This window comes from Pseudopodoces humilis, chromosome 2, assembly GCF_049639895.1.
Source record: "Pseudopodoces humilis isolate 2021_Gansu_Grassland_sample_001 chromosome 2, ASM4963989v1, whole genome shotgun sequence".
Taxonomy (NCBI): domain Eukaryota; kingdom Metazoa; phylum Chordata; class Aves; order Passeriformes; family Paridae; genus Pseudopodoces; species Pseudopodoces humilis.
The window spans coordinates 48,982,443-49,126,621 of record NC_142201.1 but is presented as its reverse complement, the minus strand read 5'-3'; the positions used below and the strand labels follow the sequence as shown (position 1 = coordinate 49,126,621).

Genomic DNA, 144,179 nt, shown 5'->3' with positions numbered 1-144,179 from the left:
ACTTCTATTAATTCTCTTTATGCAGGCATATTAGGTTATCTTTTTAGCTCACACACAAATAGGTTGATAAAGTTTTAAGTATGGTATATAAGATAACAGAAAGCCTAATATTGGAAACACTGTAGGAATAGGGAAGGAAAAGACAGCCATATTTCAAAAGGCCTTTGAATATTATTTGTGTAATAGATGTTCAGTTGAAGTAAACTAATCCTTAGTATCACCATTATTTTGTATGACTGTATTTTCCTAAGGCTTTGTTACCTAGAGCCTGAAAACAAAAGACTACACTCTCATTTTCCTCTGTTTGCCATGAATAATGTTAAAGCTGCAAACAATTCATCACAGGATCTTACAGAGCAAAATGGTTGTGGCGAATGTGCCTAACCTAGAATATGTCTCCATGAAATATATAGCAGAGGGATAGCCCTCCTATTCTAAGCTTGAATTTATATGAAGGCAGAAAATCAACTTTTTTATTCATCAAATTCTTTCTAGTAGGTTATGACTTTTGATAGACCTATATCATCTCCTTTTACACTACAAATGATCTACACTACATTAGGAGATACCCAATGTTTATTATGTTATAGGCTGCACTCTTTAGCACAACTTTCTAGTAACCATTTTTGACAATTTTCCTCCAGGGCAATTAGGTTTAGGTCACAGTGACTGACTTTTATTTTGTCTCAGTAACTACATCTGCAGTGCATTTAAATCAGAGGTCCAAGGTCAGTTTAGATTTTCCTGTAATAATATCCTGTGCTTACAGGAAAACGAAGAATCAGGATTTACCTTTGCATCGGCTTCAACAGGACCAACAGGACCTGCTGAGAGGCAAAGTGAGACAGGGAACAAAAAAGGGAAAAAAACCAAACAAACCAGGCCTTAGCCCTCTGCAAGGCCCTGGCCTTTAGGAAGCAGCATAGGTGCAGCCAGTCTCAGTATCTCCTTTTCCTCAGTGTATTAATTAATTGAACTGTACATCAGCACTGTTGCAATGCAGCATGGACACTCAGGAAGCCCTGGCTGGGATCCCAAAGCACTGCAGGTGGCTGGGAGCATTCAGCAGGGAGCTTTGCAGCAGGGCACTCACAGCTCCTGGGCTGGAGCTGGGGCTCTACTCAAGTCTGGGCACAACAAGCCCATTCCTGTCTGCTCTGACACAGACAGAGCCCAGGAGTGGCAGCTGCTTTGACTCCTTTCTCAGTCACTGACTGGGAGGCGGAGAAGCCTTTGAAATTATAAGTTAATGCCAGAACTGCTAGGAACAGCTTTTAAAATTCTTGCCAAATATGCCTTTTATGTGCTTCTGGATATACCAGATTTACCAGAAGGAAGGGGAACCAAGAGGACATGAAAAAATGAAAGAAGATGGGTCATTTTTTTTCCCTTCATGAAACAGAGAAAGTGATTATTCTCAGGTTGTTCAGCAGTTCAATAAAACTGTTTCAAAATAAATGTAAACTGTGGAAAACTCTTATATGAACACTGTTAGATTTCTTCTTTTATTAGATGAAACAAGGCAAACAGATACCAATGAGAACATGAAGAGAGCAAGAACTACTAAATGAATCTTCTAGTGTTTTATTTTTTATTTTATTTTTGCTCTGATGAAGCTGGGCTCCATTTTGAAATGGTGTTATCATAAATAAAGTGTTGTTAGTAAACCTGATGGCTCTGTAGTAACAGCTTTTTACTTCTGGTGAAAACTGTTTGGTTTTTGGGTTTTTTTTTCCCTTTTCTATAGAATTTATCAGAAGAAGAGAGATATAAATCTGCATTCTGTTTGTTATCAAAAAAAAATAATACCTTTTTCTCAAAAAAAAATAAAAATAATATTGTCTAGTTGAGACAGAGACAAGTTAAGACACAAGTTAGGACTTCTTCTGCTTGTCTCCTGTGTTCCTGTGAAACAAGATGTACCATTTCTTCATTCCTTAGTTTCCTCTGTAGCCTAATTTACAAAGTCTTTGGAAAGGTATTGATGTAATACCTGCATTTTGTCTTTACCTAAGAGAATCAGGTTGGACAAATGTCACTGGTGTAAAAATTAGTCTGTCATACATTTGAAGGAAAAAGATCAGTGCTGATATGCAAATAAGTACAGTTATCTTTTGAATCTCAGCTGAGATCCTGACAGCTGTGAAAACCAAGCAAACATTTGTTTTGAAATGAAACTTGAAAACTAATGAGAAAAAATCCTGGAACACTGCAGTGCTGTTTATACCATTGCTTCTCACAGTAAAAGCATATTTTGGGCCATAGGACATGGTGAAGTATACCTACTTCAGGTTATAATAGGCAGGGAACCCCCAAATATTACATGAATGTGCAGAGCAGCACAATATGCTCTTACACATCTTAGTTCAGGAAGCTAAAAATGTAGTGTTATTCTCCACCTTGTCCTTTATTTTGCCTATATTTAGCATCAGCTCTAATCTCTCACCTCTGCAAAGGTGAGTAAAAACACATTTCTAGTTGGACCTTAGACCTCCGAGACTTTATAAAAAGCTTCTGCACCTTGATCCAGACTAAATTCACAGTGTGATTCTGGGCTACAACAGAGCTAGCCCAAGGGGCTGCTGCACAGCCAGTTCTGACTCTCCCCATCCAAGGCACACAGTCCACCCTGCTTCCCTGGGCTGGCACATCTCTGGGCAAATGGACCTAAACCAGCAGGAAAATATTCCTCTTGTTATTTTAGTAGTTAGTCTGCTGCCAGATGAACTCCCTGAACTGTCGTGACACAAAGATCAGTTTTCTGTGCTGGTCCAAGGGCACAGTGGAATGGAAAGGTGGGGGAAAATAAGCTCTCTTCCCATGGCAGCAGCTGCCAGGGCAGCTGATCAGCACACCAGTAACTGCACCCTGTGTCCAGCCACCAGACGTGCTCCTTAACCCTGCTCTGGGGCAGCCCCCTCCTCATCTACACCTCACAGCCCCAGAGGGAAGGACGTGAGCAGCCCAGAGGGGAGCAGGTGGGGATGGGAGAAAGGGAGAAAGGGAGGCAGAGGGGAACTTCATCTCCCAGCAGCTCTCTTCATTGCACCAGCAGATGTGGCTTTGAAGTGACGGGGTCAGAAATCTTTGTGCAGCACTGCTGAGTATTTGTAATTGAGGATTTTTCTCGGATTTTCTTCTTTTTTTTCCTGGAAAGAGTTGTATTGCTGAGTACTTGATAGTCCTCTATGATTTCACATTATTAGCATGTGCAGGTTTTTAAGGTATATAGCTATTTTTTTTCTGTGAAAAAAACCTGTTAATTTATACTCACAAAGCCTAAATATCTGGAACAAAAATTTCCAAATTGTCCAACCCATTTTTTAATTATTTCTTTCTTTCAAGTTGTTCCCCCATCCCCACAAATTTTCACCTGTTCATCCTGATTAAGGCTCAGAAAAGCCTCACAAATTCTCTTTCAGACATGCTTCCTGTACATCTCTGGCTTTGAAGCAACATTAGCTGTAGGTAGAGATTCCTTGTTTTGCTACCCCTTGAGCCAGTTACTGGAAACACCCACCCGTGAAGGGACCAGAAGGAGCATGAGCTCAAGGCATGTAAAAGGCATTATTTGGATGGACAGCAGGGCTGTCTTCAACCTTCACCACATCTCAGAGAATACAAGGTCTCTGGGACCTGAATCCCCAGAAAAATTTTTAGCAGGAGCCATTCCCCACTGGGAGAAATCTGAAAAGAAAAATCCAGGAGCGAAGACTTAAAGAAATGCACTTACCCCTTGTTTAAAAAAGATTAAGTGCTGCAGGGAATCATTGGTCTCTAGTGGGCACTTCCAAGCTGTGGCAAGTTTTCTTTTTACTTAGGTAGTTGGCAATAGATCATCTACTGCTGTAATAATGTGATTCTGAAGTATGAGCCCTGATGCTGGCTTGGAGTTCATGGAAGAAAATCCTTGCTTAGTTATTATTAACACTCTCTATATGTCTTAGAGACAGATGAGAACTACCTTTACAGGTACGGGTCTCCTGACAAGACAGTGATACTTGCTATTTGTTGTGCTGCTGCTGCTGAGACTGTTTATATTAAAGCTGGTCACCATAAAATTTGGGTAATTATTTTCATATAGTTGGGGCTAGTTGTTCCAAAATCAGAGGAAGTTTGAAGTCCCTACTGCTTATGATTGGACTGGAAATTCATTGAGAAAATACTTAGCTAGCATGACAGACCAGATTGGGTAAAAGACATTATTTTATCTCTGATGTGAATTGTTTTACATTCCTTACATGGGTGCCATTCTCAAGTTGATGGAGTGAAGGAGAATGGTCCTCTTTGTAACAGCTGAAGGATGGGAAGTTGGGACAAAGAGAAGTTTTGCCCAAGTGCCTGTTAGGGGCACAGATACACGCAATGGAGAGAAGCTTAACACACCATTATATAAAGGAGTGAAAGGCTATAAACACAAGGTAATCAGGTTTTCATTTTTATGGCTCTACGCATCTATCTATTCCTTGGACACAGGACTTCAATATTTAAAGAAAAATGCTGGACAAAATCATAAAGCTCCAAGTGCTTTTCAGTTGCCTCAAAATTCCCTGACTGATATTAAAACCAAAATGATAGAAAAAAAAAAGAAAAAAAACCCCACACACATAAATAAGACTCATAAAAAAATGTTGCTAGAAATAAGTGTAGCCTTAGACCATCAAGTGCTGAATTATGATGTTTGATAGGCTAGACCTGTGTTAGAGAGTGCTAATAAATGCAAATAGTCTAAGTCACAAAAACATGTGGATGGGCATCTCTCCTGATCAGCCTCAGAATTGCTTTAACATAGTGTTGAGAAGGAAATTGTGGAAAGGGAGGCACACCTGGCTGAAACACTTCAGGCCAGCTTTCAGGGCTCATCCTCTGAATATCAGCATTGATACAGCTCACTCTCAGTACTTGGTGTGTTGCATTGGCAGGCAAAGAGCAGGGAATCAGGAGTCCAGCAATATCTTGATCCAGAAGAAAGTTAATGCTAATCCATGAGAAATGAATTTTCAGACTCAGAAGGATGAATGCTGTTTGTTAACATTCTTCTTGGAAACTAAAGCACACCTTTGCCTACCTCTTGACACAAGTTTCTGAGCAAGTAAAAATTAGGATTCATGTGGATAAAAGTTACTCATGACATCATTTTTTCTCCTGAGCACTGCTAGTCAGTTCAAACTGCACCATCCGTGTCTGTACATACGCAAGACATTTCCAGACAAATTTCCCTCAGCCTTTCATCTTTCAGATTTTCTGAGATTATAGTGTGGCCTGAGCAGAGGGGAGGCAGGGGGTGTGGTGTACCACCAGAGAGATGCCTTGGCTCAGTCTACTGGCATGTATTTCTCTTATTCTCCATCTCTTCTGTCACTTCTGTGACACAAGGAATGCACACCTCTCTACCATCCATGCAGTTAAGTATCATTCTCCACCAGTTTAAAGCCTACCATGGGCCATTCCTACCATGGGTCAGATATTTAACAGTGCTCAGTAGTGACGGTAAGTGCTGAACAGCTACCCCATAACAAATTGCAAGTTTGACTTGGCAAGTAGTTACTGCTTATGATAAAGCTTGTCCTAAAGCTGGACAAGGAATGATTTTTGTTTTGGTGTATTTCAATGGAGAATGTTTAAGAGTACTGAGTGGCTTTTGAAAACATACTGCCATGGCAAGACCCTTGGACGTATGGAATTTTTTTAGGTTCATTCCCCTCACATCCACTTTCTCATTGTTTGTAATTTCTCTGGCAGATGAACTGAAAATCAAAATTTTACTGCTGGAGAGAATATGCTGTACATCTGTTTCCAAGTTCAGAAATTATTAAGATTTTATTGTTTGTGGATCTCTAAAGACATTCCCTTGTTCTAATAACGAGTAATGTCAGTTCTGTCCCGTTCCTGCTGTACATAGTTTTATTATTGCTGTTTATATTTCCCTTATTACTTTTGAAAATCATTGCACTTCATCTTGATCATCAAATTGGTGTGACACACAACACCATGTAGCTGCTAAATTATGCATTTGAGTGTTCATTTTATCAAAACTACAGCTTTCATGAGCAATTCTCTAATAAGGAAATGACTCCTGTGTAGTTTTTTGTGAGACACATCGCTGCATGGCTTTGCAGACAGACACACCACAGTGTTACAGCATTTACATCATAGCATGCTGCAGTCTGCCATGACATGCAGTGAGAAAATAGAAAAATACTGCTATTATGTCATGCTGACATTGTCTACTGTAAAATTTGTAACAGCCATGTTTTCTTAACAAAGCACAAGACCTAACTTCTCAAAACCAGGCTCATCATGAAGAGCAGAACAGAAGAAAACCTTTGGGGGAACTTCCAACCATTTCAAACCTACTGTTGCTTGTCTGCAGCTTTGTTGCCTTCAGTGTCACACCTATGCAATGGCACTGGGGTAGAGGGAGGAAAGAGCTTCCTCTTTATCAAGGTCAAGAGGAATTCTCCAGTGCAATGACCCAGTACTCTGAGTCCATACTGAAGCTAACTGACCTTCATACCAAAAACCACCCCAGATGACACTCCTGGTGGTTTCAGCATGCAACTAATGATTGAGTACTCCCTTTACTCCAGAAGTTGGTTCTATGGATATGGCAGGACACTGCACTTCCAGAGTCTGTACTCTAGGCACTGTGAGGACAGAGTGAGTCATTCTGTAAAATTGCTCTCCATAGCTTTCAATGTCCAACATCAAAATATAAAGAAAAACCTATGTGATTGTCCTATACCTTTTGTAGACTGAAGGATTACTTGTCAGCTACATTTGTCTCCTTTGATTTCTGTACTAGATAAGTCTATTCTCTTGGACAAGGAATGTTATGCTTCTTAAACTATGCTTCTGCAAAGAAGACTTAAATGATTTACTTCTTTGGCTCATTAGCTTGTCCTTGCACTTGAGAAAGGACAGCTCTGCTTATGAGTTGAATGCTCACTTTGGCTATGAAGAGTGGCAAAGAGATTAACATGGCTTTATCTCCAATCTGTCCACACTTCATATTAAATTTCCTTGCAGATTAAGAATTATGTAAAATGCTTAAATCACTGCAGAACATTCTTTTGTGTGCTGTCCTGTGTGTAGTAAGAAATAATACTACAAAAGGCAGATGGACAGAGCAAAGAGCTAGAATACGGCAAAGAGAGGCAGGAAAATGACACAGTGATGAGCGAAGCAGCAGGACAAGAGCCTGTAGATCATTTTGGGAAGAAAGTTACAGGGTCATGATGAATATGTCATTTTCCTACTGACAAGTGTCTGAGAACCAGATTAAGGACATTTTCCAAAACAATGATGAGCTTATTTTAGTAAATTATGACATAAATCAGTTTTCCCATATCTTTTATCTGCTTTTCCATGCACAATGACAGATAGCACATGAAAGAAATTCCTCATATGAGGTGACTCCAAATGTTCAGCAAGTCCTAGCTCTGGACCTCCATTTCTTCTGAAAGCCAGGCCCCCTCCCATGCTGACTAGATGTATTTGGACTCTGCCTGTGAAGGACTCACATTTTACCTTGAAATCCCTGTAATTTTATGTGTTACCCCAAATGTCTTATTTTTAATAGCTGATTATTTTTTTTAGACTAGCTGTGCAGTCATTTCCATTTGGATAGAATTCAATTACCTAAATTTTGTATATGAATATATATGTCACTCTCAAAAAATGCAGCTTCCCCCTCTTAACATTCAGTTAAATTTGGCTTTAGTTACTTCTGAGTTTAAATTTTTGATAGCTTTGGTGTCCATAGTTTTGGGAAATTAATATATCAGATGGATTATCTCCCTTTTTCTTGGCCTTAGTGTAGAATCCTTTCCTACTAAATACAGAAAATCAGGATTCAGTACTATCCTTATAACTTAGACTATGACAGCTGATTAGAAACATGATTCCTGTCTCCATTTATTCCTCTAAACAAGAAAATCTGCCCAGTTGCCAGAATGGATTTATAGTGATTCATAATGGACTAATCCTTCACACAACCCTACCAATTAACAATATTACACCAGGGATTAATTTGTTTTATGACATTTAGGGCACATGTTGCACTTACCAAGGGTGCATGCAGGTACACATTAACTCCATAATCATTCTTTTATTAGCTCGAAGTCTTTCTCAAAGTGAAAATCCACCAGTACCCATAATCACCTGTGTAGAAAGCCATCATAAAAAATATTCTCTGGGAAGTTGCTGCCTTCAGTATTTTACATAATAGCTGCCCTGGTATTTTATATCATAAAATGTCCTTAGCCATAAAATATTGCCATTTTCAAATACTTCCGTGCGTCAAATCAGAATGTGTGGAGTGTTTCTACAAGACTGCACCCTTAAAGCTTTGATCCTGCAAATGCTTGACTTTGATGACACTTGAATGTGGCTATTACTCATGTTTCTAAGGCTGAGCATATTCATGTCCACCAGATCACTCCTTAGCTCCTGAGCATCTTGAATCAGGAACATTGCCTATAGACAAGGATACCCCTAGGAATAAATTTTCATTGATGTGCTTCCATGCACAGTGTATAAAGAACCAATGATGTATGTATTTCTTTTCATTTAATGAAAATAAATTCACCCTGTGTCCTCAGTGAGACTAGTTAATCACCAGTACATCATAGCTACATGACTCACAAGTCAGCTAAGGCCAGAACTGCCTCCTCAGGCCTCACTTGTGTGTCCCACAGGAAGCACAGCCTTTAACAGCACCTCATGAGGGCCGACTTAGAGGAGGACGATTACAAGTTCAGATCTAAGGGTTTCATATATTTCAGGCAAACTCTGTCCTATTTTTATAGTTTCATGCTGGGGTGGAGCTCAAACAGGGAGGTTTGAATTAAGCTACTGTGGCAGCAGCCAACCCAATGAGTACTTGAAATGAGGGCTTGAAAGGACCAGGGCTGTAAAAAAGTATTAGTCACATATCATTATTAAATAATGTTTCAGAAGAGCATACCTTGAGTTCATTCTTGCTAATTCAGCAAAACAGAAGAATAACTGCAGTTTGTTATTCTTCACATGGGCATTTACCATTTCTGAGCAACAGTAAAACAGGAGAGGATTGGGACTGCAGCATGTGAGCAGCAGAGCGAGAAATATACGGGTTCAGACAATCACAGCATTTTCATTCACACAAGAAATATTTCTGTCTACCCAAAACCACCATTGAAATCAGCAGCCAGGGTCACAAAAATAAAGTTGTGCAACTGTGTTCTTTGTTTAAGAGAGAAGAAGCCACGAACCATAACCTCCGGTATGGCACTGCACATGCACAGGCAGACACAGTCCTGCAATGCCTATTTTTTGGACAATGCCAGCTCTGCACCTGCCTTGCAGCTAGAAAGCAGAACCAGGGGTTTCAAAGACAAATTTTGCATGCACTCGCACACACACACAGAAATATCAGAGGTGTGGCTCAGAAATAATCCTCTGAGCTCATGGGGCACAGCTAATTCATCCCAAGACTCAGTAGCCTGAGAGTCACCCCATCAGCGCTGCCGTGGGGTGGGGGGATGCTGCACTCTTGGGAAGGCCTCATCCCATTCCAAAATCGCTTTCAGCTTCCCTGCGGCTGGAGGCATCCCTGCTGCTGCCCTCCACGCCCATGAGCATCCCCCAGTTCATCCTTCACCCCAGACAGTTCCCCCAGCGCTGCTGGCGCCCTCCAATCAGCAGATATCCATGGCAACAGCTCTCCGGCACCAGGAGGAGACAGCTGAGTTGGATTGGAAATCTCCCTTTTGCTCCTGCCTCCATCACGTGCCACGAATGGGCAGGCGAGCGATTTCCCTGCTCGCCGAGATGGGGAAATGCATTCCTGCCTCCCTTTGTTCCCTTCTCTCCGGCCGGCTGCACGGCGCTCACCGCGGTACCTCGCCTCGCTGCCGATGCTCACTTAAGGAATATGCTGTCGGCTGGCACTTCTCTCACACCTCCCAAAATTAGCGCTCAGCGGGCGAGCCTCGCAAATTGCTGACAAATACAGAGCCTCTGGCCATGCCAAGGCTTTTGTTGCTCTGCCCTCGGAAACCGGGCAGCCGCCGCGTAATAAATACATTCTTGTAACACAAGTAAATTGGGGGAATCAAATAACTGCTATCATTATAAAGGGTTTGTTGAAGCCACAGGCATTCAGGCAAGACAACAGACTGCACATCACTTTGCCTCTCCTTGCCAGTGGATCCCAGGAGCAGATTTGAGCGCCATGGCCCCATGGCTGGGCAGCTGAGCCTTAGGAGGATTTACAGCAAACCTGCGGGCTGCTCAGCAAGCACATGCAGACACAACCCTTCCCACTGACTTCTGTTGATTCGAGGTATCGACAGCCCTGGGCCAAGCCAGGCTGCCAAAAATTTTGGACTCTGTTTGGGGAGTGTTTCCATTCTCATTTGCAGGCTAATATTTTTGGATATCCTGCTAAATCTACCTTGCAGTTTGGCTTTGTGATCCTTGAAGGAAACATTTATTTTTCACTCTGTTACACTTCTTGCCAGATCCTTGGAAAGAAGAGACAAAGGAGTGTGCTGAGGCACAACAACAGCACAATCCTGTCCCACCTCTGCTGCAGCAGAGGCTTATGCTAAATCTCTGTGCTGAGTCCAGGTTATCTCTGAGTCTTGTATTATCCCAAAAGGAGGCTGAGAGACAGGCATCTTACCTTATTTTTATCATGGAGAGACCAGTGCCAAATGTCTCTGGATCTACGTTCACAAGAATCTGCCTTTCCTTTGGCTGATTCTGACTAACCCCTGTACAGCTCTGCAGTCTTACAAAGGTCTTTCAGGATTAGTCACTGAATACAGAGTCTGTTAAAATGCGTTAGAATATAACTGTGAAAAATCTGTGATAAATTTAAGAAAAAAGCTGCAATTCATGACTATTTTAAATATTAAAAATTTGGGTTTTCCCCCAAACCCACAGAAAATTAAGAGAACCTGCAACATGAAGAATCTCTTTATATCCTCTTCTTAAAATCCAAATTCTAATGATAGTAGAGGGTGTGTTAGCTGGTGTGCCTGAATGGTTTGGGGGACAGACATGTTTCAGGTGACTGATTGACCTAACTGGCTAAGATGGCATCAACACGTTCTTCAGCTGCACTGTGAAAACAGCAGCCTACAGCAACATCAGAAACCTGTGTTCTCCCTAGACAGATGCAGTGGATAGGCCACATATGTAGCATATTAATACATAGAGATTATATATACAGGCTCTTTGTCTCATCCTTCTAAAAAGGTTATTAACTGTCTTTCTTACATCTAAGGGGAGAGATTGGCCAGAGCTGTCATATGTTCCTGTCAGATTTTTCATACCAGCACTGCAAATTAGGGCTTTGGGGAGCTAGGAAAAAATAAAGATAGGTGGTACAGAGCCAGGTGGAGAGAAATGTTGAGCGTTGTATTTGCATAGGGTTTAATACAAACGGGATCAGAGTGAATTCATTCCTGTTGCAGAGGGCTGTCTTGAGACCCATGAAATACCCCATTAACCCCTGATGGCCCCACAGCTAAGGTGGAGAAAGATCCTTTGTACAGACAAAATACCCCCATTAAAGAATAGCAGTCCGGCTTGGATGTCCACAGTGTTTCCAACTGACTCCAGAAAGATGCAGTGCAGTGTCAGAAAATACCACCCCACAAAAACCATAAGACACAGCTATCACTAGAACCTGGAAGGGGAGATAAATATATCATAGCAATTTTCTCCAAGGCAGGAACAGCTATTATTGGCCAGGAATACAAGGGCTGTAGAAGTGATGAATTTCTGCAGAAGTCCAGTTACAAGAATCCTCTGCTTTGGTGTGATTGTTCCCTGCATGTGTTTACAAAAACAATACTGTCAGGTCTTATCCTTGCCTGTTGGTTATTTATTTATGATATTATACATGCCATATGTTGTCATAACCCTGGGTATCTCAGAGGCCACCCCAATGTAAAATGCCTTCATGAAAGAGAGGGGCAGAAGGACCACACCTGTTCCAGCCTGTTCCCACACTAGAGTGGGGCATGCAGCGCTGTGGTCAAAAGAAGGAGAAACTGACTGAAAACCTGAGCAAATAGTAAATATCATTAACTGCCTGAGTTTGAAGTTGAAAGCACAGAACTACCATAGGAGAGTTTATTTCCAGCCTCACCCAAGCTTTACTTTCTTTGTTTAAATGATTCAAGGCAGCTGGAGGCAAAACCTCATTATTTCATTACTCCAAAAAGTCCCATGAACACCTCTTGCCCCATACATACACTAGAACACTAATAATAGCACAAATGGAAGGCTCATGCAAAAGACTTCAAGACCCACCCCTTCCCAGTTTAAAAAAAAAAAAAAATCCAAATACATCAGTGCAAACTACAAGTAAGCACTATGAGATTTTTCAGGATTTGAATATTTCTCAAAAATCTACTGTGCCTCAGTGGAAGGCTTTGCTCACTAGGAGAGAGATAACAAGATTTGTTCATGCATCTAGCAAGTTGACTTTAACTGCTTTATTCACATTGTTTTGAAGATATTCAAGTTTTCTTAAAAAAAAACAACTTTCTCTACCCAGAACTAGGCTACTTCTGTTTGATTATTCAGCAAAGTCACCATAATTCTTCTTTATGATGCCAGTCTTTCACCATCTAAATAATTGACATGTCACAAATTCAACATCATAACTTTACAGTGAGATGAATCAAGAGGAAACAGTCAGTGGGGTTAAAAATACTTGGTGAAGCAAGCCTTTGAAAGCAGCTCCTAAATGCCTTTGAAAGTAGCCACAGAGGCTTGACAGAAAAAGGTAAAACCACCTGAAAGGTAAGCAGATGTAGGCAATGACACAAGTCAAAGTGGCCCCCAGTGTGAAAACTCTCCTACACAAGACAAATGAGAGCATTTGGGTCACAGAACAGTCACGTCTGTGTGAAGGGTGGAACATATGGAAATTTTTGCTGTTAATTAGGGTGTGCCTATGGCAAGGCAACTGCAGTTGGACTTGCTTCAATTCAGAAATGTTCAGCTCAGCATAATGGTCTGGTTGGAATTCAGAAAAGAAAACCAAAGGTTTTGGTTTTGGGGTTTTTTTTTTGTGGGTTTTGTTTTGTTTTGGTTTTTTGTTGTGTTTTTTTTGTTGGTGGTGGTTTTATTTGTGGTTTTTTTGTTTTGTATTTTTTTTTTTTTTTAACAAATGCCAGAACAGACTATGTAGAAATCAGGAGGAATAACAGTACAAGGAATGGAAGACTGCCCAGAGTCTGAGCCCGGAAGGTGAGGTCCCAGGTGAGACATCCTGTTTTGGGATGCCAGCTAGGACAGAGGTCCCATACCTTTCCATTCTGCTTAGGGTCAGTTTCTGCCCTTCACAAAGTGAGGATAGTGATGTTTAATGGCCTCTGTAAAGTTCACTGATTTGGGATGAAGGGGATCTGGACTTTGTTCTTGTCACTTCCATCACTGGTTGAGTGATGCTGGACCAGCTTCCTTGCTCTGCCCCGGGTTCCTCAGCTTAATCAGGGCTAACAATACCAACCTCCTCTATAAAGAGCTTTCCAGTCCACAAAAATCTGGATGTTATTATGATGATTGGCAATCACATCATGGGAGTGGGATTAATTTTTTCAAATTCAGATGTTTAAAATATTTTAACTCCTTCCTAACACCCCCAAGATAATTCTACAGTCACTTTAGAAATTAACATTCTTTTTGGTGTTTGTACACAATATTTATGAGACTTGATCCAATCACCAAACATAAATGCAGTCCAGAATATGGGCTACATTTAGACTCACCTTTTGAAGGAGCTGTTGAATACCCAGGAATTGAAATCTTAATCAGTGAAGAGAAATACAAAGAAATGTATCAAATATCCAGTTTTCCAGGCTTATTTTCATTACCAATTACTTAGTAATAAAGAGAAGTCTTACTTGTGGGTCCTAAATAAATCAATGCCATCCATATAACTGTTAAGGTGATGGTTGTTTCTCCAGTGAAATGGGATTTTTTTGTCACTCTTCTCTTCTTTGAGCTGAACTTCAACAAAAATTCAAATTCAGGACTAATGGTGACGTAGAGTTCTTTGGATATCCAAAGACATGGACTCTGGATAAGGTCTGGTGTGAACTACAGCATTGTGTCCTCACTGGGGCTCATATAAGTATGAGCTAGTGTTTCAGATGACCATCCTTGTCACAGCACCCATGATGTGTCTTATGGGCCTGACACAGCGTGACATGCTGATGCTTGGGAGAAAACCTTGAGTTTATTTAATGTAGTCCCTCAATGCTAATAAAGAACTTAGGAACTGATACAGGATTTTAAATAAGCCTTTAAAATGATACTCTCTCACCCGGGCATGAATAGGTCTAAATTAGCATTTTGAATGAGATAAATTGCTGTAGGTCCAAGCAGGTAATCAATCACACTTTATCTAGGCCTTTCCAGGGGTAGGGAGGGTGAATGAAACTGCAGTAATGAAAAGAAGAAAGACACAATACACCAGCCATGCTCCATGCCCGTTCCAGAATAAAGACAAGGAGATTTTAGAGAGTCTCTGCTACAGGCAGCTGTCCCTTTTTGTGAGTAAGCTTTATGGAAAAAGAAAAGCCCATGCATTTCATTTCTTTTGCACAGTCTGAGAAATGGAGCAAGCAAGACCAGCCAGTTGTGTTCCAGACACTATTCTTATGGTCCGTTTCCCCTCAACATTTTCTGCTACCCATTTTCGGTTTCAACAGCACGCACTCACTACTTCATTAGTCAGCCTCTGCTGCCCTATACATAGACCTGCTGATTACATCAGCTTCACTGAGGTTCAAGAGCAACTCAAATGTGAAAGAGAGCCCTCATTTAGTTCAACAGTAATCTTGTAAATGCTGCACAAAGGTACCTCCAATTTCCCGAAGGACACATTGACCCACAGACACTGGGGAACACCATGATTTTCCATCATTGCTTCAGGGGTTGAGAACTTGTAAAGGGTTCTTTTGGTTGTTTTTATTGTGTTGGTTTGTTGGGCTTTTTTTCTTTAAAGACTAAACTATGGAAATCTACATCACATGAGATGTTCCAAATATAGCCCGTACTGATGAGAAGAGATATATTTATCTCCCTTTGTACTTTTCTGAGACCACCACAGATACAAAGAGTAGAGGTTATTAAGTCTGATGTCCCATCTGTATTAGCCTTTCAATACTGCAACTGAATACAGAGAGTTGAATTTATTGACCAGGCTTACATCACTGAACACAGGTATCCAGAAAAAGATACCTTCAGTGAAGAGACAGGTTTGAGTAAAAACATATTTTGATTTTTCTTCAATTAAGAACTTAAAAAAAAAAAAAAAAACTGAAAATATACAGCAGCAACGAGATGTTTTCCACAGTGTATATATTTGCAGTCCAGTGTGTCAGAAAGTTGTGAAATTATTCATGGGCTTTTTCTCTGAGATAAGTCAGCAGAGAAAGATAATATCTCCTCTTAGCTACTTTCTTCTAGGCTTGAGATAGCCTCTGATGATGACTGGCTTACTCATATGGCTAGAAAGATCAAAAGTTGGATGTTTTATTCAGATAACCATCCGGTTTTTTTGGCTTATTTGAAATACACAGATAATAGCTGAAAATGTCCCAAAATATACACAAAATGCCTCAATAATTTCAAGAGTCATTCTTGTCATATGTGGGATGACTGTCTACAGTGAGATAACATTATTCCTTATTTATGTTCATTGCTACCCTTAGAGAGGACTCACTTTATTTATTTATTTGTTTCCACAGAAATTTGATGATGGTCATTCACTCTTGACTGTTTTCACCTCTGTTTTTCCACACAGTACATGAAGGACAGCAGTCTTTCCAGAGCTGCTTCTGTTGCAATCACAGTTGTTATGCTGCAAGTAAAAAAATTTCATATTTTTTGCTACTGTTCCCTTCAGGGTAGGTCATGTTTGAAGCAGTAGTTAGGATTCTATTTCACTGACAGCCATGTACAAGAAGAATATAGTTTATTAGGAAACACTACGTTTAGTTGTTCAGTCAAGGAGTACAAAACTCTGCACCTAAGCCATGTGCAGCTCTGCTGAATCTGAAAATGCAAACTCTTTACCTTCTAGTATGGCTAATAACAGAATTTGTCTTTCCTTGGCCAAATTCTGGAGGGATTTCTTTAAAAACCTAGACATGACCACTTAATTGACTTAAGCCAGAGGGAAAATTACTTATTAAATAAAATGGATTTTGATTTAATCATGTTTCAGAACTGACTTTGATGGTCTGGAAAATCCAGGAGGCAGTGTAAACACCTGCATCCTGAGGCCAGTGAGAGCAGTAGCTATACCACCCCTTAAACTGTTCTCCTTGAACAGTTTTGCAGCTAGAGTAAAACAAGGTAGCATTTATAAAACTTCAGCTGGTCTTCTACTTTGAGGCTTAAAGACAATTCTTGGCTCTTCTGTGGCAAGAATCCCTAACCCAAGTTAATTCAGAGGATGGATGAAGAAATACAGATGAGTTGTCTGAAAATGCAGTTCAGTATCTATTGTTGTCACTATCTGCATGTAGTATACGTGTGGCAGACACTACAAGAGGTTCCAACATATTATTCAAACAGCCCCCATATTTCCTACTGAGAAACAGGCAGCTGTGGTAAAGGGATGCTTGGACAAGCACGCTATACTGGACAGAATTCGAGGCTAAAGGACCTCCCCCAGTCACACAGGAATCACCCTACAGAAGCTTTGTTTTTAAGTGAGATACACCACAGCTGTAAACAGAGGGCCTGGATAGTAGGTGTGATCCACAAATGACAGCTCTGACCATCTCTTTTCCTTTCCCACACCAGACCAAACAACATTTGAAGGCAGCCTTGCAGTAACTCATGGCAGACTTCACCTCACTCTGCCATTTGGAGCTTGTTGCCATTCTACCTCCACAGGCTGCCCACATGTCTGGTCTCTCTCCCAGGCTCACAGATATTTATCTCTGGGCTATAAAAGCAGCTGCAAATTGCTTGGATATGCAGTGCAGGTGGCAAATCCTTGATCCATGCCAGGGCTGAAGGGCTTCTGTTGTGAAGATGTTTTAGACCTTACCTAGATTCATAGACACAGAAACGGTTCTACAGCTTGCAGGATATAATCAAACCTGCTGCCTGCAAAATGCAAACTTTGGAACCATGGCAGAGATCTCAACAGAGTGATCAGAATAGGAAAATGTGAAAGTGTATGTATGATGGAGGATGAAAATGGCTGCAGGCAGCTGCCCATCACATACCACAGGAGTACACAGTGTGCTGGGCAATGGGGACAGAGGCACAGGGGGTTATTCTGCTCTCACCTTGTCTTCTAGACAATCCCTCTTAGATGGTTACATCCCAGTTCCTGGGTTTCCCCAAAACAACTGGAAAAACCAAGGATCACGACTTAGCATATAAAGTAAAATGTACTACTTTTCTGAGAAGAAAAACATCTCATCAGAGACACCTTTCCCCATATAAAAGAACTGCCACATCAGAAGTGCCATACATCTACCCAATTGAAAGGCAAGACTGAGAAGCCCTGCCAGGTTCCCTTGCCTAAGGAAGAAAAAGTCTCCTCTGCCCCAAAACAGGGGCCAGTGCTGATAATCTCTAACTAATAGGTCAGAACAGAAAGACATGCTTGCACACTGGTTGTTTTACCAGAATAATTTATCTTGCTCAGCTAATTCCTGAGCAATAGCAACAATATTCACTGCTTACTGAGAGACTAAGTCTGTCAAGGCAGTAATTTCGCCCATGAAATATGTAAGCAGTTGCAGGAGCAGAGATGGGAATAGTTGTTTTTTACATATCAGAAATATTTTTGCTTTGCTATAGTGACAAAACTTCAAAGCAGAGTTAAAATGTCAGGTGTGACTCAGTTTACACATCCATATGTGTCAAAGGTCCACTACAGTACCTGTTTGAAATGAGCTGCCTCCTGCCCCAAAGGACTGTGTTCCCTGTGCCAGAGGATGGAGTCAGTACCACAGTCACCTTATTTCCCCCTCTTTCACTTTTATCAGCTCATAAATTCTAAACACACGAGAACACATTGTCTTCTTAGAAGGCTTCAAAAACAAGGGGGAAAGATGTGTTTTCCCAGGGCTAGGTGGCTCAAAGGATTATACAGCTATAAAGATCTACTCACAAGGGGATTCATATGGGAAGGCACATAGGATATGATGGTGGGAATAAAAAAAATCAAGGCAGCTCACAAGACTAAGAAAAAAGAAAGAAAACATTCAAAAATGTAAAAATCCCCTAACCTGGTGCATTTCAGGATCCTTACTAGTAACTGCTGAAGCTGTGAGAAGACAAAGATTATTGAGCTGAAATATTGGTAGTAGTTCTTTCACAACGGAATGAAAGGTCACAATGACGTCTTCTCTCCAAGATGTAGTTTCCTAATTTTCTCCCCAGTACCAGGAATGAATTCACTGAGAAAGCTGTGCCCTTGTGGAAGGCATAAAATCTTCTGCTTAATATTTACATCTTTACTGAGTGGTAATATGGAAAACAGTTCAGGGAGTGTAGAAGCAGGCAGCTTGGGGAATACTCCGGCTTGGTCTGAGGCTCTGCAGAGGCAGACAGCCATCTACTGCCAACAAATGAAATAGAAAGCAACCCCACAGAGAGCTGCATTTACAGAAAACCCTGCCTCACAGGAAACAGCTTTGCTTGGCACATCAGGCTATCTGTGCTAGCCAGCATCAGGACAAACCTGTCTCAGGAAATGTAATATTTTCTTCTCCCTCTGACATGTTCATGCTGCATCTAGGGGAAAAATATCAGGAGCAGATGATGGAATGGAAGCCTTTGTTGTACAGATATGCTGCAGGTTTTTGGATTCCATTTGTGGAAAATCCCTTCTCCCCCTCTCTCCACCCACCTCAACATGCACAGTCAGATTCACAATGAATCCTCACAGACTGAAGCGCTCTGAGCTCTGACAAGGGAGGGCAGTGAGTGGAGGCCAGCAGTGCAAATTGGAGCGCTGGGAGCACACCGCAGGTAGCTGAGTATCAGATTATTCAGGCACCACAGACTACAGCTTCCACCTGGAAGGCAGAGAAACAAAAGCCTCCCTTTGTGTCCCAGGGTTTTGCAGGAATTAAACACAGCTCCTCTTTGTGGTAGACCCAGACTCTCACAAGGAACAGGGAACAGCCAGTAAGCTCCCAGGCTGTCCTCAGGGAATGGACTATTTTGAGCCTGCTTGCAAACATCTCCCTGCGTATGTGCAGTATTTTCACGGAAGAATAATTTAATCTTCATTGCCATCATTAATTTTTGACAGAGAGCACCATATGACATCCTGTTTACAGCCCACTAAATCTCCATTATGAAGCCATGCTTACAGAAAGAAGAACAATCTGAAGAGCGGTGTTAACTTTTATGATTATATTCCAGTCCTGAAATACAGAAACATGACTGAAGTTACACACACACACAGACAAAAAAGAAAAAAAAAAAAAAAGAAAAAAGAAAAATAATTAAAAAATTGATTTTGTTACGTTATTGTCAGGATCCAGAGGAAAAGCTTCTTGTTTAAATAGCCTGTACTAATACAACAGATACCTTTAAAAAGACCTGCATAACATACTGGCATCATCCTTATGCAATATTTACTCTGCTGTTTCCAGCTGTGTTGAACAGCACAGATAAATTCTGCTATTCAGAGAAATTCTATGACAGCAGCAGAGATTTAACCCTGGTGAGCAGGATTTTGTTAATACTTCTTGTACTTACATCCTTTTATTTTGAAATCTAAGAGTTTTGGTGAGAACTGCCCTCCCATTTTCCCTGGGGAAACCACTCAGAACTAAAACCACCATCAGCAAGGAAAACTGAGGAGAGCCAAGAGCTCCAGAAAGCTTCTGACACAGAGGCATCACAACCACCAAGGTTCTGAGAGGGTTTGTAAAACCAGGAGCAGTTCAGCAGCTACAACACAGCATGGCACAATTGCACCAGTTCAACAACAGGGAAATCCCATAGTTTAGGCCTCGATTTACCCAACTAAGTTAGGCACACACAATTAATTTAACACTTCTTCAAAAATCAGTGAAACAAGAGAGGTCCCTCCAGGGAGTAACTCTAGTCGTAGACTAAACTACTTGAAAGATAGGATAAAGCCAGGATTATCCACTGGAGTTCTCCCAATCTTCCCCTCCTGCAGTGAGTGCATAGAAATACTCAAATAAGTGCCTAAAGAGTGTAGGGTAAATGTGGACAATAACTGTCCTCTAACCCACTTCCTCTGAGATGAGACTTTCTCTTTGCAGCAGTTTGAAGGACATCCAAGACACAGCCAAGATTTCTAGTCCTACCTAACTACTTCAGGTGAGACTATTCTCTTTCACTATCTACTTTAATAAGTATATATTCTATTAAGTACTTTATGAAGCATTTAAATATATATTTAATAAAGTACTTGCATTTCAATCCTGCTCCTAGCAGCAATCATTCTTCACATACACCCAGCCTCCTTTAGATTTAAGAAAGTTGAGTCATGGCTTAATACTCCAAAATGATTCCCATTAACATTAGCTCCCAGTCATCAGTTTCTAGGGAAAACCTCAGTAGCAGTATTGAAGTGCCAGCTCATAACTATGCAGGACAAACCCTGGGTTGTGTGGGTAGCTCCAGTCAGTGGGAGTCCCTGGGAAGAATTTTTCTGGAAAACAAGGTGATAAAAATTAGACACTGCAGCCAACAGCCCTGTGGTTAATTCAATCTTCATAGATTAACCAAAATTTTCTCTAAAATTTTATTATTGTGTGTATTGTACAAATTTACACAAAGCCTGGGTTTTGGATTCATTAGTCTTTGCAGTCTTCAGAAACCTAGAAGCAAGTACATGTAACTCTCTTTGTTAGAGGAATGCATAAAATTCTGAGGATTTTTTGTTTGTTTGTTTTTGTTTTATTTTTTTATTTATTTTTTTTTAGCATTATTTTTCTATTTGGGGATAGAAACAAAATTAACAACTGTTTTGACTGTTTCCTATCAAGTTCTCTCACAGTCAAGGGTTTTACAAAAAGAGCAGGAGAAGTTTTTATCACCATGATCAAGTACTCCATTAGTGCCAGACTACTGACGGCTACCAGATATGACCATACTTTTTTTTTTTTTTTTTCCCCCCTCTATTTATTTATTTTTATTAGTAGTACAGCCTGTTGAACTCCACACTCCAGTGAGGGCACTGCACAGCCTTCATCTGGGAAACACTGATGTCCTGTTTGACACCTCTTCCACAGCCCACATGTGTGCTCCCTCAATTCTGGTTTTTGCCTCCCCCATCCATTTTCTTAAAGAAATGTTGTTTTCCTCTCTCAAAGCTTAATGTTCCCAGCTGCCTCCTGACTATTTCCCATATTGGTGATAAGTGCCCTTCCCAAGACTTCTCCCTAAGCCCTCAGTACCTACGCTCCTTTTCCCTAGTGCCACATTCCTGCTTCACAGCCTAATCTCAGCCATCATCAAAAGGCTGCAAAGAGCTGATGAAAGAGCAGAGGAAAGTTGAGGAGTGTTCCTCAACCTCTGAAGAGCCCACTTTGCTGCCCACACTCCTCTGTGGAGCTCTCTCTGCTGCTCCACCACCATCCACACCCATCCCTTCACTTCAGGTTTCAGGGCTGCAGCACAAGAAGAATGGGCTAGGAGGCAGACAGGGAGGGCATATCGACATGGTCTTGTTTTCTCTGAAGTTTGCATCACATCTCAATTGTCTGGGTCCTCTCTGTTTCAGCCTGATGCCCTTTTCCTCTATCCCTCCCTGCCACAGCCATGGAGAACCTTTCCCTCTGTGAGCTACCTGGCTTCCCTCTGTCTTTCCCTCTAGCATGCAGAGCACAGGGAAAATAAAACTTTTAGTGCAGGCTGTGGTCAGGACACAATTGAGTGAAACAGTTACTTTTACTGACATTTCTTTATTCCCACGGCTATTAGGGGAAAAATTGAATAAGGGGATAGGATTGGTGATCACATCAGCTCTGTACTGTGGTTAAAGGGCTGCGAACCCTGCTGAGAAACTGGTGATCTTCTTTTTCTTCCCATCTATATCTAATGCATGTATATCTAATTGCTCTGACATTTACCTAGGGAAGATCACATGTAGGATTTGGAAGAGAGAATAGGTTTCAATGAATGTAACAATCAGATTATGTAAATGAGAAGAGTGCTTAAATAGTTAGGTAGTAGACTTTGCAGAAAGCTCAGCATCCCAAACCTTTTCAAGCTCAGTTAATCCTACATAGTATAATGGCCATGACTCTGTGTGGCTTTTCATGTGAAGGCAAAGGAAGTAATAAAAGCTTCTGTAAAAGGATGCTACTGTCAGTACACAGGTTTTATTTTCCCTGCAAAATCAAAGAAATATGCTACACATCCTTGATTCCTCTGTAATGAAATTATATTTATCATTTATGTGCACAGACTAATGTATATTCTGACATTAAAGAAAAAATAACAGTTCAACAATCAGACCATAAAGGTGCTGTTACATTTGGAGGGTTATAAAAAAGCTAATGCCAAGGAGTTTGTGTGCTCTGACTGCCTGACTTTTGGATTGCCTGGAATTTGGATTTTTCTGAAAACAAGAGTTCCTCTTCACCTGCAGGTCAGAGGCCAAGCCAAAGAGATGCAGGGATTTTGTGCACTGGATCTTTGTTCAAAAGCTCACCTCTTCCTTTTCATGACTTCAGAAGTTTTAAGCGAACTTCCCAAACTTGCTCTTTGAGAAGAGGAAAACATTTTACCCACTTCAGCGTTAAAGTGACCTTGTATTTGTGGCAAAACTTAATGTGTGACTTGTTTCCTGTAGGAAAAGAAACCCTGTTTGTGAGGAGTGGTGATTGCAGGTGCCATCAGTATGCTTTAGAGCTAGAAAGGATTTTGTTGGTAGGTGCTTTCTCCTCCCTACATTGTTACTGGGAAAGAGCAGTAAACATTGTACTTTGAAATGTTTACAGCTTGGAGAGGGTTGCTGGCAGAGCTCTCTAGAGATATCCCAACCTGATTTGTGACTCCAGACCTTATGGGGACAGGCACCTCAAGCAGGCAAAGAAAAGTGGCGTGTGTTTCTCCTCACCTGCCTAATGCAATCCCAGCCCTCTCCTGCAGTTTATGTTCCCTCCTTCTCTTCTGTTTCTCCTTTTCCTTCCCTGCCTCTGGGCCATTACACTTTTAGTTGTGTTTGCTGCTGTGCACACACTACGGATGGTGATAGAACACATATTTATAACGGATATATAGAACCAGGCCTTAAACTCCAGCATGCTCTATCTACTTGAGGCAGCAGCAGGAGCAAATCCTTCTCCTTCACCTTTCCCTGCAGCCCCAGGCAGCAGCAAATCCTCCTTCACCTTTCACTCCAGCTCCAGGCAAAGTTTTATTGCTATTCATTTTCCTATTGCACACAGGATGGACTACAGTTTATTTCTGTGTTCAGAGGTTTACACTGAGACTCTCTTCTGACTCAGACTCCCCTGAGATGAGGGGAAAGAAAAGGAAGAAAATAAAAATAATAATAAACCCCCCTGAAACTACTAGCTTGGATGACACTGCAGTTGAAGAACAGCAGTTTTGGCATGTGTGGAGAGACACTGACAGCATCACACTTCCCTCTTCTCCTTTTCCTGCCCTCCCCATCACGGTGACTAGAGATCCCAGGTTCGGAATCTGGGAGCAAGAATGGGCTGGAGAGTCCTATCAGGATGGAAGCTCACACGGGGGAGGGAGCACTTTCAAAGGAGCAGAGGATCTGCTGCAGCCTAGATAGCCTGAGGGTTCATGTTTTGTTTAACAGCATGTTCATTATAATCTCCCTCAAAGCATGCCATAAATGGGGGATGGGAGGGGGGGAGGGTCGGTAATTGAGATCCTTTGAGGGTTCAGTCCTGCTCATTATTTGAATCTTTTAAGTATAAGAATAAACAAAGAGTCGGTGGAAGCTGTCATTGTGATGTTTCCACTGCTGGAACTTTTTCCAAGATGCATTTTTGACCAGAAATCATGCTTCTTGTTTCCTAAACAATTGTGCTAACCATTAGGCTATTATGTAGAGGGTGTGAAAAGAGGTGCTGCACCTATACTTTTCTTGCTGGTATTTGCAGTGGATGGGAGAGAAGGAAGGAGTAAATATTTTAGGATTCATCATAGCCAGAATAAGATGGACATCAAAATTAGATTGAAAAGATTTACTCTTTGGAGGTGTCTCTACAAAATCAGTGTTGACCCAAAAAGCTTGATGAAGGTTAAATCAAATCATCCCACCTCTACAGGCACTTACAATACAGTTGTACATCTGCCTAAAATGATCATAATTGCCCTGGGCTGATGCTGCTCTTCATATCTCTTTGATTTAATGGTAAATTTTTGGGACAGTGCACATCTTTTGCCATCTTACAAGATTTATGTTGTAGCATCTCTCTAGGCTATTGTATATCACAAATAAATATAGTTTCCTAAATGAAGGGTCCTTCTCCTAGCAGCTTTGCACCATTTGAGTGCTTTGGCTCTCTAAGATGCTATGATAATTTCAGGTGGTGCTAGGAAAAATATATACTTTTTGTGAGGGGTAAGTAAAACAAATGTCAAGAAGCCAGAATTCCTCAAAAACTGAGACAGTATCATGAGCTTGGTATAAATAAGCTGCTATAAAAGGAGAAGTGTTTGTCACATCTACTTTATGATTTCCTACCTTAATTTCATTTCTTTCTGCCCTCCCACACACAACCACTTTACACATCTCCAGCCCCCTCAGCTGAAGTTTCCTCCAGGGCTGTTTAACTGCATCAGGCCATCTTCCACTGAGAGACAGTTAAAAATATAAATAAATAAATTAATACTTTTTAAAAAAATAATAAAAAATTCCCAATACCTTCATGTACTAGGGGTGTTACCAAGATCCAAATATTGGATCTTTTAATGACTAGACAGCTGTGGCCAGAAACATCCTCTGGCATCGCTTGTGCACAATTTCTGCAGCAGCATGCCAACTAACCCCAAGGAACAGCCAGACAAGGCTCTCTACCTTTTCACAAAAGATGGAAAGCAGTGTTACTGTCCATTGAGCTGATGGAAATAATTTTTTTAGGAAAACACAAGAGCTTAGATGTTATGTTTCTCCAGCAGGCTGAGGTTGGTGAAAAGGTCACCCACAATCCAAGGAAATGCTCAGAAGCGTCACCCTTTGTGAAGAATGCAAACAGGACTACAGTGGCTACACATGTGGGGGCCAGCTGGCCAAAAAGGAAAAAAGATCCTGTCCTCCTGCCAAGGATATAAAGTACTAAAAGCAGTTATGCCACTGTGAGCAGTTTAGTGGCTTGTCATTCCTCATTTCCCTTCCCATTTAGAGTAGGAAGGACATAGGTTTTATTTTGTCTAGGGCAAAACATGATAAAATTATGTTCTTCCAGAAGAATTGCTACTTTTCCTCCTTCCACAACAGGAAATACCAAAAGTCAGTGCAAAAATACCCATTTCAACCTATCAAAGCCCACTGAAATTTTCAGGATCACTGCAACAGAAGAGAACACAAAGGTCACAAATTTTGGTCAGGATAACGGCTTGACAATGCATTCAGCCTCAATAGCTGTGACTGCTCAGCAGGCAAAGGGCTGCAGGGAGTCGCTGCTCCTAGAACAGTGTAACCCCATCCCTGCTACCAGGACCCCAGGCTATGCAATATGGAGGCATATTGGTCATTGAATTTTTAAGATACTCTCTCCCTCTCCAAAGGCTTAAGTACTGCTGAAGTTAACGTTGTTCCTAATTATATCTTAAATTAAAATGTGACATCAAAAAATTACTCTATAGATTCTCCCTCATCTATATTTACCCAGGCATAATAGCAGCTGCCTACACGATTTTTGTCTTGCTAATGCACAGCAATAATCATAGAACCACCCACAGCCCATCTATTTTGGTAGAGTGCAGAAATAGACATTAAACCTATAAATGTCAGAACATGCCTTCGTTTCAGATGTTAGTATTATTTAAATTAGCACTTGAATGATGTTTCCACAACGTGATAGCTTTTCAAATGATGGTATATTGCACATGAAGTGTACTGGCCCTGCTTTAAGCACCTTCAGCCCATTAGGCCCATCTATAATTTGGTGCTTTTAGAAAAGCAAACACATTGTAGAAGAGCCGTGGTCTTTTTTGCTTATGCTCAGAGGTGCCCAGGGAATTGCTGATGCCATAATTACCTGAGTATGGTTTGAACATGGGGCTCTGGTCGGGAGGTAAACATGACTTGTGCTGTCCAGATGCATTTGGTACCAGCTGTGTCTGGGTGGTTGGAACATCACATTATCTGAATATGTCCTCACATTTCAGAGCGAGCACAGTGCTCACCATGAAAGTAATGCCTTTGGAGGGAAAATGCGTTAACTGGAAAATGGAAGCAGCAAATCACGTTTTCTCTGTTGGTCTACGGAAATTAGGGGCAAATCCTCCACCTTCCTTTTGACCACTAAAAACCAGTAAGATTAATTAAAAGACAACCAGGGATAAGAACAGATTATTCGAGATTTAGTGGACATGAGGAAGCTTATTGCAAGGAAGCCTTGCTTTAAAGACAAAAACAGAGTAAGTATGAAATCAGATGGCAGCTGGACAAGATCAACTTGATGCTGCTTTCAAGAAACACAAATTCTGCTCAAACAGAACAGTGCAAAAGGAGACACCTGGGATCAGATTGCTGGGAACAATATATGCCTGTTTTAGGGTGAAGTGCTTCCATAATTGTCTTACACAAGAGCAAAGATGAAACACTATCAGACATCCATTTCTGAGAAGGTCCTGTATGTCATTTAGTAAGTCCTCTCATTATAATAAAGTCTTTGACCACAAACATCGCATCTTATTACAAACAGCGTGCAAATAGAGCATCATGCTTCATCAGGCTTCATGCAGACAGGAGACAATGTTGATACTCCTCTCTAAAGTAAGAGCCACAGCAACCACCAAACCACCACACACACGAGCTGCTTGTACAAAACCAACAGTGACACCTCGTGGGCAATACTCAAGCACAAATCTAATAGCTACGATTTCTTCCGGAACATCAACTTTAGGAGATTGAGCATTGAAAGGAAAATGAAGGCATATGCTCTTTCACAGCACTGGGAAAAAAATAAAAAATAAAAAAAGAATCCCCCTTTACTGAGTGCTGCAGAGGACAATGCAGACAGCCCAGCAGCTCCACACAGAACTAGTCTTGTATCTTGCAGGAGCAGGAGCAGTGCCAATGGAGTCCCGACTGGCACTGGGGACCTGCCCACAGCAGCGGTTTGCATTAGAATTAGCTGTGCACTCCAAAGGACATCTCCTCATCCCTGCTTTCTCTGGTTTGGTTTGCATTCTGGTGCTGTCCCAGCACATCACACTAAAGTGGAAGACAACATTTGGGAGCACAAACTGCATGGGACAAAAGGGCTCGCAGTGCACAGGCCGGGCTTGGCGCACCTGCAGCAAGGAGCCGACCACGCAGCACTGAGGTGATGGCCACCCTGCCCAGAGCCTCCCACTGATGGGCTCTGGGTGTCCAGCAAGCCAGGCTCTGCATGGTGTAACTGTGGCTGCTTCTGGGCTCCAGCTAGCCTGGATCTGCACCTCACGTTGTCCCCCAGGGTAGCTCCAGTCCCCATGTCTGCTGCTGGTATCAAACTAGGAGGAGCTGTGGGCTTCCTCAAGGGTACAGGGACATCTGGATTGACTACAGAGCTGGGCAATCACCAACAGTGTGAAATTTAATAAGAGCAACTGCTGTATTCTCTACCTAGGATGGGGCAATTCTGGTCATATGTACAAACTGAGGGATGAGGGGCTGCAGAGAAGTCCAGCAGAAAGTGATCTAGGGGTTTGAGTTGATGGCAAGTTAAAGCTGAGCCAGCAGCAGCCATGACAGCAAAAGGACCAACCACGCTCTGGCATGCATCAGGCGCAGAATACTTTTCCCCATATTAAGTTCCAGCAAGAAATGATGTATGGCACTTGTGTCATCCCTCAGCACAAGCTCTCATTAAAAATAAAACCTATGTAATAAAACCTTCTTACTTTCCTTTATCAGAGTGAGAACTTGAGTAAGCAGCAATTTGAGCACAGAAACAGTCTGGAAAAGCTCCAGGAGAAGTTTTCTTAATGGTAAGACTACAAACAACAATTCCCAAATCTCTCGTTAAAAGTGGCTGCTGAGCAAGAGTTCTCAAGAGAGCAGTTGAGGACTGGAAGACTTTAACTTTTCAACTCAAAGGAAACGATAACAGAACATTTTGGTAAAAGAGCACTGCCAGCTCCTTCCTCTGGCCCACAGTTAAAGTCAACATTAAAGTAAAACCAAACAGAACAAGTGCCAATCTGTCCAGATTCTACTGCACTGCAAGCCAGTCAGCACAGAACCCATCAGCTGCTCAAGGCACACAGTAATCTCTGCTTCACTGCCCAGCTTTTTACTGTCACTGCAGTGTTCAACACACTTTCAGAGTGAGCTAACATGTTAAACTTTAGGCATATAAACTCTCTCTTGCCCATGGGAGCAAGGATATAGCTAAAGACTGGATACATCTTTTTTGAAAAGAGCCTTAAATTTTGTTTTTTCTAGTCACTAAAAAGACTGAGGAAGGAAAAGCCAATGTTAAATGCATTCAAGAGCTAATGCTGACAATAAAAGATGAAGCACAGAAATACAGAGTCAGTTACAATTCTTCTGAAAGATGGTGCAGCCTGGCATAAATCTTGACATGTTACAGCCTGCACATGCCTGTCAACACCCATCTGTGACTACAAAGACTGACTGGATAATCGCTATTAACACTGCCTGAGGTTATTCACCTCAGCACAGAAAAGGCTATTCACACTAATACCTATGTGGTTTCAGGTTTAGATTAAATGTCCAGATGCAGACCCTCTGGATCACAGTAGTAATATCAAATTCTTGGATAAACTGTTGAAGTTCTTTTGTATGCTACAAATTGTTCATCTTTCTTGTAGTGATACTGAGCAAAGAAGTGTTGTGTTGAAGAGGGCACAATCAAACCACTTAAGATTAACTAGATTTGTGATTTCAAATAAGGCTGACTTTCTGTCAAATCTAATGTTTTTATTAGACAAAAGTGAAAAAATGCAACTTTCAGGCACCTTAAATAAACATTCCTCTTTTACAGAGAAAAATACTCTACTTTGTAGAGAAAAAACCCCAACAAACAACTTTCTAGCGAGGTTTTTCATCCATAAAAGAAGCAAACACCAGAGTCTCCTACATTAGCCCTTCTAATCAGACTGACTTATTTCAGCTCTATTCTTGCCAAGCAGTACTCTTCACTTACCAGCCGAGTAAGAGGGACAGCTAGGACATATGTCTTCCCAGACTTTGAAAAAAGCCCTCTACCAGCAGAAAGCAGTCTAAGTCACCTGTTTCTGAAAACAGCAGATACTTTATACTTTTGCCTCAAGAGTTAGTTCTCTGGAAGTTGAGAGCAAAAGCTGAGAGCTCTGCTGTGCTTAGCTCAGAGAGAACAATAGCTTTGTTCTGAAAACCTTTTTTTCCCATCAGAAAAACGAGATAGAAAAGCAATTTTTCTTATCCCAGGAAATGCCCCTTCTCCCAAGCAATTATCCTTGCAGCTCTGCCTCTGGCCCACTGCACCTTAAGACCTCCCTCCTCACTGCAGCACAAGTGCAGCTGCACAGAACAACTGTAAAGCTGTCTATACATTACAGGTGGACACAAACACACATGCAGTTCAGTCTTCTAGATAATCTTGCTAGTTATTCACCTGAAGATGGTCTGGAGGATACCTGCTTGAGTGCAGACTTCAAGCTGCACAGCCTAGGGACACCCAGTTATGAGGCACTCTTGGATTCAGCATACAAACATTCTCAGAAGTCTCCTGATGCCATGAGGCACTTACCCCACTGTGGTTTTACTTCTGTAGTTTATTCCCATGCATTGTTGCACTCTCCTCCCCCTTCAAAGAGAGATACACAAAGTTCATCAAATTACTATTCTCAACATGCATACATACTAACTGAACTGCTACAGAACAAAAATACCTTTAAAAAATATCCTTTTCAGTTAACAACAATGTAAGATTATTCTCCCTGAGAAGAATATCTATCCTTGTACTGTGTCTTTTTACAAATCCTGCAGGTTTTCTTCCCCACAACTAGAAACTAAAGCCAGATCCTTTTCATATTTCATGTGAACAGTACTACGGAAAATGAGATTGGTACTTGAAGTGTAGAAAAATGAAACTAGCCAGAGGCTATGGGAAATGCAGCAAAGACATTTATTGGAATTTCTCCAGGCAATACATGAAAAAATTTTGAAGTGAAACCGAGGATAAAGCCGATTCAGTGCATCTTTAAAAAAAAAAGATGTATCTGAATAATCTTGGTTCTTTGTAATAGAGGCTGCTGCAGTTCCTGGGATTGGTTTTTTATGTACACATCAGCTAAAACTCTGAACAAAACTGCAAAGAACTGCTTTTTCACTTGGCATTTCCCCATCTAGTACAATACAACATTCTTGAAATATCTAGACAGATTCCACATAACTTTATACACAGTGTTAAGACCTTTCATCCCAAAGGTAAAAAGAGAGGCTGTTAAGTAAATCAGTATCTTTAATCAAATAAAACATCACGGAAGTAAAAAAACAACAACAAAAACCCAGGAGAGCCAAACCCCTGAGCTCCACAGCAGGGTGCAGCAAATAAGCGTTGTTGTTCCTCACTTTTATGGTAACATAAAGCATAATATTTAGAAAGCAGTGCTATTCAGTCCTTGCTTTCTAAATTGGACAATCTTATGCGAAAAGACACTGCTGTATTTGGCACTTTGCTTAATTGGTTTTCTTACTAAAAAGGATAAGTGTTTCCTGAAATACAGTATAAATGGAAAGAGATAACATGAGCCACTGTGACACGCAATTAAGGGTTCAGACATGCACTCCAAAATACTCATCTATTACACATTTGTCTAAGCCTTCTTAAAAATTCCACTCAAAAACACTTTCAAATCTATATGCAACTTTTTATACCTCTATAAACATAATTTATCCCTTGAAATGATCAGAGTTTATCCCACCTTCTGTCCAGAACACACAAATTCATGACTTCTTGTTTTAAAAATAAGAGATACCACGAAGCAGTATTAAAACAGGAATAGCCTGGAAAGTGTTATTAAAACTGTGCCTGTGCTTCAAGATCCCCTTTGAAATGTATAGCCACTGTATATGTGAAAACTGAAAGGTACATAGTGTCTGAGACTTGCTTGGTCCTCTCTTGTGCACTCACACTTAACTTCCTGCAACCTACCTCAATTTTCTTCTCAAACCAAATTTAAAACAGCTTTCTGCATCCCATTACAATTAGACAAGGCTTCTTGCAGCATTTCTTTGGTTAAATGAGAACCCCTGACACACCTAACTCTTATAACAGGCAAGTCTCCAGTGGAAAATTAACATCAGGTTAAATCCCATCCCACTGTTGCGCTTCCTTCCTCTTCTCATCACCATCAACCCCAGGACAGGTGGAAGCAAAGAGGCCAGGAAGGAAGTGGCAGTCACTGCTAACTCCTGCTTTGTGAGTGCGTGCAGACACCTATTCCTCAGGTCTGCGTTATGGAGGCTGAGCTATGATGCGATGCTTTTTTGTTTCCAATTCCAACATGCATGTGGAATTACACTGCTGACTGGTACAGCCCAGGCAGAGGATGGCACTACAGCTCTTTCTGTGCAAACCATGTCATGACACTTTTTCTGCTTATTGGTCTGTGCTCATACAGTCAGTAGAATTAAAAGAGAGGCACGCATGAGTTCACTCAGATTTTCCACAGAAGATGTGAAACATGCTGCTCTTTGGAGGGAAAATTACATTCTCCTTTTTTTTTCTTCAAGTATTATTCAACATATTCAATATACATATATATATAAAGACACACTATCCTCATTTCACTACAAGACAAGCACATCCAGAGTGAATTTGCAGATCGCCATTATCTTTGCCTACTCCAATTTCTCCTTTCCTTTAGGTCAACTCTAAATATACATCTACTCATCATAATTACATGTGAGAATCCTTTATTTCCCCCTTGTGATTTATTTACATAATCATAAAAAAATTAATAGCCTGAATTTGCATACTGACACTTGAAGGCTCATCTGTAGCTATGAGTGTCCCAGCACTATTTTTGGGTAATACCATTGCCTATTGCTAAGTAGCTATGGAAAGCAGCATACTCATTTTTTCATTCCCTTTTTTGTTTTTGAAGAAATGCTGCCTAGAAAACCCTGGTTTATGGCTTACTCCATATTTTATTATTTGGGTTGTAGTTTACTTCCTTCAGGAGCAGTTCACAGTCAGACAACACTTCTGCTGGCAAATACTTCACTATCTGCTCAAGAGTCTTTTGATACGTTATCTTCTCCTGTTCCAGGGACTGAATTACAGCCTTCATTTTGTTCTCTCGTGTCAAAACAGTCTCCAGGCTGGCTTCCAGACTCTGAATTTTAGCATGAGCAACCTGTAAACAATAACATTATAATAAATTGGTATTGTATCTGTTAAGGAAAGAATTACATAGCTACTTCTAAAAGACATCTGTGAAGGAAGACAATAAAAGGAATGCATACTGTGTATCATACACAAAATCTCCTCATAGTGACCAGAATTTCTCCAAGCTTCACAGAAGGGAGGAGACACACAAGTTGCAGCAAGCAAGGGACAGCTGAGACTAACAAGGAACTGGAGCCAGAGGGAGAAAAAGGAAACCAGCAGCTGGAGTAGCACTGGAAGACATGACCTGTCTGACAGTGATGGAACAAGGGGAACCCTCTGTGATAAAGTTAGAAGGATGGAGAGGTTGGAGGGAAAGAGAACTTCAACATTAAGTCTAGAAACAGACTGTGTTCCCTATTCTCAGTTAAAAACCTACAGCTTCCTCTAACTAGTAAAAGAAACCCTGGACCACAGCACAGCAGTTCCCTCTGTGGGAACTGGAAGAATTTTGACTGTTCTAGGGAAGGGTACAAGCAGAGGAATGAAGAAGTTATGCAAACAAAAAGATGACGAGGTTAAGCACTAAGAAAGATGCATTATTGTAAGGCACTCTGAAAGAACAGAAAAGAGTCTTTCAAATCAGACACTCAATTATTCTATGCCTTTGGTGCATTCTCAGAACAGAGGTAAAGGCCACAGCTGCAGTAAATAAATACAGAGAAATAAAAAAAAAAAAATAATAATAGTAAAAAGTTCAAGTGATTCCTATTTTCAGTATCAAAAGAACACAGCAGCTTTAGCCCATAAATACAAAAATAATGAGGACTTTATCTTTCCTTTTTTCTTTCCATTTTCACATTCCAGAAGCCAAGAATGCTTTCTGAGCTCTTTGCAATGCTTGTTCAAATTAACAAATATAGCAAGAAATATCCTGGTGATGAAAAAAACAAGAACTTATCTTTCAAGAAAATGCCAGAAATACAACATATTGCAACTGAAACAAGTCTTGGCCAAGCTATGAGACAAAGGGTAAATAGTGAAGGAGGAAGAGCTTTTTTAAAGCACAGTTTCACCAGGCAAAGTCTAGTGGGCTTCCAGATGTAATCAGGTCTGCTAGGAGAGACCACCTTCCACAGGTAGGACTATGAGTCTCAGCAGAAGGAAACAAAACACTGCCTTACAAAGGCCTGGGCAAAACAAGTCTGCTGCACACTATGGATTATTTCTTAAAACTTTCCAAAAGGGAAGCAGAGAGATGAAGGGACAGACAACTCACTTTTCAGTAAGATAAACAAATTTTGCCAACTGATTTTATGGCAGATAAGGGTAGAGAGATTTTGGGAAAAAAGGAATCTAAATCAAGAAGGAAAAGTCCAAAGAATGACAAAGGAGCTAGAAGTATGCCCAGCAGAAGTGAATCACTGTAATTAAGAGAACTGCTCAGCTGCACAAGGTCTTGCAGTAAGACTTCTCACATACTCTTAATACTTTTTCCTCTATTGGCTGAATCGTAAAAATTACTTAGACATGAGTTTGTAGCCCAAGTTGTTTACCTGTAGCTTCTCCAATAAATCCATGTTTTGCCTTTTCAGATGATTGTTTGCCCTCTCCATCTTCTCCAGAGGTTCACCTTCATCACAGGGACTCACATTTTCCTGTAGTTCATCCTGAAGAACGTGGTACTCTACTTCATAGGCATGGAGCTGTTTTGAAATATCCATTTCAAACACCTGCCATGAGAGAAAAGACCATTTTTAACTACAATAGGGAGGATTTATTCCACGTGAAAATTTTGACTAAGAGTCAACTCTTCTTGATTAATGCTTTTACTGTTCCCTTCGAAAAAGTATTTTAAGGGGATGTCTACAGCAAGAGCATTATAACAGAGCTGTAGCCATAATAAATCATAGACTTCAGAATAAATTTGATCATGCCTTTCAGAATTACCAAATACTATTGCTTGCTACGAGCTGTATCAGCAGAAAAGTCTTATTCAATACAAGAATTTTTAATATGATGAAGTTTTTTTGACTCTTGCTCAGGAATATTAAGAAGTTCAACACAAAATTTTTAAATCTTTAAATTCATCAGATCTCTTCCTTCAAAACTGGGTCCATCCATTGACTCCAAGAGCTCATTTATAGACTTCTGTAAAAACATTCTTCATGGCTACAGTTTCTATGTGCTCTATCCCTGCATGACGACACACTACTTTCTTATTGGCACACTTTTTAGGGACAAAGCATTGTGAAGACTACAGAACTGAGCCTCTAACAGTGATGGGACATACGACCTTTATCTGTTTACACACCTAGTCACAGCCTCACAGCTTCAGAAAATTACCAAAGATTTTAGATTAGGATTGGAAGGATGTCTACAGTGACATCAATTTTCTGTTCCTTATCCTAGAGATCACAAACATTCCACCGACACAAGACACACACAGATTCCCTGAAAAATCAAGTTCTGTATTACTTTCACTGTCCTATTCTATTCAAATGAGATAAAACTTTAAATTATGTAGTGTTCAAGCTGGGTAAGTACCATTTTCCTCTACAAAGCTACCTGATCAATCACCTCTGCATTGCAGATCTGGAAAATATCTATATTTTTCTTTCATTACCCATTGTAAGAGGATGGGCCTGGGAACTACAAGACCGAGACAGCCAAACAACTTCCCCTGCAGCCAGGCTAGGTAGCAGCACCAGGATACAGGCATTCTACACATGAATGCAGATCTGGAAAGCTGCTCAGCATGAGACCACACCACAGGCCAGCAGAGCTGAACTGAGCTGACCTGCATGTAACCACATTCAGCTCTGCAGGCAACATAACCCGTTCTTTGCTCTATAAGACCTGGCTTTGCACAAAGCCATTTCTACCCTGTGCCCATGCAGAGCACAAAACCAATTTAATGTCTAAGAGTATCAAAAGTGTTAAACTACCATCTCTATCATTCCCAGAATCAATGAGTTGTGAAAGACACAAAAGTGCCTGACACAGGTTCAGCATGGCAATGACAGTCAATGAAATGAGGAAATGAAGATTTACATTGTCTAAAACTGAATTCTTATCTAACAGCACCTGGAAGAGTCAAACCTTAACAAGCCACAGCAATACACAATTGTTTACTCCACTCCTGCACATGGACATGGTTTTCTAGAGCTCCTCTGTTATCTCTGAACTACCACCTGAAGGAAGGGGAGAGCTGCTGGCAGTTTCACAACCAACGTGCTAGACTGAGGCTCATTCTCAATTTGCAACTTCAATGCAGAGGAAGTTAAGTTAGAGATATGATGATTCCAGCCACTGACAATATGTATTTCTGACATATCTTCTTCTGAGAAGACTTTTGCATATAGTGTAGGCATATTCTTTTAAAGTAAACTAAATGGGGGGGGAAAAAGCAAAGAGAAAAACATCCTTACCTGAGTAATAATTTTTTCCATTTGAGGTTTAGTCATATCTGGAATAGTGGTTTTAAGAAAATCAACGATGTTCTCAAAGCTCTCACATCCCATTATAGATGTCTCTTGACTGCTAAGAAGGCTCAGTGCTACTTTAAATATGACTTCTGTTCCTTGAAGGAAAATAATGTCTAAAAAAGAAAATAATTAAAGTATCTTGAAAATGGGAGCTAGAGTCATTGGATTAATACATATATTTAATGGGATATTCTTTGTAATCAATCACAGTGCAGATGTATTCAGTTCAGAAGTGAAATCTGTCTTATTTCAACATGAGGATAAAGCATGAATTTTCTTTCATCTTACAGACGAGCGAGAGCATTAAAGAAAATACTGCATGCTTATTATGTCTGTAGCAGTTATCTGCAATAAGCATTTCATCGCTGTCTGCCAGAGACTGTTAACCAACTGCTAACTGGTTCTAAATGCTCCTGTGACTGAAAACCAGTTGGGGAGCAGATCACAACACAACTGTTTTCTACAGTCAGAAGCTAGTCCTTAAAAAAAAAAAAAAAAGTCACATAGATTCCATAACCCATTATATTATTTTCAAAATTCATAGCAGTGATCTTACTGGCAATAATCTAAGCCCCAAACCCTTACTTTGAGGTATAATTACATGGATAAGAGAGGAAAGTCTGGGATCTGCAGGTCAGTAGACACAGACTGTACAGAAATGGGAATCTTGAGGACAGTAAATAAAAATTCTGCCTCAGAATCAGTAGTGGACTTGAAGTTTCTGAGATGAAGGCAGCACACAGGCATTTCAAATAAACCTGCTGAGCTGTCAGCTCTGTCATAGGGTGTTTGCGACTACACAACTGAAGAAATTTAATTCCTGATCCTGATACTCAAGAGGTCATCCCTGGCCTTATCTAGTATCACACAGCAGCACAAGGACACTGATGAGACAGCCATCTCCCTCAAATGCAAGTCCTGAAATTCTCCTTTCTCAACTCTATGATGGACATTCTTACAGCATAAATATATAATTTATGAAGGGTAGACAATAGCCATTTGTTCTTGGCATATGACAATGTCCCGTAAGACACTGAAAATTCAGGAATTCAAAGCATTAAGAAATAAAACAAGACAGTAACTTTTCAGTTTTAAAATGGGAACCGGCCTTGCTCAGCTTATTTACAGAGAAATGAACACCAAACCTCCTTCCCATCTTCCCCATCTGCAAAAATTCATTTAGGAAAGAAAAAAAAAAACAAACAAAAAAGAAACACAAAATGCTTGAGTGTCCCAGAATTCAGAAATCCCACTGGGAAACAGATATTCACATGACTGGTACACCACTGAGAAAGAGATACACCAATCATTTGTTCACACAGACAGCAGCCAAAAATATTTGCTGTAAGTGGAAAAACCCTCTGCAACTGAGAAAACACTGGGTAAAAAAAAATATATATATATAAAAAAAATTAAAACCTTAAAATCAAACCCAGCCAACAAAAACCTCTTACCACCAAGCCAACACACCACACAAATTGAGAACCTAATACACTCCAGTATTATAACATAAGACAAAATCAGGTTGAATTTCTTAAGAAAAGACAAAATGGAAAGTGCCATATGAAAACAGAACCACCAAAGGAAAAACAATATCTGATATATGAGAAAGTACCTTACACATGCATTTAGATTTTTGGTGCATATACAAGTACGGTGAGTTTTGCATTAATAAATAAATTTAAATTTTAAAAAAAAGGTGCGTTACTAGAGATTTTACTAAGCTGGTAGTTCTTATGGATAAAAAAAATAACCCAAAAATAATTACCTGACATCCTGATACTGTAAACACTACCAGGCATAACCAATATTTAGGCTTCCCTACTAGATGTTAACAGAAAAGGAGTTTTTGAAGGAAAAAAAACATATAAATTAAATCAGTCATATTAAGACTTGGAAATTGTTTAATATATACATTAATACCTAAGCCAGCCTTTAAGTTCAAATTTGCTTGAATTTTTTTAGAAAGCACTTTAGAATCAGAATTCAGAAATGCATTTTCTTTTTTCAGTTTGAAAGTTCAACAGGACAAACTTTTCTATTGATATAAACTGAATACATTTGCGTAAAATATATTTGCAACAATAAACTTTCTGCTGTTTACACTTCAGAAGTCTCTAAGGTAGTAAGAGAAGATAAAATAATTTGCTCAAGTCTGATGTTCTGATGTTTCAAGAAATACCTTTTGGATTTTCCTCTTAAGAAAGAGCTGACATCCCACCATAAACCGTGTTGCTACTGGCCACCCACAACAGACACCCCAAAGGTCCCCAGCATGTAGAAAACTACTCCTGGAGTGTTCCAAAACACAATGGGTATTGTTCTGTTTATTATTTCAATAGAATAAACTTTCTTACCAAACACTCTGGCTACAAATCCTAATGAAAACTGAGATGCAAACAATGTAAGGAACCACGGTGCAGCATAAAGACTGGGACTGATTTCATTCTCTTCGAGATGATTATACAGGTCTCTGTGATAATCATGTAGAAGCCTTGAGAGCTGATACATCTGAATCTACAGTGCATGAGGGAATTGGGGGGGTGGGGGAGAAAGTAAAGAAAGAAAAGTTCAGCTTTACTCAGTTTTCCAAATCATTCATATTTCATTCAAGGGAAATTAACTGCAGTACAGACGGCACAGTAAAATGAAGCTTAATTGCCTCCTGGGGCCTCAAGTGGTATCTACTCACATATAAACAACCTGCCACTAATGAATTAAAACCAACAGGGCAGTCAATAACAATGAACAGTTTGAACCTGATTACTAACGAAGTATCATTTCAGATTCACAGGCTTAAAGTAAGAAGGGGAATATATTGCTCCAACTTTGTCAGCATACCAGCACTTTCAGTCTTGCAGCAATGAGAGTAGTTGTACCTCTTCCAAGATGTCAAAACTCTCCATGAGTTATTTGTGACTAAATTTACACATTTCGGCTTTCATTCTTTGAATTTTGGCCTCATTTTTGCTGCATTTAAAACTCCAGTGCTACAGTCATCACTTCAGACAGTTTGTGTACCCACAGAATACATTTTACACAGAGGTGTACCACATACGTATTTCCCAGCACATCTCCCAATGGTCCTGTGGAATTTAAGATACTGATGCAAAAAAGTGTTGCTGTACAGCCTATAAAAGGTTGCAAGGGAAAATGGTTAAAAGGTGCTATTCATAGCTAAAAATATCACTCTGCAGTAAATTATTTCCTTGTGATGCTTCTCTCAGAAAGCAGAAGATGAGAAGCAGATTTATATTGATTAGTTGTCAGGTCCAATTTTACTGTCAACAGTGCCTTATGCTTAAGGTGAATCTGTTCCTCAATAACAAAATGGCTCTTTAGATCCAGCTATTTTCCTACTTCTAGAATCCATGCTTGTTCCCTACCAAAAGTTGAGTGCACTTGACGCTACCTGTGATCACACTGTGCACAAGCAGAGGGATCACTTTCATTCAGGCAAATTAGCTAAATTTGTGCATGCATTTGAGCTCTTGCTTTAACTGTGTAAGATACCAATTAAGCCCAGTTTGAACAGTGTCAATACAAAACACACCTGTGAAGGCAGAATTGCATCACAGAGCAGTAAACCAATTGGGATAGCTCATTATGAACTAAGGATCTAGATTATTACTTTTTCCAGACAACAACTAAAAAATCTAAGTCAAATAAGTTTTCATTATCTTGAAGAATCATCCAATATTTTTCTTCTATGCCACTGAAGCCAATTCTGCCTATAAGCTTCCTTGTGTTTCACTACTGTAAATGCAAAAGAATTTGCAGTACTCTACTCCTATTAGAAAACAACCCAAATATAGTAAAATCCTCTAAGTCTTCTTGCTTAGTTTGTCGTGAGCAGACAAAAGTTTACTTTAACAGAAGAACAGCCTAGAAGCAAACTGTGGGAAAATATAGGTCATTTAATTGAAAAGGCAAACAGTAATACAAGTGGTAAATTTTCTCAAATTTAAAAGTCTTCTTACTAAGAGGTTCTGACAATGAAAGAGGCACACTCATTTGAACTAAAATGTCAAATCTTGGACATGTGAATGCTCTCAAGTCATCAGATGCTGGAAGTCTATAACTGCAGTATTACACACGCACACTGTTAGAGAGCATCTACTACGGGGAAAAAAAAAACCCACAAACACGCATTTATTACACTTTTACCCTGAGTGGTTTAAAACATATTTATGGGGGGAAATGGAACAGGAGGAGGTAAAACAATGCTTTTTATGGCTGTTCACTCAATTCATCAACAACAAACTCGTTATAGCATCCAGTCCTCTATCGTTTTTAGAATAAGCACATACAGTTTCTTTAACTATAATCTATCTCACCACTCAGGACATTTGCCAAATAAGCACTTAAAGTGACTGGTCATGAACAGTGGGCTGAAACTCTCCCTTTAGTTTTACTCAATTGTAAGTGTTTATTATGTAGGGAGCATGGGGGAAAGAAAAGGAGACTTTTGTATCTGCTGCTTTATTTGCTCTTCCTCCACTGTGGATTATAACAGCTTTAACTCATCAATAGTATATTCCTTTATAATACAAAGGGTTTATAGCATATTATAATTATTCAATTCAGTGGATAGTTGCATGTCAAGGTGAAAGATTTCTCAAACTTTGAACCCTGAAATTTATACAAATCTGAAAACTTTTCTATCTCCCTCCAAAACAGTCTTGAGTATCTATAGATAGCTGTTAAATAATATTGCAGAGCATGCATCATTGCATAAGATAATTAAATGATTAAAAATTAATCTATTTTCTCTCTCTGTTGAGGGTGATGGAGTAGAAGACAATGAGAGAAGATGAGTCAAGGCAGAGCTGCCCCAAGTACAAATGCCTGCAGAATACATTGACTGGCCACTGTGTGTCACTATTGACTTGGCCTTACAAGAGAGAACTCTACATCCAAGCGCTCATGGACTGAAGAAAAACAAAATCTAATTTATTTTTAAACTCCATCCATACATGACAAAGCATATCAGTGTTTTTCTGGCATAAGGAAGAGAGATCAGTGAGGAAGAGAAAAAGAAGGACAAAATAGCAGAAAGCAGAATTTCTGAAGAGATGACAGGGCTGTGTGACAAGAAAACTTTACAAGTTTTAAACTTCTCTGTTTGTAAATTGAGAGGCAGAGAGGAGATTGACAGTAAAATACACATATATCTCAAACCCTCCAAAACAGTGTAAGAAGCGTCATAAGGCCCTGGAGAACTTAAACAACCCCTAAGAGATCAAAAATTATTTAAAACTCTGGTTTGCTTCAGAAGGACTGACTTACCTGTAGCGACATCATGTCAGGCCTGTACTGTTTACGGAAGCCAAGGTCATACATGAGGAATTTCAGCATTTCAAAGGCCTGTTCTTCACTCATATGTAGAAGCAGCACTCCAGCTACAAAACTTATACCTTGACAATAACCCACTTCTTTGTCCAGCAAAGAGTACGCTTTCAAAAGATTAAATAGTGATAGCTGTCCTGCTCCCAGGTGTGTGGAAAAGTAAGGATGTGTAGGGAATGTCCGTCCTGATGTAAAAAGAGAAGAGTTGTTGATATTCAATTCTTCTGAAGAAAAACCCCAATCCATCTGACAAACAGCATTTCTACTCCCTCAGGCCATTTCTCTTTGCTTTCAGATGCAGTTTACCTTTAATCAGATCAATCTGTATGTTACCACTGATTTTGGACTGTACCTTTTGAACTCATTTAATATTCTCGTCTGCACAGAACCTGCAGATGCAACTGCCTGACTTCTCTTTTCAAAAAGATGCAGAAGGGCATAAATATGAATGGCATAGTCTAGGAAATCATTTTCTTACAGGACTCTAAGTGGCATACACAGAATGTATCCTGATGACATAGAAAATGGAGCTCATAGAGCAGCATCTATCTTCAGCAACAGCTTCTATTATGACTGGTGTGCTTTTCACTCAAGGACCCACAAAACCAGCCAGAAAGAACAGACTTACCTAGATCTACGAGGATGGCGTGCTGCTGAGCAGTCAGCTGTTTCAGAAGTTCTTTGTAAGAGATGTCAGGAGGCTGCTGCCTGTTTGGCAGCCTGTGCCTGACCCGGTGTTGCACAGCCAGAAACTGCCAAATTTCTCCCCGACGACTTTTTGGTACACCTGCAGGTCAGTCAAAACACAAGAGCCCTAAGCAGGGGGATACTTTCAGTGCTACAACAAAATAATTTGCTTTGTCATAACTTTGGCTGAACCACTCTGGAGGATCCCTTACAAAGTGAACTCCATTCTGCAGTGCATTCACTCAGTAGCCATGGCTCAGTCCCATAAACTAAATGTGAACTACAAACTTAAGGGCAATTACACTGAGCAGTACCCTGGGCAGCTGAGGTTCAGATATCCCTTGCTTTGCCACTTCTGAGCTGTCAGTTTCCAGCAGGAAAAGAAACACAACTACTCTCAGAATTTAGAACGACCTGGTTAGAAAAGCTGAACTAAATTCACAAGTGCAAAAAACAGGCAAGTCCAGCTCCTCTTTCCCTTTGCAAAGGGCTGCTGATGTCAGTCCATAGATGTGGAGAGCTACATCCCCCTTCAATATCTGACTCTGTAAAACCAACCTTTGAAAGTCAAAATGTCAACTCTGCTAATACCTTCTAGGTAAATAATTATTAAACAAGAAGATAAGTTAAAAAACCATATCCTTGTTCCCAACTCTGAACTGCAATCCAACAGCAGAAGACAGGGTATCAGGGTAAATAATTTGTTGGCAGACTTCTGCAGGTCACTAACAGGAGCTGCTTTATAGCTACGACTATTTTCTTTGGTAGCAATTTAAACTTCCCTTCTGTACCACAGCCAGATTACACTGAATTATTTTTCAGCATCTGTAACACAGACATAAGATTCTATGGACAAAGGCAGAGCAGTGCAATCAGGCCCACTGCATATCCTCTTGGCCTATGGCTAGTCCACATGAATATCTACTTCAAGACAAAATCCCCAGGCTTTCACTCCAGGAAATGAAATACAAAGTGACTGTATTCCAGACTCTCCAAAACTTGGCTCTGATTCCTCTAGGTTTTGGGCAGAGTCCACAATAGACATAATGGTCCTGCCTTCTCAGTAAGCAAGTAAAATCAGAACACCTGAAACTCAGATTGGTTCCACAGATCAGAAACCAAAATGTCACAATGTTGGCTGCAGATGCTCCAAATTCAATCTTGAATGTAATGATACATGGAAACAAGATGTTACTTTCAGGAGTGTACATGTTTCTGCATTGCTGACATTGAGAGCTGCAGACACAGCAGAACCTATTTCCTGTTCTGCAGGAGAAGGCAGCACCTTTGTGAAAAGAAGGCAATTTTTTGCTACTGGAAAAAGTGTATTGCTGATTTCTGTTGGTATCAGAAGGGAATAAAAAATATGATTTTGACACTTCAGAGCTGAAAGCCCTCCTACATAAATACCTTCTTTTAAAGTGGAATGAATATCTTCCATGTCACATCGGATTTTGGCTCTGCAGTTTAGTAACTTCTTATCCCAAATATTTATGGCATCTTTCTGACATGTGCCAACTTCATCATAGTCCAGTTTTACTTTTCTTGATTGGAGCTCATCTCTGCTTGCTAGAACACAGAATAAAAAGGAAGAGCACATGGAAAACCAGAATATTACAAGATAACAACTAATACACAAACCCCATTGAGGTTAGATACATCTATCCAATAATCTGACTGGGGATAAATACATCTAGAATTCATTAGTTTATAGCTTAGATAGGGCCAGTTATCATAAGATGCTGCATATAACAATTTAACTTCTCTTACTAAGTCATGAATATTTGCAATTCATTAAGCATATAAAAATATTTTTTAAAGCTTGGGGCAAAAAAAAAAAAAACCACTCAACAAAACCTCACAGCACCTGCTCTGCAGAAACACCTTTGATCATTTTATTCTTGTTTATATTAAACATTACAATTGTTTGAGTATGGAAAGTCCCAAATATATGAATGTTTATACTAGAGATTTAGGCAAGCAAGCTAGGCAAGTCTTCTGAAGTCAGTCACACTGGTTCCAGTTCTTACATGTCTCTTAGGAGAGTGAGAAGAGCTCTGGGCACTGCTAACTGGCATCATCAGGCTGACTAGTGCAAACAGAACCAACCAGCATGAACCATATCTAGAAAGATACATTCTTGCTGAAGCACAAAACTCTTGCTGTTATAAATTTAAAAGCTTTGCTGCATACAACCTGGTACAAAGTATTTATTACACAACTTCTGAAATAAAGCTACATTGTCACCCTGGCATTTCATGGAGAAGCAGCTTTCATTTCCTTTACTAAGAAATTAACCCTGGGTATTATATTATTCATGATTCACATGCAGAAAAAACACTCCACTTCTTCTAACTACTGGTACAAAAAAACTGAAACCAAATGAATGTGGCATAATTTAGAAAGATATATTTAACTGTCATTGGATCGAACTGTACATTTCACAAAATCACCTCTGAGCTACAATTGAGTTTATCACAAATTTGCCTTGATCTGTACACACTATTTCTTGCAGAAGCCCCTTTCTCTTACAAATGTATCCCCTTTCCCACCATCACCTCTAGGTGAAAGCAAACTCTCGCTCACATTTTTATACATCCTGCAAAACGAGACCATCTGTTCCTTTGCCTACTCGTCTCACTTCAGATAGAGTCAATATTGGATCAATCCACAGGATCATTGCCTATCCCACTTCAAAAATGACAAATTATTTCCAAAAGCTCAGTGTTACACCTCTGAGATCTCACCCATTCAAGACTACAGGGGCCCCTGCAGAAGCAGGTATTATGCAAGGTGCTGTGCATTGCCATAAAAATGGGAGTGTGATCCTACCACAGGAATTTGCAGTTCAGATGGGGCAATTTTAAATACTACCCTACTGCTGTATGATTTCACCCAAGAATTCTCACTCTTGTAAGCAGCATGCAACAGCATGCAAGACATCAGTAACATATTTCAGTGTGACAACAAACCCCCACATTAACTGTGCAGCTAACCCCAGTGAAATCCAGCAAGTTTGCCTGTTGATCATACAGGCCCTACCTACTATCCCATCCTTAGGGTTGTTTTTAGCCATCCTTGTTAACATTTTTCCTAATCATTGTTAAGTGGCCTGCTACTTCTTGCAGCTCTTATATTTCTAGGTCACCTACTGGTGACCTCCTAGAAGGAGCTTCTAGCTTCTCAGAGCACAGAAAGAAAAAGAAAGCAAGTTTGCGCAATTGACAGAACTTACCTTCTGTAAAATAAAGAACTAATAGCATTCAAGTCTCCTCGACAGCAAAAGGAATAGGAAAAGATGTTCTATTAATACTTTGTACATTAAAGTCAACAAGTGGTTAACAGAAATCCACTAGAAACAGTTTCACAGCAATTCCAGCCTTAAACTAGTCTAATATATATATACAGCTAATAAACTCACAACTAGGAACCTGGCTTCAAGTAAAGAAATTTCTGCATTTCTGTTACTACATTTCCCTTTTCTGAGATGTACATTTAATTGTAGGCTAGGATGCAAAGAACCACCCAAACCTACACTTGTTTGGAATGTATCAGCTCTGCACATATCCTGTCCATAAAATGGCCCATGTTATAACAGCCCACAGGAAGGAAACCTAGAGATAGGAGTTAGAACAGTTTACTTTTCACCCTGCAAAAATAAGATGATGAATTCTAGCTAGCAAGAGCACCAGTTTCACCAGGGGTACTCATGAGCCTGAATACAAGAATGGAGACATGCTCCTCAGAGCACAAGCCAAGAACGTGGGCTGGCAATTGTGTGCCAGTTTGGCATCTCCACTGCCAACACTCCTGCTTTCACCACAAATGATCAGGTAGGAAGAACTTGATTTCTACATATCTGTTACAGAATGGAAGCAACTTGTAACTGAGTCTTAAGCAAGTGGATTGATTTAACAGTTTTCAGTACTCTCAGCCACACAGGGTAGGTATAGCAAAGAGTTTATCCCTCTGCAGCTTGAAGTATCAGAGGGAATAGCATGAAATTAGTCATGACAGATGTCCAGCATCTTAACCCCACAAAAATAGACTATTTGCTAAAATGAAATAAAATAAAATCTTTATGAAATAAAGATTTTAGCTGAAGTTCTCTCTAGAAGTTCCCTATGAATCCAGGAGTTTCCACAGAGCTGTGTGTCAACAGGGAGACAAACTGTAGAGAGAAACAGTGCCAAGAAATACACTATGTGTATAGGAAATACATTCAAGGGCATATGCTTGCAGGGACATGGAAAGACTTCTGTCCTGATGTTTTCCTTTCCTCTCCCTGCCTTCCCAGTAAGCTAGCTTAAAGAAGGAAAAAGAGTTAACTGACCTTAACAAGACCATTGTATTTGAAACAGTATGGTAGCATGAAGAATCAGACTACCATATAGGTTATACAGCATGGAGAGAAGATGAAGGCAGCAATTGCAGAGAGGACACTTGGAATTTTCAACTTGCACCAAAAGCTTGTTAGTCTCTTATACTGAAGAACATCTACATGCTAGGACAGACATTGCATCCTATCTTTTATTTGTGTGAGTCCTGACCAGTCTTAATAAAATATCCTAGCCAGAAGCTCAGGCAGTTGACAATCAGAATGGTCAATTTTAGATCCCTCACCTACAGCACTCAATTTTCAGTGTACAGTGCTCATGTTCCAAAAAACAGAACTTTCTGACATACCTCAAGAGCCAGTTGCTCAAAAATCATATTTGGATTCAAGCATTAATAAATTACCACTGTGATGTGGTTAATGAAGAACAAAAAGCCTGAAGAGAAAGGCCATGAGCTGCAAAGGACTGAAACGAGATAGAAAGGGTAAGGTTTACCATACCTAAAAGTTCACACAGCACCTGTTCTCCCACTCCACTTCACATTAGAACTCCTACACTCAGACAGATACAACACAGACTGTAGCATCCTTTGTCTAACATGCACTCAAAAAGGAAAATTTATCACTTTCTTCTGTCACTAAGATAACTCATTTAAAGTCAGGTAGACAGAGGATCTGGTAGACTGTGAGACAGGACTAGGAAAACACAGTTTTTTTTCTGGTACTGTTAACTAAAAAGTTACAGAACCACATCTCTGTTTGAGATGTCCAACACCAGAACAATTTTTATCTTCAGGCAGCAGAATCTGCAATAGTTTTTAGGGGTATTTTCTAAATAGCTAACCTTCCAGCTTCTGGTTTTCTTTTTCCATTCGAAGTAACAGAATTTGTTGATGGATGGCTTTTCTCCACAGACTTTGTAGCTCTTCTGAGTTTTTCCTCTCTCCAGTTTTATCTGGACCATCCTCATTTTGCAATACTAGAACAAGAGGGTCCTCCTCCAGGGGTGGAGCAAGAGGGGATAAGGGTAACAATTCACTTCCATCATGACCATCTGCAAAGAATCAGAAAGCTATTACAGGAATCTCAGATTGACATATGAAAATCTATGCCATAGCAGAACAAAAATAGCTGTCTTTCACATTCAGCAGCAATTTGCTGATTCCAAAGACAGAGAAAATGCAGTGCAACAGTAGAGAATTGTTTTTTAGAAAGTGTTTTGTTTACATTAATAAAGTTATATTTAAATTAAGTAGACCTAGATAAAGGGTCACCCAGTATCTCAAACCTTTCCCCTGCCAGCTCTTTCCACAGTTACCACAAGACATTTATCCATAAAGGCTCCTTTACAGCTGAGCTTGTTTACTGCTATGATTTACCACAGGTTCTACATTAAAGCTACTTTTTCCATCTGCTAACCTGCACTACAGAGAGTGCTATTGCATTTTGTAGTCAGTAAATACAGATTTTGTAATTTGCCTATGGTTTTGAATTCTGCCAAACAGGACTTTATAAATAGCATGATTTCAGCTATTTCAGAGGTTTCTACCTTAAACAGCTTAAAGCTGTAAGAATTATTAACACACTTGTCAGGTGCTATGTGCACTACAAGGATAAGATATAAAATGTACCATTTTCTGCAAACACTCCTATCATGTACACAGGTCAGGTAAAAATTTCTTAACTGTTAAAAAGCATATCTTTGTCAGCAGGAGACCTGTCATAATTTCCTTGCTACATCAGCTATGGCAGATTGCAATCCATTTGATTTTGATGCCAAAATCCTCTCTTCAAAGCAACAAAAACCTAAATAGTTTGAAGTCTTATGAGCACAACTGATCTCTGGCAAGGTTCTAGCATGAATATTGTACCACATTGACTCCCTTCTCCCTTTCATATTATCACACGTTGCAGTTCACTACAGCATTAAGTAACAACTGCTTGTTTATTTTCTTTAAAAGCACACACAGACCTGGATGCTGCATCTTGGAAGGAGATTTATTCATAGGTGAAGCTACCTGCAGGAATATTCTCCGCCGCCAGGAGATGCGGCGAGGTGTGAGCGTGGCCCCCGCAGCATTTAGAGACTCACTGCTGCAGAAGGTTGATGTTCTTTTCTTTCCCTCCCCATCACTGAAGGAAAGAAAAAGCAGATGGGGGTATTTAAAGTCAGTATTTCTTGTAGGGGAAAAAAAACCACCTTTATTAACCCTGTCTAATGTATAACCAAACCTGCAGGAGCATTTGTGGGGAAGCTTATGAAGGCAAAGCGTGCTGTGTGTGAGCTCCACCTTGAATACTGAAGTGCCCAATTGTTTTCATGTAGCAGTGCTGTGAAGTTTGCACTCTATACCACCAGGAAGCATTCATAGCATTCATACAGGGCTCAGCTGTAAGCTCAGAATAAAAGCTTAACTTTTTGAGAAGCTAAGAGAGAAACACAGTAATACTTAGCCTCTAACTTTGACAGCAAAGGGTTTTGTTTTGCCATACGTCAGTCTTCTGGGAGCAACCTGATTTAACACCCCTAAAAGCAGAGATGGTGCTCCAGTGGAGCACAACACTCCATTTAATGCCATTTTAAATGTAATGCTGAGCTCACAAGTGAATATTTCATTGGAGACAATGTTCTGCCTTCTCATGTAGTCTCCTTCCTAAGCCTCAAGAAGTGGATACTTCACTTGGATAAATGGGAACACATTTCCTCATGTTTCATCAGCTGTAGGAACAGAGACCCTGCAAACGAGGGCAGATCTCCCCAGCTGCCATGTAGACATATAATTACACATTAATTTTAATAGTATCTTATGCTGCTGGAAGAAACAAGGAGAGGATACAGGAAAGCTTTACTGGGAGGATACACCAAGTATACCTTTCTACTGACTAGTGCCAGAGGAAAAGACATTTAGCTTTCATAGGTACTTGATCCACTTTCAGAAATATTTCAGAATTTTGCATTTGTGGCAGTAAATTAGGTGCACAGATATTCTATAGCAATGGGCACATTGATTATCTCCCACAAATCCTTCCATATAACGTCAAGACCACAAGGCACAATTATAAGCCTTTAAGAATAGAGCATCAAACTGGGGAGCTGTTTCCGCAGCTTTACCTTCATCACAGGGAAAACTGCTATATCAAAACAGTAGCTACACTTAAACATTCATCCTGTAACAAATTTCCATGCCATAGTGCAAGGATCCTAAAAAGTTAGATGAAAGGAAAGCCCAGCATGCTCACTCTGTTTTTAGTGGGAAGGCAGTTGCAGGTTATTGCAGTTTGCCAGCTGCAGTCCATCCCCCCACATCTGGCTTGTACAGGAGGACTATCTGCAAGGGAGGACTATGAAGTTTCAGCTACACCAATCTACCAACTACACTATCTAAATCAGCACTTCATAATTAAAACTCTGTGCTGAATGAATGTGCCGAATTCACCAAGCAAGGACTGGCCTTTTTGTTGCTATGCTAATGATCTACAACAGCTCCCTGATATTTGTAAGCCTGAGTGACCAACTGGACTCACTATCATACCAAGGTATCAGACCCTCCCTCTGTACCCTGGCAGAGTAATAACCATGACTTCAAATTCACCTACCCAGCACAAGGCACCCACCTCTGCTGTCCTCTAAGAGCAGCACTACCTGCGAGGAGCCCTGAATGATACATAGCTTGAATTGTCCTCCACTCCTGATTTAGCTTCCATAGTGCCAATCACACTATTGGTAGGTGGTCTCAGCAGATCCCCAAGCTGCATTAAGCTAAACAGCAACTGTGACAATCTTCTTTGTCTAACTCTGTGTCTTTGATGACAGGTAACTACTGATCGTGGTAGCCGAACACTAATTCTGAACCTAAAAGTGCTGTTTTTCAAAGGTATTTCAGTCCAACAGCTCTTGGAAATGGGATACTGAGTTTGAAGATATATAACTCTAACTTACATTTCTATGAATAACTGTAACAGAACTATTTCTTACTATTTCAAGTCTTACATATCATCACATGTTAGAACACAAGAACTGAGTCATTCCAGGGCTTACTAAACAGACACTAACAAAGGAATGAAAAGTTCTTTTCTACTGCTATGTACAAAAATCTATGTTCAGCTACTGTGCCTCTAGACAGTCCTAGGAATAGGGTGCAATTTACAGCAGCAAAACTCACAGAAAAGTCAGAATAAGAAGGTAGCTGGTTTTGGGTATGAAACTAACCTGTTTACACCATTTGAGTCACAGGGTTTACATTGGGATGAACTAATCACATACGCTACCTCATGAAGTGTGCAAATCAAGTTCTGAAGACCTGTATTTCTATTGTTAAATCCTCCCTTTACAAAAGTGCAGTGTCATTTCAAGTAAATAATGTTAATCACCTTCTCTTTCAAAGAGCTGTCCAGTAAGTGATTAGAGAAAAACTCTTGCAAGGCTCAGGAACACACCTCACTATATTAACCCATGAAAACACCAAGATTTAGGGAAGGGAGAGTAGAAATTGAGCAAAGAGAGTTTCCTCATTTCAAGACAGACAAGTCCTAACTTAGTATCAGATCTAAAGGTGTGAAACAACACCCTACAGAGCAAAAGCAGGAAGAAATCAGAGTAAAATGGTAGTGTCTCCTACCCTAACAAAAAGAATCAGGAGGTTAGTGCAAAAAACAGCTTCTCTAAAAAGGGTAGGGGTAAAGAAAAATAATTAGCTATCAGCTCCCACGAAATCAAGAGGTTTATTGTGGGTGGGGTGACTAAGCCAAAGCATCTCCAAAACAAGAAAAACAACTTCTTAAACAGAGTTCAGTCATTGCTACTGAAAAACAGCAGAGTTTTCACTACCACCTAAGCAGATACCTTAGGTGGACATCTTCCCATGTACATGGGAAACATGCTGCAAAGTCACCTAGTGGAAGAATCACTAGAAGAAGATAACACTTTGTATTTAAGACATGTGCATCACAACTCAGTTTGGAGAATAATGGTTCTCTGTAGGGATACTTACTTACCCTACGCTTCTGACCCAATACAGAAACTAAATCACATTTATCAGCTTGTACACAATAAAAAATGAACAGCTGTAATTCAATATAATGCCTCAAAAATTTCAGTCTCTACTTTCACCCTTAAGCTTTTCCAAGCAATAACCCAAGTACTCAGGAATACAGAATACTAATCATGCGAAGTTTTATCTCAGGTAACTGCAACTCAGTTTCACCCATTAACTATTCCATCAGATAATGCATAGCATGAAGATGAGACAGCTACCTCAGGGGAAGAAAATAAAAAGGAAAGAAAGAAGAAAACACAAAAAATTGGTCAGATTACAAATATGCTTATTTCTTGGTTTTAATTATCTAAATCTCTTCCCAGAACTGTTCTTTAAAATGCTCAAGAAGACTGGTATTTAAAAAATCACACCACTACCCCATTTCTTGTGAACTCTTTACATAATACTTACCTGAATTATTTTGCACTTGAGTCCATGAAAGCCACATGACTTGTGAATAAATACTGTTGTTGCTCATGCCAAGACTTGTATTTTTCCCCATTCCGCTTTCATTTCAATTTCTCTTCTTGATTGCTCTAAGTAGCAATTGAATCAGTGCAACCTACTTAGCAATTTGGAGGCTGAGACGGTACAAAACCCCCGAAATCAAGTATAGAATTCAACTTCCCAGCACTTAAGCTGGCAGAAACTTATACGTAAGACTAATACATGAAACATTCCTCCCATCTGGGAAGAAGAAAAACCAGTTTCTATCAGTTTACACCTCTCTGTTGGTTCTCACTTCTGTCATATAATTTTGTTCTGAATAATTACTTTCTGCTATTTTGCTTAAAAAATATTCTCAAGTATATTACTTCCTTCATGAGATACGAAGCTGTTTTAAAAAAAGGAATCTGTTCAAATTCAGCTTAAATTATCCTTGCACAGCAACACAATGAACAGAGAAATTGTGGCTAGTCAAACCTACACTGAAGGTTGTTGCATTTTTTAACGTGCTGTTTCTGTGTTTATATTTAAAAGCCTTGTTTACCTTCATGTTGACCAGACATTTTTTTAATCCTTATCTGCAATTCTGTTCAATGCTGCACAACATGCTTGTCAAAAGTCAAGCTTATGTGGAGACCATTTCCTAGGCTTCTCTCCAGAGAAATGTATTGACAATGCCATAAAAACATTCTGAAGGCAGCTATAAATACTATGTTGATGCCAAAATTTACTATACCATCCATTCCTTAAACAAAGGAACTATATGGGGAGCTGTAACTAAATGATCTTTATGGTCCCTTCCAACACAAACCAATGAAACAATCATTCTGTGATTCAATAAAAAATTCTATAAAACAACTGAAAACAAACAAACAAAAAGCAACCACAAAAACCCAACAAAAAATCCCATGCCATTCTATAATATTCTCTCTGTATAAGCCCATCTGACTGCTACAATTCAAAAATCCTTCTAAAATTAATTCCAACTGAAAAACTGGCTCTGCTCTTACACAATGAAATTTGCCACAACACCAAGAAAAGGTGCCTGCTGCATTTGTAATCTCAAAGCTCTATAATAAAGAAGTGAGACTCTACAGAATTTTTCTCCAGTGCAATAGGAATTCCACACTTCACGAATGCACAGTAACCAGGTTTATCCTGGAAAATGCACTGAAGTTTTAATCAGGGTTCCTAGCAGTCAGTTTATAGTCTGCAGATAGAAAAGCACTGACGCACTGTGCTCAATTCCAACCTATCATACACTAAAAACACATGAGAACGCTAAGAACACCTCACACTGAGCCTATGGGGAGGAAAAGTGGTCCTCTCCGAGAAAAAGAACCAAAGGGAAAAAAAACCAAAAGCAACAAACCAAAGAAGAAACCCACAAGAAAAATGCACTAAATATTAGAACTTCTCTCATTTGTAAACCTGATGGCATAACATACACTTGCAAGTTTTGGCCACTGTCAGTTGGATAATATATTTCATTCTCCATTAGCCAGTTGAAGTAATGGTTACCTTAGTGACCCTTATCACATCAGCATTATTCACTCAGCACTTCATTCTGGCTGTATCTGTTGTATTCCCTTCACAAACCCAGCTAGATGCTAACAGTGCACTCTTGCTATTGCAATTTCCTCACCATAACAGTTTCAGGCCCAGTAGCTCCCAGCAAGACCTATAGCTAACAAGATCCCATTTTCACAAGAGTCTCCACACAAATTAAAGATCAAATTATATCAGAATTGTATATACTGTAAATCCTAAGTAGAAACATGGTGGTCTTCTGCGAACTACTCCTTGAAGATCTCCCCACCACAAGAGTTCAAAACTCCACTATAATGAAGCACAGTACCTTGATCTGCCTGCATAACCAATTCCAAAAATGGTATCTCTGAAATTTCAGTTTGTAATTATCTGGCATTAAAATGCAGTTTTCATACAATATTCAATCCTTCATTCCCCAAACCCAGAAATCTGGGTTTAATGGTGTCCACAGCCTGTACAAATTGAGCTGGGCATTGGTTCAACCCTGCTATCTAAAGGGAACACTGAAGAAACAAAGCTGGACTGGAACCCAAACTAGAGGTAGTCTGTAAGAGATAGGTTTGGGGTATTTTTTGCCACTTTTCATACCTTTGCTTCTTCCCAAATCCTCTTCAACTGGAAGTTATTTCTTAATTCTCTCTAAACATCTCATAGTTAGTATCACACAGTTAACTTGGTGTTTCCCCTTCCTCATGCACAGGCATCCCACATTAGTACTGTACATTCTTCACATTGCTCTTTTCTTATTTTCACATGCCAGTGATCATGGCAACACATGCTCGTTTGCATTCAGCAGAGAAAGCATTAAATTGGCATAACACTCCTAAAATCCACTGCATTTCTGTGACAAACCAATGCACCAGATTTGCAACACTGCAACAGAAATAGGTGACAGCTACTTGATGTCAGCATAGAAGCCTCTAGTTTTAACAGGCTTTTTATGCAAAAGCCTGTTTTCCCATTTGCATCACAGAAGTCTGTTAGAAATGCAGGAGCACAAGGCAGAGTGGGAGATGCCATGTGCTGCATTCCACTGGGAATCCTGCTGTTAAGCTAGTGGCACTAGAGAACTAGGCAGGAGACAATGCTCTCACCTCTTGGAGAGGTCACTTTCTGAGTGCTGGAGCAACCTTCCTGAGCCCTGGTAAAAAGTTTTCAGGAAAGAAGGGGCAGAGAGAGAGGAGGGGAGACCAGGTGACGCAGATTCACTCTCACTGAGAGCGCGCCGAACCCCGACCACAGGACTGTGCAGGCAACAAGAGAACACAGCAGATGGGTCAGCAGGGATTGGGACAGAACAACAAAACCACCAGATTAGAGACACTGGCCAAATAACTCATCTTGGCTTACGTTAACTTTGTTTCCCAGAAGATAAAATGTACCACGTGCACTCCTGGGCAGCTTCCCTGGGGACATTGATTTTTCTGTTACAGCTGATTTCTACTGAAAAACTTTTCAATGACATTGCAGAACAGGGAGACCACCTTATTTCTTTAGCTTTATTTATTCCCAAAGCAAATTCAAAAAAAGTAATCTCTTAAACATTCAGAAAATACCCTTAGATACTTTCTTCCAATAATATGAACCACACTGTTTCTTCCCCTTCAATATTTTTTTGCTTTTGTAAACAACACATTAGGAAGTAGAGATTATTTAAATGCAGCCTTTCTGAATAAATTTTTGTGAAGTAATTAAATTAAGATAGGTAGTCCTACTTCACAGTTAAACATTACTTAGTAAAAATGACAAATTGGAGGGGACATAAAAATTAATTCAGTTTCTTTTGCTTAACATTTATGACTAATCCTCAAAAGGAAAGAATGAAAAATCCCAGCCTACAACCACGCTGCTACAAACTGTTTTGACTAAAAATCTGCTGATGCCACTTAATCAGCAACTTCTTACAAGTTATTACAAAGTAATGCAGTCAGCAAGTCCTTCACTTTGAACTGTCAGGGTTTCCTGTTTGCATACAACACGGTCAGTGGGAAAAAAGTTTACCTCACTAAAAAACATATTATTTATCTCTCTAGAAACACAATGTAACAAAGGCTGGTTTCTTACCCTTCACTCTTTTCCATTCTCTTAAAAGAGAATAAAATTTTTTGCCCTTCTCTACTAGCTGGTGCAGCATTCACACTGATATTTTAATGCAGACATCAAACAGGTGACAAATTACTATTTAAAGCTATTTTTAGAAAAAGCCCACAAAAAGTAGAATTATAACCAAGCACTGAAACAGACAATAGGTTGGAGAATGCAATCCTCCTACAGAAAACAATACAGCTCATCTGGACCTGAGTAAAGGGTTTGGAGTTTGTATAGTCACTTACTCCAGGTAGCCAGTATAGAGAAAAAAAAGAAGGCACAACCAAAGAAACCCACAATGAACTGTGGGGACCTCTTCTGCTGAGTGAAGGAACTCCTGAAGGAACAGTGCTCCATATGTTAATAGCTGGAGAGTCTCCAAAAAGGAAGCAGAAAGAAGTTATAGAGGGAAGCTACAGAGGGAAGCTCTGGAGAAAGGCAAATAGGGAAATCACATGCCTCAGAGTTCAGTGGATGTGTTTAATCCTTATGTCCTTTGCAAGACTCCCCACCAGTTTTAATTCTGGACATACTCTCTGTGAGATTTGACTCAGCTACAGACACTTGAAGCTGTTAGTGCCTTTTTCATCCTGGCATGAAAGTTTCAGGCTGCCATCTCTGCCACTTAAAGCACCGAGGGCCTCTTTTCCAAAGGGTCTGACTAACAAGACTGCCAAAAAGGCTCAGCTTAGGGGTGACAAATAAATAAATAAATAAATAAACAGATTGGTACTGGCATCTGGCTGAATCATCAATTTGATGGATTGATGCCTCCCCTGAACCACAAATTCAGGGACTACTGAGTCACCACAAAATACTAAAGTACCCAGAGGCAGAGAAGACAGGCTGAAAACAAATAAATAAAGGAACAAACCAACCCCAGAGAAGTGCAGAAACCAACCTGAACTAAGCTCCTTACGTACTGTGTCAGAAGCAGGGCTGTGGCAGCCTCCACCAGGAGGGAGGCAGGTGAGGCTGGAGCACCGGGATGGCAGGGGACCGCGGGCGGTGGCATGCCCCGACTCACCTTGCCGTCTCCACGCAGTTCTGCCGCAGCAGCGGGGACCGGGCGCTCTGGGAGCGCCCGTTCTGGAAGGTGATCCTCCGTCTGGCACTGGAGGGCGGGTGGCTGAAGGTGTGTGCGCGCCTCCTGAACTGAGGGGAGTCCGAGCCTTCCTCGGGAAACGTCTGCCAGGCCGAGGACACGGGGGACGCTGGAGGAGTAGCTGGCGGGGAATCGCCCGGAGAAGTGTCCTGAAAGGAAGTGCTGGCGGAGTAAGGCCTGAGGCTCTGTGCCCTACGAGAGCTCTCACTTAACCCACGGGCAGCCAGCACCGGGGCACCAAAGCCTCTCCCCCTTCTGGGTCATGGCCTATTGTATGCTAATTATCACCCAAACCAGACATCCTTTGATAGTTCACTCCAAACCAGAAGCGTCCTTCTTCCAAAAAGGGAAAGCGGAGGGAGGAATAAAACTGTATACGCAACACAAACAACATTAATTACTCCAGGCATCCTCTCGCAGGGATTGGCATTCCAGCTACCAGAATTCTGTCTCTTTCAGGAAAACACAGGAATGGAAAAGACTAGGGAAACTGCGTTTAGCTAGTTTCCTCGACATATCGCGAGCATACTTCCTGTACCGTCACAGCGACATCCTGGAAGAGAGACTGCTATTACACAGCCCGTTTATGAGTAACTGTAGCAGGAAAACCCTAACAGAATCTTCGCCTCCTGGGAAAACCAGTAACCAACCCTCATGTGAGGTAAAACTTTAAAAACAGGAAATAAAAAGAAAGTGAACAGAGTTCTGCCCTTTTGCTACCATACAGCATGCCCAACAGCTGGGCTTAGGTCAAAAATTCTTACTTCCCTAAAGCAACTATTACTTACAGAAAGGATTCTTCACCTTCAGAGAACTTCCTTTTGTTGAGGCATGACCTTACTTAATTACTTCTGTGAAATAAGGCACAAGCCAGAAATTCTTTGCTTTTTGTAAAAGCGAGGGAAGTGTAGGAGAAAACGACTGGCAATCAGATTAAAGCTGAAGCTTCAAGTCAACATAAATCCCAGCTTTCTTACACCCTCTGCCTCCCAGTGGAAACATCTTTGAGTTTTGTAAGTTGATGTGCTTTGTTCTACTTCCTCCAAATTAAAGCAGAGAGTGCCGTTTTTGCGCTCCATTGACAGCTGTGTATGCAAACACCAGTTTAAGCTAAGCTCCTTACGTACTCTGTCAGAAGCCAGGCTGCTGCAGCGCTCAAAGCTGTCCACACTTCCCAGGCGGCCTCGCATTCTGTTGGCTCCCTGCGAGAAAAACGGCAAGAAATTTAATCTGGTCTTTTTTCCTCTTTTTCTGAAGGTTAGGCAAAGATGGCAACACGCGCGCAGGTGAACACAGGCATGTGATATGTCTGACATAAGACTGCAGATCATGGCTCAAGCACTGGACTTTACAAAAAGTGACCTCTTTAGCTGGCCAAACTGCATCTTCTCCCACATTGCTCCCAGAAGTTTTAAACCCGCAGCTCTATTGTTTGAGGCAAGCAAGTATCTCCTGACTCTTCTGAGGCAACGTAGCCAAGTCAGCCTAAACAAGTTGAAAAAACTCCAGACTTCAGTACTGTGCATGTGCTGCTCCTGATGGATGCATATAACACACTTCAGTCCCATGAGATAAGAGTTTATCAGTATCTAAACATTTCAGACAAATTACATCCACCTGGGCAAAAGGAGTCAAAGCACCAAAACTGGGGAGAAATGCTCTCTTGGCAGCAAATGCAGCCAAATAGCACCAAACAAGACAAGACTTTTCATTTATGATGCAGATAAACCTGATGCTAGTAATTTATGCTAAAGGATCTTTGCTGAATTTGTAACAGTCCTTTAGTTTCACAGGAAAAGGCAATAGATCCACAACACTTTTGACTACCTTTCACACCTAATGTTAACTCCCTGGTGATGTTTGCTGTCGGACACTTCTGACTGCTGAAGCAAGTTGCTTTCAGTACTTTATCAGGACAAAAATAGCCTAGGTTTTAGGAAAATTATAGATAGAGCTCCTCTTGGTATGCTTGCAACTCCAGGGGAAGTTTTGTCAACATCATCAGAATTTATTTAGCCTACTTTTTCCTGGTAAGAATTATTTTCAAGACTTAGAGTGCCCTTTAAGTGTATTATCCCACTTAAGCGCATTACCAATAAATACTCTGCCTGGAGCATCTCTTCACTGAATCTCCCAAAAAACCAAGAGCAAAGTTTAAGTTGGAAGTTTCTCACTACCTTTGAAAATGCATACTTTTGGCACTGTAAGAAGGACTTTTTGGTTAAGAAAGAACCACAACAGAAGAGGTTAGTGCAGCATGGATTGGATGAAATCCGTTCAAGAGGTCAAAGAAAGGTTATATTTATTTCTCTGAGGTACCTCATTAGGAAGCCTGTTTTTGGTTCAAACCTCATAAAAATAAGATCAGTCCAGCAAAACAAACAAGTGAAGAACTGACATTCCTCTGGGACTGTGTGAAGCCAGGTCACAGAAACCAACATGTTTCCTAAGGCAAGTAGTGAATGGTTTAAAATGCTACTTGGTGCTATTTACCTAGCTAAGAAACCATCCACTTGAAGTGCTCTTAGATGTTGGTTCTTTCTTTCTAACTTTCCTAAGATTGAGGCTAAGACTCCCTCCAACTTATACTGGCTTCTAACTTTTATTTTAAAACTTTCTACAAAAAAGATATCTATAAAAAACTATCTATAAAAAGATGCTGAATGCCACTTTTAAAAAACAAAAGAAAACTAATTTAAGCTCTTTCTTGGTCTCTCTTACTAAGTGTACTTTTAAATAAAGATGGCAACTTATGAGTAATTATCTCTATTGCAATACCATCTGCACCTGGCAGAGGGGAAAACCCACCATACCAATAGGTATTTAGTGGTTAAGTACCTTTAAGAATTGACCATGATCTGTTAGGCTTGTAGTAGTAGTCTGATGAAGAGCAAGAACTACGGAAAAAGTCATTGTGCATCACATGTATGCACAGCACGCCTTCACAGAGACACTGGTATGTACCTGCTTTTAAACAGATAATTAGTGGTTGAGCTGCACTCAGCAGTAATTTTTCTTGGTCTTGCATTGAGCAACCTTTAGGTGGATCTGCAAGGATGAACCCCTATGCGTATCATGACTCACTGCAACATGCTGCTGCTCCTGATCTCTTGTACTGTCAGGGTAAAGATGAGACGACCTTTCTCACAATCGCAAACCCGCTTCACAAACAGCGAACTTGAAATAGCCTGATTCAGACTCAGGTGCCTCCTTCTCTTGAACTCATCATGGGCTGTGGTAGAGCCTTATATTATATATAATATGCAGAATGTCTCAGTGGCCCTGGTGAGAAGAAACATACTATACCAAAAAAACCCTAATATCTATTTATAAGAAATTTCCCTTCAGAGATTTTTCAACTTAAGCAGTGTATTTCATCCAAATGACTTCTCCATGACATGACTGGAGTGCCCACATGGCTGTAAAAGCTTTACTTCAGTGATGACTTCTTTCACAGCAACCGCAGGGCCAGTGACCCACCACTAGAGCTAGATCACTTGCCAGTCATATGTCCCTTAGATGTTGAAAAGAAACCAGACACATCAAAGGCACAACTGTACCTATCACCATTTGATGATATTCCAAACACTGAAATTACCCAGATCTTCTCACTGCCATCACTCTTTAGCTCTCTTTTTCATACTGTCACCCCCTCTTTCTCTCTCTCCACATTCAGACCAAGTCCCTAGTTTGTAAAATCTGCTACACAAGAGAGGTCAAATTTGACCAGGAGAGTTTAATACTAGTTCCAATGCTAGATCAAATTGACACATACCTGTAAGTTCTAAGGATTCTCTCTGGCTAGGAGTATTTTGTTTGCTTTATAGGGAACATCCAGGGCATCCTACATTTGTAGGTTACTTTATGACATGATCATGTAAGCTGCAGGACAAGTGCAACTTAGTGCATTTGAAGTTACTAGCAAAAGGAACATTAATTAATGTCACTGGTCCAAATTATCCCGTACTCAGCTCATCACATTTTCTCTGTAATGACACACTGGATCCCAGGCACACAGCCTTCTTCAGATATTTCTCTATATGCCTCTTCTCTGACTCACCATTCTGACTTTTTTACTGAAAGACTACATAATGTAAGAGAGTTTCAGTGATCATTCTCAATTTCATATCATATCTGGCTAGGAACATTAAAATGAAGATCAACTCACTTTTTAAAACTATTGCTTTTTTTTCCCCTGCAAAAGGAACTCTGTTACTAGTTTCTAAAGATTCTTAGAGCCTAATATGAGCAATTGCAGCTATGAGCTGGAAGGTATTACTTCTCAGAATAGAGAGATTTCCCATATATGCTGGCACATTTATTCACACTTTGCAAAACCAATAACATGTCTCCTTATGATCATGCAACCATCCTGATTGAATTTTATTCTGAAGCAACGCATCCAACTAGCTCATACTCATCCAGCTAGCTCACTTGCCACCTAAATGTTCATTATTCAGAAATTTGTCTTTTTTCCCCTCAATACGTGTGGCCTTGCAGGAAACTTTCTCGTACAGTTAAGTCACAATCAACCCAGCTGTAACTCTCAGATTTCACAACAGAGATATTGCTTCATTAAGCATTTATCAGACTGAGGACAAAAAAAAGGAAAAAAACTGATAGGTCTTTACTGTCAAGGATATCTGGGACAGCTGATGAAAATGAGTTGTTAAACTTACCCTTGAGAAAATATTTTCCAGAGAGCTAGTCAAGGATTTCTTCGCCTTGTTTTTCAGAATGTCAAGTTTAAACCGGCCACCACTGGTGGTGCCTTCTGGAATCGCACTGTTAGAAATGACCTGTTGAAATGAGCAAGGACATTATTCAGCTTTGGCAATTCTTTTTTTAATTGTGAAGACTATTTCCAAAGACTAGAGCTGACCAGGTTACATAACAAAATACCCTTGGCCTTATTAAAAAATATACCACAAACACCCTACCCTCCTTCCAAAAAAAAACCCCAAACAAAAACAGAAACAGTCTCACAAACAAACCCACAGTTAAAGGCACATTCCATCCCAAAGACTGTATTGTAAAATATGCCAATTTAACAATAGTGTTGCCCACTTCCTTTGCAAGATAAGTTCATAGTTTAAACTAAAACCAATGCCTTCTTCATTCCTATTCTTCCTAGGTATTATTGCTTGGGCGTGGAGATCAAAGGGGAAAGAAAGAGTTATCCTCACACTATAAGGAAATACAGACATAAAATTAATTGGTTGTCTTTCTTCCTGTCGTGTCCCCTCAACTTATAAAACCCAGGCAAGCTGCTCCTGTACAGTGCTTTCTTAATTATATTACCCAACTTCAGGTACTCCTAAAGAAATCTAGCAGTGGTCCTACAAGAAATTCAAACAGCATTTTAATAGGCTGGGAAGGGGGAGAGGAATCATACAAAACAAAGCTTTACCGATGGTGCTTCACCAATGTGGATGTGCGTTTTCTGCTTAGTCTCGCAGAGCTGACGGAGGTGTAAGATCACAAGTTCATTTTCTTCCTGGTCATTGTCAGGCTTCATTTTCTGTCAGTAACAGCAAAGAAAGCAGTTTGTCTTCAAGTCATGATTTGCTTATTTTTTCCTTCCTACATAGGTGTTCCTTGAAATTAATATACTGATATACCAAACGCCAGAATGCACTATTATTATGTCAAATTGCAATTCTGTCTGTCTGCCTTCACACTCCTGAGCAAGATAGAATAAAAACTGAAAAATGTTGCAGGCTGTAGAGAAAAGAGAGCCTTACACCCATATGTTTTGTTTTCTATGGTTGTCTGTTACTCTACAGCCTTCTAAGTGGCATAAGGAAACCAAGCCACCCTACTCTTCAGGAATCCAGAGAGAAGCACAGCTTTTGGAAGCCTAAATCATACTTCATCCACTGGAGTACATTGGCTTACACAAGAATATTGTGCCAAAACCCTTCCATGTGTATCACACTTGAGGTTAAGTTGGAGCATGTTATTTCAGTATGATTTTTGGTGGAAAAATTGTAAACTGTAGATCAACTATGCAACAAATGAAACAAATCAAAAGCAAAAATATCTAGTCCATTTTATCAGGGTCTTTTTCAAATTAGGAAGAACAGCTTCTAAGGTATTACCTGAACACGTTCAAAAATATCTGCCTGCTCATTGTCAGTTAGCGATGACAGATGTCTCTGAATTACAAGTTTGGCTCTTGGAGGATAGAGTCCTAGGAAAAGAATGGACCATTAAAGATTCTCAAATGATCTCTCAAAACACTTTTGGGCAAAATGACAGTAGAAGATATAAACCTGCATTTGAGTTTATACAAGTTAAATGTATGACAGTTGTATATCCAATGTACACATGATACAAAATAATTGAGGTTTTGCTAAAACCTTTCTTTAGCAGTAAAATTATAACCAGCAGCAGCTAAGGGGCTGGCTCCTGTGTAAAAGGTTGTGCTCCCTACCCCACCAATGGCTTCTGCTCTAATGCCAAGAGATCACTGACAGCTGGAAGCCTGCCAACTCTGTGGGAGAGGAGGAGGAACAGAACAGATGGGGTTATAATGAGAGATAATCAATACATAGGATACTTGGAAGTTTTCAGATGCTTTTAACTGAAAAATTTAGATGCCTTTGTTCCCAGGGAAAGGACACGGTAGAGGTCATTTAGAGAACTGAAAACACTTTTAAGAGCAAGAACAGCATAAAAACTGTAGGAATAAATGAAAGAATTTCTGAAAATGTGAGTGAAAACAAACCCCCTGAACTAGATGAAGATTTTTTTCTTTCTAAGGTAGGTATCATTCATAGAAAATTGCCATCAGAACAAATATTTTTTTTTTCAAAATCATGCAGCTTTAGGTTTGATTTTGCTAAACTTCTAGATTCAAAGCAGATGGATTAAAAAAAAGGGACTACAAAATAAGTTTTTCAGTCACTAAGTAGAAAGTTTATGAACCTATTACTGCAGTACTCTAGTTGTTGCCCCAAGAGAGATCTGATTTTGATACTGGGTACTTTTCAAGTTATTTACACTGCCTTATACAGCAGCCTCTATCATTTATAATTTACAGAAAACTCTCCCAGCTTAGCTTTGCCACTTTGAATACCTGCTGTTAAACCCAGAAACTATAAGTCACAGCCTAGCAAAATTTCACCTCATTAAGATTTTACACTTGGCTTTTCATCCACCAGAGGGAAGCAAGTGGCAACAGTGACTTTCAATGAATGGGAGAACCGTAAATATCGAGCACCACCACAACCACACCAGAAAATACAAGACTATTTGCTTTTTGTAACATACTTGCTTTGGTTTTTTTTGCACACAATACCTTGCAAGGACACATAGCAGAGTGACTACAAAAACAGGGTCCCAATTTTTTTTTTTTTTTAAATTCTATCTTGTAAGACTTTTTGCATGTGTTCTGCAAACTTCACTTCCAGAGATACTACAAAACTTTGTTTATTTATATCTGAAGCCAGGTAGTTGCTTTAATTTTCTTTACTGGATATTAATCTCCTAACTTAATAATTTATTTTCCCATAATATAACTAGATTTTGAAGTGTGTGAAGGGATAAACACAAAGGAAAAAATAATCCCACACAGGAAAGAAGGAACACACAGGAAAGAAAGATCCTTTTTGATCACGATTGTCTTTTTATGAGTCATTTTGAAAGCATGCAACTTGAGGGAAAAAAAAACAAAAACAAATGGAAGGTCAACTGGTGGGTTTTGCTGCTCTGCTTAAGAAAGTTATGATGATGCAGGAGTGTGTATTTATAACAGAAGCTACACTGTATTCTGTTGCAGTATCATTACTGCTAACATGCCACCTAAATACAGAGAATGCAAAGTGACAGTAAGAATTGCATACTGGGATACTTTTCCCTCTGCTCTTACACTGCCTAAGTTATTCCTCTAGAAAAATCAGCAAACCACAATTAGAAGATAAACTCAGCTGTTACCTTCAATTCTTTCACAAAGTTTGTGCAACGAATGCATAGGGCAGGCCTCACACAGTTTAATCTGTGTCTTGGCATTTTGCAGGGCTGCAGCAGTGCTGAAGGCTTGCTTCATGGTCAGCATTACCTCATCAACCTATATGGGAAGGAGGGAAAAGAGTATATAAAAAAAATACAAGCCATATATACAAAAATTAGATTTATAAATCACATCTCAGACAGGTGTTTTACAATTAAAAAAAAAGACAAAACCATACAAATCCATTTGTTGCTGTCTAAAGAGATCAAAGTTGAATTCACAGCTTTCTGCCTTTTCTGTAGATGATCACCATCTTTAGGTTCTGCCAGACAGTGTAATTTTGATGTCTAACTGCAGCTACTCAAGCTTACTGGGAAAGCACCCACTATTTTAAGAAGCTGTAAGTGAGAATTTTTGGCTTGAATATACGCTGGCTAAATAAAAAGCATTAATTTCTTTAGCTTCAAGTCTCTCCTGTAAACTGCACATGTTCCCTCTTAACCTGTCCCCCCAGCACTAAACCATTTTAGCACCAACCCCCACAGACCCATCCCTGCTGCCAGACAGGTGCTTCCCACAGCAGTTCACTTTTCTCCTGGACACCAGACTGCCAGCCAGCTTCCTTACAATCACTACATATCCTTAAATACTGCTGGCCTGCCCTGCAGTCAGCCCTATCTTTCCTCTGCTGCTGCCACAAACACAGCAGTGCTGTGTTCCCACACACCAGCACTAGAAAAGCTCAGCTTGTATCTAAGAAAGGTTGAGTTCACAGCATTTCTCCACAATCCTTCAAATATGCTCCCAGACCTGCATGCAAAGCACCTGGAGCTCCCCTCTCTGTATTTCAGGGGAATACAATGCTTATTAAAAGCTGTTTGCTCAGTCTCAGCATCAGCAAGGAAAGAGGGAGACAGCAGCTTGAAAAAAATTTAGGAATGAAATCAGTGTTCTTCTTCAGAATCAGGTCCTCATTCTGCTTGTTACTTTGTTTCTTAAGCAGAAAGAAGAAAGCTAAAATATTTGAGACCACATCATGCAGTTTAACATTAAAAACATATAGACTTCTTTGAGGGTCTGTTACCTGGGGGGAAAAAGAAAGTAGAAAAGGAACCTGAAAGTAGAAATTTAAACTAGTTTGTGTCCCAGTAAATCTAGGTTTGTTTTGTTTTCTTTAAACCTCACAGTTTTAAGCATTACCAGTAATTTCTGGGTACTTTCTCTTTATAGCAATAAAGCAGAACATTGAACAGTGACTGTTCATCTTGCAACATGGACTGGTAAGATTTTTAAGTTGGCTACAATCCCTCTCCAATGCAAGATCCTCAGAACAGTGCTAAGTGTACGGATTATGACTTCCATAAATGATAAGAACTATAGCACAAACTGTAACTAGGCTTAGAGTAAATACACATGAGCCTCCCAACACAGCCTGCCTGGCAGTGGAGAATCCAGAAAGCTCTGCCCTGCCACAGTCAAACAGCCACCAGGATCTGAGTGACTGCATCTGCAAGTAGCTCAGGAGCGTTTGTTTCATATTGCACTGTGGGCATACCCACACATATCAGTACTAGAATAAGCAAAGAGGTTCATAAAAACATGGGGGTTTTAGACATCACTGAAGCCTCTGAATTATGCATGGTCAAATTTATCAATAGGTCAGATGTAACATTTTCTGTTAGTACAAAGATAAGGTTGATTTCATGGCAAGCTCCTGCCTGTTCTGACAAAAATGCAACCTCAGCTGCCATTGTACATCTAGAGCTGTTAGCTGTTTGAAGTTTTATTGATGTAAAACTATTCACTTTCAAGCTAGTCAATGGATTAATAAATTACATTTTCAGCTAGCTAGAAAAGCGATTTTTAAATTAATCTGAGAATGAGTTAGAAACTGTTACCAGCATCATCAGAAACAAACACGTTTCAGACCAGGAAACAACTTCTTTTAAAGTGTCACAGTTTTAAAATAAAAATGGAGTAGTCAAAATTATTTCCTGTATTCAGCTCACACTATTAAGCTACCTGTTATCAGTAAAATCAGTGACATCTGGAACTTTAGTTAATTGATACATACTTTATACACTGTCCAATATACTTTTTTATAGTTATATTCATTCACGAATACTATGGTTTTCTTCTTCTGTGATCAGATGCTGGTATTTTCTTCTCCCGAGAAACAAAACAGACTACAAGGAAAAAGCTAAAGCCAGATGTAGGCTTAAGACACGTGCAGGATCAGTCAGGAGTTTAAACCTTACCCTGAAGGGTATGTTTGGGTTTTATCATCAGCTTTGTTACTGATTCAATACATGTCTTTACATGTTTGATGGGGAACCAAGTCTCTCAACAGTTAGAATTGGAAATTCTAGAATTAGAAAAGTTACAATCAAATGTTGAGCCCAAATATGTTCACAGTCCATGTGCACGAACACACCCATCTGGAATCATCTATTTGTAACTGATATATGCACCAGCAGAGTGGCAGGATGTGGCTGTGTATGAGCAGAATGGGCACATTTCCTACTGCAAATTTGCATATGCACAGCTGATGTCTTGCACCTGAGCAGATGCGACCACTGAGGCCCAGCTGACACAGCAGAGTAACAGAGACACCTGTTGTTCAGGAAATGCCTTGGAAATGCTCTGATTAAATGGTTAGGATCATTAATAAATACTCACCAGAGACTCACTTGCGCACTGGAACACATAGCAAACATACTGGCTTAACCCAGGTTCCACAGATTCCCGGCAAATAAAACCAAAGTGATCAACATGTTTTATACCCTAAAAGAGTTTAAAAACAGCATTAGTGGACTATTTTATAAAGATTTCGTTTTGAAATATTTGAATAACTATAAATGCATACCCCAATGATCCAATGATCTATTTGATAAGCAGTACAATTATTTTTTTAATTGCTTTTTGGATCTAAGTTATATCAAGATCTTTATACAATCAAAACCAAAGTTATGCAGCAATAAATCTGGACCAGAATTTATTCCATTAGCAACACTGGATTTTCAGGGAAGCAAACTAAAGACTGCTGGCCTGTATTTGGAATTGCCTCCAAAGTGAAAATTTGATGTTATAAGCTTATGCTAAAACACAGGATTGGACAAGTATTAGGTTAGCAGCAGACCCTTGCTTTCCTGTAATACATGTTAGGACTATACAGAAAAAAAAAAAAAAATAGAAAAAAAAATAAAAGAGGGAATGAGTGGCAACATACAGAATTCCAACTAAATTCTGAAATAAATTCTTTGAGGCTGAGTTATATACCAGAAGTTTCAAGAGTTACTACACATTACTACTGACACTTCTTTTTTCAAGGTCTTAGTATAACAGCTTGACAGGGAACGCTGTGTTGCTAAAAACGGCACTGAGAAGATCAAAGACAGCTGCTTCCTAAGAAGCACTATATTCCCAGTCTCAGTTCATGGAACATGACTCACTATTGTTAAAGCTTTTGCCAATGTTTTTATCATCTGAGTATGGTAATTGTAGATTTTCTCCAAATGAAAGCCTAATCCCCCAAGTTCAAATACAACAAAAATCAGAACACGGCTGCTTGGATCCATCTCCAAAGAAAACACCTATATCATAAAAGAGAGGAGGAGGCAAAGCAACTTGCCTGTCACTACAGAAAACACTCTAGACAAAATTGGAAATGCAGTACGTGACAGACTGAACATATTGTCACTACACACTGTTGTTTTTAAAAACAAAATTCTGAAACTCCTATTTGTGCCACTTAAAACTTGAGAGGTACAGAGGGTTGCTGAGATGACACAAATGGCATTAGTTGAATGCCATTCTACTAATCTTCATTTAATTTTCTCATGACACATGAAGTCTTCAAAAGCATAAAATTAAAAAGGTCAGACATATACACATGTTGATCTACAGAACAGTGAAGTGTTGAACTCTGTTTTGCAAGAAAACATATTTATTAAAGGTGGTTTGGTGAGATGCCAGTTCCCTCCTTACTGACAAGTGCCTGAACAAGTCTGCTGCTGTCTTGATTTCTCAGTCTCCACAGGAGAACATTTGAGGGGGGAGACAGATGTGACACTTGCCCTACTGAAGCACAAATAGGACGGTCTGTTCCTAAATCAACAGTACTTCCTTCACGTTTCTTTAAGATGGTGGCTTTAAGGGGTCATGACAAAAGAGCCAAGTTTTTTGTTGTTCTGGGTTCCCTCAAGGGGAAGGCTGCAAGAAAACTGAACAAGAAAACTTCTACAGCTATTTGATATCTGAATTTAGACTGCACACACAGAGGTTTATCATCAATTATGTCTGCTGCTTGACAATTGTAAGGAGTGTGGATAATTACTTGAATGTAGCAGCTCAACCATGCTTAAGCTGTAGGATAAAAAATACCTTTATTCGACCAGACTAAGAGAATCCAGAATGCAAACTGGCAATAACATCTCCTTTTCATTGTTTGTAAAGCTTGGAAGAACAAATATTCCTAAGCCACAGTCCCACGATACATCATAAATCACTGCCCTATAAATCTGTAACAGCTAGCCCTGGGGCTAGCACCATGTAGAAGTACTGATGAGGTTTATGCAACAAATTCTTAGTCTTGAACAAATTAATATTTTATTTCTATTGAACACAGAACCTCCTTGACTTCTTTAAAGTAACTGTTTCACATTAAAAAAAAGCCAACAAAACCAAACAAAAAAACCAAACCGAACTCCCAAAGTATTGTGACTGATCTTTGAGTTACTCAAGAATGCAAAATAACAGAAGCTTTGCTCCAAATGAAAGTGAAGAGATGGAGTGAAAAACACCTCCAAAGCCCAGCACACAGAATTACCTGACACTATTTACTCTACAGTTATTTTCCTAAAGGAAAGCTGGGCCTTGAAGGTTTTCCATGATCTTATTGGTCACCATACTTTAAAGCCAGCAGAAAAATGGTTGTCCCAGCTTAGGACTGTTTTGTTTGACTATTATAAGTATGTATAAGTATATATATATATATATATATATATATATATATATATATATATATATATATATAATGTTAGTACAAGTATGTACTTAAGAGCCCAGTACCTACAGCCAAAATGTTACTTCAGTACACCCAAAAAGCAGAAGACCCAAGCCTCTGCAAATTCTGCTTTCCACACCTCTGCTTGAAGGACCATTTTGATATTTATTATAAAGCTATTAGAACTATGTTTGATTATAGGTCCTATTCTGTATTTGCATTAGCTTTTTTCCTCAACCAAAAGTAATACAAATTGTAGTTAAAATGTAGAGTCAATTTAGGACCTGGACCTTTAGCTGGTAGCTCAAGACTCCACTTGAGTTACAAGTATTTCCTAATTCTTAATTTGTATAAGCACTGGTAGCCCAGCCATGCACGAGCAGACTCGTTATTAGCATTAAAATGAATGCACTTGGGGGTGAAATACAGATTTAGAGATTGCCAAAAGTGTACTTTAAACTAGAATAATCATGTTTAAGGAATCCTGAAGTGATGATGTAGCATGGCAAATGAAAAGAGATGATAAAGTAAGACCTCAAACCAAAAAATATCTGTACTAACTAGTGCTGAACAAGAGCAAGATTGAAAGGTGAACATTTAGCCCTGATATTTAACTTCACAATAAATAATTATTCATTACTGAACAAAGCTAGGTATACCTATTCCCATATTCTCCAGAAAAAATGATGCAGGTGAACTGCTGTTTTTCTGAAGGGTTGATTCAAAGCTGTCTTTTCATTCCAAAGGCTTTCAGTAACTGCTCAGAAACAGTACATTCAGAGCATCCTAAATGGAGATTAAACTGCTTCCAAAAACATATCAAATACTCTCCCAAAGCAGAACATTTTATATTTTGTTTGCTGACGAGTCATTGAAGTTGCTGCTATTACACAGCTTAGACTGGCTATTTCACACTCATATTTTCTGGACTTTTCTGGAAAAATAAATCTACATTTCTTTTTTATTCCTGTCTATAGACCAGCAAGGCAACACAGCTGAAGAACAAATAAAATCTTTTCCTCTTGATGATCTATATATTGCTTATTACTAATGCTTACCTGAGAACATGAGGAGATATCTTTAAAATTCTTTTCAAACACAACGGATTTGGTATCTGGACTGATGAGGTTAACTTCAAACCTTCCAACCTAAGGAGGAGAAAAATAAATCTAATTTATGACTGTCTTAGCGGCATAGCATTTACAGCAACAAAAATGTCAGAATCTCACCCTTTCTTGTTCACATAGAGTACCTTTTGGCACAACAGCTTACTCAGCAGGAACCAGGGTGCCAGGGTGCTGTAATTCTGCCTATGTTGAGTAAGAATATTTCAGCAAGAACAATACGCTCAGTTGAATAACGAAAATGACTTGGAAAAAACACAGCTTTTCTTCCCCTCCCCCACCTTTATTCTTCAAGTTATTTTAGTCCAAAGATCACATGTTTGACAGACAATACCAAAACCTTTAGGAAACAATGTGGCTAAATTAAAAGCTGGAAAAAAAAAAAAAAAAAAAAAAGGGAGGAATTCTTGGTTTTTAAATTATACCATAGATTAGCTGAGAAACTAAGATGATACTTTTTGGTTTGCACTAATTCCAAATGAGAAAGAGTAGGTTCTGCAGCAAACTGCCTTTCAGCTTTCCCAAACTGCTTCTCAAGTCCATGGAATTTATTCTATAGATCTCAGAGATTTTTTTCAACTAAATCCTTTTCAATACTAGTGATAAGCTGTGGCTTTCTGAAGGGGAATGCGTTCTCACTTCAGCTGTCACTTCCTCAAGAGAATAAAAAACAAGCATGTTCCTTAAAACAAATGGAAGGACAAAATCCAGGCATTTAGCCCACTGTTATTTTAAGGTCCAAAGATTTTTTGGGTCACCTCCTTTATGTGTCCTTCTGTTTTTTCAAACCAAGTTCCAAAGATGTGAAATGCACTTCAGGCAAGAGAAGAAATAACCATTGTAGTCTGAAGGAAGAAGCCCTTCAGTGCAGAGATGTTTGAATACTCATCTGGTAAAGAGAAGACATTAATACTAATTATCAAAAAGAGGCTGGCTTCAAACACAAGGCTGTGGAAGTCCTATGTGAATTTTTTTTCTTTTTAAATGCACAAAAGAAGGGGTTTTGTTTGCATGGTAGTCTTCATTGATTCTCTTTTTTTAAAGAATATTCATGTTTTTCAGCTAAATATCACCAGCACAGACAATCCAGAACTGCATATGATTGTTTCACTAAAAACTGTGCTCCTTTAAGTGATTACTCCATAAATAACTACTTATTTTAAAACTTGCCTGAGCTAATTAGTGAGGTGAAAGTTCAGCTACTTCCAACCATTTATGAACAGATACAAAAATATTTACAACAAATTATGAAGCCATACTGGATCCATATTACCTATCTTGCAAAACTTATCTCAAACTGCACAGGGGAAGAAGATAGATACAGCACAAAACCAACAGGAAATTGCTTGTCCTAGAACACACCTGGAACAACATTGTCCTGTTCTTCTCAGAATCAGAGGGCTGAACGTGACTGGGTGCACTTGCGTGTCTTCTGCGGGACTGTATCTTCAGGTTTGTGTCATGAACCCTTCGCTGCATCACTGCGGTGACACTGCTGCACCGGGAGCGAAACTCCTGCTGCTCATCAAAGCCAGAGTCTTCTAAAATCCTCTCTGGAAAGAAGCCACGAGTGCTGGCCAGGTTGGTCAAGTTGGTCTGACTGCCAATTGTAAACATTGCAGCATGCCCTGAAGTGCTGTTTGGGCTGTCCAGCTCCTCAAACGGGCTGTCCAGAGGAGAAGCTGGCACATTTTCTTCACACAGGGGCAAGTCCAAACTCGACTCATTATTTCGCTGCTCGTTTAACAGTTTCAGGCGCTGGCGCTCATGAAGGCTGAATTTCTCTATGCAGTCGTCAATTAGTGTGGAGGGAGCTTTCTTGTGAGCCACTGTCACCTTTCCACAGTACAAGACCTCAAATTTTTGAGAGTCGTAGAAGGCATCTTCACTATCCTTACTTGGTTTGGCATCTTCTTTCAGTGCTGCTTTAGAGACTTGTCTTATGCTGCTGATGACATCAGGAACCTAAGGGGATAGTGTGAAAGGCCTTTTTAGTAACCACAAATGAGACAGCAGAGACAGAGATGCATCAAGCATTTGTTAAGGTAAGTATTTACACAAGCTGTTTCTCCAACACAGTGCCACAAGCTTCTTGGCAAAGAAGACCAGTGAAGTCTAAATTCTGTACAGACAATTTATGCAGTGGAAGCAGAGCAAATAATTTGTAATTTTTTTCCTGGAACGTCTTCCAGTACATAAGGTTTTAAATTACCAGAAGGTCGATTGGCAAATGTTCACATCCTCTTTTTTTGTGTTTTTAATGAGACTACTTTCTCTTTTCCATTGTCATCTGCCCACATTGGCATGTTTTACTGCTGTATTCTGTAAAGGACCAACAGTGTCCCTTTGTTTTTATTTTGCAGAGACACTTATTCTGTTCTTAAGGCTGTTTCAGGAACAGTTTTGTGGAAGAGTCCAGCAATCTCCATCAGTTTCAACTGACGGTTTTGAAACAGAGCTATCAAGAATACAGACATTTTACTGAAGTACCATGTACAACTGCATTAGGTCTCACTTATTATCAACTATAAAAACCTTGCCCCATCCATCCTATGACACAGTTCACCTTAAGGTGAACACTTCCCTGCTGCCTCAGTCATTGTGCACTTAAGCAGCACACACAAATCTCTTTTCTCCTCTGCACAGAACCCTACTGTACCCTGCAGGGCCAAACTGCACATCTCCAGGAGAAACTCACAATTTCAGCCCCATATCACACAGTCTTTCAAAGACACCTGGTTCTTCCTCCATTTTATCCCAATCACCCTGGGAGGAGTCCGCTTTCAGTACCAACTTAATTAATATGTGCGCTTGTTCTCCATTTTGGCTTCACAAAAGAAAACAAGGACTTATTCAGCTCTACTAACTGCAGATCAGAGTGGTAAATAGTTGCTCTTTTGACAGTACCTACTCTTCTGAACCATACCTCTTTCCCACATGTTCCATTTTCTCTAGTATAATGTATATGGCATGAACATGGGAAGTATAATGAATGCATTGGGGAAGTTACTAGTGGCAATGAGATAAAGAGAGAATGTCAATCCAATGTTTTTCACAAGAAAAATCAGTTCTCAACATTCAACTAATCCAATATAACCAATCAACAGCTTTTGTACTCTATACAGCTTCCCACTATAATATTTGATATTTTTCAAAGAATTTTTCTATTCAAAGAGAGTAACTTTAAAGTCACACCTTACTAAATAATCCATGATCCCTACAGTATCTCTTTCTTTCAGTCACATGATACCAGCTGAAGCTTGCTACTGAGGCAGCAATCTCACATACCAACACTTTTGCAAGTCACAGTGGAAAATTACCTCATCTTAATCCCCATCTCCCATTACACACTCCTCATCCCTTGGGCATTCAACTCAAATCTGCTTCCAGTTCATTTATTGCAAAATGAAGTTCAATTACCCTAAGGTCTGCTGACCGTTTGGCTTCTATCCCTTTAGATATCATCTCAGTTTTCAGTGAGGCTAAAAGCTAAGTCTAGATCTGACACAGATACAAGAGTGTAACTATTCTTCCCTCATTCTCACTACTGGGCTGCTTTATCATCACCCAAGGTGCACTTCCTCCCAGCCACAGAAGTTCAGCTGGACATGCACAATTCTCACTTTGCACTTGCCTGCTTGTATGCCAAGACGCAGCATTATTTCCACTGATTGGTCTCTTATTCTCTCTATAGCCTGTGCTTAAAGAAGTTCTAGAGTTCACATTCCTTAATTCTCTATTTTAACAGAATTCATAAACTAGCTAAAACTAGGGAAATTGAACTAAAATTTCCCTTTTTAGAATCCAGAAGCTGTTACACGGCAATTCACATATATTTCTATTCAAAGTACAGTGACAAATTACAGTTCTATTCAAAATGCACACACTTTACACACAATCAACTAGAGCAACCACTGTCAGCTGTTTAATCAACAATTTAAATTTTTTTAGAAGTGTACCATCACTTCCACTCAAATAACTCGGTCTTGCTTCCTGCTTATCACCTCTAAGACAAAAAAACTGGATATCCCTAAGTCTTTATAAAAATACTCAATAGCTTCCTAACACATCCTTCCCCCCTCTCTCCCCCACCAGTCCAAATATGCTGGGGATAAGACACTACCAATTCTACCCCAACATCCATTCCCTCTTCTGTCAGAGATCTCCCTCAGAAATGCAGTTTTAAGTAATTGCAATTCTACTTAGGAAAACCCACCACCCTAAGTATCCTGCTGTTTATCACTTTTATTTCCATCTCTTCCAGATTGTGTATGCTATTCAGACACTAGTATTTCAGTCACAATTATTATTTCAGTATCTCTGCTCCTCAAAAGCTTTTGCAATACATAAATTGCTATAGTGTTTTCACTTATTCATAGAGGGATGCTAGAATTAGAGCAGGGAGTTCAGCTCATATGGCCCAAACAATCCTTATTTCCTGCTTTGTTTAGGTAAACTTTTTTACAGGCTATGTAAAAACATATATACAGGCTATCCATTTTTTATCCATTTTTTTGGATGCTCCTTCATCAGCATTCAGTTTTTTCCTCTTTTCAATCTATAGACAAAACTAAAGTAAAATATCAAAGTGAACATTTTGAGACCTGTTTAATCTCTGTAGTTATGAATACTTTTCTTATATACAGATGTAGAGGAAAACAATGTAATGCAAAACAGGGATGTCACAACTGATAACTAATATCTGTCAGACAGCCCAGAACCAGTTCCAGCTTCAAGTATAACATTCAAGACAGATACTAACATTTCCAGGCTATTAGTTGTGCACATGAATTTTACTGGTCTCTAGTTACAGGAGTAACTGTGTGCTGCTGCTGATGTACTCAATGACTGACAGTGTGCCAGCCAGCGCTGTTAGACCTGACCCTCTTCACTCCCACAGTGACACCTTCTTATCAAGAGCCAAGAGCTACTTCTGAGAGGTACCTGATCAGAGTACAGTATTTTCATGTAAAGATTTGACTTTGAGCAAAACCCTAAGTGGGATCAAATGGAGTCTAAACAAGAGTTTGCATCTGTGTTTTCCTGAAATTCAAGATGCACGAAAAGTTACATAATGATCAGGCAATATGGCTTTTTACACATTTCTTTGACATATATCACTGGGTTTTGACATTTTGTTCCTCCGTGTATCAAGAAACCTCAGTCATAAAAGTTTCACCATCAAAGTTGTGTAACTTTTTTGGATTTGGATATTAGCTTATTATCTCCTAATGTCAAAATTGCAGGGCAAAGTTAGACAAGATAATAAGCAGAACAGAGCTTTTAAAATACTGAATTACCTGGATGAAAATTCTTAACAACTTTTAGAAATCAGTTTAGGAATATTAACAGTCAAAACTTACTAATGTGTTTTCAAGTTTCAGTATTTCCCAGCAAAAGTCTCATTAAATTAAGCAGCCAGAGAGGAGAAATGGGATTCTTACTCCTGAAACCCACAGGGCCACTGACAGAAATTTATTTTATTTTTTTTTCTTGTCAAGCCTTGAAGACAGTTACATCAAGAAAGACTGGATTAGACAGGGCTACTCAGTGCATTCTCAGGGTGAGAGGGGCACACTTCCAGCCCAAACAAACCCTGTGGACAATTCAAGAAGACTTAAGTCTTCCAGACTTTGCCTCTCCCAAATTCCATGGTCTATCATCTTTTTCCAAATATTGTTGGACAGAGAAGGAAATGACCATGTTCCAAAGGGAGTCACACACAGGGCTTCTCAGTCCAGAAAGGCAGAAGCTGATGGTGCAGTGCTGGAACAGCAGCTCTCAAATGCAGAAACATAATGTAGGGCATTATTACAGGCTTTATTCATGAAGTTTCCCTGAGTAGCAGCAGACTACTTCATGAATCAGAACAAGGAAATTACCCTCCCACCCCAATACACTTACTCAAATATGCTGGAACAGCACACAAAGCTTTCTCTAATGCAGCACTGACCTCATGCTTAAACAGTGACAGGCACACTGAACCTTCTCAGGTATTAATAAACAAATTAATAAATTAATAAACCAAACAAAATGGATCTAAGACCTAAGGTGAGCTTTCTTCCCCTCCAGGATGTCAAGAGCATCCACACCTATCAGGAAAAAAACAGCAGCATGTGTACTTTAAGTCCCTTGAAACAGTGCCCATAGTAACTCCTTGATCTCTGAACAGAGCCAAAAGAGCTGAAAAGCAGAGATCCTTCCTCAGGGCCTGTTCCAAACAACACCCCCAGATGTAAGAGGCCGACAAGACAAGGATGGACAGTGGGTACCATAAGTACAAAACTAAACCTGTGATACTAGTTTGGCTTTTCAGTGTGAACAACACTTCAAAACTTGGTTGACAGAAAATAAACCAAAAAACAAACCCCAATACCAAAACCAACCAAACAAGACCACAGTAATTACTGAGCAGTGCTTTCAATTGCAATCCAAACTTAGAACTTGAATGATATGGATATTGCAAAGAAGAACAAAATTCACTGGCTGGATTCCATTATTTCCACAGATGAACAGAATTTCTCTGTGCAGAGAATCTGCAGCTTTTCCTAATTTGTGTCTAGCTTCCACATGGAAAACTTCAGTCTGGAATTTATTAACAAAGCAAAGCCCCTCCTCGTACCATAAGGCTTATAAACAAATGTGACTGTGAAATACTAATCTAACAAACAGGCCTAACGAATGTGGCTACTTAATGACAGCATTTCTAGCAAGGCAATTATTTTCAAAACAAGGAAAAAGCTCAACCCCTCTCACTCCATCACCACGCAAAGTGCGGCAGCAGATCCCTTCCGCCGTACAAAGAGACAGGAGATGAATGAACTTCCCACACACATGACAGGAGCAGTCAGTACCTTCGGGTGTGAGATCCAGCTCAGAAACAGAGGCATGTCCAAGCAGAACTGTCACCAAACCTTGGTGTCATGAACATCAGCACTCAGATTCCTGGGATAAGTGAGTGCAGAAAGGATTCCCCTCTCACAAAGGGCTGGCAGTGCTGTCACGGCATTTCCTCAGGCTCGTTTTGCGATATCTCAGCAGAGCCAGAGGTCCGTGCAGCAGCCGTTATTCTTCAAAAGTCAAGTATTTCCTGACTTGGGGCTGGAAGCATCCGCACTGCCTCGGATTTGAATAACGCGTCCCGCTCATGATCTAGCTACGTACACTTAAAAGCAAACAAAAGAGAAACGGGATACTGTTCAGAAATCCACACCCTGAGCTCTGCCAATTGCTGGGAGTTCAACATCTATCAAAAGAAAGCAACACGATGTGAGAAAAAACTAGGAGCAATTGGAATGACTCTCCTTTTAATTAGTGTTAACTTGCATATCCACAAGATAGGAGAACCCAGCCACAGCAGTGAAACTGAACAGAGACAAAATAAGCTGCATATCGTATCCTGCTATGTACCAGGCATTTGATAAGGAGGCAAAGTTCTTATCTTAAAAAAAACCACAACCAAATGCCAGCCAAAGTGCAGATATCCGTAAATATTCTCAACTAGAAAGAAGGGTGGGAGAGGGAAAAAACTGTTTTCCTTTAACTGCTATAAATTTTTTTACTGCCATACAGTTAGTCCAACACTGATCATTCAGACCTGTTGTACTTCTGGAACTGCTGCATTCTACTGCTTTCCACTCCGGTGACAGTGTTCCACTTAACAGTTTTCACCATTAAAAATTCATCCTTCCGATAAAGAGATAAAAGAACAGCTCTGTGTGATTCAACTTATGCAGTCACACAAGCAATTTGCTGACTTTGTTTAGGCTAGAGGTATTTAGAAACCAGAACAGAAGAATCTCTCCATCAGCTGACTTACTGCTGAAGGAATACTATCTTCTTTTCTACAGAAATAAGGAGGATTTGCAGATTTCACAAAGAGAAAGGAGTAACAGCCAAATTACTAAGCATTTCTATAACCCATCTGCACTTACTGTACAGTCTAAAAATAACAGTTTAGAAAACTCCAAGTCAGGTTCTCAGCAGGCAGTAATAAGCATCTGCCATCAGCTCCAATTCATTCTGCTGCATGTGTGGGCCAACACAACACAATCCCAGTAGCAGAAAGCTGGAACACAGGGGTTGGCAAAGAAAGTTTCAGTGAAAGCAGTTTTTGGAGCTTCAAGCTAACTGCCATCCCTGATAGCTCGTGCTTTCACATTTCTTCTCCAGAGGCTCATAGATTTTGCCAAAGCTTAAAGCATCAGAAAACACATTAAAGGATTGCAAAAAATAAAGTTTTGCTTTCAGGAGACAGTCTTCCTCCTATTTGCCTGGCCTATATTTTTCCCAGATGACTGGTCAAGACCCAGCTAGGTTTGCTTCTAAAGAACTGCTAGAGAGCAGTGCATGTATTTTACTGACATTCAGCCTCATGTCACATACTGGGGAGATCACATACTCCTGCCAAAGGCAAAGGTGAAATCAACTACTACACCACCCTAAAGAGAGATCTTTTTTAGGTAGGTAGGCTAAAAGAAAATAAAATTCAGCTTTCAAAATAATTCTTATCCAAGACCAACCCAGGAATTATTACTTACACTGTTGAGCTTTGATACAGCCAACAAGAAGAAAAAAGTACCAGGGTAGCACAGCACACATTTAGCAAACCACCACATAATTTGCAGCTGGAAACTTGTGGATCACCTAACTAACACATTCTGTGTGCTGCACACACACACATGAGATGCTTCTATGCCAAATAGCCAAATTTAAGTAAGCTTTATAAAAGGTGGATCAAGTTACTTAACAGGGAAGAATGTCTCAGAGTAACAAGACGTTTTAGAAGCCTGAGTAGCCAATAGGTACCTTTCTCTATACTTCTGTGCAAGCACCCTGCAGAGGTGCATCAAAGAACATCAGTGATGGTAGTGACAGCACAAGAGGGGCAGTGCTTAAGCAAGGAAGGTTCTTCCACTCAGTACTTTGCCCCTATGTTTAGGTTTAGGCCAGTCAGGCTTGATGCTTTTCCACCTTTCAGATGCAGCTCACATTCACTCAGCTTGAGTACTCTGCAATACAGAGGTCTCATGATAATCCTTATGCTCTTGAATATGCAGATTAGTAAAACAATTAATCTACCAGTTTTATACATTGAGCAAGTTTGTTTCCAAGTTTAGGACACAGATCCCAGTGAAAGAAAAGTACAGCTTGCTTGGAACAGCAGTTCTTAAACTTCTTTAACTCAAGTTCTTACAAACTACAAAAGCACAAATTCAGATATTAGCTAGGATTTTTCTCCTGAAAACTGTGTTTTAGCTTAACTTGGTAGTTCTAGCAAGAGGTTCATTAAAGATGTTGTTTTTAAAACTCCATCATGTTTAACACATACCCTATTTTTAAAAGGGCTTGCCTGAGAAGATAAGGCTGTCACGTGGGCAATCCCAAACAATTAATGCATTCTCTGCATACATTTCCTTTTGGGGGGGTGAAGGGGAAAGTTGGAGAGCTCATTGAAGTATTTTGCCCATTTATGGTCACTATCTCCTTCTCCAATAGAGATCAAAAGATCATGAACTTAATTTCAGCAGATTTAAAGTGGCAATACTGAGATAAATGCTCTATACACCATGTTTAAGAAGGTGGCAATGTTTCAATTCTGTAGTTTCAGATAGAAGTTCTCAAGATTTTAAATTTAAAATATTAACTAACATGTTGATTCACTATGAAATGAACACATTTTGGTCTGTTTTTCCCTAGTCAAGAGATCAAGATTTCAGGACTCCTTCACAGCAGATGATGAAGACTCCTAAAGTGAGTATCATCTCAGATTTGGTTAAAACCTACCACGATACCCATGGATGACAACACTTTTATAACATAACCACACTCTTCTGCTATCACTGAAGAAGAAGATGGTAGGTGGTTTAATTCAGTGCTGACTCTGGAAGATGGGAAAAGTTAGATTCTATTCAGTCTAGCAGACATGGGTATACTTAGTTCAAAAAAGTCAGGCACTGCAATAACTTCTACCTCCCTTAATGAGGCTAGAAATTCCTCAATGACTTGAAACCAAGGAGTTAGTTCTTTTCCTATTTGATGTTTTCCCACAAACTCTCAACTGCAGTGGGAGGTTTCAGACTACAAATTTTCATTTAAAAAGGCTCTGCTTACAGAAAGGTGGACACCAAAAGCAATGTCAAGCAGCAGATGATACTGTGGCAGAGACAAAAATCATTACTACTTTTTGGGTTCAAGGCTCCTTTTGTCACAAGAACATTCACTAAAAAACTGTGTAGTAGTATTTCAATAGCTTTACCACACCTTCCAAGTTATGTCCAACAGTTTTCTAGTACTTTGGAAGTACACACCTGCACATGTCCCAGCTTGTCTGCTAATCTCACAGTTCACAAGAGGAAATGCATTGTCTTGTGACAGCATCAAATGCCTGAGCAACCAGTACTGCAATTAACTCTTCCCAGATAACAACCAGCAAAGAACCCAAGCATAAACACAGTAAGGAAGGATTTCAAGGCCATACTCATCCACATGCTGAATTACTGACTGCTTTGAAATGAGGTGCTGGGAACTTCCACCTAACCAGACTTCCTTCAGCACTGAAGTCTTAAACCACCACTTTGCCTAGGAGTCAGGGGAATAATGAATACTGCACCTGAGGGCAAAGTTAGCACAGCACAAAACACTAAATATTGATCTCCCTGGGAGTCACATTAGTCTAATCTTGTCAATCACTAACTGTTTAAAATACTAAGATTTCATCAGCTGGTTATGGTAGCTGTAAAGAGAATTAAATCATTAGACAGTTACAGCGTTCAAATGTAAATCCATACAGACAGAGTTGGATGGGCAAGTATTTCAAATTTAATAGCTGAAAGTAATTAAATGCATGTTATGTTTTGACATAGAGAAATTCTAAAAGAGTTGCAGATTTACTGTTTCTACTACTAATAATAAAACAAACAAAAAACCAAACCAAAACAAAAACACAAGACATAGGGGCAACAGAGAAGAAAATACTTTCCCGGAAAGCTTTGATATAAAGGAGTCAATAAGGTAAACAGACAGTAAGGACCTTTCAGAGAAACAGCTTTATAAGGCAAGACTCTTGCACCAATACATGAAGAGTAAGCCAAGGGTGTGATAGAGACCATGACACCATTTACATATATTTCCAAAAAGTCTGTGAGAGCACTTTGTTTTGGTTATGGATATGGGTTCTACAAAAATGAAGGGGAAAGGGGAGAATAGAGGCACTTAATCACTGTTCAAATACGAAAGCACAACAAGTATATAGTGTCAAGATATGTGGGAAGGAGTTGTTTCTGAGCTCGTCAGAGAGGTCCTACTCATTTATTTTAGGCAACGTTTTCATATACATCAGGTAAAGTAACTTTTGCACTGCTTCACTAATTTTTACTGGTAGATGCTACTTATTTCAGTAGTCCTAAACTTCATTTTCTGAATTTATTGTGCCTGGTACATGGTAGGTATTTCAGCACCCCACTGCCTGACAGCATAAACAGTACGATTTTTAGAACTGGCTTGACACCACATAGGTAGGAAGAACAGCTAGGCTGCATTAAGTAACTGCAGCTAACCTTTTGGTAACAATATTCACAGGAAGAGTAGCATTGGCTTTATGAAGTCCTAGCAACACAGTGACAAGTTAACCCAGAATTTCTGGAATTTCAGTTCATTATTAATGCAGAGTAAAGCCCACACTGCTTCACCTTCCCTAGCAGCATCTTCATTTTGGTAGTTCTACTGGGTTGGCATGACAGGGTTCTGGTAGCAAAGGGGACTGCAGAGGTGACTTCTATGAGAAGCTCCTAGAGTTTCCCCAGTGTCCAACAAAGTCAGTGCCAGCCAGCTCCAGGACAAACCCACCACCCACCACAGTGGTGATGGTGGTAGCCCCTCCAGGATATTTCATTTGAGAAGAGGAAAAAACCTGTGCAATGGCAACTAGGACAGAAAAATGAGAACACATGAGGGGAACAGTCCTGCAGACACCAAGGTCAGTGAAGACAAGAGGAGAAGGTGCTCCTGGTGCTGCAGCTGAGATTCCCCTGCAGCCTGTGGTGCAGATCACTGTGAGGCAGCAGTGCCTCTAGAGGCCATGGAGATCCATTCTGGAGCAGAGATCCACCTGCTGCCCTTGGAGGATGCTGCACTGGAGCAGTGGAAGATCAAAGGAAACTGTGACTCCACGGGAAGCCGGTGCTGGAGCAGGCTCCTGGCAGGGACCTGGACCCATAGAGAGAGGAGCCAACAGTGGAGACAGCTTGCTGGCAGGACTCCAGCAGGAGACCCATGCTAGAACAGCCTGTTCCTGAAGGACTACACCCTGTGGGAGGGGCCCACGCTGGAGCAGTCTGTTCCTGAAGAACTGCACCCGTGGGAAAGACCCAGATTGGAGAACTTGGTGGAGAGCCATCTCCTGTGGGAGGGACCCCACACTGGAGCAGAAGAGTGTGAGGAGTCCTGCTCCTGAGGAGGAAGAAGTGGCAGAGACAATGCATGATGAATCCCCATTCCCTGTCCCCCCTGAGCTGCTGAGGGAGAAGGTGGTAGAGAAAATTAGGAATAAAGTTAAATTCAAGAAGAAGGGAAGGGTGGTGGGAAGGTGTTTTCAAGATTTGGTTTTCTTTCGCATTACCCTACTCTGATTAGATTGGTAATAAATTAAACTCAAGCTAAGTCTGAATAAAGTACGTTCCCTCCTTGTAATGGAGAAGGGCAGCATAGTCCTAATATCTAGGGCTTGGTAAAAGTATACTCAGATGTAACATGGCAAATCCCATCATGTGGCTCCTGTCTGGCCTGGAAATAGAAACTCTTATTTCTGGTCTGATGAGTGAGGGATGAGAGAGGAAGAGAGATTTTTGTCACGGACACAGCAGTGTTCTCATGACATTTAAATAAGTTATTTGAAAGGATAATATAAATCCCATTCATTTCAGCTTACTACAGGAGTTTCTTTATAATTTCACCTAAGGTATTACTTGTCATGCTCAGCTGCCATCAAAGCAAGATGTTAATTTTCAAATAATTTAAAGTTTCAGAAATAAGTATGTGCTACGTTCTCTTACAGAAGTCAGCAGTCTTCTCTGGACTGAGGAAATGAAAACTGAGTTTACCCACAACTTTGTCCTTCTACAGCTTATTTTTTACTTTCAATAGCTCAGATTATAAAAGATTTCTCTCTGCAACTGGAAGTCAATTTGCTGATGAGAGTTAGCAGTGAACACACAAACTATTAAGAGAAATCAGAAAAAAGGTCCCCTATGCAGTAAACTTCATTCCTTCTGCTCATCAACTCTCTCTCCCCTGGGGGAGCTTACTTGATCTGGGAATTATCTATGTTAGGAATCTATTCTTGGTCATGTCTGAATGTCCTGTTCTCACTGAAATCAAGGCTGAAACTTGTTTTGCAAAGCCAGCAAAGAAACGTTGTATCATAAAAGTTAAGCATATTTCTTAACTACCTCTTCTGTGATTCTCAGCACCCAAATGTAGAAGACAAAATATGTCTTTCTCTGGTGGGATTTGCAAATATGCCTTCCAGTTTCACCTGTGACACCCACAAGGGCTTCCAAAACAATTCTATACATTTCTGTATGGTAGATACTGGTAAACTTCAAGGAGAAACAACAAAAATCTCAATTTCAAGGGTAATCTCAAATGTGATAGAAATATACAAGACTAGTTAGATTTAGTTATGCTCTAGGGAATTAATAAACCATCTGGCATAGTTGCAAGTGCTCTAGTTTCTGTTTGTTCAAGAGCTCTCAGGGAGCTGAGGCCAGCATAGGACACAAACTGGATAATTTCTGTGGTTTTGCTCTTGTAAAAACGTAACAACTTGCACAAATTAGGTAACTTCAAAACAGAGCTATGTTTTGTTACAATGAAGCATATTTAACAGATTCATACCTCATCAAGAGAATTTTATCAGAACCTATAAGGGTTCAGAAATTAATATGGATTTCAGCTAGAAGTAAAACCTGAAAAATACATAATCCATTTGAGAAGCCACCATGGAATTTGTAGACCAAGATGTAGTTCAAAGGGATTTACACAAACAGAAATAAAATGGAATATATTAACATCTCCATTGCTATTTTTTCATAAATAAAAGTCAAGTCCACCAGCATATAAAATTTTTTATTTGGGTTTTGTTTATTTTTTGAAGTGGGGAAGACCTTTATGAGAGGGTTATGAACCAGTGGAGAAAACAATGACAAAATCATAAATGAAAGTAATAGGAAAAATGTAAGAACAGGCATGTTTGCTCCCAAATCCACTACTGGGTATGTACACAGTTTCAAAGTTCCAATTGAGATCAGCTTTCTGCAGCATTACAACCTGCTCAGCTGAAGTTGCTCCCTGTGTGCTCAAAGCTACATCCCATAAAGAGATTTTAACATCCAATTTTCCCTTATGGGATCACTGGGAATAACTACCTCAGACTTGGATGTCCAATTTAATATCACACTAAAAGTACAGCACCTCCTCTACCCAAGCAGAGGAGGTATGGAAGGAGGCATTTTATGCCATTTATGCTTAGCAATATCCTTGTTTGATCTGTTGGACTCCTTCAAAGATGCATCACATATAAACACCAGTCTTGGAACGAAACAATTTGGAATTGCTACCAGCACGTAACACTTAAAAAACTGTGTTATCTTCAGTTAGTAGCAGATTTATTTAGACCAATTTATTTAGATGATGCCAGCTCTGAGGCTGACCATAGCAGACAGAGGTTCTAGGAGAACACAAAGTAGAGTCACTGCAAGGAATTTGTAAGCCCCAATAGCATATGGTAAAAAACAGCTACTGAACAGCAAATTTAAAACTTGTGCCCTCTTGTCATATTAAAAACACAAGAGGAAAGCAATCCATGAAATAAGAGCTCATCAAAGGAAAAGGAAGGGAAAGAAAAAAAAAAAAAAAAGACTGCTACACACAAACTCAGTTAACTACAGGGACACAGAGCAAAGCCTGTTACAAGTTACTAGATTGACAGGTCTGAAATTTTTATGTACAACCTAGGATTAACAGTCTTTTGAGTTAAAAAAATAAAACTATCAGAAGCATCACAAGTTGTCACTTCTGGAAATCAGTCACTGGTTTAAGCGGATAAATTGGTGAGTAGGAGGATGATTTTGAGGCAGCACTTCAAAGAAGAGGATTGGTAACAACAGATGCATGTCATGTAGTAACATCCTGGTACTATACCACGTTCCTAAGTGGCATGAAGGTGAAATACAGAGTTTAAGACAGCAAGAGTTTCTTTCCAAAGCCAAAAAAAAAGGAGTATCAAAACTACAGTGTACAGCCTAAATGTTGGGTTTTTTTAACCTATAATTATATGCAGCATAATTGGAAAGCCTCAAATTTACAAGAACTACCCAAGCAGTTGCAAGATGACAGAAGAAACTCCTGCTGGAAGAAGAAACCCCCCACTCCCCAACTGGTCCTTAGAAGGGTTTGTAAGTGCAGCTGGCAAAGATTCACCTCAGAGCTGAGCTGTTGAAGAGGTTTCCTGCTACCACCTCCCCAGTATTCTCTCAAGGTATCACACCAAAACTGTGGTAAACCTGGCAGTATTAGGTTAATAGTTGGGCTTAACGTATCTTACAGGCATTTTCCTACTTTAACAAATCTATGATTTATTCTGGTACCTGCATAGAAACTGAACTGCAGACATCATTGTATTTCTATTAAGCTTGGTTGGATGCTCACACCCACAGAAAGTAAGAGTGCACTTTCAAACAGTCATTTACAAAAAACATCCCATTTCACCACCCCAGCTTTACTTCAGCACTTCCACAGCCTTTATGAGCAGACTTCCCTTGAAGACAAAGAACAGAGGCTGCAACTCTACCCAGCAGTTTATACTGCTCATAAACTGACTAAACCGAAGCTTCAGAGCTTTTAAGTTCCCAGACAATTAAAAAAGATTTAACAGACTGAGTAGGGGAGGGGGAGCTGCTTTTTACAACACAAGAAGTCACTTCATCACATTAAGAACAAAGCTACATTTATATAATTTCACTGCTTATCTGAACACCACCCTGCACTACCTAACAAAACACACACTGCACGTCCTGATAAAACACCCTGTGCTGAGGTAGCTGTACCTACCAGGATATGAACATGTGTCCTGAGCCCTATTACAAGCAGCATGGGAACAGATGATTTCAGGCTTTATGTACTCAGCTTGGATTTAATCAGCAGCTGCACAGTGAAGCCCCTGCACACCTGCAAGCCTGAAAGAACACTGGCTGTCATTGCTTTATTTTTATTCTAACTTGAGACCTTGTCATCTTAAGCTTTACCTTCTATCATCATCAGCCACATTAGGCTGAGAGTCTTAGCCAAGAGCTTTCCATTTAGACAGTCAGAAAACGTACTGCAAGACATTTTTTTTCCTTTCAATGAGGTCCTGAGGTCATCAAGGAAGGGGCCAAGCAACACCCATATCCAAAGGTGAAGTAAATTAACCTTGCAATGATGCACAGACTGCTTGGCTCTTGGAACAGAAGCATGGCCAAGAGGCTGCAATGTTCACCTTCATATTGTTTTGCCATATTCTTAGGCTCTGTGAGGACCCTCTGCAAGTGCTTTTAATTTTAAAAGCAGAAGCTACTAAATTATTCTTTTACTTTGGAGGGAAAAAAAGAAGAAAGTAATTTGTTTACTACAGTATTCATTGTATTTACAAATGCAATTTCATTTCTTTAGTAGATCTCTCAAGTTTACCACTAAAAAGGATAATGTTACAATATTTCATTTTCTACAGTATAACTGCTTGGAGAGAAAAAAATAACTTGCTTTTCTAAGACACTCAAGAATTAGATGAAAAATTGAGAGCCCTGGCAGTAAATTCTCCTCTCCACCAGCCCTGTTTCTCCATTATTGTAAAAGTGCAGGCTTTAATCTCTTTTCTTCCACAGCCATGCCTAGAAGAGTCCAGATAGACTGATCAACCATTTCTAGTCAGCAGGGCTCTGTGAAAGGACAGGTCTTCCTCTCAAACCAACCTGCAAGATCAGTTTTAAATGCCTATAAAGGTTCAAGGTATGAGGTATGTGGTAAATTTTCTACTGAAGTAGTTGCAAAGGCTATGCAGTAGAAAAAGAAAAAAAAAAAAAAAGAAAATTTTTGTATGAAAATTAGTATCACTTTTGTAAAAGCTTTTTCTGTGTCAGAATGTTTAAACAAGAGCAGCTTATCTACAAAAAAAAAAAAAAAAGGAAGAGTTTTTATTATATCTTGTAGCCAATAATAACTAAAATTTGCATAGGGAGGAGGAGGGGAGAGTCTCTCTTTCCAAAACTCGAACCATATAATGTAGTCCATCTTTCCCATGAAGAAGATAACAGCAGACAAAGCTTTCCCTCCATGTCACCTGTGTCATTTGTACATCCAATAGTGAGGCTTCCCAAAGCAGCCAGCAAACAACACAACAGCTCACACAAGGTGAGCCAGCAGCGTCCACTTAGCACCTCTGTTAAGTGTTTCTGAAGTCACCCCTGCTAGCATCACTTTTCTACACATGCAAGGAATCTGATGGAAGACTGGAAGATGCCAGCCCCTCAAATTTCAGCAACAGGAAACAGCCACCATCAAATTATTTATTTTTTTTTTTTAATACAGCACTGAGTCTTTATGCACAATCAAAAACACAGCAACAATGCAAGCTGAAGGTGAACTTGGACAGGTAAGATGATAAGATGATAAGATATACAGGTACTTTACAGTGAATTCTGACTGGAAACACTTCCCTGCACTGCCCAGCACTATCACAAATTTGGTGATAACTGCATTAAAAAAATAAAAAGCTCAGATTTTCTGAAGTCATACTCAATTTATATCCAAGTTTATTTTTAGGCATCAAGCTCTATTTTTTTTCATACTTCAAAAAATGAGATTTCAGATACTTCATTCCTAGTAAAACTGATTTACATTACATGACATAGCACATAAGTAGCATGAAGAGTATAATCTGATTTGTGGTGGCTCATGAATGACAGACAGGACATTAATACATGCTACTTAAAACTTCATCTCTTAGGGATGGAAGTTATTTGCCTATGGTTCTTCAGTCCAACTCAGTAGGGCTGGGAAGAAATTCAGCTGAAATTCTCAAAAACTTGCTTTCAGGATTCAGAAACTGGGCAATGTGGTAGGCTGCATCTGCATATCTTAAATTTTGCTGAAAAGATAGCCGGTTTAACCATTCCTACAACTAAACAAGTGCTTGTAACAACAACCAGGACTAGAGAGATTTATTTTTTCATAAACCCTTTGGTTTATATTAAATTTCAGCACAGGAAGCAGGGCTGATTTCTGCTTATTTCACAGAATGAAACTATCAAAATAAAGGTACAGTGTAACAGACCATAAAAATGTGCTTTTTCATTCCTGTTTTACATGAAACTAATTTTTGGAAACAGGACTCAGACTGGAATTCCCCATTGCCTGTCTTAATTATGCTCTTAGAAGAGCCTAGTCTATCACAGAGGTAAGTATAGTCATTTTCTGGGGACAGCCATGGATCTAAGAATGCTGCTGGCAGTTGTATTTCAGCACCAACATCATGAGGCTTGGCAGGATAATGCTGAGGAATTGTATCCTCAAGCACAGACAGAGCAAACACATATTTAATGGCTTTTTTCTGCTGCACCCAATGTGCAGCACTTTAACTTCATTCCTTGCTTCAGATATTTGAACCTATTAGGGAAGAGCAGAGTTTCCCAGTACCCAGACAGCAAAAGGAAAGAGTGTTTGGAATGAAACACCAACTATTTAGAAAATGTGAGTGAAAGACCTTACTGGGATCTCCACAGCTAACCTGGAGGTGCCCAGTCTGCCCTAGTAAGGGATCACCATGTGCTATGTGCTAGCAGGCTTCTCACAATGAAAGAGTTGCACGTCCAGCTATCAGACTGGAAGAAATAATCCCAGGTCCCTTGTGAAACATCAAGGACTATCTACAGGAACCTTGTACACCTCCTTTCCTGGCTAAAAAAAAGGCTTCTGAAATTACATCATCAGCTCCTTCTTGTCTTCTCCATTCTTGCAAGCACCTAAGGCTCATGTCTTCCACCGAGTTTGACTGCTGTGTCTACCTTTAGAGTAACCTTTGCTGGGGAAGGCCAAGTGGGCTGCAGAGAAGAGAAAGTGACCAAGTGGCAGTGGAAAGCACAGACCACACAAAGCAGAGCTGACAAGCTTGTACTGAGCACATCTGTTCTGCTGGGCTGGCCAAAGCACACACAGTGTGTGCACAGTAAACATCAGCTAGAGCTGGCACAGCACACAGTTTCTTGCCCAGCAACTACCCGAGGACAGAGAATTAGCTGGAAAAAAAGACTGTGTAAAACAAAGAGCTTCATAAACTGATTTGTATTAAAGGAATTCTCATTGTGCATTTTATTTGTGTGTTTTTACATTCCCTCTTACTTCTGGCTCCACCTCACTGGACAATTTCACGGTCATTTTCCAGGAAATGCTGAAGGCCTAGCTGAATCTTCTGAGGTATCTAGCATATTATAATACATCTTTCTTATCTCTTTTAAACAGAAGGAAATGGATCAAAACAAGAAAGTCTGTAAGTCATGGAGTGGCAGGAGTGTTTGTTCTGTGTCAATCTGGATTTTTCCGATCTGTGAATGAGAAGCTGTATTATAGTTTTACATGAACACTAGCACAGTGTTATTTCAGGCATGGTGAAGATCACAAACTGAATCCCTCCTTCCTACTCCCTCTTAGCCATACACACATTGCAGCATTTCATCAGTTACAGTCACAGCTCTCTAGAGCATTAAGCTAAATATTGCACATTAAGACTACGTTATTCATTATCTCCAATGCTACACCAATTTTGTGTGTTTAAGCTCAACCTATTTACATTTTGTAACATGTCAATGAACACCACCCACTATTTAAGAACACTGAAAACATTGAACAACATTTCCCTAGCTTAGACACTACCTCTGAAGCCAAACTGCTGACTTAACAGCTGAATTTTATAAGAGCATCAAGATGAAGCTGTATCCCCAGCAGGACAGCAGAGAGCCTAACACACATCCAATCAGCTTGTACAGGGCATATCCAGAGCTTCTAGATGTTAAGACTTAAGGTTTTCCAAATTCATAAGAGCTATCCCCTCGCCTCCTTCCATAAAGTATTTTTCAAGGGCATTATACTACCAGGCTGGAATATCTGTTATGTGCTTTCAAGGACTGAAATGATTAAGTGTTTGAACTCAAGGAGTGTTATACAACCTTCATGCACAGAAACAAATCTTCAGCCTTGGAAGAGACAGCAAGGATTCTGCCATCCTGTAAGATAATGCCACAGCTACCTAAGCTACAATCAAATTCAATAGTAAAAAAATTACTAAAATCAGATTTTTTGCATACTTGTTTTTAACAGAAAAATGAACTCTCAACAGCACATAAAATAATAGTGTAGAAGTACTGTGTTTGATTAGTCAGGAATCTTCAAATCCTAGGTAGCTATGTAATATTTAACTATTTAGTCTGAGACTTATGCTGATTGTGTTTTCTAAACTGAGCTAAAGCAATTCATGCATACAGTATTTCTGTTACTGTCAATCAAAACACAACTTTCTCATGCTTTAGGCAAAACTAGATTAATAATTTAGTGGGTAGTTAATAAAAGATGGAAAGGAGTTTTACTACTCCATATGAATGAGGTACAATAGCTATCTATGGGAATGTAAACCTGTAGCTGAATCCCATCCTGCCCTGTCTCACCCCCAAACAGCTTTCAGTTTTCCCCCCTGAAATGAGTTGGACTGAAGAATCTGAATTCTCACAGCAGAAACAAAGTTAGACAGCAGAGTGCCCTGCATCTGGCTGATGTCTGGTCAGGCAGCCCAGACTCCACAGACTGAATTTGCCAGACCACCACCAACTATAATGTGCCAGGAGTAGGTGCCTAAGAAAACACTCAAAAGCATGGAATTAGCAACAGAGTGAGAATCCACTTACAAGCAGCTCTGGTTGTTATCATCCCTTCATATACAAACCCCAAGGTTTTAAGGTCTAAGCATCCCAAACTGGCAAGAGTTACTTCTAAAGACAAATAAAGACAGCCTCCCACTTTCCAGCTGTCCTGGTTCCACTCAGGAAAGGGTTATGTTTCGCAGTAGCTGGGAGGGGCCATGGCCAGCACACAGAGGTTACTCTATATCACCTTGTGCCATTGCTGGGGCAAGGTGAAGAGAGTCTCCTCCAGGGAGAAGGAGTTCTATCTGCTTGAGAAAACATGGTAGACAGAGCCATACACTATTATCTATTACTGGATGGGGTTTTTTCCTATATGCATTGTTTCTTCTACCCTCTGTCATTAGTAAAGTTGCTGTTCTGGTTTGTTTTCTTATCTTGTTGCTGTTTCCAATAAACTGCTCTTACTTCAACCTGTCATCTTTGCCTTCTGTGCCTCCAATTCTCCTCTCCAGACACTTGCATGAGGAGCAGGGGGGGAGGCAGAGTAAGCTGCAGTGTGGGAGCTCTAAACTGGAGAATACCATTCCTAAACCATGACACCAGTTTATTCAAATATCTAACAATAAAGAAAAAATAATCCAGTCTGGCTTCCACCAAAGTAATTGGAAATATTTGTTTTTAATGAGTTCACTGAACCTGATCTGGTGTTTCAAATTATACTGAGCAGATTAAAACCTTTGATTTACTTACCATTTTCTTCCTAGTTATTTCCTACTACCTTTCTCTCACTGCCTTTTAAAAATCAAAAATTAATGCTTACTCTTAAGAAATTCTTCATAAATTCTAAAGCAAATTCTTCATAAATTCCTCAGCGATACCATTTAAAAAATGGATTGAGGCAACAGGGGTATTTCCTAATATCCAACTACAACTACCTAATTATGACAACTTATGTACTTCAATTTTGCCTTTTTCTAGAATTAAGCTTTCTTTTCCAGGGAAGAGAATAATTGCATTAAAGGAAAAACAAACAAACAAAAAAAGGTATGAAAATTCATCACAACTTCTTCCTATCTCCCTAAAGAACCCTTTCCAAAGGGTTCTTTAACCCTCAAGCCTGACTAAATGAGCAATTGCCATTTGAGCTTATTAACCAGGAGTATTACTTGTTATCATCCAAAGCATCAACAGCCAGGAAGGCAGGCCATTTCCTACGACATTCAGGATTATCTGAGCATTTCAAAGGCTTCCACTTTTAGTCTCAGGTAATAACTACCCTCTAATAGGAAGATGGTCACACATCCAGACTCCAGTCAAAATAACTTTCTGCCCTACCACCTCCACCACACCCTCATGTGGCCATTAAGAGCTTGTTCCTCTCTTAATCCATAAGCCTGAAAAGAGGCATTGATTTCACAGGAACAGGCTCCCTCCTTCCAGCTCTGGATCCTTTCTGGGCAGAGTTTATGGTTAGCAGGATAAATCCTAAGGAGGATTATGCTGATTTGTGTCTAGCAAGCCTGGGATCCTCAGGGAGTCCCATCACAAAGCTCCAGTGAGTTGCTACAGGATCAGCTCATGTGCGTTTACTGAACAATTTATCACACACACTTTGACAGCTCTGGCAGCTGCAGAAAGCCCTTCCAGCCCTTCCCTTATAGCAGGGATTCTCTAGCTTCCAAAAAATCCTTGCTCAAGTTTTAGACATTAATCAACATTTTCTTGATGACCTTTGCTCACAGAAATCAACTACGCATTTTAAAATCAGTCTGAGATACAGACTCCTTTCTGTACGGAAAGTGGTCCTGCTATGTCCAAACGGTTAACTTTTGGGCAGCAATATTGATCAAGAAGAAAGAAATTTAAGGAGTCTGCCCAAGGTTCTTTATGACAGACCCTAATTTGTGGACCAGCTTTACCAAAACTGTGTCTTGAATTGGTAGTTTTCTAAGAAAGTGTATGACCTTTCAGAAAACAGTAAAGTCTACTATAGAAGTAATTAGCAAGTTGGAAAAAAAATCAAATCTGTCTAGAAAGTTGTACAAAGAAATTCTCCTTTACCATTCTACCATCCTATGATTTTTGTAGAAAGACAACTTTACAATTTGGTTCATAGCGGTGATGAAGTTATCCACACAAAGAAAACACTTTTGCACCCCAAAGTCAGCTTCTCTGCTTGAGGAAGACCTACAAAGAAACTTAATTTTTTGGGTTGTTGTGGGGTTTTATTATTTTAGACAAAACAAAGTGGACCAGATCTGAAAAGCTCAAATGCTGAGAGGCAGAGTCCTGTGAAAGATAAATCCTTGCCAATTGTGTGTAACCTCTCTTCCAGCTGATTCTGTTTGAACTACTAGAGCAGGAAAAGCTGATTTTTCACCTAAATTTGCAGGAAAAAAAATAAGGAAAAAAAAAACCAACAACCTAACAAATCTGTATCAAGGTTCAAACCATACAAAGGCCTTACAGCTACCATACAGGAGAGATCATCTTTGGCAATTTGACTTCTGACAACTGGAGAATTGTTTGTGGGTGAAACGATGCAAACAAGGTCAGAAAGCGTCATCGACAAATGATGACTACACAGTAAACTGTAGCAAAAAATAACCTGCTTGCTGGAAGTTGCATAGCATTGTGAGGGCAGCCTGAGCAGCTTCCAACGCCATCATCTGGGAAACAAGGTATTACTAAAAACCAAGTTACATCGTATCAGTTAATTCCTGACTTGTAAGGGCCATTATCAAAGTATTTCATCAAGTGTAACACCACCTGTACTAACTTAGATCCTCCCTGCTGCTTTTTTTCTCCTGCCCCCGGCTATGACCTAAAGGATATTATCCAATAAATTACTATAGCTATAGACACAGTTGCAAAGGAGAAACAGTTGCATAAGAGTGAAGAATTTAAGCTTTAAATATGAAGAATGCTGCTGAATTAACTCTTGTAGAGATGTAGATATTTCACATGACAGCTTTTCATTAATTGTGGCAGGAGTCAAAAGACATTGATAGGAAGCCTGAAAAAATGAGCAAGGGATTTTGGTCATGGTGACAGAGGGTAGAAGAGCAGCAGCCAGTATTTTCCCAGTGCTCTGGGGAAAGCAGCACAAGCAGCAGTGAGATCTCTTCTTTAGTGAGAGCCCATTCCAATGCTAAGTGGGCAGAGGTTGCTCTTTACAGCTCCTACTTAAAAGGACCAATAGAACAAACTAGGAATATACCTTGTCAACCATACATCCTACAGTAGAAAATCCCTTTACTTTGATCACAGTTGCCAACTATCACATCATGAAATATTCCAAAAGATGTCATGGTCTTTTCCCAAACTGAAGCTCTAATGGAAGAACAGCATTGCTGCTTGCTGCTTCTGATACACACACAGGCAGACACAACGTGACAACACGTATCTCCTGATCTAGGCTTTATTCCTGAAAATAGTGTGGAGTCAAGGGAGCTATCTTGCAGCATTATAAAATACTATTGCTACATCAGTGATTCAATCTGGCAGTCTCTCCAAAACCATCAACATAAACAGAAGAGGCCTTGTGCATCAAGTAGATGTGCAGATAAAGGTACTGAACACACTGGTCCCCACTACAAAATGCAAACTAGATGAATGCACCCAGAACAAAAATTGTTTTCAGATGGTCTGAGACAGGACAAGTTTATTTTTGTGGGTGTAATATCTACTCTCAGGTATAAGACTCAGGCTAGCAAGTTACCCAGACCCTGGTACCTGGAACCATAAAGGCAGAGCAATATGTCACAAGCCAGTGGATATTTTTAAAATCCTTTGAAACCACTAACTGAAAAGAAGCATGCAAGAATTAATTACTAGCTTGAAATAAATGCTTTAACCACTCAAGAGATCACATTAGAAAACTAACTCATATATTGGGTGATAAGTTCTACTATGGATCAATTTCTAATAAAGAAATCCCTCTCTAACCCAAATTCCAGTCCCTTTGAATACAACTATAGACTCAAAATCACAGAGACTCAAAATTTTAATGGAAGGGAGACTTAGAAAAGCCACGTGTCTCAATGACCAGTCAGAAGTCCAAGCATACATGTAACAAACACTTCACAGTTATCAGGCGAGTGCCACCTTTGCAGCTAGCGAGTGACCACATCACCCCACCCAAGCAGAGCTCCACAACACACTCCCCAGCTCTCTGCACAGCATCTCCCACGCTGGCTGTGCTGACACCTGCCTGAGGTGGGAGGGAAGTGCTGTACGCCTGCTGTGCTACCACTCCAATTAAATCACAGAGCTACTGCAGAGCTGTCAGCACTTGAGCTCTTTCCCTGCACCTTTGCTGCAAAGCGAACAGGTCTTAACAAGAGCTGGAACACTTCTCATGCTCTGACCTGCACCTCTAACAGTCCCAGAGTTGGTCTGAAGACTTTCCACACCAGTGCCACAGCCTAATGAAGGAAAGCTTGGGTTTAATGGAAACGTACTCGAAGGCACACTGAGCCAATTTAAGAGATATGAAAGTCTCATCCTCCCCCGCTTCATAAAGCATCAAGGTAACAATGTACCTAAGCACCAAAGAGTTCAAATTATCTTCCCAAATGTAAATAAATAGATTTCTTTAACTGGGAGCTGGGGAGACATCATATTTTGCCTTCCTCAGAAATATCTTTGTTTCTCAAATGATCTTCATCCTCTGAAGTCAGAGGACCTTCACTTGAAGTTTAATTAAAGCCATTTGTCTTACGAAGTTATGTTTCTCTCTCTAAGCATGGTTTGTGGTAAAAACATGAAGAGAGGGAGAGGCAAGAGAATCCAGACTTTTAGTTACTCTTACTGGGAAGAAACTGAAGGGAAATAATCTGTATCTTCTTTTCTCTTGAAATGTGCATGCTCTAAAGCACAGGCTAGCATCACTAAAGGTTATAAAAGCTTGATCTGACTACACAGTACAAATGCATCACCCATCAAATGTACACTGACAGTCGTTCAGTAAGGAAATTCAAATTCATACTGTCATAATCTGCCAGTCATACATTCCCTACAAGCTACCCTCTTTGGGACAGCAAGCAGAAAAAAACACATCCTTTAAGAATTACATTTTTGCACGTGCAGTGTTAGTACCACAAAGAGAGAAAACGATGGTGCACTTCAGTCTGAATCCACCGCTAGCATTCACCAACAAGAGTCCTCTTCCAGGTCCAGAGTGTTGCCAACATTCTGGAGTTTTGTTACACAACTGCAAGAACTGCTTCAGCTCCCACTGCGCAATTTTCCCCGGTAGCAATTGTTAAAGACTGTTTTTCCCGCTGTGTTATGGAACAATGGGAATGATTAATGTACCCAAGAGCAATACTTGAGTCGGCGATTATTGATATCAAGTGTTGGTGTTTGGCATGAGATGAACTAAGTTCTGTTACATTAGAGACAACTCTCCTCTGCCAAAACCCTAACCTCATTTTTCCAGAGGGGGAAAAAAACCCTCCACATAAGCAAAAACATTTTTAGGAAGGTTACCCACTTAAAAAGACATAGCTAGTCCCATTATTTACTTAGTATTGGCAGTAAAATACATAAAACTAAACTCTAACACATTTGATCTGACATTTAGAAAAATTCAGAAGCATTAAGATTTTTAGCTTTACCCATAACTTGTCTCTTCTAGTACAGGGCAGTAACAACAGTCACTACTGTGTTTCAGTCTACTTTCTTTTTAATCAAGGTTGCTTGTTTGTTTATTCAGCCCTTATGAGCTAGGTGAAAGTACAGTTTTGCTTAGGTACACTTTGGTCACCATCAGCTCTCCCCGAGGAATTATTGTTCATGACCACAAAATTTGCTTATCTTAATATTTCAGTATATTCTCCTATTTGTACCGAACATCCTTTTAATCAAAAGGTACAGATACCGCTGGGTTCTTTGAAGCACTTCAAAGCTTCCCTTTTTGAAAGCAGCTACAGAAGCACACATGCAGCCACAGCTCACCCCTGTGCAGCAGCTTAGGGAGCCTCTTTCATCCAGCATGAGAAATATCTTCTGAAGCCAGGCCCTGCACATTCAGCTCTGGACATGGATAGAAAGGTGGGAAAGAGTGGGGGAAGCAGGAAGGAACTAATATTTTTCTACATAAGTGATATATCGCTATGCAAGTGTTTATTGCATTGATGATAAATGCGAGCGCTTGAGTAGTGAAATACTAAACACAGGCAGCTTCTAAAAAGTGGATACAAGCACAGAACGTCTTCCAACTAAGGTCTTATGATTTTTGATAAATGAAACAACTTAACTGGGGGCTAAAACCCTTCAATTTTTACCATTTTGTAAAATGTAAGCATTACAGTAGCTAAGTTAGATCTAAATCATTTGTTTGCACATGACTGCACATAATTTCACTGGGTTTTAGTGCTCAAGTTTAAAAATGGAGAACACGTGGAAGCTTGGCACCCATTCTATAAGCACATTGTTAAAGAACGCCAAAAGCTACAAAGGAAAGACATAAAACTTCTTTTAAAAAAGTCATCTCCTGCCTTAATGGAGATATGATCCTCAGAAGTCAATGGAAAAACACAGTGGATTAATAATAGGGTTACAAGGAGGGAATAAGACTTGCTGGTTTTTAAAAATGTTGTATAACAAACCTCCAAGATCACAGGAAAGACACAAGAATGCAAAGACACACTGATGCAGATTATTTTTTTTCCCTAGACTATTTCAACTCTTCCTGCAACAATTCTTCTGTCCCTCTCATCTTCTTTAGCAGTGTTCTAATCTGTGTAACAGAAGCATCTTATCATGATTTCCACCACTGGACCTCTTAAACACTAAGCTAATGAATGGAATATTTCCATTTACATTCCTTTAAACAGAAACTGCTGGAAGAGTGAAAAGAGTTCATCATACAGCTGGGTCAATGAAACAATGACCTTAGGTTAAGATACACACTCTTTAGGAAGCTGACGGCTGCAGTTGTGTGTACCAGATTATGGATAGCAGAAGTATGTGTCCAGGAAGTTTGTGTTTGTGCAAATGTTATGCGCACTCTTAACCACCAAAGCAGCATGAAACACCTTTGTTGTTGAGTGCAAACAAGTGGAGGAAAAAAACAGCAGGGACAAGATATATAATTTCTAATTGTAACAAAGCAAAGGAGAAAAAAATTCCCTATATATGTTTTAAGAAATAATGCATGTGTTATCTGATTCTTCCCTTCCATTACTAGTCCTTTTTCTTAATCTATGTCTGTAGCTCAAAACTAAGTCAAGTTTACATTATTGTTTGCAAACCATTCTTTAGCTACATCTTGGTTTCAATATCTGACCCTGTTATTCCTGCAGAACATTTGAGCCTTACTTACCTACCTGCTTTAATAATATCATAGTATCAAGACAGCACAGCAGAAAATACTTCACAAACATTCTAAGTACCACTTAGATGCTACAGCTACTAGAGAACAATTTCATTCTAAAGACCTGAAGATCTTAAATCAGTATTTTGCATTTGCTGTAATTTCATAATCAGTGATGCACACACTCCTTCTTGCAAGCTATGAGAAACATACATCAGAAAACACAGGATATAAGCATCTGGCAGAACCACAGCACATGGTTGTATTTGCTACTGTTGGACAATGACCTTTTTTCAAGACAGATACCAGTATTAAAGGAAAGAAAGAAAAAAAAAAAGCTTTATTCCATACTCACACAGCAACCATAACAGAGCAAGAGAACATCAGCACTGTCAGCAACCAAATCCCATAATCACCCAAACATAGGCTGGGACTCTATAGTTTGACATTTCTTTTTAGTCTGGCATGGAAGTGATTTCATTAGTGATCTTAAACTGCAATGTGAAATTTCACAAATCCTGGCAGAAAAGGTTACTGTGGGTTTTTTTAATTATGACACTTCTAACCTGCAGGCAATTTGACAACTTATTGTGGAAACATTACGGAAATACTTCTGGTTCTGCAATTTGGAGTCTAAGTTTTTCTCATTAATTAAATACAAAGAAAGTGAAATCCAACTGTCATATAAGCATTCAATCATTAAGAGAATCACTGGCAAACTTATTTTTTGATACAAATAATAATCCAAGGAATTTACACCACTTTTTTTTTCATATTCCTGCATAATACTGTAAATAACTTACAATCTTATAAATGCACAGACTAATTTTTCTTTAGGAATAGCTAACTCATTTACTTAAAAATGCATTCTGCTAAAGATAAACAATGATTCATAAACATTCTATTTTGCACCAATAAAAAGAACAATTTTTTAATGACCTACTTCATGTGTAAATGGAAAGGAAATGAGCTGTGAAAATGGATGCCAAACTGCCACATTCATCAGAATGAAGAAGATGATCCAAAACCCAGTTGTTCTCTGCAGGAGCTCCCTCTTCCTAGAGAAACTGCCTCTTTCATCAGTCAAGACTACTTCATTTACAAAGGTAAGACACAGTTCCTGTTAGATGTGACCAGCTTCCCGACAACTAACTCTCCCTACACACCCAGAAGCTTTTCTGGAATCAGCTCGGTCATTTGCTTCTCATAGTACCAGTCTGAGTGGCTACAGCTGCCTCTAAGCTCCTCTTGAGAAATGCAGCAGTCAGTCAAAAAAGGTCTCCTCACACCTGCGTTCCTTCAAAAAAAACCAGATCCTCAGCAGTTTATCAAGTCATTCAGCAGCTTTCTGTTGTTCACTGTGGATAAGTTGCTGGCCAAGTATCTTCACTGGTGCTCTTAAGGCCCTCAAAATAAAACCCGTTGAAAATGATGTTTGATGCCTTTCAATCTGCCACTTGCTTTCAATTTCAGTACAAAGTCTCACCCCTGCTCACATCCACACTGTGCATACAAACTCACCCACAAGTACCCTGGTGGCTTTCACCATCTTGCCCCTTTGGCTTGCTCAAACATTAAGGATGAAGCCTAGCAGCACTTGCTTGCAGGGCAATACAGAAAAACAGTGAGGCTGCATCAGATCTGCCTTTTCCCCCTCTTATACCTCCAACAGTTACATGCAAGTGCCACTTTCCACCCTCAGTATCCCCTTACCACTCTTCATGTAAGGAAAAGTTTTTTCACCCAGCAGGTTGGGCACCAGAACAGGTTCCTCAGGGATGTGGTCACAGCACCGAACCTGACAGAGTTCAAGAAGCGTTGGAAAAATGCTCTCAGGCACGTGTGTGATTGTGTTCAGGGCTGGAAGAGGAAGTGAAGATCCTTTTGGGTCCCTTCCAGCTCAGGAGGTGATCCCAAGATTCAGCCAACTCCCAGGACACGATACAATCAGTTCAACACCGTGCTGCTGTGTCACTCCTGTGACTGCCAACTCCAACCTCATGTTTTTAGCTCCCTGAACCATGCAAGTTGCCTACCTATCCTTGGAGGCCCTGCGACTACAAGAGACCCGGATAAAACTCCAAGCAGATGCTGGCCAGTGAGGACAGAGCCAGTACCTTCTGGAAGGAGCTAGCTGGGCAAGTTCAAACACAAGACTCCCATCTGTTTGGTGCTGGAGTCAAGAAGCACTTCCCAGGGCAGATACCTTTGTCAGGATATATGTCAAATGAAATAGGAAGCTCTTCAAGGACAAGATCATGTCTTTATTGATACTTGCACAACTCCCTCTGCAATGCAGCGCTGACTCGTAACTGCTCAGCTGTGCAAGGGAGACTGCAACTGTTAATGCTTTCAGCTCCATGCTAATTAGATTAAATCTGCCATTCAAATACTGTATTTAAAACACTTTAAACATCCAGCAAGGCACAAGCTGTCCACTGACATCATTATCCTCCGAGAACATTACAACTAGTGATGCCTTTTTATGCTTCTTGGTATCAGTATCTTTAACATTTACTGTTTAAGCAGTCTCTTCTCCAAGAATGACCCCATCATAACACACTGAATCTAATGGGAGTAGGCTCATAGCACACCTAACACCTGCTCCATCTGAACATCAAAATGGTGTTTTGGTAAACAGATGCACCTTGTATGACTGATGGAGATGTCATTTCAAAATGGTAGTGTTTTGTGAAATACATGGAGTCATAGGATTTTCACTGTTATCCCTCTCAAGATGAAATCCCAGCTATACTGTGATGGTAGCAGGTGAAGCCTTTTTGGATAGAAGAAGGCAATAACCTGAAGCATAACATTGTACATTAAAGACTCTGTCTGTAATACAGTGAATTTTTTTTACCAATCTTCAGCTTTCTTTTCCCACAACTGAAAGATCATCATAATTAGACTCCACTTGAGCTCCCCAAATGCTTGGGGAATAGGACCCATTGCCCAAAGCTTCCTTTTCTTTATCTACCTCATTTTCATAGATCTCTTATGAAACTGATCATTTCATAGATCAGTTCCACAGCACTGATGTCTCAGCTCTACCAGACACAGAAACACTACATACACTTGAGATCTCTGTATTTAAGCAACTTGTAAATATATAAATAGGCTATGATTTTTTCATTCTTCCCTTGTTTATTTCCCATCTCCATTCAAGCTCTTATCCACTATAAAGTCCACCCCAAAATAATGGATGTCCCAACAATGCAGCTATTATAATCAGAGCTTCCTATTGAAGGCTAAACCATTTTAGAATTTCTCTCAAAAAGAACTATTCCAGATTACATATTAAGTACAACCCACATGGCAACCTGTTCTGAAGAGCCAATCCTGTCATCATCATCCCAAATAGTTTTACTCTCGAGGCATCATCACGGAACTTTCATAACAGCATATGTAGAAAAAGGCAAGTAGATGAAAACAAGGAATAGTAAAACTGACTAGAGTACAGAATTTGCATGGGAAAACAGGAGCTCCAGTGCAGCAGATACAAATCATCTCCATGTGCTTTAGGACAGGTGCTTTTTTGTGGCTTAAAAAAATAGCAGAGACAGTTTATTTTCTGGTACTCCAATGACAACCTCCCTTTTATAATCCAATCACTTTTTAGCTCCATTGGTCATTCTGGTAACTCAGCTTAATATTAAAAACATCAAGCACTATTTTGTTGTTTTGGGGGGGAAGTTGTATTTTTTCTGCTGACAAATGAAGTGCAACAGTAAACTTTTGCCTTCAATCATGCTATTTCCTCCTACAGCTGCAAATTTTGTCTGGAGTTTCATCAGGATAACTGAGGGCAGAGCCTACAAGATGAATGCAGCTAACCTTGCTGGGAAGCAGAACAGGTCCACAGGACACCTGCTCTGAGCTAACATTTCAGCTAGGAACATGTAAACATCTCTGGTTAATGACAAAACATGCAAGGGCTTTGACTGTGCATGAGGAACATAGCAACTGATTAAGGTGTTGATCTTGTCAGTCATTGGCTCCCAAGGAAAACCCTACCCAAAATTTCCATTATCTAAAGTAAATGCTAATCAGCCTTTTCAAATACTCAGCAACATGAGTTGAAGACCTTAGTTAATTACATTGATTTTTTTTTTTTAATCTGCCTGTCAAGACCTGTCTGATAAAAGCTTTTCAACATAGACTGAAGTGCTGTAGCTACAACAAAAGAAGATAAGACTACAGACCTATGGTAAGATGATGTCCCATCCAGAACAATATGCTTGGCTGGAAGATGCTTAACCATTCAGCTGTTTTAAAAAAGTAAGTATGGGACACATACTTTATTTAACTGCAACATTTCCTGGGCATTCCCACCTAACCTGAGCATGTACTAACCCACTGAGCTTTGTCTTTCATAGGCTTTTCCCACCCCCAATGGATCAAGACCACAACCATGCCTTCAACCAACAGACACTGAAATTGCAACTATGAGGTCTCATTGCTGGATCCAAGGGTGGTCACTATATACTTTCTACTGCTACTCTCTTTTCTTTCCTTTATACTTTTTCTTAAGTGATATGTTTTCACGTTGTTGCACTTCTACCCAAAACACACACATTTTAAAATTTGCCAAGCACCTTATTCTGCCTTACTGTTTTAAAGTCCACAAGTAAGAGTTTGCTACTGAACCTCCCATGAATTTTGTTGTTTCTCCCATGCATCACCCAGAGTAAAATCAAATAATCTTCCCCTCAACCCTCTCAGCAGACTGGGACATAACACACTTCCTACAAAAATACAACATGTGAAATAATATACTAAAATACAGCAAACTATAACCACCCCAAAAGCTTATGCTTAAAGTTAGGGAATGACAGCATCTCTTGTAAAAAGAGCTCTGGATTTCTCTTGGTCTGTAGCTTTCTTGTGGAAAGCCATAGCAACTCGACCAGTGGATACCCAAACTTGATAGGAACAGCCCTTGAACTCTTTTCCCTTTAGCTGCTCCCAAGTTGTTTCTTAGCAGTTCCTGGTGCTGTTTGCCCAGCTCTTCTGCAAGACATGCTTCCATCCCCCAAAGAAACATTCAGGTTCATTTTAAAATAAAAGCATTATAAGAGACATGTAAAAAAAAAAAAAAAAAGGCATTGTAACAAAAATAATGAAAATGTACAGGTTTTTTCCTTACTCAAAAAAATGTTTTCTTGGCTGTTTTTTATTAATAATCATAACTAGCAAAGTGCATGCTTTTGTAGATTGCTATTACTCAGTTATCCTAGTGAACATTAAGGACCAATTAGCTAAAAAAACCAATAGTTACTCTTTAGCACTTTCTAATTCATTTACAAGGAGAAAAACTTCTCAGAATATGCAGTCTAAGAACATAGTTGCAGGCATAGAAGGTGGAGAAGCTTTCAAGTAGCCTTAATTTTTAATTCATACCACATTTAATAATCTGCAAATCCAGATTCTTCAGCACATATCCGCATCTGCTAATTTTTTTTTCCAACCACATCACTTCAAAGCTTACTGTCAAAATTAATCCTTCCTGTCATTTATGACATATTTTATCTAATATACTATTTTTTTCAGGAAAAAACAGCACAATGTTATTGCTTAAAAACATATTTTTACTACTATATTTCTACTGGAACGTAAATTGCAACACAATTAAATATAGAAGCAGATGAAGTATAAATAACTTCATCTGACTGTAGCAGAAACATCTTCCCTGTTTATCTCTGTTTTACAGGATTTGGGTTTTAAAAATTTAAGCTGCCTCCCAATGTATCTGGCTGATATGACATTTTCAGCCGGTTTGGTAACCTTTCTGACAGCCCTTGAACAAATGAAATTAAAGTTAAGCAGCTGAGACAAACAGTTCAAGAAACATATCCAAGAGAGCTAGCAAAGTTTTTGCTGAGATGCAGATGTTTTATTGGTGCAATTAACATCATTGTTATAGCAGACTGAATTTGTGAAAACCTTTGGAGGGAGCTTTAAATAACTGACATCCTTCCCCTTCAATTAAAATGTGACAGCTTAAACTATACACAAACTGAAACACCCTGGCTAGCAGCCTGCTGACTGCTAGAAATTTTAGAAACTGAACCAGGACAGCTTTACAGACTGCCTTTGCACTGGAATAGAGCCTGAAGGGAAATAAGTCCAAGGATACCACATTTGCAACCTCCTTCTCCAGGTGATGTAGTGCTTTTCTTCCTACAGGCATTTTTGTCCTAACATCCTTACCAATACTTCACACTCTTCCAAAGGAGAAGCAGCACATGGCTTGCAACAGGAAAAGGTTTAAATATGGGTAGGAGTAGGAAGCAAGGTAACGCTTGCTGTGGTTTGCTCTTCTCCTGCCAGGGCAGGGCCAGGAAAATATCCCCAAGGCCATGGCTTCCAAGTTACCTGCTACTCTCATTTGCTTCTGCAAACTAGCTCTTGTGTTATTTTACATCAAAATGGGTAGGGAAAAGGTGGCCCTGGAAGTAGCCAGATTGAAATCTGTAGCCAGATTGTGTGTCCAGGAGGATGAAAAAATTGCAGGAGCAATAAAAACTTTCTGGCATTTAAGGGAGGCTGCATGTGAGAGATTACAACTCCTACCATCTTTAGCCAATGCTAAAGCCTCTCTAATATATGCCAAGGAGCATTTCTCTTCCAAGAAACCTCTTGAGTGCAAGTTACGATCTCCTATCCCACTTCTGAGAGTTAAAAGCTTATTTGGACTACAAAAGAACTTGTAGCAGCTAATCATAAAGCGTAATTGCTGAGAGCTTAAGCAAACTCCAGAAATAAGCATAACTGTGGTTTCTGACTGATGAGAGATGCAGCCAAAAAAAGGTTCAGCAGAATCATGCAGTCTTGCACCCTGTTCTCCCCAGTTACACAGGAGCTTTTTGTTTTGGTTACAAACCATGTGAAACACCTGAGCTTTAACACTTGCAAAGTTGCTGAAAAGTATTTGGAAATGTTATGACTTCGCTTTCAAGTTGTGCTTAAAGAAGACCCTTCAGAATGCATCACTGGAACTCCTACTGCTCATCATTTCCTCATTGGCTTATATGCTTTTATGGTATTTTTTGTGTCAAATTTAGATTGGGAACTACAAAATACAAATTAATATTCCAAAATGAATAATGACTTTGTTTCTCAGTCTATACACATACTAGATGTAAAAAAAAAAAAATTACAGCCAGTGCTTCCTTGGATTTTAGGTTCTTTTCTACCTTGATTTATATGTGCAACAGTAGAAAAGTGAAGGAACATATTTAACTTTTTTATTTAATAATGAAGATGAAAATTCAAAGGAAAAAAGTCACTGTAAACAACACATTTCTTAAAAGAAGTTATATTCCTGACTAACTACTCCATGGATCAATGTCTGGCTATAAAAAAAGATTTAGATCTAATTTGGGAGCTCTTAAAAATAGGGGTATTAACAAATGGAGAATGATTTTTACCATATCAACAAAGGATGTTTATTCCTGATTATTTTTATACATCAATGTTAATCTTTAATACATTAAAAATAGCTCTTGCATAACACAATACTTGTCCATGGTGCCTGAAGGTTATGTTCCCCAGAACTATTCTGGTGTTTCCAATAAAGGCTTAAATGAATGTAATGTAGATACTAAATGTATGTAGATTAGGAACCCCAAACTAGAAGGTTTGACCTTGAGCCACTGTAAAGTGAGAATATATGTAATTTTTAAAATTTTTTTAAAATAAATAGTATCATTTGAATGATGGCCTGGATGTCAGGAGCTCTCATGTTCTGATTCCCTGCTCAGAGGACAGGACCAGTGCTTTGGGGACTAGCTTCAGCTCCACTAATCAACAGATGTAGGATGCAGCTTGGATCTTTCCACACTGGGGATCACCAAGCAGTCAGTAGCCAAACATCCACTTGCAAAAAGGCAGAAAGCAGCAGAGGGAAAAAAAATAAATCTTGTAAGAAAGCAGATGAAGTTTCTGAGGAAAAGGGATTTTTTTGGTATGCCTAGTTTCCAAAGGCAGATTCTGACCCTCTTCTGTAACACGTGCCATCAACTCTGATACAACAGATCTGAGGCCATTCCATGATGCCCTCTGAACAATAAGGCAGGTTTGCTCTTCAGACTGAGGTGTCTTCTGGGGTGCAGCACAGCTCTGCTCCTGCTCTCTGTAATGAAAAACAGTATGTAGGAGGCAGTGTGAACCTGGACCTGCCTCCTCCAGAGTAGCTGACTACCTGACCTACCTGGACAGAGTAAAGCAGAACCATGAGCTGAAAACCATTCCTGGTCCCTCTCATACTACAAGTACCAACCAAGGACCTAGTTTATTTTCTGACATCAAGAAACAATCCCAATGGATTTCACCTTGTAAAGACAAATCTGTCACCTACGTTTGATCTGGAAACTAGAACAGTGCAATTTGTGCAGCTTACTTGTGCAAAACAGAGCAATTTTGCTGAACTCGTGTTAAAGCTATATAAAGCTTGCACTGAACAACTAAAATAGATTGGTATTCTGATGGGTATGTGAGGCAGTCTCCCATGGAAATTTCCTCCATGTTGCAATCCTAATTGAAACAATACGCTAGTATATAACTGCTGAACACTCAACTGCTCCCATCACACTGTTTGTTTCAAAGCTTTCTGAACTTCATTGGTTCATTGACAGTCTTGAAAAAATAAATGTGAAAGAGTCTTAACTAATGGAATTCCCCCTCTCTTTAAATACCACAGTTGGGGCATGTGTATATTCATGTATATAAATGCAACAATGAGACTCACAACAGTTTTTGTTCCCAGTCACTGTATTACTCAAAAAGTGAGGATACAGTGGTCCACATCACCAGTTCCAATCTTCTCAAAAATTTAAGAAAACTGAAGGACTATCCTCCGTCAAGTATGTATTCTGTTGTGGTGTTTTGGGTTTTTTTTATACAGTACTGAGTCTTTGCAGAGACTAATGTCTAAAAGAAGCCAAACTCCATGATTCTGTCTCTTCAAGAGATTTGTATTTCAGCTTCATTCTGAATTTTTTATGTTAGCATCCAGCTAGGTTGAATCTTAAAATTCTTTTGAAATGCAATTTAGCTGGACCTGTAAGGGCACGTAAAAAACTCCACTTGATAAAAACAGTTGACAATCAAAATCTAGTAAAATTGGCTGTTTCAGTGAAGTATAATTGTTAAATAAAGCATATGAGCCACCCAGGATACGATGACCCTTTAAAGTGTTATGTATTTTAAGAGATCTCTGTCCCTGTTAGGCCCATTTATCTCTGCCCACAGCTGGCAAAGAATTTTGATCTTCACATGTCAGCTCATACTTAAAAATAAGATCTGTTTATTTCAAACCTATTAAACAAGTTTGTAGTACTGAATGGATACAGGGCACCAAATCTGCTTCTGTCTCAAATGCAGTCTGTCCAAGCTGATTGTTTGATTGTTTCAAATTCAGAAATACCTAAAAGTGATTAAAAACTGCTGCAGTTTCTTTAGTCTATTTAAAAAACCAAAAAAAAAAAAAAAACCAAAAAAAAAAAAAAGAGACCAAGCAGCCATTAGCAAGAGACAGAGCTGGAAATTTCAAAGGGAAATGAAAGCGTGGGTGTGGACAGATTAACCTGTCTTTACAGGTAATCTAGGTGTTAATCAATGAAAACCCAAGGAAACCTGAAGAAATGACCATATTTTTCCTCTAAATACTCAATATGCATCTCAGAGGGTATCAGTGAATTTCACTTTTACATTTAAGATAAATGGCAAATTTTTAAGAGGTGACAGACTTTTCCTCTCAAAGAGAGTCATATCTGCCCTTAATACATGCTAACATTCTAAAAAGTAGTTGCTGTATATTCAGAGCAGTTACTAAAATTTAGGTCATGAAAGCCTGTCCCTTAAATTCAGTAAATGAGAAATCATTTCCCTTCTGAAACTCTGTCTGATAAACAGATGCATTTATCAGGAAATACCTTCTCAAAAATGAGACCAGTCACTTTCAACTATGCACAGCCCAGTCTAACCATCGTGCCTTGAATTCAAATGCAGCTGAAAGAATTTTTTACAGATGGTTATAAAAAGGGTAATGCACTCTTTACTACAGAGGCGTGACTGAATTCATTTAAGCTGTGAAATTACTTCTAATGCTATTGGAAAGCCTTCCTCTTGAAAATGAAATTACTGCGACTGGCTTGCTGGGAATTAATAAACTTCAGTATTTCTTAACATCTCTGAATTTATAGAAATAGCTAGATTTTCATCTACATTTTCCATAACATCAGGGGAACATCTATCACACACCTGGATCTAGACGCTTATGGCTAAGATGTGCAATTCCCTCCTAGTTTTACTCTGACCTGAAAAGCATCTCCTTAGGGCTCTCTCCTTGCAGAAGCAGGCTGAGCACTGGGCTGCACAGGTATGGGTTTCACTAGCTCTCCAGACTGCACACAAGATATAGTCCATGTGTACTGTCTTTACTGTCTGCTCTTAAGGTACAAAGGGGGACCAAGAGGTCTGCTGAGGCTCACCTCATAACCATACTGCTGTGCCAGGAAGATGCTCTGTCTCCTGGTGTTTATTCAGAAGTAAGAATATGAATGAGACCAGGAGCAAAGGATCAGCTAAGTGCATCAACATCTTCCATCCTTCTTGAAAATGACCTTAAAAAGAAATCTCTATTTTTAGAGCCACCCCTACCCCCAAAGGCTAGGGTTCCTCTCTAGTTCTTCTTGTTTGTCTCCCCATCTGGAGGGAAACTACAGTGCTCCAGTGCTTAAAATACTGCAGAAAACACAACATAGTTCAGCCACTGCTAAGGAAGAAATGCACTTTTACTTGGATTTTGGATTCCATTAAAAAATAAAATCACCACAAGCATCTCTTTCAAGGCATCTGGAAATGCCTTGTGCAAATTCTTCAGTTTGGACTCACTCTTAATGGCTGTGCCACATTTCTAATAAAACTGCTTTTTCCAAAACACCCCAAAGTTATCAGAAGGTCACGTAAAACTGTAATCTACTACAAGAAGTATACGGAAGAAAAGATCCAATAGCAGGGTCTTCAGTTCCTAAGTTTCTGGGAAAACAAGTAACAGCTTATTCTTAGAGTGTCTTGCAATTATTTGAAGTTGCTGTTTCATAGTAAATATGCCTGCTGGAAGAGGACAGGTGACATCTTACATGTCTATTAAAGCACATTTCAAAATAGCTAATGAATAAATGAAAGAACACATGCCTTGTTCAAAATCAAAATCTACAAGAAACTTTAATCTGGAAACAAGACCTAACCATAGTGTTCTTCAGATTAACCTCCCCAGTCAAACACTGGGTTTACAGCCAATTTCAGGAACATTCATACACAAGCCAGGTCCCTGAAGTCAGTCAGAGCTGTCCAAGAACACCTGAAAGGCCTGTGCCTTTAGAAATCAGCTTGGATGGGATCACCACTTGTAAGTATTTAAGCATGTAAAATCAGCAGAATAATGTAGTTCTGTGTGATAAGTGGTATTTTTGTGCCAGCCCAGCTGTAACACTGGGCCATTGTGTCCAACCAGGAACTGCAGCTCACAAGGCGGCAGCATGACTGCAAGGTCACTGAGAAAGGTTGTTTACCAGCTGGGAAACAACCTGAAGTGAGGCACTTTTTTAGAAATTATAGATATAATCCCATGTTCTCAGCAGGGGATCTAGAAGGAAGGGCTTAAAGGAAAGGAACTTATCTATGCAACAGAGAGAGAGCTGGACATTTAAAGATGATGAGTCCCACAGACAGGTCGATGTTTGCTGGAGCAGGACTCATGTTGTTCAAAGCAGCCATCAGCACCACAGTTGCAGATTCCTTTATGTGAAAATGTAGAACCAGCTGCAAAATGTCACTTCTGCTTGATCACATCCAAATTACTTCACAAGGTCTAAGTGTTCCCGTGGATCATTTTTTGCGAGGCCGGGATGTTTTTGCTTTTTACCACTGTGTGTGGGAACTCTTGGGATACACAATGAAAGATGCAACACATAAACATTAGATGCTTAGACTCTGAAACAGCAAAGTGAAAGTCACTTATGCTTGAGAAAATATAATTATGGTAGGAGCTGCAGGGAAATTTTATTGAGACACGATCATCCTTCACTGAAGAGCTGGAGAAAAATACAAGCATTAGACCTCCCCAAAGATGTGAAATTTTTGTTAATCTGGGCTATTAAGAATTGCCAGTGACTCAGCCTTGTCTTGAAAATAACTGATCTTGTTTATGGTCCTAATAAGCATATTGCACATAAAGTCAACCCACCTCCATCAGTACCTTTTTTAATTTACTCATCTCTAAAAAAAAAAACCAACTACATCTAGGTTAATCATATAAATTTATTTCCAACCTATTTCTGGGGCACAAAGAAATAATGCTTTTATGAATGGAATTTCCATGCTTGAGCTATTCAAAAAAACATTTTCATGCAACAACAGCATATTTTAATGAGTAATTTTGATGTACTTAACCAAAATTAAGTTGGCTTTTTTCTTAGCCAACACCATCTGTTAGTTTATACTCTACAGGCTCAAGCAAAAGGTATGCTCTGATGTACTCTGTCATCAATGCTGCTGCTACAGGCTGAGACCATCCAGGTTGGCAGAAAGAAGCTACTGGGTATCAAAGAGCTACCAGAGCACTCTGAACTACCTGGTCAATAGACAGGGGGCATGGCTCTCTGTGGGACTTGAATCTCTGAGTGCCTAGATGTAATACAATTGGAAAAAATTACTGCTGTGTTTGGGGCTTTTTCCTTTATGTTATTCAAACTATGCAGACAAGTGGTCACATGGATAACAGGGGGTATGATGCCCAGGAAGGTATCCAGATAGTTACTTATATAGTAAAATCGTAGCTGTAGTGCTACATCTCTGTAAGCAAACAGGCAACCAACTGTGTTTGGGGTTGGAAACAACATGATTTGAGAACCTATGACTGGCCACTAATCATTCCTCCAGCAGACTCCCATGGAAGCATGGCTATTCCCCCATGGAGCAGGGGAATTGCCCTAACTTTTGCCCTTAGCTTTCACCTATGTTGCTGCCCCCTCCAAAATGGCACTCTGAAATTTTGTAATGTATTGTTTCAAGTCCCTTCAATTTGCCAGCTTCTTAAAGACCAATGAGAGAACTGAAGGATTGTTAAGAACTATACCTATTTACCCTTTGCCACAGTGCACCAGGGCAGGGGCTTGCAATTATTCTTGATGCACAGTTTTGAGACTGCCTGCTAGTAAAAAAGCAGCTGGGAGGCAAAGGCAATATTAAAGAAGGTAGAAGTCCTCTTTGTTTTACAATTAATTAACTAATCTCTCAAAACAATCTTCCAATGGACATGATGTTCAGAGATAACAAACTGAATATCATTTTTGAGAGGATTAGTTTTACATAGTTGCATACTCTGAGGCCCATACTAAACACTTTCAAACCTCATGAGACAGACATGACCATCAGCACAGGGACCTACAAGAGCAGCCTGGCACTGCATTAAGAAGCAGAGAAGTAATAGTCAGGAGACTTTCAAGGACAGACATTAATTTTATAATTTGATATATGAACCCTATCTGCATTAACAGTAAAAAAGAATGTGTTCTCTACTATTACTAATGGATTGACAGAGAAGAATAAATTAGAATTTGATAATTATGTCAATGTCATAAATGTGTTTGCACATTTGAAAACCTGAGGCACTAGAAAATGCTGTTGAACCAATTAAATGTTCCAGAGATTAAAGTATGCTTATCTGGAGTGTACTTTTCACAGCAGTTTTTAACGGGTTCAAGTTTACTTTGCTCTTAACCAGGCAATCCACCAGCTGTAGCAGCAGCCGTGCAATAACAAACATCCTTCAGCAGCAATTTGTCTCCCTACCAGCTATAAATGACTCAGCTGTTCATATTAGGCTCCAGGAGTTATTTTGCTAACATTACAGACTTTTACTATACAGCACAACATCCCTTCCCTCTGCAGCAGAGGCTGGGGTTTTCTTATCTGTTTGAAGGTTTTTTTGTTAATCATACCTTCCTTCTGAAACAGAACACATTTGTGTTGGTCACCGAGGAGACCAGCTTTCACTTCTCATCAGCCGCTGGCAGTACAAGTTAAAAATAAATTTGTGCCAGGTCATATGTTTTAAAAAAATGGTGCGAAGGAGAAACTAAACTTCAAATGCAAAGGAACTTTGAGCAAGTAAAAACACTAGAACAGCTCTATTAAAATTGAAATTACCACCATGCATTATTATTTTCACATAAAATTTTCAGTTCAAGTTCCTATTTGATAAACAGCTGCTACCAGAACACAAACTTAAAAAAACTGCTAATATCAATAAAAAAAAAAAAAGGAGCTGGTCTTGGTGATACTTCTAAAATGTGAAGCTTGAAACAAACAATATGAACAGGAATAAAGTGAAAATGTTTATAATCCTGGTAGCTGTATCTGAAAACCTCAGCTCCTGGCAGCAAGCAATCAGAAGAATGAACGACTGCTTTCTTCCTTTCAAGTTTTAATTTGGGGCCAGCAGCTTGTGGGAAGCAGTAGGGTTAAAGGGATTATTATCTTTTTTCCCCAATGGTCAGAATCATAACTCTTCATGACTGATAGTACTGCATGCAGTACCAACAACTCCTTCAAAACCCAAAGGTTATAATCCTGGACTGGGACAATTTCAAGGAGCTGAGAGAAACAGAGGAGTAAGAAATAGGACATAAGAAAATAAGCAGTAGCCTTCTATACACATAGAGTAATAAGACTGGAAAAGCCCAAAAATTCAAAAAGTAATGCATCTGTTGACAATCAGTAAGGGATCTCATCGGGAACTGTGTTCTTTACTGTTCTGTGGGCAGCTCTGATTTCTGTATCAGGTTTCCCATTACCTTCATGATGCGGTTCCCAATCCTACCTACACTGTGACCACTCACAGGTGTCGACTACAGAAAACAGCCCTTCAAGAAGTGTACTCCCCTGGAAGAACACCCTGAGTACATACCACAAAATCATGCACACTTCTATTGGCAGGTAGATTTGGTGTTTTCTTAGGTCTCTACAATGTTCCAAATGACAACAGCAACCCATGCTGGAACTGAATTAGAAAACTATCATATCCTTACTCACCTGTTTATTTAACTGAGCTGAAAGATATTCTGACATTTTAATAAGAATAGTACAAGCAGAAACAAAAACTTCCAGAGTATTACTTGTATGACATAGTAAGAGACTGCTTTATTTGTTAGTAGGATGACGCTTAAAGCAGCAACAGAATAGTGAAGCAGTATGATCTTCTAGCAGCTGGCGATCCTACAGGAAAACACTGCAATTCAGACAATGATTTGTGTGCCTTGGATCCTATTTCAGAGCAGGGCTCTCTAAACAGAGTCTTAAGTTGTTCACTGAATAGTCCCCTGAAACCAACCCAAAGCAATTAAACAGGGGATGAAAGCATGAAGCAGACCCTGCATAGTTTCATGCAGGGCTCTTGTGGGTGCATAACAACAGCCCTTCCAGGAGCAGTGATCCATTACAATTCACGCACGCTGCTCCCCGTAACGTGGCTGGGGAGCCCACGTGGCAGCAGTACGCTCAAGTGAATTAACTCAACTGTGTAACAGGACACTATTAAGCCTACTCTTTATTTCCACCAAACTAGCCCAGGACAGGGCTGGGTGCTGTGCTTCCACAAGGACAGCAACAAGCTGTGGGACTCCACAGAGCTACAGTAAGAATTTTAAAATCCGCGAAATGAGTGTCACAGCTAGCGGAACTCTGCCAAAGTTTTTCAGGGGGTGGTAAACTACGTGCATAAAGTCAAACAGTAGAATTGCAAAACATAACAGCAGGACTGAATAGCTAAAAGAGTCTCCAGTATTAGAGGCTGGGTTGACAAACAGTGAAATAGCACTGCAACATTTCATTTTGATACTTCAAGCTTACCATAACAGGAAAGCTTATGATAATGCAGATAATAATGTGAGTCTTGCAGATTTGCGACTTCTTAGGTAATGAACAGCAGCATATACATATACATCCCTGCCTTGCTGAGGTGGACACTTCAAGAAGTAACATCCTAAAGCACTCGGTTGTGCTGCAGAAATACAAGAATTAATTATCTTCTCAAAATCTAACCTTTTTATGATGGTCATGTGAGAACTCAGAGCAGAAGCATATCAAATTGGTTGTCAAATCTTAAAAATTTAAACTCAGATAAAAAATAAAATGGCACCAAAAAAGTAAGCTCCTGCTCAGCTTACTACCAATGGTATTGTTAAAAATGTGGTTTAACCTCTAATTTTCACTAAATGTGAAGTTCTCTTTCAAACTCCCATACAACTACAACCAGCTATGATTATGATTATAATCATATAAGACTATGATTATAAGTAAAACTGATGAAATGCAGAACAGTGAGCAATCATACAGAAAAAAAAATACTTGGTTACATAAAGAAACACAAAAGTCAAGCAAATCTAGCAGTCTGCCTGGCCTCTACGTTTCTCAGACTCCCAACTGTAATGCTGTAGGACAACATACATATTGAACAAAGGAAAACAAAATTCCCTAAAAAACTCCACAGCATTTATACAGACTGATCGATAGCTCTCTGTATTTTTTTTGACAGATCATCTTCTTCTCTGGTGATTTCTGCACACAGAAGGTCACTACGGAAGAAACTTATTCATTTTGTAAACTTCACACTATCCCACTAAACTGCAGGTATTATTTTTAGCTCTCCCTAGCACTAAGAGGACAGGGAATCCAAGGCATAGTGCCAGGATGTAAACCCATTCCTTCTGAGCTGGCTTTAATCATGTTGCCTTGCTCCTACTCAGCTCCCATGTTTAGGTCAGCAAATTTTCTCAAGGCTAAATCTGAATATATGCACACATATGCCATGGATAATCTGGGTGTGTTTCTTCATGAATAATTTAAATAAAACTATGGTGTGCTGCTCACTACTGAAAGGCTCACTTGATTTTCTTTTGGCAAGACTCATCCAAAAAACTGCTGCTGAAGAAAAGCCAACATCTTGTGTCTATTTATAACATAGTTGGTTTACAAAAAAAGTGTATCCTCTTTGCAAGTTATTTTTTGTACTGCTAAAGTTTGCAGTCATGCTGCACATAAAATTGAGGCCCTCAGTGAGTATGACCATAAAGTCAGGTCAGAAGTATTGTCTGCAAAAGGGATACTTGTTTTAAATTGCTCTCCATAAATAAAGCAAATCTTGTACAAAAGGCTAAACCAAATTTTAGAGAAAGAGCAATATTTTCCATAGAAAGTTCTCTTATCAGTTGTTATGGGATTTGCACACAAGAGCAGCATTTAGGATTCTTAAATTATGTTCCTGGTTTTTCATTTTTGTAGAGTGTAGTTACAGTAGCTTGTTTGGCAATTTGTGACCTAACTGCATAATTGCCACAGAAGTACCACGACACTGAGGACAGTCTGGTATTTATTTTCATTGCCAAGTACGGCAGCAGCTCATACACAGAATCCCTTCACCTTTTAATTTGCACACATGCAGGAATGAAATTTTTCACCTTAGGCTACCAAAGCTATAATTCTGCATGCTGTGGCAGGCAGGAATTGCAGACCTTTGTGTTTGTACGGCACCTGAAGGTCAAACATCAGCTTTCAGCACAGGCTTTAGCTGGAGTTGGTGTGATGCTTCCTTTCTGTCCTTCAGCCAAGCAGCAAGCGAGCAACTGGTTCCTCCCTGGCAAATGCAACACTGTTAAATATACATTAGCATACCCTATTTTTATTTAGAAATCTTACCGTAACTTGAGATGGAGTTGTTAGGAATAATCAAGCCAAAGCAAGAAACAAACTATGAACAGGCACATAAAAATATGCTTCAACAAGTTAGCACTGCACGTCCTAGTCTTTCACTGCTCTGTTACTAAATCTTTACTTTATTTCAGAAATACTTAACACACAGACCACTGACTATTCCCAGAGTTCCTGGGACATGGCTGCTTTTTGCCCTTTTTCTAAATTAACATAACAGGAAACCCATATCTGTGTCACATAATACATTAAATATATTTAAAACCAGGATTCTTAAAAATAAATATTTATTTATCTTGCTAGGAAAAACAAAATCATTAACAGTCTGGAAGGCAGTCACTGCTATGCCCTGGAGGATAATGTTCTGACTTCCCTCAGCATGTTTTTCAATGCATCAAGGATCTCTAAACAGCACTGTGCAGATCCACATGTTCCTGCCAAGAAGAGTAATGAAATAAAACATAACCCCAGTTACTTTAACAGAGCAAGCTCTTTGTTAAGGTTTATCAACATACAAAAATGAGCTTCATGACTGAAATATACCTTCAAATTCAGCTGTAATGGGAGGGAAAACCACAGAGCTAGGAATAGTAGAGCTGGAAAAAAGCCATACTTCTATGGATTTGGTTTTATCTTACCCAACAGCTTCTACAAGTCTTTCACACTGGCTTTGAACAACGCTCTCTTTCATGTCTGCATGTTGAATTTATTTAATCCTTCAAAAAAGTGACACATGCCCAAAACTGTAGAAGTCTACCGATCTTCAGCAGTTCCAGAGATGCAGAAGAAAATCCTCACCATACTACCCTTCAAATTTTCTAGAAATTTTTTTTTTTAAAAGATTTTTTTAAAAATATTTTTTTAAAATAATTCTGAATACATAAGATGAATTTTAAAAAGGAAAATTATGGATTCCATGAGAAAGCAACCAGATTTGAACAGAGATGAAGACAAGTCATTATTACAAGTAGCTTATAAAGTCAGGAAATGTGGTTGAATAGATACAATTCCTCTAAAGCATCAAGCAAAGTTTCTGAATAGCATTAGGAGTCCAATGAAAATTTAGAAATGAAAAAAGGAAAGTGTTTCTTTTTTGAAGTGGTTCAACTGAAGTATTTTGCCACTCTTACAAATGATCCAAAGTGAAAGGAGTTGTAACACAACTACGTAACTATTAGCTCATGCCATTTTTCTGAGGTTCTGAAAATTTAAGACATGTCATACATGTATTTACTATATGCCATCAACCTTATCTGAACTTCACGCTGAACACGTTGAAAGTTCTTGTTCAGTTAACTCAACTAAAACCACACAAAAGGACATAAAAACCATGTTTAGGCACTGCAGCTGAAGCCAAGACCCAAAGTTTGATCTTGGGAAGGTAAAACGATACCAAATAGTCTTGCTGGTGCCAAGCTTTTTTTTTCATCCAGAAGGAGTCTGCTAAGGGAGCAGTGGAAATCCTGGCAGCACCACCCTCTCCAAAAGAGGACCAAGTAATTAACTTCTCACTCTAAATCCTAATTCCCTGCAGCAGGGAGAGGGGGTGGGGGGCTAAGCAGCCCATTTCACTTAAGAGGGACGGCTTTAAGCAGGCTTTGCCTCAAACAGCAAGGCACAGTTGCTGCTCATTTCAAGCAGGGTGTCTGCTACAGAGAGGCAGAGGCAAGGAAGGGAGAGTGGCTTGAGATGATCATAGGCTTTGTGCTGGTAGAGCATGACTGCATTCAGAATAAAAACTAACTGGATTTTTCAAGATATACAGTTAACTTTTATAAAATATAAAACTTAAGACTAATATGGGCTGCCATGAGCCCTTTCAGTCAAATGCATGTGGTTTCATTTGCTTATGTTGGTTTTTATGTTCTTTTCTCTGCAGTCTTAAATACACTATCAGAATTAAACCCATCCAGCACAAACAGGTTTACCTTTGACTGATGCCAAGTGGAAAACTGAAATACCAGAGTAATTTCAGATCTACAGGACCATCAAGAATATTTATTTTCCCACCTCACTGATCTACCAGATTCACCAGATTAACACACCGGAAAAGGAGTAAAAAGCCCCAACACGTTCATGGATGAAAACAGGCATATCCCAAAACATATGCATGTTCTCTGGTACCCAAAACAAAACACAACATAGGAAGGCACATAGTTCATGCATCCCTAGTGTAACCACATTCATATTTTTATCCTGCCCTGTGACATTCAGAATAGTCTTTTTATACTTTGACCTCTCCAGGGACAACATAGTTGTTTGTCAAATGATCATATGCTATCTTGCATCGGTGATGCTCTACTTTATTTTGGAACCCATGTAACTGCGTATGTCTTGATGTATGTGTTTGTGTCAGGACATAAGGGGACAGATACTGCATTACAGGTGATACAGAACAGGAAAGCACAGAGCCCATTCCTAAATTAAATCACTTCACTTTGCTGCCTTAAATTTGGTTTTAAGCAGCCCTGGAAACACCACATTATTTAATGACCTCTACAAGTAGATTTTTACCCTTGACGGTTTTGTAGGTCTTTTTATTTCCTTGTGGTCTCTAAAGGTGTCTCAGAATAGCATGTAGCACAAAGGTGGAAGATGCCACAGTTCACATACGTGACAAGTGACAAAAGCCACATTGGACATAAACTCTTCCTTTTTTTTCTTGTCCCTGCACTTGAAATAGTATCTGAAACCACAAAGGAAACAAAACCAGGTGGCAGAGGACAGCTGGTACCATGAGGGGACCATGCCAATGCTGCTGAAAATCTGCATGACCTACAGACCAGACAGCAATCTCTGAATTGGTCCCAACTCACTGTGGCATTCATTCATCACTTTACCTCAGAGAAACTCAAGATGTTCAAGGAGCTCCAAATGGGGAAGATCGATGGAAGACATCCAAGGCATGGTGAGCTGTGCACATCAAATACTGTACCAAACTTTAGCAAAGAGCAGAGATTGATAGGCATCAGGAACACCACCATTTCATATTGGCTGTTTAGAAATTAAATATTTTCTAGAATTCACTTCTATAAATAACCACGTTCAAGCATTTTGGTCAGAAATTTTCATCACCCCTAAAAAACAGACTCTCCTTGTTGCAAAGACATACACATGCTAGCTAAATCTTTTTAAAGTCAGATTTTCTATTTAACCATTTTTAAAAAAAACTGCCTCTACATTGACAGACAGGACAAAAAATCCCCCTAGAAACAAATAATTGGAAAAGGAGCCTTGATTTGGTATTCTCAGATACACACAAACTCATTTCTTTAAGACAGCTCTATTATCTGGTCACTGTTTACCTACAGCCACTCTCAGTGAAATACATAGTTTCAAGTATTTTATTTTGCCTTCTTGAAAATAAAGTCCTCCAAGACATTGCTTCTACTCCTCAAATAATGGGTTTTTATGAACTGCAGAAGGAAAAATGAATTAATTCTTTCTACAAACATGACAGACAAGGGTATTTAAAACCATTCCCCTTCGTCTCCAAACATGAGCCAAGAATAAAAAGGCTGCATATCTCCACTTAGAAACACTTAACAATTTTAATGTTTTTTATTATTTATTCTGCTTGTGATGTGGGAAAAAAATGTTGTAGAGAGGATGTTCAAAACCAAAATTTAAAGATAGCTTTACAATTCTAAAATGAAAGGTACTCTCATTTTCAGGAAAAAAGGTGGCAGATCTATTAAGGAAATCAAAAATGAAACCTTAAGCTCTCAACTTTCAGTTTCAAATAAAAGGGAGTGCAAGACTTTTCATCTGAGGCTGTATAGCCCATGTAAGCTAGAGATAATAAGGCTGCTCACTAAACAATTCCACATTCATTGCAAGCCCTTAACATCCATGCTTTGTTCTGAGTCATTGCTTTTCAGTTTCTCAACCCATGAATGAAATTCTGACCCACACAAACTTGGAAAACATTTTTTTTCAGTCCCTCCAAGATTTATTTTCTTGGTAAAAACTAGGACAACCAATCTTTCTCATGGAAAATCCTTCCTCTGCAACCAAATTGTGCTATCAACCAAATGTCATCTCTCCCATTTGCTACAGAATCCCTCAAAACCTAGAGTGTATCTATTTTGTCATGTCTGTTATACCTATTCAGAACACATCTTATCAGACAACTCAACCAGTGCAATACATTAATATGAATTCTAACAAAGCTCTATATAGGTACTTCCTACACCTTGACTTTACTGTCATTCAGCTCATGTTCCTATATCAAATAAAAATCAAAGGACAACAGAAATATGCATGTAAACTTGACAAACTTTACTCTTCAAACATTTCTAACTTACATTCTTCAATAAGAAACTTCGTAACATGATATTCATACAGCATAAAAGCCTCCTTTGACTAGACTTCATACTGATGCCTTGCTTTTCCAGAACAATTGTCTGACATCCTTGCTTTACTGAAACACATTATCCAACAGAAAAGAAACACATTCTTGGAACAGACAAGTGTTTCTGACAAGTGGGCTGTCTTTGGCTCTTGTCTCCGAGCCTCTGCCTCTCCAGTTCTTATCACAGCTTTACACTGTCACCAAAAGGCTCTATTTCTTCTGCTTCACCTTGAGAAAGCCTAGACCCTTAACACATGGGTGTAGCACAAAGACACAGCTACAGATTACTGATTATAAATTCAACTGAGGTCTGTCCACCTAAACATTTTTTTTCCACAACTGGCTCAGATTATTTTTGAAACCTTATAACCATACATTTTCATCATGCTTATAAGTTTGAGAAGAGAAAACCAAAATTAATTGAGTTCTTACTTAACTGAAGGAAACAACTAATTAATTAATTTCACTAATATGAATCAAGTATAATATAATTTGATTTAGGATGCCAGTCCAGGTTAAAAAAAAAAATCCTCTTAAAACAGGCTTATTCATGCTTCAAGCATGAAACACACAATCTAGATCAGCATGATAATAATAAAAAAACCTGCAGAAAGAGATCATACCATAAGCCTCTCCCCCAGAGAACAGGGAACTCAAGGCAATTGTCAAAATGCATTGATTGTTCCACATAATTAAAATCAGGTTTAAAGAACAAAATCAGTATTTCATGGCAAAAATGTGTTAAAGTTGAGCTTGAAAATACTAATTAAACAGCCTTTTCTCAGTGGTTGCAAGAAGTCCGTGCCTGCCATATTTATAAACTCTAGCTTTTGGCTTAAAAAAAAAAATAGTCTGTTCCCAGGATTGTAAAGAAAATCTGTCAAATATAATTTTTGAATTATCATGGTAGCAGTAGTCCCTCAAAAGTCAATCATTAACCTCTCACTTCTATAATTAACATCCACCACTCAAAATTATGGCCAGCTGTCTTCTAACTCAGAGACCACAAGACATCTCCTGTAGCCTTCCTTCATTCTAGCTACTTTGTGTGCTGCTAAACTTAAGACTGCCAAAATGGACAATACCATGCAGTCATCTCTGGCAAATCTGAAGTCAGCATAACTTTCACAGAATCATGGAATGGTTTGGCTTGGAAGCAGTCTTAAAGACAAGCTAATTTTGCCCCCACTGCCAGGGAACATCTTCCACTAGACCAGGTTGCTCAAAGCCCCATCCAACCTCAAACAATACCAGGGGTGGAGTATCCACAACTTCTCTGGAAATTATCTTCTTTAGAACTTCTGGAAAGGCTACCTGTCCCTGACCCTTCTTGGCCACTCATGTGCCTCCAACCCACCCGCCTTGATGTAAACAGTAATTAGGGCTGCATAGTAAAGCAAATGAGGGAAGCAGTTTAGAAATACTCCAGAGAAGGTAAGGGAAAAGCAAGTTTAACACCAGTCAATTCCTGGATCCTGTTTGCCGTATGGCTGCACAAACAGTTGTGCTGCCATGAGGACAAAGCTGAGAGGAAGAAACAAGGGGTTGAGGCTTGAAAAGGACAGGATTACTTTTCTCAGTCGCAGTGCTAATTTAGGTTGGCTGAAAGTAACAGCTGTGAAAAATACTTTCTAAGCTAGTACACAACACGAAGCTCATATAACCACTACAAAACAGAAGTGTGTAAAGATCTTGAAAGCATGCAAGGACAGCATCTGTTCTATAATAAACAATTAAGAGCTTAGAAAGAAGACTTTTAGAGCTAGAAACCTGCAGCTTGACTTCACCCACTCAGGATTAAGCTTTAGCACAGACCAACAGCTAGATACCTGCACAGGCTTAGCCAACCAAGCCTTGGCAAATTGATAACAAAACTTGGGGGGGATGGGGGGCAGGGAGGAGGATCCACCGTCTTTTCCTTTTGGTGCCTAAAAAAACCTGCCTGTTAGTCAGACACTTGTGAATCACATCTCCAGCTCTGCATTTACTACCCTCACTGTAGCTCAAAATCATATGCTGAGTAATGCTCCTGGGAGGGATATATTCTTTATTAATGATAAGAAAGTTAAAGAAATCTTAACAGGTATAACTAAAGACTGAGCAAGATACGTTCACACTAACAACTTCTTTCAGTAGGAAGACTTTACCTACAGTACCAGTTCAATTTAATTCAATGCCCATAAGGGCACTTTCCCCATGAGGAAAGAAGGAAAGACATATGGATAGAGCTTTAGTCAGAAACAGCCTTCCAAATGTAAATGTATGTAGTACTTTGCACATTAATTTCACTGGAGTACTAGGGATTCACTATCTTAAAGTATGACTGTTTTACAAACTCATGGTACCACTACAGACCTGCTCCAGAAATAAATTTGATTCAGCATCTCCTGCCAACAGCAGGAACCTTAGCTTGCTTCAGTCCATACCGCCAAACCCCTAAAAGGACACTCAGGCTCTTCACCTGCCAGATAATGATGCCCTCCACGCTCCTGCTGCGTGCTCTCCTGGCAGAGCACAACCCACAGCAGTCGCCAACAAGTTAAGCACAGTTACCTCCACTTAGGATACTGCCTGTCCTTAAGCCACAGCTATGAATGCAACCTAAATGCCTCCACGATCTCTCTGGAAGTATGCTGACTCAAATAAAAGTTAATATATCGAGAACTTTTCAGTAGTTTTCTTAATACTTCCTACTCTCCTTACTTAACAAAACCCAAACAAAGAAACCCTAGCAGCTGTTCAGTACACGCAGTAAGACACCGATCTTCTAACTGCAAGAGTTTCTCTTCCAGTTTGTGAAAACTGAGAACAAGGTATTCTGACTTATTCAATCAAAGGGCTGTTATTGAAAGGGCTTTCTCCTGCTGTCATCTTGTTAAATTGATTATCCAACCTACTTATCCACCCGCTATTGCTTACATACTCTAAATGGGAGAGAAAGAAGTCTGCTGTACATTTGATGCGCTAGCCAAAGCCAGCTAGATAGTCAGGAAAATACCATCTTGCTGTTAGGTCTTTTTTTTTCCAGTTGGCACTTGATCAAAAATGTCCCTACCCAAACCTAGCCTTGTTTGTAGCACTACTGCATATGCCTGAGCACGGCCAGGTGTCCTTAGCGTGACCCGTGAGCACAACAGGACCCGCTGGTCACGACCGATCGTTTCTGCACCACGGGGGTCTGAGGAAAAGCACCATCCTCCACTATTCCAATCCCGTCCAACACTGACGGCACTGCTGGGACGCTTTAACACAAATCCTGCCTCCTGCTCGTAGAGCAAACCGTGCCCTTGCCAGTGAGCTGCTGCAGGATGCGAGGCCTCCCCACGGAGGTTGGACCGGGAGGAAAGGGGCTCTATCCATGTCGCCGGGCACTGCGTTCCGCAGAGATTGGTACCCCAGGCCTGGCAGGGTTGGCAAGGCACCCCACGGCCACTCAGGGCTCTGTGTCCCCACTGCCCCCCTTTCCGCGGCGCCCAAGGGCGCTGCAGCCGCCTGAGCTGGAGGGGCAGAGCGGGACGAGCCCGGCGGGCACGGCCGGACCCCGGGCGGGCTCCCCCCCACACCGTGGGTGGGCGTGTGGAGGTTGCGGTCCCGCAGGGCCCCGCAGGCACCACCCTGCCCCGTCCGGGCACATCGGCCCCTCCGCGGCTGCGGAGCGCAGCGCCTGGAGTCCTGCCCGTCGAGCGGGGAGATCCCGGGCAGCGTCCCCGCCCCCTGTCCCCACTCGCCTGGTTGGGGTCGGTGGCCCGGAAGACGTGGCAGGCCATGGGGGAGTCAGGGTTGTCGGGCTGCGCCTTGATCAGGTAGGCGAAGTAGGTGAGGTCGTGGCTGTTGTGGATGAAGCGGGCGATGTGCTGCGCCTTGTGCTCGAAGATGAAGACGGCGGGCGCGGGGCTGGCGGGGCGGCCGGGGCCGGGGCTGGCGGGCACGCAGCGCAGCGTGGGCGAGCCCAGCAGCAGCAGCACCTCGCGGGCCGGCACCCCGCTGCCCGGGGCGCCGCCGGGCTCCTGCCGCTGTCCTCGGCGGCGGATCTCGGCCACCAGCCAGGGCAGCATGGGCAGCGTGGTCCGCCTGTCCAGGCACGATGAACCCACGTACCACAACCTGAAGCGCTTCTCCCCCGGCGGAGCCGGCTGCGGCTCGGGCTCGGGCTCCAGGGGGTGGGAGAGCGGCTCGCCCTCCCCTCGCTTCTCCATGGCGGGTGTCGGGACGCAGGAACGCGGGGCTCTGCCGCCGCTCCCCCCGGCGCCAGGTGCAGCCGGCGGGGCCTGCGCTCGGCCGGGGCGGCCGCTAAACGCGCATCCTGCCGGGCACGTCCCCGCCGCCGCGCCGCCTCCTGCCTGCCCGCGCGGGGTCAGCCCGCGGGGCGGGGAAGGACGGCCGAGACACCCCACTCCTCCTCCTCCTCCTCAACGCCCCGGGCAGAGCGGCGGGGCTACGCCCCGAGTGGGCTCCGAGTGCCGAGCACCCCCGGCTCAGGGGCGGGACAGCCCAGCCGACCCGGGCCCCAAAGGAAAACACAACGTGCGCTCCGCTCCCGGCTCTGCCGAGTGCTGCCGGCCTCCCCGCGGCCGCGGGTGCTGCGGCTGGCAGCGTGGCCGGCCGCGAAGGGAGAGGCAGGAGGAGGAGATCCGCAAGGGGAGGAAGGTCGCCGAACGGCTGAGAGAAGGAGGTGGGGAGGCTGCTGGGCCCGCCCCGTTTGCAGAAGCTCCCAAGCGCTGTCTGAGTTGGTTTTGATTCAGGCGAGTCGGAGAGTCGCTGGGGAGAAGGCTCCCGGCAAGGAGCGGGGGCTCGGGGCACCTCCCGCCCGCGGCCGCTTCGCTCCCACGGCCGCCTCCCCCCGAGAGGAGAACCAGCCGTACCGCGGCCGTGCTACGGCAGCCTTCCCCTGCACACTGCCGAGTCAAGAGTTTCATTACGGCTGATTTTAATTTTACTTTCTTTTTTTTTTTTTTTTCCCCTAAGCTTGTGTTTACTGCTTGACCTTTTAATCGGGGGTCGTGGGGGGGGGGGTGTTCTTCGTCGCTGTCGCGATAGCACCTCTTGTCAATGACAAATCCGCCACATACTGTAGGTATGTTAGTAACTAGTCTCCACCTGAGAAAGTAGGTGGACAAAGCTTTGCCAGCCATACAGCATCCGTATCCTTTTGGTAATTGCCAATTGTAGCGACTGTCCCTGTTTAAACCTGTAGCAGCAGCGGCGGAAACTCCCAACACACGTTGTTATGGCCACCGTTTTAACCCTGACTACAAATAAAAAATCTGTAGCTTGAGCTGAAGAGCTGCTCTGTGTAATTTGAGACTGCATGATTATTTGTGCAGAGAAGGGTCATGCAGCACTCAGTTCACAGCCCACGGTAGTCTGAACTGACAAAAACTGTCGCATTTGCGGTATTTTCATACTGTTACAAACCACTCTGCTCATTTCCTGAGCAAACAATTTCGCTTTTTTTTTTTTTTTTTTCCCAGTTTAACCAGCTAGTTTATGCGTTCTGGTTTATCGACTGTAATTTTCAATTTAATATTATTGTTTGGTAAGACCTCAAATACGTATTCTATATGGCATTCTACAAGCCTTAAAGAGACATCCTACAATGTCCCTTAGGACAGGGGAGCTAATGCAAAAAGTCTTATGCAGGCTTAATATGTTCATATGAATATGAACCAGCTTTAATATGTGCAACAGTGGTACAAGTTAAAGCCAGACTGGACTTGCTTTCCCAAACTGTTTTCACACTTAATCATCTGAACTACATTATTGTAGAGTAGATGTTACAACAATTTTTAATTAGAAGAATAATGGCCAAATTTTGTGGACCACAAACCTGAAAAAATTCTTCTTCATTACTGTGTGCAGTTAGTATTAACCCTTCGGCTGAGAATGGTATTTAAGATTTTGTGCAACAGCATTGCAGTATGACAATTTGTGAGCCTCTTACCAGTGCGCCTGGAAGAAGAGCTATTTGGTTTCTGGCAGCAGCGCTGGCACTGGTTTAATGCTGCAGTGAGCTGCTCCTTTTCTGCCAGTTCAGTTCTGTGAGCCACCTCTAATTTAAATGACAGCACTTCTAGAGAGAGCGCTGTTGGCACAAAGGGAGCAGGAATGACTGCTCGGGGGTGAAGAGAGCAGCAAGACTACTCACCCCTTTTGGGTATGCTTGGGTAGATGATTCATCTAGAGCGTGAAGCTGCAGTTCAGTCACTTGAGCAAAAAGACCAGTTTAACCTACCTGGGAACTGAACTAAACACTGGGCTTGCCCTAGAACAGCGGCAAAACCCCCTCATACATTCTTCTGCAATTGTTTCAGGTAGAATAATCATTAAATTACTCCAATGAAGCAGTCTAAGGGGGAGGCTGCACAATACTGAATAGCTGGAGGTGCTTACCAACACCATCTCTGGGACTACAAGATCCCTTTCGGTTTATGTTTGTGTATGAACTACCAAAACCAGTCTGTGGACAGCCAGCTAGACTTTTTAGGTGCTAAGGCAATACAGATATTTAATAATAATCAGGAAACTTGAAGACAATCATGCAAATACATTAAAATAGTAAAAAAAAAAATCTTTTAAGCAATTACAGATGCCTTGAAGTTCTTGCACCATTCAAATGGAACAAGAAATCTTCACCTGAAGATGATACAGAGCTGTGTTTTCAGCTTATAAGGATGCAGTTCAATTACTGCAAATTATCAGGTAGAAACGAAATTCTAAAATGTGAAAAATGAATGTGAAAGTCTTCAATTGTCACCATTGTGCCTGTTCTGTAAAGCTATTCAGTTTATCCTTCTGTTGGGTGATTTACATAATATGGTATGAGATCTGGTTATTTTGACTTAATTTACTTTTATTACTGAACTCTTTATACAAATCCCTTAGAAGATGAAATTAATTTATATAAATGCTACCAACTAATATTTTAACTACCTTCAAAATCAAATTCTCAGATGTTAATCCAAAGTTTTCATGCTTTCTTCTTGCTTCATCTTTTTATGTCTCTATGAATCCATTCTTCGTAGTAATCCCTTTTAGCTGTCCATTACTTTTATCCATTTACTTCATCATTTCTTATCCTTTAATCTGCCTAACACATTTTATCCCCCCATGTCATTAACAGCATTTCAGTAGGAAGCCAGTCCTTTTGTTATGTAACTTTTCTTTTTGAAGTTGGTCCCCTTTTCTCATTTCTTTTCAGTTTTAAGATTGCATGCACCTGTAAGTTAAAAATTCCAATTTCTCTCACAACGAGCACAGTACTCCTTTGCCCATGACATCTGGCATGCCTCTAATGTAATTTCTAGTGTTTAAACTATAATGATAACGAAACTATCTTTCTCTAACTCTTTGCAAAATTTAGTTAGGAATTACCATAAAATATATAATCCTTATAGCTCAGTTAATGCGAATCAAAAACTTTGGGACGGAGAAGAAAGCAACTTTCCACAGCCCTTATCCACAGAGCTTTGAAAATACATCTGTTCTTGATGAAAGAGTTTCTCTCCAGATCATCCCAAACAGAAGTGTAAATGCAGTACCTATGCCAGAGACTTAACAGACAAAGCCCCTGGTGAGAAGCCACACTTTTTTAAACTATTTTTTATTATTAGCATTAGCCAAGCTTCTTGAAACAAATTATAAAATCTGGAGGGAGCATTCTATTGGAAGATCTGAAGTACATGAAGTACGATGGGCAATAATTGCCATAGCACGTGTTGCAAGTGGAACCAGCTATAGACCCAATCAGACATTTTGAACTGTTGATAACCTGCCATTGTTTTTTGTTCCAAACACAGACATTAGATGCAAAACCTCTTAAAGTAAGGGATATTACTGAAGTGACCAAACACAGATAAAGTTGATTAAATGTGACTCTGAACCTTTTGGATTTGTTATGCTTGTCAATGGAGTACTACATGTAAAGGCTATTTTTCCAAATAAAATGGAGAATGTATTTTCTTTCTGTTTATTAGAGGAAGCATGTTTAGTTCTCTAAGACCATGCCTTGATAATATAAGCTGTTTCGGCACACGGCACCACAGCAGCAATTCCATATATCATATCTGGGTCTTCAGTTCACTCAGTATTTAAGGATTTAGACCTGAAAAATGGTAAGCAACTACAGCTCTCGGTAACTTCTTAAGCAGCAAAGAAACCTCAGCATCTCACATGATCAGACTGTTAATTGCTAGTAATTATCCATCCTCTTAAGCTTTCTAGCCACAATTTTAATTGAAGAAAAAATATTAAGTTATTAGAGAAGTTGTAGGCTTGACTTTACAATCCCATAATTTATGCATAACTTCAATCACCTTGGACTATTATTTCAGTAATATGCCCTGAAACTGGAATTGCTTCTGATTCAATTGCATTTCTAAGAATGATCCCACTTAGCTGTCTGGGAATTCAAGGTCCATTTCTGTTGGAGTCTGAAACACATATAAAAAAGTTACACATTTCCATATTTGCATTAGTTTAAACTAGTCACATTTTATTTTACTTTCAGATCACCTTTTTTTTTTTCAGATCTGAGATATAGGCATTTTTACTTTAAAAACCATTTAATTAATTTAAACTACCCAGTCTTATTTGAAGACTGTAATGAAATAACTGCTAGAAATACAATTGAAGTACTAGAAAGTTCAATAGACTAGACATATTACCAGGGCTTTAAGCTTTAGCTGCTAGAGAAATTCTGGTGCCTTTTCTTTTAAAGTACATTAAAAAACCTCACAAGAAATAATGGAAATCATATATTTTTCAGGATGTATAAAGATTACACTAGTTTAAAATGCAAAGCCAAAATTTTGAGTAAGATATATTGGTCTTGCAGAGATATGTCTGCAGAGGACAATTGCTGCAATTTGTAAATAATAAAAATTATGAAAAATTAATCTGATAAGAGGTGGGTTAGTTATAGTGTTTTCTTCTTAAATGGCACTAATCCTTTTTGATCAAAATGACAGACTGAATTTTTTCAGCCAGTAAGACCCACTCCAAAACAGATTTAGGGGAACTGGAATGAGCCAAGTTCATAAGAGAATAATCCCTAGCTAAAAATTTTATAAACATCACTGCAACATAAAGCAACCTGGCACACTTTATATCTGTGTTCAGTGTATTGTTATTAAATTTAATTTAGCATTGATTAAGAGAGACAATTCATTAAATTATTATATTTCTCTTCAAAGAGAAATTTGACTGGGGAAAGATTCTTACTTCAGTCATTTTTTCATATCACAGGCATCCCATGAAACTTTCTAGCACAGCAGACTTTTAATCCAGTGAAGAACAACACATTTTATTTAAAACTTAAGTTTTAATCTGGAGTCCTGTGTGATCACAGCACCTTTCCATGTAAAAGCATTTGAAATTTGCTAGGGTTTTTGGTTTTGTGTTTTTTTAAATAGGGCCTCTGCCCCTCCAAACTGCAACACATCAATTTACTAGAATCCCTGTTGATGAGGTAATACAGAGTTTGGTGACTGTCAGCAGCTCAGATCAGCTGCAAAGCCAGTTACTGCAGGAGATAGAGCAACTTCTGCAACAAGAACTTCTATATCCCCAATATTTGTTTTATAAAAAGGAGCCATTTACTTCATACTTGGAACACAAGCCCTGTGAGGAACAACTGAGGGAGATGGGGCTGTTTAGCCTGGAGAAAAGGAGACTCAGAGGTGACCTTATCCCACTCTACAACTTCCTGAAAGGTGGGTGTAGTCAGGTGGAGGTCAGTCTTTTTCTCCAGACAACAACTGACAGAAGGAGAGGACAGTCTCAAGCTATGCCAAGGGAAATATAGACTGGATATTAGGAAAAAGTGTTTTATGGCAGAGTTATAAGGTATAGGAATGGTGTATCCAGGGAGGTGGTGGAGTCACCATCCCTGGATGTGTTTAAAAAAAGACTGGATGTGTTACTCGGTGCCATGGTCCAGTTGAGGTGTTAGGGCTGGGTTGGACTCAGTGATCTTGAAGATCTCTTCCCACCTTGTCATTCTGTGATTTGCTACTATTCACCAGCCACTGCAGTAACAGTAACAATATAAATAAGAGAAAAAAATGAGGAAGAAGAGATGAAGTACTGCGACTGCTAGAGTCTACTTCTCTCCCTAACAGTGCCTGTTACATCTCCCTCATTTGTGATTTGGAAGGGATCCTGGTCCACTCCAATTCTCTAGCAGTGGAAACTAAGATAGAATTTCTTATCATTGCCAAAGCCAAAAGGAACATATTGATATTATTTCACAAATTCATTATTACAAAGGATTAACCAGGCTAGAAAGGTTAGCAAATCTGGAGTAGAGTGCAGAAATAACACAAAAGAAGGATGCTTTGGAAGGCAAGAGTACTTCAAAGGGCACAAATTATGTCACTTCAAAAGGAAGATGCAAATACCATTATGACTTAAAGTGTACCACTATTGAAGTGTTATTGCAGCTTTTCCACTTTGTACTGTATGTGTGGTAAAAGATGGTACAGCTTAGCATGAACAACAGGGCACTAGTAGGCCCAATACAATGCTAAGAATGGTGCCAGTGTAGCTGCTAACATTAAAAAAAAAGAACAGATGGGAACTCCTTAATCCTCTTTCTCACCGTCCTTGACTCTCTCCTAGGTAAATCGACATCTGTTGTCTTGATTCTGTTGACTGCTGAGTATCTCTCATCTCCCCACATTCCCAACTGCGAGCAGCAGCGTGGCACAGCACACCAGTGATTCATGCCAGACATGCACTTACATTCCTCATTTTAAATGTAAACTTCAGTACCATTCTCAAGCTTCATGTCTGGTTGCAGCATCCAGGACTTCCCTGCTCAGAAGCATCACTGGGAAGGAAGCCAGTCTTGCTTTAATTTGGGCAAGCTCTCAGATGAATACCGTTTTACAAACACCTGTAAACTTCTGAATACTCAGAAGCAATGACATTCATGGGGAACAGAAAAATTCTTTTCAGCTTCAATAATACAAAGGACATCCGAATAAGACTTTTCAGACTCAGAAGAAATCCACAGGGGAATTAAGCACCCAGACCACTTTTAGCAGCAGAGAAGCATATTCCTAAATGTGGCATAAAGACACCGATAACTACAAGAGAATATGGAAGAATTTTAGAGTAGTCAAATGGCATGAAAACCTTGGATAGAGAAATGAAAATGCTTTTTCTTTGATCAAGACACAGATCTAGAAAAATCTCCTTGAGATGTATAAACAGGGAAAGGAGTAAAATGAGAACAGGCCCCAAATGCAATATGATGCTATTTGAAGAGCAAGTCATAATGCAGAATTAGTATAGTTAGTATAATTAAGTTACTGATTTAAACTGCTGCAAATATGCCGTGTATGGTATGTATTCTGTTATCATTAAAATGCTGAGTGTTGTTTATGTAACTGGAAATCTTTGTGCTCATCTTGATCAAAAGAGAAGTTAGTCTGTTTCCCTACAATGTGAGAAGTGGGATGGAAGTTATGGTGACATGAATTCATAGTTCCAGATTCAAGCTACAGAGGGGAAGAAACCAGAGATCCTTATTCCATAGCTAGACATGCTGTCAAACGATTGCTGTAAGGCAACACTGTATGTGGCAGTGCCATCTGGTGACCGATGCTGGGACCAAGTCGTCTGGAATTATTATCTAGCACAGAGATTTATTGTATGAAATAATAAATCTTCCATAGTTTTCCAAAGCTCATTATGTGAAGTGCAAAACTGACATTGACACTTCCAATTTATATTAATGTAACAATATTTGTAATGTAAACACTGACAGAATATTTGGAAACTATAGTACTTACACATATCAAACAGAAAGAGTTCTCAAAGTAGGACAGCTTAGTAATTAGCCATAGCAGGTAAATGCAGTTTAGGCAAGAGAAAACACAGGAATATTAAAATTAGCCTTCCTTCATGGAGAAGATCAGCAATCTCAGCTTCTTTACTTCCTCAGTGACACAAAGTCATACATAATTAGGAGACATAGCCCAGTAACTCAACTAAATGCCAGGTAATTTTTTCACCTTCTCTCAGAAAAGCCTTGGAAACAAGAATCAGGAAGTTTTTCCAAGCACCTGGGACTGGGTACAAGGAATGCTGAGCATCATCCTTCTGATTTGTGGGCTGGTTTTGGCTGGGGATTAATTCCTTTTCTTTACAGAAGCTAATAGAGGGCTGTTTTAGGTTTGTGCTGAAAACATTGTTAATAATAATAGAGATTTCTGTTGTTGTTGCTGAGCAAAGCCAAGGCCTTTTCTGCTTCTCACACCACCCCACCAGTGAGGGTGCTGGGGGTGCACAAGTAGTTAGGAGGGGACAGTTGGGACAGCTGATCCCAACTGACCCAAGGGATATCCAATACCATATGACATCATGCTCAGTATATAAAGTGTGGAGTGGAGGGAAGGAGGAACAGTTGGAGTGATGGTGTTTGTCTTCCCAAGTAACCATCAGGCAGCGAGGCCCTGCTTCCCTGGGGATGGCTGAACTGCCTGTCCTTGGCAAGAGGGGAATGAATTCCTTGGTTTGCTTTGCTTGCCTGTGCAGCTTCTGCTTCACCTATTGAACTGTCTTTATCTCAAACCACGAATTTTCTCACTTTTACCCTTCAGATTCCCCCTGTTGTCCCTCAGAAGGGGGACAGAGCAAGCAGCTGTGTGGTGCTTGGTTGTCAGGTGGGGTTAAACCACAGCACCTCATACACTAAAGAGCCAAGAGCAGATCTGTACGAGTATGGACACTTCCGTACAATAAAAGCAAAAGTAAAGGAAGTATTTGGCCAAAATCTCACAATGACAAGCAAATCCAGTAATGAGCTGGCTGAGCCTCAGGAAGGAAGCACTGCAACAGCATACCGTGGAAGCTGAGGTCAAGGCACTCAGGTCAGGTGCTGACCTGCAACAATCCAGCTTCCTAATGAAGCAAATGCCCAGCAAGTTATCAGCCCAACCAACGGGTATGTAACCATACTAAAAATCTGTCTGGGAAAGGAGCCCTACCATGATCAACCACAGAATCTTGGACAGGAAGAGGCTTCTCACTTTTAAGTGTTTTCCCACCCCCCAGTCCCCAGCCATTAGTAGAGGTTCTTCACAGATACAGTATTTTTTTTTTTTTCTCTGCAGGAGGATCAAATGACTCAAGACATGTTTTTGTGTTATTCCAGTACCTGCAAGGTCTTAACAGAACCACCCTGCATGCCTCTGCAAAGGAGTGGAAATTACACTCTCATTATACCTACAGCCAAGAAGGTAATAAAACATTCAAACAGGGCAAACCGGAAAAAGTAACATTCTTCCCCCAATTTATCACCTCTCTACCTTTATTTTTAATTCATTCAAGGCAATGTGTCTTCAAGTGTTCAAACAGAGTGCAAAGGCTTAAAAGGGGGAAGGTAAAAAATAAAGGGGGTGGGTTTACAATGAACAAGGAAGGTTAAAGAAAGGCAGTAAAATTTTATGGAAGCAGAAACAGAGACTTGCTTTTATTTGGCCAAAGTGTGCAGAAGCTAAATATATAAAACACTAGTGCACAGATTACTTCAGCCATTTGTGCACTCCTTCTGTGGAGCTTTCTAAAAAATAGCTTCCTGCAAGTGGGCTGGTGTGTTTGAAATTTATGGGAAAAAAAAAGTCATGTGACAAAGACAAGTCATAGCTAGGACATTCCTTCATTATTCCGTCCCCTGAATTTGTTGACTGTGCAAGACCCCACCCCCCCTTACTTCCTCCTGCTCTGTTCTAGGCAAATGTAGAAAAAAATAAAATGTTTACTTGTCTCCTAAATACAGTTAAGGAAAGAATATCACGTGAATGTAATTTCCTGCAACATTTCATTAATCTCATATGTCCTCTGTCTTTTCCTGCTTCAATACAAGATTCTGTCTAGCTTCAAGTAATTGATACAAAGAGTCCTTGCAGCCTGCAGTTATCCATTAACTCCATAGTACCCCATCACACAGAAAGACTGTGTATGTCTGAACTTCATCCTAATTTAATAAGGAAAGAAATTTAGTCATTGTCTAGTTCTGAACTTTACTCACTGCAGTATTTACAAGACAGACTTCCATGCAGTAAGCTTAAAACAAAACACAGATCAGCTTTGTCTTTATTACCTACATGTTTAATGACTGTATGTGGACTTAGAAAAATATTCATGTTATACAATTTCTATTAATCAACAATTAGAATTAGGAACACACAAGGCCTCCCATTTCTCTTTAAAAAGATCTGGTTTCTGCACATATAGACAAACAAATCACCAGCTTGTTTGGACATATTAGTATTGCTATCCTTAGAACTGTTACATTTTTTGTTTGGTTTCCTTTAAATAAAATACTGAATTCTTCCATTACTCAGTAGAGGAATTCCTGCTGATAGCGATCAGGATCATTTCAAAGCATTTCAATACATTTCAAAAGTCTGAGTACAAAGCCAACTTTAAATCGTAACTCCTCTGAAAATTCTCATGACTGTAAATTGGTATAGTATACATGTCCAAGCATCTTCCAGCAGAATTACAACATGCTGGAGTTCAGGGACATTTAAAAAAATATCCATCAATACTTCTAGAATATCTGACTTGACAAAAGTCTTTACAAAGGCTGACAACTTTCTCCACTTGCTGACAGAGCAAGCAAAAATGCTAGCTGGGAGTTTCCTCATTACCTTCCAACATCTACTGGATTGTTAAGACATGATTAATTAAATCTTTTCCATGCAGTTACAATGAAGGCACAAGTATTTCCAACTATATGAAGAATTTATGTCCATCAGAACACACAGGAAGTAATTTATAAGGCTCCAGCTTTATAAAAAAAAAAAAAGACAACCTTATTTTTTTCTGTAACTCTTCCATTTATGTAAAACAATTATTCCATTAGGCCAAAGCATGACAATGTTTTCCAGTTATAGCAGCCTTACACTCCAACTTCTGCAAATTAAAAAACAACAACAAAAAAAATTAGCTGCTCCCCAGCTGATTTCCATATGTATGGAAACCACTTTTCCATACATATTTGTTTGCTCTATGTTCAGCCCTGAGCCCTTGCAGACAGACAAGGGAAGAGGCAAATGGTAAGTGTGCTCCCAAAAACATTTTGTGACACTGCATCAGGAGGGTCCCAGATGAGACCAATCTGCTCTTCCCAGCCACAAAGCAAACACCTCAGACTTCAACCAGCATAAGGAATCATCCAGATCCATGGTCATGGCCAAAAACTTTTGTCAAAGCCAACACTCACTCATTTGGGCTTCTAATCAATTCCAAGTACTGTTTTTATGCATCTTGCATAATGCCTAAAATAGGGGCATTCCTGAAAGGATTGTTTGCATATGCACAATGTGCTGCAGTTTATTTTCACAGCATAGAAAGGCAGGCATAACCTGTGTCAATGACTTTCAGCTAGCTCTTAAAAATGTTAAATTAAAAAACAGATTTGAGTTAGAAAGGTAGAGTAGATGTCAGCATTTTAAGTGGGCCTGAAATCATTTGAGGATCTGCCCCAGCAAAGCTGGTACTCAGTCTCTACCAGCCTGAAGTTGAAGCAGAAACTTCAATCTGCTTATCAGTGTGAATTATCTCTCTTCAGATTTACCTGTTCTATTACACCACCAGCACATCTGGAGATGTATTGTGTTTATTACATTCCACAATATTTGCAGTATATTCTGTTTCATAGAAAATTCAAGGAAAAAAAATTAAGAGAGCATAAAAGCATATTGGATTTATCACTCCCCTTTAGAAATGCCCCCATTCTTCAACATCAAGGTCAAAATTTTGTTGGCTAGGACACCTTCTTAGGGCAAGCATGCAGAACACAGGCCAGGGGCTTCCTGTTACAATGCAACACACAAAGAAATCTTTTAGTGTGGTCCTTTCTCTGATGTGCTTGCCTACCTCTCAAGTCTGAATTTTCAAGTTTCCTCTTGACTTTTCTAGTTCAGAGGTTGAAGTGAGGTAACTACATCAATATTTTAATTTAATTAGAAAGAAGACTGCTGACCAAAACTTCAAGCAGAATGCTACAGATTAACAATGGGTGAAATGAAAAAGCAGAAACCCATTAAAATACCTTTAAATTAATTTGCCTTTCTGCCTTTATGTAAAATTAGTCTCTGGGCTTCATTTGAGAGTATTTTGGGTCTCTGGAAAAACTTAATGCATTAATTCAGTCTTTATAAGCCCAGGTGGTGGGAAATAAATACTTGAAATAAACAAGCTGTTAGGACAAGTGCATTCTCCAGTTATCAAAAGACTGGAAGCCAGATCTGCAAATAGCTGCAATCAACTACCTGACAACGCCATTCTTCAAGAGTCACTGTATGCTTGTTACATGTAACTTCATATTCTCTTTATATGTAATACTACTGTTGAGTTCAAGCCCATCCTAATTTTACAGACAAAAAATATCAGCGTGGGATTTACACTTCTCTCAGTATCTTCCCAGTCAACATTTTCAGTTGTCTTTCTGCAGTAAAGAGTTTAGTGTGTAGTTTCTTACTCGTGGGTATTAGGAAGTCTACAGAGAGGCTTCTCCATACACACCCTGATCTTTTGTCTATCAGGATGAGCAAAGCCGGACACATTTTCACAAACACTGCAGAGTTGACTTCAAGTAATCAAAAGTGAAGAAATCTTCACAGCAACGCAAGGGTGATGCTGACCAATTCCTGTCAAGACGACAAGGATACGTACCTTGCTGAACAATGATACTTTATTCCTTATGCAGAACGGAAAGTTTACTTGATCTTCCTCCAATACGTCACTGGAAATAAAAGTTCCCTTCAAACTGTTTCAAGAACAGATGCCATTTCCCTAAACTGTCTGAAGAAATTCTAAAAAGCAAGAATTAAGACAAATTTCAGTTGCTTTAAGAAAAGCTCAAACTGCAGTTCAAACTAGCATGTTAGACAAAAAACACTGTCCATGTATCTCACTACCAATGTACAGCTTGAATTGAAAGTTTCTGCTTTTCTTTTTATGGGCTGTCTGGCATTTGAACACATTAACTATGAAATGTACAAAGGTGATGCCTTAATAGCATGGGCTTGCCTATTAATAGGAAACGATGCGACAAAAGAAAAAGAATGCCATAAAACAAAAAAACACCAAAACACCAAAAAACCACAAACACTTTCTCACACAAATGTTTCTACTCCTAGATGAAATAATCCAGACTTCTCAAGTGTAGTATTCATTTCCTAAAGTAGCTGAACAACAAATTATTAAATAGGCTTCCACCAGAATAAATGCATTTCAGAGCAAAGGATTCAGAATATCCTTCTCAAATTTCTGCCAATCAAATTCCAAGGATCTATTTAAGTTTGTATGATACGCTAGGTGAGGTATTGACCCTTTAAACAGGAAGGACAGTACAAGGGCCAAGTTTATGCAAAATTACATAAATTCATGGATGGAGACATAGCCATTAAGAGTCAGTGATGATAAAGCAGACTGATCTCCATTCTTAATCATTGGCAATTATTACGCTTAAGCCACATTTTAGATTTTGAGGCTGGGGAACAGTTCTGTAGATCAAAAACATTCTATGCATCTTTAATATGGCAGAATGATAGCTGGCAAGCTCTGAAAGATTTTATGTCTTTGGCTGCTAGTTTATTTGAAAGAGAAATGATCAATTGCTGTTAAATTAACATTTTCAGCTATGTGATGTAGAACTAAATACTATGAAATAAGTATTCAGCTTCTGTGTTTTAAATAGCTATTTAATGCTTCATGTTTGCATGACTGTACGAGTAAACAAGCAGCACAAACATATGCATCAGGGTATACAGCTGACCCTCACAACAATGGCACTGTTGTTTACAGAAGACTGAACATTCAAGTAACACTCACTACAGACCTTGAACTGTGGGATTGTCATTTCAAAAGACTTGTCTGTTATTTGTCCTGAAGGGTCTGCCACTGTCAGCGTCACTGTGACATAGGGGTACTTCAGAGACCTGCAGGTATCAGAGCTCATCGCCACTCCCAGTTTCCATTTCATATCTACAAACTACAAAGGTGAAAATCATTAGAAATACTGTCAAAGAGAGAGATCTACCCCCACCATTGCTATTCACTTGGAGAGATAGTGCACAGACAATGCAGGACATCTAGAGATCTTATCCAAATGGAAAACAAACATAAGCATTTGAATATTATTGTGAATGCAAATCATCTGCCCTTCCCTTTAACGGTGAATAAATAAGTAATTTATTAATTAATTTCACTTTATCTGTTCTCCTTATTCAAGCACAGTCAACAGTCAAATACACTCTTCTTAAAATTCTAGTAAGAGAAGCTTAAGCCACAGAGTTCACCCAGTTTGTATATCATGCATGGATTTTTTTGTCACATTTTCTTTTGTTTAGAACTTCTAAATCAAAACCAAAGTTTATAAGTCTAAACCAAATAATTTATAATAGCAACAGAGAAAAATCATGGCATTTCATGATTTCATACAATTTACTGCATTTTAGATAAATCAAAGTACATAAGAGATACACTTCAGACAAGTAAGATATAATTTTTAGCCCTTTGTGAAGCAGGGCCTTTAGAAGTTGATATCAAGCCTCAGTATAATTCTATACTCTTTTAAACTGCTGTCAGAAAAAAAAATGTAAGCAGATCGCTATTTTTTCAAGCAAAAAGGGAATGCTGGAGATTGACAGAAAGTGTCTTTAAAAATAATGTTGAAATGTAATGGAGACAAAGAATAAGCAGTCAAGTCAAGCACTTTAAAGTTAACACCTTTAAAGAACAATTTACACTTAAAACAGATTTACATAATAAGCCAATACAATAGCCTGCCGGACTGTGCCATTCGTCTTCCCATTCATCTTCACTACAAAACTTGAATTTTAAAAAAAGGTATCATCCAAACTTCATCATCCAAACAGTAACATTAGAAAACTGTTCAGCATGTATACAACCTTTATTGTATATGCTGCTTTATCTGGGTAGCTATTTCGCAACATGTAAATGCACACACAGGTAGGAAAGCTTTCAGCAGCCTATCTACCACTGCCTGCCTGACAACACAATACAACACACACAGTGAGACACTGACATTCCTGAAATGTTCATCATTAGCTCAGCTGCACTTTGTCCTTTAGTTACCTGCCCCACTGTGGCCATGTTTCCTGCATCTTCTGACACAGCAATGGCTTTGCCCTGCTCGTTCCACACATGACGAATAACTTGAACTGCATGTTTTGGCAGTGTGCTGAGGCCACTGCCCAAGGTGGTGACCAGCTCTTCTGTAGAGAGGTTGTTTCTGGCTGCTGTGCTATAATAGATACATCCAGAGATCACTGCATCAAGTTCACTATCCACCAATTTAATACAGTTCCTCATTTCACCCCAAAGAGACAGCTTTTATTTCTCCTTTATGTGTACTTTTAAACAATTCAGCAGCCCACGATTTACTTTTTTCCCAGAATGTTACTGATCTTTTGCATCCATGTGCAAAAAACAACATGACCTTAATATGTCTTAATATGCAGAGACCCAGCTTTGCTGGGCTCACACAACATCCAATATAAAAAATAATCACAGCCTTCAAGTGCTGTAGCAACTGGAAGAAGTCAGTGAGGGGTGAGTTTGTAGAGCAGTTAAACAGTATCATTACTCTGGAAACAATGAAATTTAATTAAACACTCATCAGGTGGAATTGAAGTACCACCAAAAGTAAAGACTTCTAGGTCACAGTATAATGGGAACTAGCAGAAATACCATAAACCCTTCAAATGAAGAGGCAGCAAGTCTAAAGGAAAATTGCCACTTGATTTCCTCTACAGAAACAAGTAAACAAAAAATCCTACTCTATGTTTGTTCATGCATGTTCACTCCTCCTAGAGAGGCATTAATACAAAAGAAAGTGAGTTGGTCTTCTAAGTAGCATAGCCAAATATAACTGCAGATATTCTATTTCATAGGTAGAAAAGTAGTATTTTAAATTTCTACTAGTATATTTTCCTGAATTGTATTAATGTTAAATAAAATGTTTAGATATGAGATATTAGAAGAATGACAAGATCCTGAAAATTTTATCTTTCTAAAAATAGAAAAATTTATCAACTAAAAATACTTCCTAAAAACTCAACTCATGGCAGAATGCAATATTATAAGCTCTGTACCCTTCAAAATGGCACCAATGCTGATTTCTGATTTCTAAGAAACAAGTTCTTAAAACACATTTTTTCCAGGCAAAGGCCCAGCTGAGCTAGCTTTAAAAATAAGTTTAACTTCCTCTCTCTTGCCACTAGTTCTAGAGCTTGCAGACAGCATCTTGGAAGAATTTCCTCTTTTTATTTTTTCAATTACAAAAAGTGATACTACATATTAAATAACCACACTTTTTAACAATGCAAACTAAACCCAGGTGTTCTTTTCTGTGTACTGAGATTTACAAACTTTTGCCCTTTTCCCAAATCAGTTCAGCTTATACCCACATTTGATATAACTTTTCAATACCACCATTAAGTTGTGTTGGAAGGAAAAAAGACATGGTGCAGAGTAAATTATTTTGTGCTTACCTAAACAGAAATGAAAGAGTGTTAGCTATTTTTGCCAGGTCACCAATATTAATGTCAACCCCCGATGTTTGAATTCTCTAGAAATAGAATGTTCAAACAATTACAAATAATAAATTACACAGTAGTAAAAGTATCTTTGTTTATATACACACAGACAAGAAACTCCACATTGAGCTGGGAATTCTGTCTTTAACAGTAGATACAGCTACTACTCTTGCTTATGAGGACTTAGTGCCAACTTACCTGACACAATTCAGCTGTATTTATACCGGGGATCTTATGGTTCAGATGTTGAATTATTTGTTCACACTGTGAAAAAAAAAAACATGTTTGAAGACATTGTTGATAGAAAAATGGACAAGAAGAGGGAAGAGTGCAGAGTAACAAATGAAGTAATTGAAATGACTGATTTAAAAATTCCATCAAATCCAAGGAAAGAAAATGAGCCAAATCAAGACTTTAGTTTCTACTTTATTATTACTAATTAGTACATCAGTTTCATATTAACTGTTCAAGCATATACTACAGTAAGCAAGCCAAATGTTTTTTTAGACAAGTTACCTTGATATATCATTTAAATGATAGAAAAAAATAGATTTTTATAAGTCTTCTGTGACAAAAACATAAATTTAAATCAAACCCATTGCTCTTAGCAGGACTTATCTGTTTTATAAGTCAAGTCAAGCTACCGTACACCTGATGTCCCCTTTGCGTTCCACAAAACCCAAAAGAGCTGAAATAAAAAGGCTTCCTGGAGTGCCAGAAACCCTTCCCCACCCCATTTATAGCCCTACTTACCAGCTCTGCAAAAAAGTCTTGAGGAATTAAACTAATCTTTTCTGCTGCACCACCACCATCTGAAAAACAGTAGAGCCATCAGAAGCAAATATCTAAATAAAGTGTTACGGTAATAAACCTAAATCTTTCTCTGAAAAATGCCTAGGCCATCATACACGAATGCATCTGCCTTCATTTAAAGAAATTAATTTTAATCTACGGGTAGCTAAAGAGAGCCCCCGGCTGCCCGAGCTCCGCACTCCCTCACCCCAGCTCCCCCCCGCCCTCACCCAGCGCCCCCAGCGCCCGCGCGAGCGCGCCCGCGGAGCCGGCGGCCATAGCACCGCGCGCCCGCCGAGCCCCGGCTTCCGCCACACAGCACTCGCCGCGCTGATTGGCTCCGAGCGCCCCCAGAGCGAGGCGGCGGCAGCGGCGCCGCGCTGATTGGCTGCGGCGCGCGGAGCACGCGCTGCTCCCGGCCCGCTGCTGCTGATGCTCCCGCCCTCACGGAGCGGGATGCGGGACAGGCCTCGGCGGGGTTGGGAGGCGCAACAAGTTGTTTGCTGAGATTGGTTTGCTGACAGGGTTTTCTTGGTGCTGGTTGTTAAAGGCGCAGGTATGCAAATCATAGAACCATGGAATGTTAAGGGGTTGGAAGCGGCCCTAGAGATCATCCAGCCCCAATCCCCTGTCATGGGCAGGGACACCTCCCAGTACACCAGGTTGTCCCATCCAACCTGATCTCGAGCACTTCAAGGATGGGACATCCACAAACTCTCTGGGAAACGCATTCCAGTGCCTCAACACCTTCACATTTCTTCCTAATACCTAACCTAAATTTCCCCACTTTCAGTTTGTATGCAGCCATTCTCCGTGTCACTACATTTACTGACGAGGAGTCCCTCTCCAGCCTCTCCACATATTGACCTCTACATAGTGGTCCCCTTTCAGACACTGGAAGGTTGCCATGAGGTTTCCACACGACCTTTTATTCTCCAGGCTGAATAGCTCCAGTTTCCTCAGCCTGTCTTCATAGGGGAGCTGATGCCTGTTCTGTGTGCACACCCCACTTAGGGTAGCTTGGTACTGAATGCTTTTTATACCTACATAACCTGAATCATAACTTTTTATACAATGTAATGGCTAGTAAATGGTTAACTAGTTGCTTAATGCTGAATAGACAAAAAAAAAAAAAACCACCAAAAAAACTCACCAGGTGGATAGCTCTAAAGGCAGATAAGTATAGTACTAATGAAAAATTAGCAAGTGCAAAGCCAATTAGCCACAAAACAAAGACTTTAGGCCCGTTAAGACCAGACAGATCAGGAACACTGTAACTGCACATGCTCCCAAGATGAAGTTGAAAACTTCAGTTGCAAAGACGACCTTGGAAGCCTTCATCAAAGACTCCAAATGACCCCTGAATTGGGGAGATGCAAGCGCAGTGAAAAAAGAACTATCTAATAACCATAAGATCAAATTATGTCAATCAGTTCTGGTGCATATGTGATGATATTGTGGTGACATAGTGATGCTAAACAATTCTTACTGTAAAAAGGTACCACAGCACTTGACAAGGGTGGGAGACTTAGGTGGAGAAATCCTCACCACCAGCACTGCAATAAACAAATACCTGCTGTATAGACAGTGGTTTATGAGGATTTATTTCCAGCCTATCTTGCAGGTATCAGAATCTATAATATATTTCAGGTAAAGACTAATCATTATGGAGCATGGTGTGTAAAAACAGGGCTTTACACATTTATGACCGGTCTGATCTTGGTCTCTCC

At 39.9% G+C, this 144,179-nt stretch overlaps 2 protein-coding genes across 7 annotated transcripts; both read right to left on the bottom strand.

Moving 5' to 3' along the window:
- Positions 1 to 30,286: 30,286 nt before the first annotated feature.
- On the bottom strand, positions 30,287 to 125,367 carry TBC1D4 (TBC1 domain family member 4). 3 transcript variants are annotated; one of them, XM_014251135.2, is made up of 20 exons: positions 124,807 to 125,367; positions 72,046 to 72,648; positions 70,618 to 70,707; positions 67,234 to 67,338; positions 64,539 to 64,671; positions 62,702 to 62,793; positions 62,011 to 62,121; positions 61,280 to 61,399; positions 57,728 to 57,802; positions 56,523 to 56,749; positions 54,502 to 54,651; positions 48,346 to 48,506; positions 47,218 to 47,427; positions 43,448 to 43,606; positions 41,979 to 42,137; positions 41,291 to 41,535; positions 38,359 to 38,518; positions 35,945 to 36,114; positions 34,070 to 34,246; positions 30,287 to 32,541 (listed from the first exon to the last, which is right to left on the bottom strand). In XM_014251135.2, exons 1-20 carry the CDS (start codon positions 125,272 to 125,274, stop codon positions 32,314 to 32,316), a joined length of 3,843 nt encoding a protein of 1,280 aa, XP_014106610.2. In that variant the 5' UTR covers positions 125,275 to 125,367; the 3' UTR covers positions 30,287 to 32,313. The 3 variants fall into 3 exon arrangements, with proteins under 3 accessions (XP_014106610.2, XP_087907272.1, XP_014106616.2); XM_088051146.1 differs by lacking the exon at positions 124,807 to 125,367 and adding an exon at positions 99,896 to 100,092; XM_014251141.2 differs by lacking the exon at positions 54,502 to 54,651.
- A 9,804-nt stretch (positions 125,368 to 135,171) lies between these two features.
- On the bottom strand, positions 135,172 to 142,763 carry COMMD6 (COMM domain containing 6). Of its 4 annotated transcripts, XR_001331463.2 has the most exons (8): positions 142,680 to 142,763; positions 142,411 to 142,469; positions 141,856 to 141,921; positions 141,613 to 141,689; positions 140,195 to 140,363; positions 138,936 to 139,088; positions 137,768 to 137,907; positions 135,172 to 136,003 (listed from the first exon to the last, which is right to left on the bottom strand). XR_001331463.2 is itself a non-coding variant. In XM_005516790.3 (7 exons), exons 1-7 carry the CDS (start codon positions 142,726 to 142,728, stop codon positions 137,857 to 137,859), a joined length of 624 nt encoding a protein of 207 aa, XP_005516847.1. In that variant the 5' UTR covers positions 142,729 to 142,763; the 3' UTR covers positions 135,172 to 137,856. The 4 variants fall into 4 exon arrangements, 3 of the variants coding, with proteins under 3 accessions (XP_005516847.1, XP_087908033.1, XP_087908034.1); XM_005516790.3 differs by having other exon boundaries at positions 135,172 to 137,907; XM_088051907.1 differs by lacking the exon at positions 137,768 to 137,907 and having other exon boundaries at positions 135,172 to 137,742.
- Between the last annotated feature and the right edge of the window lie 1,416 nt (positions 142,764 to 144,179).

Coding starts and splice junctions, on each gene's coding strand:
- COMMD6 (XM_005516790.3), bottom strand. CDS start 142,728: ATGGCCGCCGGCTCCGCGGGCGCGCTCGCGCGGGCGCTGGGGGCGCTG. Junction 142,470..142,679: donor GCGGGCGCTGGGGGCGCTGG/GTGAGGGCGGGG, acceptor ACTGTTTTTCAG/ATGGTGGTGGTGCAGCAGAA. Junction 140,364..141,612: donor ACTCTTTCATTTCTGTTTAG/GTAAGCACAAAA, acceptor TATCTATTATAG/CACAGCAGCCAGAAACAACC.
- TBC1D4 (XM_014251135.2), bottom strand. CDS start 125,274: ATGGAGAAGCGAGGGGAGGGCGAGCCGCTCTCCCACCCCCTGGAGCCC. Junction 41,536..41,978: donor CGCCATCCTCGTAGATCTAG/GTAAGTCTGTTC, acceptor TTTTTACATCAG/GACGGACATTCCCTACACAT. Junction 34,247..35,944: donor TGGAAAAAATTATTACTCAG/GTAAGGATGTTT, acceptor CTCTCATGGCAG/GTGTTTGAAATGGATATTTC.